The sequence below is a fragment of the Esox lucius genome, chromosome 18 (assembly GCF_011004845.1).
Source record: "Esox lucius isolate fEsoLuc1 chromosome 18, fEsoLuc1.pri, whole genome shotgun sequence".
NCBI lineage: Eukaryota > Metazoa > Chordata > Actinopteri > Esociformes > Esocidae > Esox > Esox lucius.
In genome coordinates, this window is record NC_047586.1 from 3,236,809 (window position 1) to 3,354,933 (window position 118,125).

Sequence of the window (118,125 nt, forward strand, 5' to 3'; positions counted from 1 at the left end):
GACAACAGAGGAATTACTCCCTTTGTGGCTGAGGTGTGAGTTTGACTGGGCAGGAGGAGTACAATGAAGAACACATAACCTTACAAGCACCCGAACTGTTGTGTAGGTTTGAATTGATTGAGAGTTGATTGAAACTCTCGCTTTGGATTGCTTCAGTCTATGAGTGAGGTGACGGGAAATTAATCAATTAAAGCCCAGAGCAAAATTGCACATTTCTTCCTCTGTGTTTCTCAAGAGGACTTTGACTCTCAAGCATTTCTGTGGACTTCACTCACAATTAAAGTCGTAACTGTGACTAAATATTACATTTCTCTTCTTTCTTCTTCTATCTCAAAATCAGATTTCAAGCCTAAACCTAACCATACTGCTAACCTTATGCCTGACCCTAAGCTAAAATTAAGCCCCAAATGCTTGTTTCAGAAGAGTTTGAGACGTAGCTAATTTTGACATTGCAGTGGGGCCATTTCCGTTCTCTGCTCTTTCATTTTAAACAGGAGTGCCACTTCTCCACGTATCTGTGTCATCCCCATGTCTTTTATAACACGCTGTCACGCTTCAGGACGAGGAAGAAGTTTCTGTTTAAATAAACATATTGAGCGTTCTGCCGCCGTGGCAGCGCGGCGAGTTCTTCTGCACACACGTCTTCTCCCGGAGCCACTAACAAGCCACCAACCACAGCCGCCAAAGCTATTTCAAGAGACGAGAACCCCGCAATGGAGCTCTTTGTCATCGTCTTCCGTCGTACACAGTGTGGTTGCCACGGCGACGGGTCTGTAGACAGAGGGGGAGAGAAAGAACCAGCGAAAGGGCGATTGTGACACACCCAGACACTCCGTCATTGAGTGCCGTCCTGTTCCGGGCTTCTTTTCCAGTAGAAAATCAATGTTTACGGCCTTCAATTACTACAAGGTTTAATGGGCAAGATTACAGCATATCAAGACCGTTTGGCAAACTGACATTCTCCAATAAGACACAGCCCATTCTCCCAACAGGTAAGTAAAAAGCAACATGAACTGTGGCACCTCTTTAAATGAGCACTCTGCTTGCCAATTAATGCCTGCTATGGTGGGCAGAAGATTGTTTAGCTCAACGGATGACCATAATTCTTCTCTGACTCCACCCTTCACGTCTGTCTCAACCTTTCATGTCTGTCTCAACCCTTCACCTCTGTGGAAAAATGCCAACAGATAGGTAAAGAGTGTGTCCACTCTAATAAAAATGTGAAATCACTCCATCCCTGTATGATTCACCCCTTCTAATCCAGCCTTGGACGAAATGCAAGATAAAACGTTGACAGCCATGGAGATCGGGAGCCTGCGAGGGAGAGAGGCAGTAAGAGAGAGAAAGACAGAAAGAAAGAGATGGTGTGAGCTCAAAGGAGGAATTTTAATGAGTTGTTGCATGTTCCATGGGATGTGAGAGGCTTCTGGAGGGAACGTCTCAGGTACATTAAGATGTCACATCTTTGCTGATCTCCAAACACCTGTAGGTGATCTAAATTCTCACTGCTGCTATGATCATCAACCCTGGTGTATTCCCATCCAATACACCCAGGCAGAAGAAAACAAATATTTGAACATGCAATAGTAAATCTAAATTGGAAAGAAAGGCAATATGTTTCACGTCAGACACTCTACCACATCACAGCAAGGTATGATCCTACCAGAACTGTGGCCGCCACATCACAGCAAGGTGTGGAACATAATTTGCTCCTAATCCGGTAGATCGCACCACACGGGCAGCATCCTGATTCTCTATAAGTGCTCTGACATTTAGATACACTATTACACAGAATGAGATCATTGTGACCAGCGTACTGATCTCCATTTGATACCGTTTTAAAACCAGTGTCACGACTGATTTACTGGTTGGTGAGAGATGACCCCACAGCCTGTTTACTGGTTGGTGAGAGATGACCCCACAGTCTGTTTACTGGTTGGTGAGAGATGACCCCACAGTCTGTGACAGCTGACCCCACAGCCTGTTTACTGGTTGGTGACAGCTGACCCCACAGCCTGTTTACTGGTTGGTGACAGCTGACCCCACAGCCTGTTTACTGGTTGGTGACAGCTGACCCCACAGCCTGTTTACTGGTTGGTGAGAGATGACCCAACAGCCTGTTTCACAAGCAACATGTTCCACGATTTGCCATTCATGCTAAACCATAATGCATTGAGAACATAATGTAAGCACACAGTGACTCCACCAAGGAATCACAAAAAAACAAATACAGATACCGTATCTAAATTTGAGCTAGTTTCTCCGAGTAGGACAATAATCATGTCGCAACAGGAAATGTGAAATTTGATGTGGACTCTCATTCATGGATATGGTTTGTAGATGTGGACTCACTTTTAGCTTAAGTCAACAGTGTGTAAGTACAAAACACATTTTTCCAACCTTGACTTTCGCTGCAACAACCTTTGGTTGACCAAATTTACACACAGCGTCTGTGGAGCTTAGGTGGCGTAAATCTGTCTCCTGTGGCATGGTGCTTCCCGACGAAAAGCCAGTCCGAGCACAGGTGTGCAGCACCGACACAGATGAGCGTGAGCAATCCTGAAAGCATGTGAGGTACAGCCAATCAGTCGACGGCATGGTCCTCTGCATTTAATGCGCGACAATCCCCTGGTGACTACTGCTAGCACAGCGCCGGCAGAACACCTGACCTAGAACGATACCCGCGTAACAGACACGAATTGCACGCCTTCTCACATCGGTGAAGGGCGAAGGATCCGCACAAAAACAACACATTCTATAACTAGTATCTAGTTTAGTGTCTAAGAAGGGACCTCGTCAACAGTATACAGTATATTGTATTCTGACAGCTGTCCTCATGAAACGCCAGCAATCATTTGGAATGCAGCTGGTCTTCGTCCTCCCCTAAGGAGTGTCTAATAGGCACGTGTTTCTGGTACGGCCTGACTGTTGACCATAAACCGTGTTGGAGGTCAGAGGATGAGCACAAGAACACGCACGTGCACGTGCATGTGCACGCTAAGAACACCGGACGAACACAGCGGACGAACACAGCCCTGAGAACAAAACCTTTGTCTGTCTAACATCCAACCAAACCCACTCATCTGATTAGAGCGATTAGACAAGATGAGGAACAGCTGTTGGTGGTGAACACTCATAAAGAACCATGCATGGCCGACCCTGGTCATCTCACACACACACACACACACACTTTCAGCAGCCATTTGCTCACCGGCCTGTCAAGGCCACTAGGCCCAGGAATAATTGACTGTTGCACCATGGTGAGTCTGGAGGTGGTGGAGGGGCCAGGATAGTGGAGTGTGTCAGTGGCCTGTACGGAGCTCATCCATCTATCAACAGCAGAACAGTGGAGTGTCGTCACATCCATCTATGAAGAGCAGAGCAGTGGAGTGTCGTCACATCCATCTATGAAGAATAGAACAGTGGAGTGTCATCACATCCATCTATGAAGAACAGAGCAGTGGCGTGTCATCACATCCATCTATGAAGAACAGAGCAGTGGAGTGTCATCACATCCATCCATGAAGAGCAGAACAGTGGAGTGTCGTCACATCCATCTATGAAGAGCAGAGGAGTGGAGTGTCGTCACATCCATCTATGACCATCAGGGCAGTGGAGTGTCATCACATCCATCTATGAAGAACAGAGGAGTGGAGCCTCATCACATCCATCTATGAAGAACAGAGGAGTGGAGTGTCGTCACATCCATCATGTCAAATGTTGAAACAGAGATATTTTATTGTTTCTTGAAAAATATATGCTCACTTTGAAACTAAAAATACATGGAAGGAGCCTCCAAACTGTTGAGCAGTTGAAATCCTGTTTCAAGCAAGAAAGGGAAAATATTTCACTTTCAAAACTACAGCAGTTGGTCTCCTCAGTTCCCAAATGCTTACAGAGTATAGTTGAAAGAAGAGGTGATGCAACACAGTGATAAACATACCCCAACTTTATTGAAACATTCACAAAACAATAACATCTCCCAGTTTCAACATTTGATATGTTGTCTTTGTACTGTTTTCAATAAAATACAGGGACAAATGATTTGCACAACATTGCATTCTGTTTTTATTAAACTTTTTGGAAATGGGGTTGTACAATATGCACACAATTTCTTCGCTATTAAACAAAAGAAAACCATATAACACCATCACAGGTTGTCCTGCAAAGTTATGTGGAACAAAGACGCCAGTTAAACATAATGCATTACATCAATTAAGAATTATCCATTAAGGCATTAACTGTTTAATGGTGTACTAAATGAATGCCGTTATTTTAATTATTTAAAATGCATTTTGTCCGAAGTTGTAAAATGCTTGTGCATTTTCTTTTCAAAGTGTTTCGTTTTCATTGGATACAAAGCCATTAATCTCTGTAATTGGCCAGATAAATGACAAACCGCTATACTGGAGTACTAGTGGCAAAATACATTTAAATTACAGCCTCAAATTAGATTCCTATCATCCTAAACACTGACACATGCACACACACACACACACACACACACACACAGACGTGCACACACACACAAACAGACGTGCACAAACACACATTTGGTTGAATGGAATATCTCATCAAAACAAACTAAATATTTGAATGCTTTCCCAGTTCACTGGCCACATTAAAACTAATAAATATAAATGGTAACACATGAAAAGAGAGACACACACACACACACACACACAGTAATAGAAAAAGATAAAAAGGGCTTGTTTTGAAACGGCAAAACTAATGGGCACTACGCTGACAAAGTTGAAAATACTGAACAACTAAATGTTTTTCCAGAAACATGGCAAGTGCTGTAATTATGTCCACCATTGGAAAGATGGAATTGTGGGAATGGCTCCTTACTGAATGTCCAACAGGGAAAAGGGGACAGGGAACAGGGTCAATGGAACAAGGAACATGAACAGGCTGAGATTTGGGATACAAACCGGATGTCCGCAGTATTTTGTAGGACAATACATGTTAATATGTTCACCATGGATACCAACAGACGTAGATAGAGATAACAGTCAGAGGGATTATTATGGTATTAATATATAGACAGCAGGGCAGGGGGTACTCTGGGTGAGCGCGCACACACACACACACACACACACACACACACACACAGTTATCTGGCAAAGGTCTTCAAATGAAGATGACCTCTGTTTCTAACAGTTTCTAAAAAGGGGCTCAAACAATTCACCTCAACAGAACGTACAGTTTCTGGGAAAAGACAAATTATCTTCTCCATAAGAAAGATAATTACGTTGAGCTCTAATTTTGGAAACCATATTCTCTATAATTAATCTGGGAATTATTGTTGACAGGCAAAAGAAAATCTAACGGTAATTTGACAATTTGTTATTACCATAATGGCAATTACACACACTGTAAAATAAAGTGCAACCACATTTCTATGAAATAGAAATATACACAGCTCCGGAAAAAATTAAGAGAACACTGCACCTTTTTCTTTCCTTTCCAATAAAGTTGAAAAGGAAAGTTTTGAGTGAGGAATAGAAGTGTTCGATTTACAGTGGTCTCTTAATTTTAACCCTTCTGTTCCTCACTCCAAACTCTCCTTTTCGACTTTATTGGAAAGGAAAGAAAAAGGTGCAGTGGTCTCTTAATTTTTTCCGGAGCTGTGTATATTAATAAACACTGAATACTTCTATTTTTTAATACGAATCATCCGACTACATTCAATTTCCTGCCGTTCGTTAGGGGGTCAAGTCCAGGACAGGTGCTGTTCTAAACTGATGTCTGTGGTGATCCATTCTGACAGTCATTTAATCATTCAAGAAGACCACAACCCTGAAACCCGTAGCTTGTTAGCTGAGATGCTGAGGGGTAATCCATAGTGTTTGAGCCATCTTAACGCTTTAAAGATTTTATAGCTTTCCAATTTGTTCTTCCAGGCCAGCTTGTCCAGATGCTCCCCTGGTTCTGTCAGAGGGCCTTTGGAGTGTTTCAGGGCTCCGAAGCATCCGAGGCTGAACAAATGACAGGTTTAACTCAAATAATTAGGCAAAACAAAATGATACGCTATATGACAAGTGAAATCAAAGAAGAGCAATCCACCAAATGGAGCAGATCCCTTAGTCATGCTAAACCACACTTACAACATCCCATTTGCTGGTGCCAGATTTTGATCGTCAGAAGATGGGAGGAAACTGAAATAGGTGAAGTGTTACCAATAATTTATATTAGCACTGAAACGAGATGGATTTAAAGAGTATGGCTAATCGAAATGGGCAACAACATGAGACAAAGTTTACAGACGAACAGGTAACCCTTGATGTAACAAAAGCTTTCAAACAACGAATAAGATCCAGTTGCTGTTGGCTTGGTTACAAAAATAAAAGGACAAATCCGCTGATCAGGAAGGATGGATGGCTCCACTCATCCATAGAGTGGTCCCTGACCTTGGGCTTGTTCCGCAGTGCAGTATGCTAAATGTGAGCCTAGCAGATGTTGTAAATCCCTGGAACAGATCCCACTGGAACAGATCCCGCTGGAACAGATCCCCTGACCTCTCTGGAGACACGTCACCCTGAAGGGGTTAGCTCCCAGTGATTTGTTCAGGATAACTAAGGGTGGGAAAGGTCACAGGATAATCACTCCATACAACCCATCTACATTTCTGGATACTTCTATTTCCTGTGGGATGTGAAGAAGTGATGCCAAAAATAAATATGCCCTTGTCAAACAGGGATACTGAGATGACTTCCCCACAACTCGCGGATATAAAAAGCAATGTCTCTCTCATGCATCAACAGCACACACGTCACCGTGTCCTGATGAGAGGTGGAGGCAACGTGATACATCACCATCTGACCTACTACCCTAACAACGACCCCCGTGACCTCACTCTGACGTTTCCACACACAGAGGCGGTGACCTTTGTGCCCTAGTCTCTCTGCGCCCCAACATGGGAGTAAGCACAAATGTTTCAGATGAAGGGGGAAAAAAAACATCTGTGTGTTTTTTGGACATTAGTGTAACATTCCCTGTCATTTCAGTCTAGAGACAGAACGAGAACATGATTGGTCAAATGCGACCCCTACAGAAGTGCCAGAAAGGTCAACGAAGCATAGGCCATGGCTGTCATTGACAAAATGGCCCGCAAATCCTCTCCAACCGACTGGATTTTTGTCAAACTGTGATTTCTCAAACAAACATTAGTTCAAGATTTTCCAGAACACAAACATCGCCCAGGTTTGGCTCTTGTGTCAGGCCTCTAAAAGGGTTCCTCATCACTCATCCAGCGATGAGGATTAGGAGCTTTGGTGGGGCTTGTGGTGTCTACCGTCTAGGTGGCGCGCGCCGTCAGCCCTCATGTCTTCACCCTGTCACACTAGACTGGGACCACACCATCCTGGCTTTCCTGTTTAGCTTTCACATGGACCTCTCCGGTAGAGTTCTGGGATGCACGGTGGAAGCGCAACGCGGCCATGTCAGTGCCGATGGGCTTGGTTCAGCGGCGTATGCCTCATAAAGTAATGCCAAATCACCTTCCTCTGTCCTCCGCCTTCAGCCCCGCCCGCCATCGGTCTCCATTTCAGCTGACTCGCTTTTAAATCCGCAGCCCTGGAAACACAAAACAGAGATCGGATGAATATTGAATGATTTCCTCTCCGTCTTTCTCTGGCAATCTGTCTCTACGGATCTAAAATTAAGCAATATGGATCCCAGGAACGTCGCCTTCCGAGCAACGTGACGGAGCCAGATGAGATGACTTAGTCTGCAGGCCCAGTCACCTCCCTGGTGAGTCTGATTCATTATACACACCGCTTCTGCTCAAGACATCCAACAGCAGAGTGCAGGATGTGTCATTTTGTCCACCAGCAATTAACATCTTAGTCTCTGAGCATCGTGAATCAATCGAATCAATCACGTTTGCTTTATGAAGCCTGTTTTAGATCACACTGTGCTTATGCAGATGCCTAGCCTTAAACCCCAAACAGCAAGTGACAACAAGACAATATTGATGCACGGTGGCCAGGAAGAACAACCTGATAGGGTCAGAACTGAAGAAGAAACCTAGAGCGCAGCTCGACTCAGAGGGATGACCATTCTTCTTCTCGCTGTGCCATGTGAAGCTTTGGGTAACTACGTGGCCTTTTCAGGTCACCCCCACAACCAACAGCCTTCCCTGTTCAGACGACCAGTGGGTCAATAAATACAGATGGGGTGTGTCCAGATCAGCTATACACCCAGGTGACCGGATCGCCCAGGTGAACTGTGGGTAGTGTAGGCAGTCTCTGATCAGCTGGACGACCAAGTGGACTGTGAGTAGGGTAGGCAGTTTCTTCTTAGCAGTCCCTGTGATTGGATGTTCTACATCCACGGTCTTACCCAGTTTGTTCAGGCGCTGTTAGCCGTGCTGCAGCTCACTGACGCAAAGAGAGAAGGTGTTTAGACTTCTGTCTCTTTCTCTCTTTCTGTCTCTCTCTCTCTCACACACACACAAGGGAGGGAGATTAAAGTTAGTCTCTGGAGCCTTTACTCTTGTGACAGAGGGCAACAGGGGAAAACTGTCTGCATCTCATTACCGACGCGTAAACCACTTCACTTTGATATCCAGCCGCTTCTCCCCAGGTGCCAAAACACAGACAGAGTTCTGGAAACACATTTAAAAATCATCCCTGCAGTCTGCTTTTTGAGCTGTCACGTCGAGACAAACACCTGCTGAACCTGTGGTAGGTGGAGCGTACAGCTAACTAAGATAACCAGCGTTGTGGGAGCGTTCTGCTGGAGCGTCTCGGCCCTGGATGCTCTATTATTGATGGAGCGAACAGCAACAACTGAGCCATTTCAAAATGAGTAAAATGCTGGTGAATCACGACTGTTGTGGCTCAAAACTCTGACAAAAGAAATAACAGATTGCAAGAGCTAGAGCTAAAACACACATAAAAAACAGAATCCCAAATAACAGTTTAAAAGAGGTTTCTGAATTTCCCTCATGTGAAACACACAGTTGTTCACTATCAAATAAGGCACGGGTTGTTGTGAGTTTTTTTTTCTTCCCTAAAAGATTTCAGTTTGTTTTTCAATTGAATTGTTCATGTTATAGGTCACATTAAGGCTAGAAAATTTTCTGACATGATTTATCTTTGTCTCATTCTTTTGCGTCACAAGAATCTGGCATTTTAACAGGGGTGTGTAGACTTTTTATATCCACTGGAGTTTTAAAATCCTTTCTCTGTTTCTCCATCAGCTGCATCTAACATTCTGTTCAAACCCCAACCTTAGTGGGCTCTGGTGGGCTTATCGGGCGTTCAGAGCATTAAAACCAGAGATTTTCCAAACAAACCCATGGCCACCTCCACGCCGCCACTAGCATTTCTTTTCACAGACCTAGCATATTACCGATGCCTCTCGCTTCGAGCCAACTCCAGTCATTAAAAATGCATCTGTCTCAATTAGGGCAATAATGCTTTGACGCATTCCCACGCCAAGTATTCTCATCCTTTTTTGCCATGCGCTATATTTGTAACTCGGTAGCGGCACAGCTCGTCTCCTCACAGGTGTGAGGTACAGTAGGTGTTGGGGGTGGGGGGGTGGGGCCTCTGGGCGGTGGGAATGCAGATGGTCATGTGAGAAGACAGGCTTCGTTCAGCACTCGGGCCATACAACCTAAGTCTTCTAATGGCTCTTTTACATAACCCCTCAATTTCCATTGAAGCTGGATTACGGCAGAACCTGATATCTTTAGCCGGTGTCTATTTGAACCCGAGAGGCCGGCAGGCAGCCTGAGAGCCGACGGGAGAAGAGGCGTGACGCACCACCGCTACCAAACCAAACTCATTTCAAAACACCACCCTGCATTAAGCATCGCCGGGCATGCTGGATATTGCTTTTACATTGCACAGCTTGCTATGAATATGACAACACATCTTTCAGAATCAACAAAAGCTCCACAAGTGAGATTTTCATCACTGCAGGTGTTGAAACACCTCTCAGGGAGGTTGGTGTCCCTTTGGTTGGGTGCTTGGTGAAGTGGGTGGTGGTTTTTACTTGCCTGTTTGGCCCCTGGCCAGGGTTGCCTTCTGATGGGGCGACAGTCACCCTGTCTCAGTCCCTAGTTTTACGCTGCTATCGTTTTGTGGCTTGTGACTTGGGTTTTGTGACTAGGGTCAGTCTCTCTTGTCTCAGTCACAATTGTTTACATGCATTAGTTTGTGTCAGGAGACTTGGGTCTGTCTGAATTTGCTTGTGATAAGGGACTGGTGTCAGGCTGAATTAGATGTATCCTTTTGCATCTAATGACTTCTGAATCTGTATCTAATGACCAATCTGTATTTATTGACCAGCTCGACAGAGTTTGGCACCTCTCTAAGTTTCTTCCTAGGTTCTGACCCGACTAAAAATGGGAGTTCTTCCTAGCCACTGTGCATCAATTTTTGCCTGCTTGCTCTTTGGGGTTTCGGGCTGGGAATCTGTATAAGCACTTTGTAACAAGGGCTTTATAAAATACATTTGAATGATTGATAAACACTCTGCAGTTTTAACTGTAGCTACTTTGTTAGAAACTCTATCCATCATTCTCTCCAAGAAGACCTGTTAGCGTGACTGACCTATCTGTCATTGGTGAGGGAGACACTGAGACAGAGAGATGGGAGAAAAGAGAGAAAGACAGAGTGAGAGAGAGAGAGAGACAGAGAGAGGGAGGGAGGGTGAGAGAGAGAGAGAGAGAGAGAGGGAGGGAGGATGAGAGAGAGAGATGAGATGACAACGCCTCTCAGGTCCTGAGTGATGTGTTCAGTCTTCAGCTGAGGGCAGGCGGAGTCATATTCTCCTTTTATCTGCCTGACAGCCATCTGTCAGACTACCCCTGCACTACTGGAACACGAGACCTTGTCAGGCTGGCTCTTAATAAGACAGGTTACCCTGAGAGCCAGGCGCCGAGCCAGAGAGCAACACACGGAGAACCATGGTAACCACTGACAGGCAACGCTCACTTTGGTCTCTCCTCTTGCACGGGAGTTAGATATATTAGAGGATTTCATCTTCCTGAGATTAGAACGCTACCGTGCCGTATCTGATAATTGGCCTGTTCCCGTCTGCACATCTCAATCTTCAAAGGCAGATGCATTAGATTTGTATGCCGTACGAAACGAAGGTCTCGGCAGCGTTTCGATGTCTGATTTCCAACCGATTACACTGGGCTTGAAAGCACCTCAACACCTCAGCGTTCATATGAAGAACTCCTTGCACTGTCTGAGAACCCAGACTGATGTCACAGATCTGCGGCTGCCGACGACAATGGGAATGCTGCTGCTTCCCCTTTCTACCGGTAACTCTGGATTTTACCGTAACTGCCAAATAATGAATATTCTATTACGGAAAATATATTTAAGACAAGAAATAGCTGAGGTCTTTTACATTTCAAGGGGAATTTCAATGGGGACATCCCACAGACTGGATGAATTACATTTTGTTGTAGGGTTTGAAGTTTTCTGAAAACGAAGACTGGAGTTAATCTCTAATTGGACTCAAAGAGGATTGTGTTTCTTCCTATCATTGCATTGCAAAAAAGCCCTGGTGATTTAGGGGAGGAGAAGGGGGTAGGGTTGGGTTTAGTGCGATTGCCAAATCAGTCTGGGGGTCCCTTTGCGTGCAGAGCAGAAGAATCTGGCAGAATGCCTACAGGCAACAAGAAACACCTTTAAAGTGGAAATCAGCAGTTAAAACTATAACAACACATCTTCCCCACCCCTGTTTTTGTAAAAAGCTTGTTAATGGGGCTGGAGAGATTTACAACTAACGTAAAATGTACAGGCATTGCCATTGATGCAAGGACTGACCATCCATGACATTATAGCATATCTAGTCAAATCAGTGTTTTCTAATACCGAAGTAAAAGAAAACATATACTGTTTGTTGGGTTCTTACTGAACAGCAGCTAAGATCACAAGCATTTTCATCAAAAATTTCAGTAAAGAAAGAAATGTAAGCACAGATTGCCCATTTACAGAGGTATCATTCCCTCAGCAGGGAAACAGAGCCCTTATAGCACCTGTAGTCATTTCAAAAACAGAATCACTCATTTCGACACACACAGTCAGACATTTTGACAACACAGAGTCAGTCATTTCGACAACACAGAGTCAGTCATTTCGACAACACAGAGTCAGTCATTTCGACAACACAGTTAGTCATTTGAACAACACAGAGTCAGTCAAATGCATCCTGGGAGATGCATAGAGTCTGTCTTATTGGACAATCCCTCCATTCTTCAGTGTCTTCACATTTGTGCCGGGTAGATATGGTTGTTAGGAAACCAACAGATCTGGTATACAACATGACCATATGGAAGTATAATTTCTTTAGCCCAAGTCTCTGGCCTTTAAAAACGGTTTATTGAAGGAACATTTTAAAATAGGTTTCAGGTAACCTTTTGGGGCTTCCAACTGTTTTAATTAATGAACCATCGAAGAACCTTTTCTTTAAATAAAAAATGCTTTTCAAGAAGACATATTGTAAAACATTTTATTTCATGAAAGGCTACAGGAGACTTCAGCAGAACATTTTTCAGTACCACACAAATGAACAGAATGACAGGCTCCATTTTTTCCTGCGATTGGGAAAAAAGGCCAACAGATGGCTCAAATTCGTTATGGTTAGGGGGTTAGGTTTATAGGATTAGAGTTAGGGGGTTAGGGTTATTGCATGGCCTGCTCGTCAATAGGTCATCCCTGGTAACATGTTAGATCCATGTATTAACAGGCCTGCTCGTCAATAGGTCACCCCTTTTCACATGTTACATCCAGGTAATAACAGGCCTGCTGGTCAATATGTCGTCCCCTGTCATGTCCAGGGGGCGACCTGGTATTAACAGGCCTGCTAGTCATGGTCCTGTACTGGTCCAAGGTTACTGTACTGTCTTGGTCATTACCACTGAAGGAATATCCCTATTATCTAAATCAACATCAGAACATATTGACAGAGTGCCCTTACATGAACCTCCTTGTGGCAGAGGGGAGGTCGTTAAAAGACATTCTTTAAAAAGCCATTCCTCACAGACTAAAAAGGGTCATAAAGCATTTACCAAAGTGGCGATTACTTCCTGGTCTGACATCCGGGTGTTGGCGTCCCAAAGGGCACCCTGTTCCCTGATCTAGTGCACTATGCACTAGTTTTACCAGAGGACTGTGGGTCCGGGTGAAAAGGTAGTGCACTTACTAGGGAACATGATATCATTTGGCGGACATCCCCAGAGGTACCACAGCTAATAACACAGCAGCGGTGGTAGGGGGTCTCCCAGGCGGGTTCCCCTCTCCGCTAACCGCGTTAACTCTCAACAGGGCCTGACATATCAATATGGCCAAACCCTAACCTGCGTGATTCAGATTTGAGTGGGTTCTATCTATTCCACTCTGCAGGGACCATGTTGTTCCACGTTTAGATTAGACGCTAGCCTACATCACATCACACGACTCTATCAGCCAGTGAGACAGTGCTAGCGAATTAGCCGCCCGGCCCAGGGGCCCTGCAAGATTCATGTGATTGATGGCCCAACTGCAAGGCTAATGCATTGGCGCTTTACATGCATACGTCCCGGTCTACGGGCGGGGCGGTTTTATGGCCGTCTCTTCCCGGATCAGATACTGAGGGTCAAATGTAATTCATGATATCTCTCTACCTCCCGCAATGACGCTTCTAAATTATAGACAATGTTTTCTCTATTCAAATCCACAGCACCCTGCTGTGAACAAATACCTCAGTGTTATATTGATATAGATGTGGGTGTCAGACAAGTCCAAGTGGGGAAAAGGGGTTTCGTGAATTTCAATGAGAGAGGTATGAAAGTCCGTGGCTTCAAGGTCGACATTCAATCTCCGTTCAGTCGTGGCCTTGTGCCATATAATGACAAGGGCCGCTACCTCTGACCCGAAAACATGCTGTACTGAAAATCTAATGGACTGGTAGAATAAAAAGCCTTTAATAAACAGAGTAACAATTTTACAGATGAACCCAATTTGAATGTCCACCAAATGAAAAAGGTCACATCACACTGAAAAGTTGCATTTCCTTGTCGAAAGGCCAGAACTTAAGTCTTTCTAAGACAATGCCTGGAAATTATTACATGCCTGACTGGTACCAGTAGCGCAGTGTGGCTGATCACAGTCATGCGAACAGAACATATCAATATCCGAATCTGAAATGAAGGCGGGTTAATCTTTTATTGTTGTACTGGAAGATGACATTTGTAGGACTTCACAACAAGTCATTGTTGGGCCTCCGTGTCCCATGATTGTGACCAGAACCCAAACAGAAGAACGCCGTTGCTCCTCATCCCAAGACACATCGGGAAACCCTCACTACGACCGGTGACAAGTGGTTCTCCGGGCTCCTCTCAGAACCACGGTTAAAATGGACCAGTGTGACACAGAAACATCAGAACGGTCAGTGTTCTCGTCCCGGATGATCCTCCTGGAACCACCAGAGGATGAGCTGGTCACTCTACATCATCCCTGAGGGAGGGAGGGCAGCGGTAGTTACCCATTCAACAGTCCTACAGCATGTGTCGGCCTGAGACCCGGTTCTCCAGTACCACCTGGATGAACCATCCTCAGCGCTTCAGAAGCACTGTGTCTCTGTAAAACTGTTTGCATGTAACGGCCATGTTGATCATCAGACTCCCTGCCAGTAAGAGATGGGGAAAAAGACACCCACCCACACACAACACCCACACACACATAACACACACAAAACCCACCCACACACAGAACAATCACGCAAACATGCACACCACAAACACACAACACCCATGCGCACAAACGCGCGCACACACACACACTCTCTCTCTCTCTCTCTCAGCTACTCCCACAAGGCCTTTGATCCTTTAATCTCATCAGCAGTAATCTGTGGGGCCCCCTTGTCTGCAGATTTTACCAAGGTAACGACGGCAGGCCCTCTTTCTCTCTCTCTCTTCTCCCTCTCTTCTCCCCCACTACCTACATCCAAGGAAAGAATTAAGAGATGAGAAGAAGACGGCTGCCAGGCGTCGACTTCGCTACAGGGAGGGGAAGTGTTTTTTTTCTAATAACAGAAGAAGACTGAGAACCCGGCCCAGGAACACATGATAACGCATAGCGGACAGTGGCTTTATAGTGGCGATTTGATTACAAGGAATGCTGATCCGGCATCAGTAGACAAAGTAGGGCAAACTTCATCAATCACTTCATTAAAGAACTGCGACTGGTCTTTATTGCAACTGTCCTATTGACTATAACTTTAGTTAAGTTGAAGTGATATATACTGCCCTCTGCTGGCAGCATAAGAGTCACACAACTACGGCTAGATATTCCTAAAACCACAGCCGAAGAATTTCCAGAACCAGGACTGAAAGAAACGGGGGGGGGGGGGGGGGGGGGACTCTGGAAAACACTAAATACAACAAAATAAACGACTTATTGTCAATGTGCTTTGTGATTTCTGTGTTCACATTATACTTCCAGTCCTGGATGTGTTAATATGAATTTAATGAGTTGGCAGCACCATAGTCACACACACAGCAAAACAAATGGACAATAGAAAACAGAATGAACAGCCAGACATCAATATTCTACAACCCTGATTTCTCGTTACCATTCAGTTAAAACATTCTGTGTTCGTCAGTCCTAAAATTCAGTCAGGACATTGTCGAAGCGTTATGGCTTACTTTGCGCATCTAGAAAACAGATCTCTGTAAATATGAAGCCATTTAGCATGTGATATGGTACAGCGTTAGAAGGACTAGCATTGAAAGTTGGTTATCACTGTAGAGTTGGTTATAGCGATATTCATGAGCTTTCTGAGTGCTTATACAATTCTGAAGAGAAAAATTAAATAGGAAATTTGTAACGTAAACAAGATATCTACAGTTTTCACACCGACAGCACCATTACAGAAACGTAAAAAGGAATCACTGATCAATCAAACATAAAGAATGCAGACTGCTAGTCTAGTGCCTGATTTTGGACTAACAAACATTGCGGAAAGAGAAACATCCGTGATGAGGTCCGTAAGGACAAAGAGGTTAGAGTAGTCGGCATCCTGTCTACATACAATCTTATTTTGACCATTTTCTTACATGTTACAAACTTCATAGAGTACAATGGTTCATTAGAGTCAGATGGTGTCGTATACTTTCCTGTCTGATGGTACCATGTATTGGAAAGAGAGTACAATATGATTCCTAAGGCATATTGAAAAATCTATTCCTTTGAATACCCGTTCGGTACTTTCAGTGCATGTTCAATAACTAAGGGCCTGATTCAGACTTGAGTTAACTTGGCGCAAGACATGTTTCGGTCAGACCATTTTGAATGGGGCACATGTAATATGTCGTCTAGGCTCCATGTTGTCTAGGCTCCATGTCATCTAGGCTCCATGTCGTCTAGGCTCCATGTTGTCTAGGCTCCACGCCCACGTCAACTTATCTGAACTCTGAATCAGACCCGCGGTGAGGAAATATGGTTGGTTCATGCGGTCATATAGGAAGTCCTTGTGAAAGTTGTGTCGGCCAAACCTCCCAGAGTACATTTCACCCAAGTCACGGCCTGGGTCATTATGTCTCCAATCCCATAATGCAAAGGGCCAGGAGCAGGACGGCGGCCAAGTTGAGAGTCGGCCTCAGGAAAGACGCCTTACCTAGAGCAGGGGAGGGGACATGGTAAGAGGCATGCTGGGTAAGACACCATCCGGACAACAAACCCACACAAGAGTATTTTCCTCCAGCACACTCCTCACCTCCCTTTGACACTTTGGGAAGGAGGTGAGGAGACAGGAGTCAACATTTTTAGTAGCCAAGGAAGTTACAACTGACCAGGTGGTTCTTCACCCCAGCCAGGTCCAGAACTATTTATTCTTCACTCACCCTGAAGTCGGATCTTCCTGATGGGGCCGTCTCCTCCCTCATAGCGACCTCTGACCTCCAGCTCATAGTCCCCCACCTGGGGCATTGGGAAGTCCATGAAGTGCCACCCTGTCATGTAGATTGGCCCTGTGATGTAGCCAGTCTTCCTGAACATCACCTGGGGAGGAGACGAGAGAGGACGTGATAGGAGAGAAAGGGGAGGTGATAGGAGAGGGGAGGTGATAGGAGAGGGGAGGCGATAGGAGAGGGGAGGGAGGAGAAGGGCAGGGAGGAGAAAAGAAGCGTGGCGAGGATGTATCATCTGTTTGCCAACATCATACCACCAACATCATACCACCAACATCATACCACCAACATCATACCACCCAACATCATACCACCCAACATTATACCACCATCATCATACCACCAACACAATACCACCAACATCATACCACCCAACATCTACCACTTACTGCAGAATTACAATCGTATAAAATGCACAGCCTCAAGTCCTCATCCATACCTTGTAGTATAATGGGAAAGACTCGTTGCCAAACCAGTTGTAGGGGATGTGATCCCACCAGACATAGAGCCACTTGCCCGTCCAGCTGATATAACGCCACATCCGAGGTGCCACACTGGGAGCTGCAGGGAACACAGAGGACAGTTCTTCACTGGACTTACATCACTGGACTAACATCACTGGACTGACATCACTGGACTAACATCACTGGACTAACATCACTGGACTAACATCACTGGACTAACATCACTGGTCAAATATCTGTGCCCTATATACATTGGTCTAACATCAGTGCTACACCATCATTGGTCTAACATCTGTGCATAACCACAAACACTAGTTTAACGTACGCTTTTAGAAATTCGGTTCTCACCAGGTTAGTCTTGAATCAGACTGCTTTGCAGAAAAATCCACATTAACGCTTGATTAAAAGGTGAAGGCGTTATCCTATTTAGCCAATGCGTAGCATTAGCTGTTAATGTAGTACACACAAAAGTTGAACTCCCCTGGTATTTTCATTATGCACTATGGATACATTATTAACCTACAGTCTACAACATCCTCCCAATGCAAAAGGAGATGAATGACTCAAAGGTCTTTCTTACGGGCTCTCTTGGTGAACATCTCGCAGTGTTCGCTGGGTGGGCCAACGCCAGCCCCGTTATACGCTCTGACCTCTATCAGGTAGTGGGAGTCTGGACGCATGTTCTCAAGCCTGGTCTGGTTCGCCGTGGCCGGCACAAAAATCCGATTGGCCCCCGGTTCTGTGTCATCGTACTTCCTCCAGTATTTAACCTGGTCAGAGAGACGGGAGAGCAGCTGTCAATCTGTCTCAACCCAATCTGATGGATCGATTGAAATGTCGACCAAGTGTGCTTCTTTCAGCTCGGCCTGATAAGGAAGCCACAGTTGAAGAAATGGTATATCCCATGAAAAGGGTAAGACATTTTGACAACAGAAGACCATCATTTGTAAGCTGGCAAGGAAAATCTGTCCTTCCCCATGACGGACACCTTTAGACAATCAGGTGCTGTTTATCGTTCCAAGCTTGGCAACGCAGATAGGATTAAAGGCATACAAATAGAATTAACAGAACAGGAGTCCCCAGTTCAAGTAAATTATTTGCCTTTCCTGGTCATGGTATTTCTCTGCATGTAATCCTATCTGATAGGGAACATTCAGACAGATAACAGACCTGGTATCCATCTATGTACTGCTGAAGGCCAGTACCGGTGTCCATCACCGGCAGCCACCAAACCAGGGCCTCATGGGATGACACTGGCCGGGCATAAACGTCTGTAGGAGACTCTGAGGGGACTAGTGGGGGGGGGGGCAGACAGATGGGGAATTAGTGGTTGGCGAGAGACACAAGTAGATCAAAGAAATGGCCAGGATGTACACATTAAGCTGTAGTCAGGGTCAGGGGTCAGGATAGGGTACGGGTTTATGGTCAGGTTAAGGTTAGGGGTTAAGTGTTAGAGTTAAAGTAGGTTTAGGGTTGGGGTTAGCGTTAGGTTAGGGTCAGGGTTAGGTGATGGTGGTCAGGCTGTCGCCAGGATTAGGGCAGGGTTAGGGGTCAGGGTTAAGACTGCCCTCACCATCTCGAGGGTAGTAGACGGTGGTGGTCAGGCTGTAGGGCCCGTCTCCTTTGATGTTAAACGTCTTTACTTTGACCTGGAACTCCCTGACCTGGAAGTCGTCCGACGTGACCCCAAAAGAGGAATCTCGGTGTACGTAGCGTCGCGTCTCAGGGTCGGAGATGGTCTCGTACCACCAGTCGGACCCGTCGTGAGGCTTGAAGGCCACAACGTAGCCAAACTTCTTACCGTAGAAGAACTGCGGCTTCACTGGCTACATATACAGTTCAAGACACAGAGGGTTAGGGGTTAGGGGTCAGGGGTCAACACGGATTGGTTTAGGGCTGGAACAAAAGCCTACGGACCACGTGGTTCTAGACTAGGGAAACACTGCACTACAAGTGCGCTAAGATCCGTCAGACAATTTCCAGGGCGCTGAAACGTTTAATGAGGAAGACTCTCGACAGACCTACCGTCCATGTCACGACAAGTTCCCCGTCCTTGCCCCCGTATCCTCCCACGTTGGTTGGGGCCACCACAGGCACTGACAAACACACAGAGCATTGTGTGTTTTCCAACAGACGCCACCTCACACACGCAAACACACAAAGGCACACGTTAAGCAGACTCCACCGGCGCCTCAAGAAAACCCTCCATACCTGCGTCCCAGGTTTTGATCTTGATCGAGGGGACGCTGGCCTCCCCGTCTCCAAACTCGTTAGTGGCATAGACCCGGAACTCATACTGCATCCAGGGGTACAGGTCCACCACGTCGGCCATCACTGCCATGCCATTCAGCGCCGTGGGGGCTGTCAGGGAGAGACAGACATTTGAGAGAGAAAAAGGAGACAAAAGAATGATATTGAAAGAAAGAAAAACAGCAGGACAATTCACATCTTGTTGAGACAAACAGCCGGCCGACGCCGTCACACCACTGCAGTCAGAGACAGGGCAATGGCGCCCTCAGGTGGTAGGCGGATGTACTTACAGGTGGAGGCCACTCTCCAGTCGTCCTTAGTCAGGGCGTAGAAATCCCTGGTCTGGATGGTGTAGCCGAGGACGGGGTTGCCATGGTCCGCCCCTCGGTTCCACACCAGTTTCACGGATGTGTCCCTGATCTCCTCCACCCTCACCCCACCTGGAGGACCGGGGCGGCCTTTGACCTTGAGGTCTGCTGACGCGGTGACATTGTCCACGACAGTCTGGGCTGTGCAGGTGTAGCGTCCCTCATGTGCAATCTGGACGTTCATGATTTTCAGCTCTCCGCTATTCTCCTGGTCCTGGAGGGTCAGCAGATGGACATAGGATGGGCTGATGTTAGAGGACGGGCTGATATTAGAGGACGGGCTGATATTAGAGGACGGGCTGATATTAGAGGACGGCTGATATTAGAGGACGGCTGATATTAGAGGACGGGCTGATCTTAGAGGACGGGCTGATCTTAGAGGACGGGCTGATCTTAGAGGACGGGCTGATATTAGAGGACGGGCTGATATTAGAGGACGGGCTGATATTAGAGGACGGGCTGATCTTAGAGGACGGGCTGATCTTAGAGGACGGGCTGATATTAGAGGACGGGCTGATATTAGAGGACGGGCTGATATTAGAGGACGGGCTGATATTAGAGGACGGGCTCATGCTAGCAGCTGTACCGCGGGATGTGGAAGGCTGTCAGAGGTGTCACGGGCGTTGGGTGCTTTCTGTGCGTTAGGGCACCGTTCCAGTTACACTATTCCAGACATTACCTGAAGCCCGTCCTCCCCTCACCAGCCACCGGAGCTCTTCCAAAACGTTTGCCACCACTGCCGGGTTGGTTAGCATTTCTGGGGACTTTGGTCACATCGCTAGCGTGTTACAGGCCCTCGCCCCGCCTCCTGACGCACTTACCATGACGCGCTGGTAATGCTTCCACTCCAGGTAGAGGTCGATGACCCTGAAGTCCAGGGACCAGATGAAGGTCACGTCCAGGCTGGGGTCGTAGGACGCCTGACACTGCAGACGCACCTCGTCTCCAACCATCGCTACTGTGTCCTCAGGGGCCACGGTGATCTGGGTTGCCTCTGTGTGAGACACACGCACACACACACACACACACACACACACACACACACATTACACTCCCACACACATTACATACACATTACATACACACAGACACACACACACACACACACACACACACACGTTACATTCATACACACAGACACACCCAGACAGACACACACACAAACATACAAAACACGTAACGTTCAAAATATCCAGCTTAAAATGACTAGTCATTTTGATTGGCCGTTGACATGAACTAGAAGAGGACACCAGAGAGATGTGAATCAGGCCAACTGTACATGTATACATAGAATCAGGCCAACAGTACATGTACACACAGAATCAGGCCAACTGTACATGTACACATAGAATCAGGCCAACTGTACATGTACACATAGAATCAGGCCAACTGTACATGTATACATAGAATCAGGCCAACTGTACATGTATACATAGAATCAGGCCAACAGTACATGTACACAGAATCAGGCCAACTGTACATGTACACATAGAATCAGGCCAACTGTAGATGTATGGTTGAGTATGGTTCTGTAATCATCAGGGTTGTGGGCTCGAGTCACACAGAGGGGCCAATATGACAAAAATATAACAAACTGTCGCCCCTATCAGAGTCCTATCAAGTATTTAACGGTCAAACGAAAGGACTAATTCTCTACATTCAGTTACAAATCTTGAATATGCATTTATGGTGTCATGTAAATGCATCTTAATGCAGAAAATACTTTTGCCCAGCTCACTGCAGATAATGGCTGTGGGGGAGATCATCTGTCACAAAAACATACAGGCCTAACTACAGAAGAAACCCAAGAAGAGGACACATTCAAAGAATTGTAAATCTGGATGTAAAGAATCATCCCCAAACTTACCTGTGATGGTGAGAATCCCTGAGCTGTTGGCCTTGCCTTTGTCATTCTCGGCGAAGCAGGTGTAGAGCCCCTCATCATTCCTCGTAGCATTCAGGATCTCCAAACTCCCATCAAACATTATGGATATGCTACAGGTATCAAAATAACCTGAATCATTCCCTAACCTGACTCTTTAAAAAGCAGATCCGCTCAAACACGCAGCCACTCAAAATCTGAATCATTCACAACCTGAATCTTCCACAATCTGTACTTTGGATAGCATCAATTGCCTCAGGTAGATTCTTCTGCCATTGTCGGGATGAAAACCAAACTCAGATCAATCAGTCAATGATCTGAACAGTCACTTCACATAACCAACACACTCAGATCAATCAGTCAATGATCTGAACAGTCACTTCACATAACCAACACACTTTCCCACTAACATATCTTTCACTCACCGTGAGTTGTTAAAGAGCACCTCCTTTCCTTTGGTCCAGGTGAATTTGGGTCTGGGCGCGGCTCGGGGCTTGCACTCTATAACCACACGGCCGTTGTTAGCTCCCAGAAGGTACTTCTTCACCGGGTTGAACTCAAACGTCGGGGCACAAGCTGGCAAAGGGAAGAATGTTGACAGCGTTTCTACGTATTCAGTCATTCAAAGTAAAAAAAGATCTGCTTGTTCCCAGGGCGCCCCTCCCCACCGGACGTGATCATTTATCCATGATGAGTAGGTGGTGGCGTGTATATAATTGATAACGTTGTCCTGTTCTATAATTGACGATGATCAAACATTTCACAGAATCAAAACAGGAAAACGACTGTGATGTGCTTGTTCAAAGGGTCAGTTCGGAGACAAACTGCTAGACTGGAGACCGTCAAACACTCACCAATGACACGTAGCTCGGCGCTGGCGTAGATGATGCCCCAGTAGTTCTCAGCGATACACTGGTACATCCCGGAGTCGTCGAACGTCAGACTGGAGAACTTCAGCTCACCTTTGCCATACTGGGAAACCAACAGCAGGTCTCGGTGAGGTCATGTCCGAAGGAAATGACCCCTGATCATGACAGGTCATAAACTTGCGCAGCGTGGAGTAGCCTGGGTTCGGTTCCAGCTAAACCGCCGTTTCAGCAAGACTGATCTTTCCATGTCTCACCCACCCAACTTTGCTTTTATCTACTTTACTTGACTACCATGTACTTACTACAACTGAGGCACTGAGCATCTGCTAAATGACTAAACTGTAAATGTACCCATTGGGTACGGAGGTCTTTTTTCCTAAAACTGTATACCAGGTTAGTTTTGAGAGTCTCACCGAGAAGCCGTCCTTGAGCCATCGGATGTAGGGGGTGGGTTTCCCATTGGCCACACAGGACATGGTATGTTCAGAACCAACATCCTTCTGGGTATTGTTGATGGTCACAGCCCACTCAGGAGCAGCTGTTAATCAAAACATCAGACAGAGATATACATGTATATGTACAGTACAGTACAGTATAGCACAGTAAAGTACAGTACAGCAGAGAAAGTACAGTACAGTATATAACCGTAGATGACATTACATTAGAGTACGGAGTACATAGAGATGATGTCCTACCCTCTACATACAGCCACGCCTGATGCCAGTCCTGCCACTTCTGGTTGATGGCCTCACACTCGTAGCCCGAAGCGTCCTCGTACTGGACGTTGTAGAGGTGGAGCAGGGCCCCGCCCATGCTGACCTCCGCGCTAGCAGGAAGGTCGGTGGCACCAATCTTCCGCCACACGATGTGAGGGGCGGGGCTGGACCGCAGAAGACAGGAGGAGAAACCCACTGAGAACAGCTGTGTCACAAATCGCAAACTTTTCCCTGTTTACTAAAGTCCGTTTTTCAAATGCTCTGGTTAAAAGCTCTCTACTACATCAGGAAATGGCCATTTGGCCCCAAACCTGCAGCACGTATTATGAATCCTCCATAAGTCCTTCATTAGGCATACATAATGGTTCCACATATCGTTTTTTTAATGGACGTGAATCTCTCTGAGTGAATTACGGCGACTGAACCCGAGTCTCTTCAGTTAGTAAATCTTTTGGGTTCTCTTACTTGCCCAGAGCGAAGCACTCCAGCGTGACATTGTAGTTGAGCATGGCTGTGGTGTCGGGGAACTTCACCACAAGATCCGACTTGTACTTCCTCTCTGGTACTGTGGGAAAGGAAATGTTGAATCAGATGAATACAGAGTCGTTCAAAGACACCGAATGGGTTTGGTGTTTTCTCCTCTTATTGCCAGTAGGATTTCCCAAAGGTGTAGTCAATCTCAGGCTCCGTTTTGTGTCTGTCCATAAGACAATGAGTAGGTACGTAGGTGCTGAGGCTTGCACCTAACCTCCAGACAGACACTACTTACACTCCTCTATGGGGATCAGGGAGATGAACTTGGAGTAGACCCCCTTGCCGATCTGTGGGTTGAACACATAGCAGGAGTAGTTCCCCGCATCAGACTCCTCCACCTTGGAGATGTACAGATTCCCAGTGCTCTGAGAGACGAAGCGGCGCTTATCTGGGTGAAGGAAGCGCGGAAACTCGTTGAAGATCCACTGGAAGGTTACCTCATCTGGACCATAAGGTGAGAGGACCGGGAAAAGACATTTGGGTCAGTTTGTGGTCAGTTTCAATCCACTCACAAACCCACGTTGCATTTCATGACACAGTTTTGATTTACATTCGGTAAACCAACCAACCAACCTAAATTAAATGAGAAATCAACAAATCATTGGACGCTCGTCACTGTATGTTGATTAAGATAACATTGTAATAATGAAAATGGCAGCACAAGACATTTCCCAGTGCAAATACAATCGCCTTTTCACACCGCTACTCTGCACTTGCAGGCTCCCGATTTGATTGTTTCTACATAATCACTAATGACCGGACACACGAACAATGCAGCCGACAGATGCGCCTGGATCTAAGACCAGGACCTATGCATGGTGCAGCCGAGAGATGCGCCTGGATCTAAGACCAGGAACTATGCATGGTGCAGCCGAGAGATGCGCCTGGATCTAAGACCAGGAACTACGCACAGTGCTTGTGTTTTGGCCATGTTGCATTTTTGCAAGTCTTCCTGGGTGACTGAAAGTCAGGATGTCGGAGTGAGCTGGCGTTACTCACATGGCCAACGCTTCGGAGGGTCACAGATCAGCACAGCCCCCTGGCCCTGTTTCACAGTAACTGGGTCCCTTTCTTCATCTGGGAACTCCTCCAAGACTGGGCATGGAGAAAGAGAGAGACAGAGAGACAGACAGGCAGACAGACAGACAGGCAGACGGGGGGAGGGAGGGAAAGAGAGAGAGACAATAGGTCGTCATTCATGTGATCCTGACTCCAACCAGGTCGTCAGTCATGTGATCCTGGTTCCCACCAGGTCATCAGTCATGTGATCCTGACTCCAAACAGGTCGTCAGTCATGTGATCCTGACACCAAACAGGTCATCAGTCATGTGATCCTGACACCAGACAGGTCATCAGTCATGTGATCCTGATTCCAGACAGGCCGTCAGTCATGTGATCCTGATTCCAGACAGGCCGTCAGTCATGTGATCCTGATTCCAGCCAGGCTGTCAGTCATGTTATCCTGACTCCAACTACGCCATCAGTCATGACTCCAACCAATCAGGTGATCAGTCACGTGATCCTGACACCAGCCAACCAGGTCATCATAATACTCACATCCAAACTTGACCTTGGCCTCCTTGCTGATGACGGTGCCGTAGATGTTTTTGGCGACGCAGACGTACGTCCCGGCGTGTTTCTTCTCGTCAGGGTTGTTGATGATGAGGTTCCCGCCCACCAGGCTGTAGTGGTCAGTAGGCAGCTCCAGCAGCTTGATCTCCCAGTTGTCACGCCTCCACCTGAGGGTCGAAGGTGGAAGTAAAACACCTCGTCTCTGACTGCTTGGGCGGTGGATTTAAAATCAACCGTTAATCTGTTTTCTAATCCGTTAGTCTTGTTTTTTTCCAGGTCACAGACTATATTTGATGTGGTGTGTGTTACCTGTGTGTGTTTGACCCGTAGGAGTGTGTGTGTGTGTCTTTCTGTGTGTGTGTTACCTGTAGGTGTGTGTTGGTTAACTTTAGGTGTGTGTTACCTATACGTTGGAGCAGGGTTGCCCCGCGCTCTACAGTTCATAGAGATGCGTTTGTCAGGGGACTCTTTGGTGTATACGATGTCCAGAGGCTCCTCTTCAAAGACTGGACCATAGCCAGTAGCGTCATCTGACAGGACACAATATCACCGCAATGTAACGGCAATGTAACGGCAATGTTACGGCAAAGTTAAAGCAATATTATGGCATTGTTAAGGCAATGTCACGACAATGTTACCGCAATGTCACTGAATCGTTATGGCAAAGTTGCTGCAATTTTACGCTAATGTTACAACATTGTTATAGTAATCTTACGGCAATGTTAAGGAATTGTTACAGCAATGTTAAGGCATTGTTACGCCAAAATGAAAGCATTGTTACGGCAGTGTTAAGGCATTGTAACGGTAATGTTACGGTCATGCAGTATTACAGCAATGTTCCAGCAATTTTGCACAATGTTATGAAAAGAAATATATAGATATTATGTCACAATTTTTTTTTAAGTAAACCAAATACAGACTTGACTTACCTCCGAAGATTTTGGGCTCACCAAACAAAATTGCCACTGTAGAAGTATAGGAGATACAATAAAAATCAGTTAGGCCATGGCTAGTGTTAGCGCAGGAACTAGAGGAAGAATGGGAAAAGTAAACAGAAAAAATTATATTTATCCCATAATCCTAGTGAAGCATTCCCAAAATCTGGAAAGAATAAACAGGAAAACCCAGAACCAGGATTTCTTTAAAACCATGGGATTCATGGAATGTTTCTTGGAGTTTGCAATGTTATTCCACAATGATTCAACAAGAACATTAGAGATACAAAATCACAACAGGGCTTTAACTAATACCAGCACAACATGGCCTTAGTCGTGTAGGAACCTGCTAGAGTCACTGAGGGTTACACTCACCAGTGTGGAATATTGTGGGTTAAGCACACGGGTGGGATGTATCAAGGGTTACACTCACCAGTGTGGGATATCAAGGGTTACACTCACCAGTGTGGGATATCAAGGGTTACACTCACCAGTGTGGGATATCAAGGGTTACACTCACCAGTGTGGGATATCAAGGGTTACACTCACCAGTGTGGGATATCAAGGGTTACACTCACCAGTGTGGGATATTGAGGATGACAACAGAAGCAGGACCAGGACAGCGGTATCCATGACAGTCTACTGACTGTGTCCCAGACAGAAGGAAGGTCTATGAAGGACAGGACATGAGCTAGAGAGATGAGAAAGACAGGGGGTATCGTAGCTACCGAAAGGCCAAAAACTCAACTGAATCCATACAGCAGAATTAAAAGTACCTCCGACCACATGACTCTTAGTCTTATTCTCTAGAGGCAGCAGATGTAAATTAACTGACAGCTAAATTCAGTGTGACGCATAATTGTTTTAACAAAAAGCTACACACTGTTGAACCAGTTCCCACTAGCTTCCATCCATTTACACAAAACATTTAACAAATCCTAAAATGTCCTGTTTCATTTGACGTTAGAGTTCTCTACACTAGCATATACAGCAGGCAGGATTAGATATACATTTAACAGACACATGTTATATATATTAATATATACAGGGTGTTTTCCGACGTTGAGGGCATTCTCCATTTATATACATACATGCGCCCAATAAAACACACACACACACACACTGCAGTACTCTGACAGATTCTGTCTGGCACCACACACATGCTTACGCATCAGTTCTGCAGCAGAACACCCTTTGCTGAATACTGAGAGAGCAGACAGTCAGAGAGAGAGAGAAAAAGAAAGGGGTTGAGAGACAGAAATGGAGTGAGAGCAAGAGGTAAAGAGAGATGGTGAGAGAGAGCTATAGATAGGAGAAGAAAGGGGGGATGGCGAGAGACAGGGAGTGTGAAGGAGAGGTAAAGGTAGAGTGAGAGACAGGGAGGGGGAGGGGATCTGACTCTGCACTCTCAGGGCATCACTGCAGTCACGCTACAGCTCCTCACCCCAACTCACTGTATCCACCCAGTCTCACGCCACAGCTCCTCACCCCAACTCACTGTATCCACCCAGTCTCACGCTACAGCTCCTCACCCCAACTCACTGTATCCACCCAGTCTCACGCTACAGCTCCTCACCCCAACTCACTGTATCCACCCAGTCTCACGCTACAGCTCCTCACCCCAACTCACTGTATCCACCCAGTCTCACGCTACAGCTCCTCACCCCAACTCACTGTATCCACCCAGTCTCACGCTACAGCTCCTCACCCCAACTCACTGTATCCACCCAGTCTCACGCTACAGCTCCTCACCCCAACTCACTGTATCCACCCAGTCTCACGCCACAGCTCCTCACCCCAACTCACTGTATCCACCCAGTCTCACGCTACAGCTCCTCACCCCAACTCACTGTATCCACCCAGTCTCACGCTACAGCTCCTCACCCCAACTCACTGTATCCACCCAGTCTCACGCTACAGCTCCTCACCCCAACTCACTGTATCCACCCAGTCTCACGCTACAGCTCCTCACCCCAACTCACTGTATCCACCCAGTCTCACGCTACAGCTCCTCACCCCAACTCACTGTATCCACCCAGTCTCACGCTACAGCTCCTCACCCCAACTCACTGTATCCACCCAGTCTCACGCCACAGCTCCTCACCCCAACTCACTGTATCCACCCAGTCTCACGCCACAGCTCCTCACCCCAACTCACTGTACATTACACACTGGTGACTGAACACACCCGTCCCTGACACACCCCTCCCTGACACACACCCCTCCATGACACACACCCCTCCCTCCCTATATAGCACCTGCAGAATCTTAGCCATTCCCCCAACCTGATGTTGATTAACACAGAACTGAAGTCTTTCATAATTGGTTAAAAAAGAAAGGATCCACCCTCCTCAACAAGTCCGTATCACTTGTTTGTCCAAAGCACTGGAACTCATTCTGCTTGTTGTGGCAATAATTGTGTTGAATCATGACGGATCTACGGCACAAGGAGATTCCACAATGCCGTCTCCCCTGTTCTGTTCCTCCCATGGCACCGAGTCGATCCCAGAGCTGTTGTGCTGCTCCAGAACCCTTTGGATCAAGGCCGTGGCCCTGGTGAATAGTGGAGCAGGCAAGGAGAGGATGGGCTGCAGACAGGAAGGGGGTGAGGAGAGGGGGAGGCAGAGCCAACCCATATGCTCATTACAGGAGACGAAGGGAGAGAAGGGGGGGGGCAGGAGAGAGACAGGTGGGAGGAGGACAGCAAGGTGCTATAGATAGAGACAGGGAGAGAGGGGACCGATGAAAAGCAGAGAGAGAGAGAGAGAGAGAGAGAGAGGGAGCAAGAAAGAAGGGATGTGCGATGCCTGGCCAATAGGAGGAGAGTGCATTTAGGTCTAACAGGAGTAACTCAGCTTCGCAGCCTGCAGCACAGCATCCAATTCCCAGGCTGCGGCGGTCGTCACGGGCCCTGGCAGACTGACTCAGCAATATATCTGCTGCCGTCTGCTGGGCTAGCACCCGCCCCAGGAAACACTGTGATTCATGCAGGCTTAAATAACGGCCTCGCGGAACGCAGCCCTGACACCTGACCAGTGCATAATCTCACACGTCCAGAATCACTTTGCAAACGCAAACGGACCAATTTATGAGGCGGCCCGTGCTGTGCATTATCCACCTAATCGACGGTGTCACACAGCTCGTCCTCTGCGAACGCCCACGGGAGGTTGTGGAAAACGGAACGCAATGGAACAAACCGATTTGAATCTTGTCCTGGTGGTAAATATGAGGAAGGCCAGCGTGAGACAGCTTCTTCTGTTCTGGCTCCCGGCCATCTCTCATCAATTCCTGTATGTGTGTGCATGTGTATATATGTGTGTGCATGTGTGTGTGTGTATGTGTGTGCATGTGTGTTGTCTTCATCCTTCTGTAATCGGACCAACAGATCCACCCGGGGATGGAAGCTGGCTGTCTGGCTGTATCCACTCATATTTAGGTCAGCCCAGTATTAAGCTGCCTGGCTTGCATTTTCCTCGTTCAAACCACCACATTAGAAAGCCACCTTGAATTAAAACTCAATACATATTCCAATACATATTTCCAAAACACCAGTAACAATAGAATGTTATCCAAATAAAACACAGAACATATTCTCACTTGACCCTGGACTAAAGTCTTGCGTAACTGGTCAGTGGATCAATTCAGTCCACCACAGAACGACAAGGCTATCATTGGGAGTGTAATGGTTTCGCCTTGTGCTTATCTGGAGATAAATTGACAGCAACAGTCACTGCTATAGTTTGGTAAAGTATGTTTACTGTCATTTGTTACCGATTCGGCTATGCTACCCCCATGAAGGGAAAGCGAGAGCTCCATGCTGAATATAACGACATAATTTTTACATTGTGCAGGAGTTCAGTTCGAAGTTTGGGCAAAAACGATTTACAGATCAACGCTGCCCAATTCGCCCTTGTCGCAACATCCCGTTTCACCTTGGCTCTATTTGATGCAGGGAAACAGCGTACATACCCTCCCAAAAAGAGATACTTTTCCAAAGAACTTAAATAAGTAATAAATATAAATGTAAAATGTAAATTTGAGTTCATCAGCACGTTACCAATGCAAAGTACAGCATATGATTATCCCTTTAAACATTAAGGCGTTTCTGCACTGACAAAAAGTGATTGCGCACCACCCTCACACGCAATTGACATCAACCATTATGACTACGGAACTGCGGCTACCAGTCCACTAGCACCGGTAACTAGACTATTCTGCATTGCGGTACTGCAAAGCGTTGCGGAACTATTCCGGTCCTGGTCCATTTAAAACCGCAAAAGTCCATCACGACTAGTTGTAGCACCTAAACTCCATTATATGCCCTCACTGCGTCGACCTTACCTGTGAGAGGGAACGTAAGGATATTTCAGAATCTCCGCATAGCCTGCCCACCTGGATCAGAACCGCATTGTCCCATAACCTAGCACGAGAGAAGAGGCGCGTCACCCGCGTGCGTCTGAACTTTTCCATTGGAGGAGAGCCGGTGACGAGGAGCATGCTGGGTGGATGGCGTCTTTGCGTAAACTGCGCGGCATCTGCGTCCGTGAAGCAAATCGACGTTTGCCGCTGTTCAACATTACGAGGCTGCTCGTTTCTTTCTGAATATGTTTTTTGTAGTGGCAAGTTTGTTTCTGAGATACACCTACATTGGATTTTCCTGTTCCAATCTGTGATCATTCCGTTTCTGAGGGTGATTTTACTGTTCCAATGTGTCCTGCTCCAACAGCAGGTGTTTTAATGACCAAACTACGGAGATGTGTAGAAAAGATGAGCGAGAGAAGAGAACGGGAGAAGGCTGGGGGAGACAAGGGTTATACGGTTTTGATAGGGGGCTGATGTTGTTGGTCCTAGCGTGTTGCTTTTCCTTGTTAATCCCCCCCAAATCCAGAGGCTGTAATCCCTATTCTGTAAAAAGGGGGAAGGGAAGACTAACACGAAATGTACAGGATTCTGGAAAAAAAGGGGCATCACATCAGGGAAACTAATCTACCCATATTTTAGCCACTGTAGAAGAATGTCAGACCGTGGATTATGGATTTACATTGGCATTTCAAATACATTATATTTAACGCAAATTATTTATATGTAACGCAAATGATTTACATATAACGCAAAGGATTTATGTATAACACAAATTATATATAACGCAAATGATTTCTATACAATGCAAAGGATTTATTTATTAGGCAAATGATTACATGTGCAACGCTAAATAAAAAAACAAGTCCAGGGAAATTCTGAAACCAACATTTATTTTTTTCCATTTTAAAATACAAAATATTTTCCAATATAATATTATAGAGTAAACAATTTGACAGCCTGTCATGCTTTTCATGAAGCTTCAACATTAACCAGAATGTCATCCTATATCATATAATATGTCCTATAGTCACCAGTCACTAAAACTTGTTTTCCAGGGTTTTCCCACTCTGTCATGCCAGTTGGTCTATCCGTGAGTCCCCGTTGATCAGCACGTCATTCACCTCATTTTTGTTTGTATGTTTTTTCTTGTCTAATGTTTTAGTACAGAAAAGTTGCATGGGCTGTTGGAGACAGACAGGCAGAAAGACTGATAGAGGATTTAGTAACATCTGATGCAATACGAGTCCTTAGTCTCCTCCCCTTACACACCCCTGAATGAACACTCGGGCAGGAAACACTAGTCACCTGACATATTTCAAAAAACAAAGTGTCACAGCAAATGAAAGATTGAAAACTGTAAAAGGCCTCCGCAGCTCCATCACACCACACACCGAGTTAGCCTCGTTTCAGATCCCCACGTAGCCACGCTGTTCACGCCAAGCTCTCGTCTTCACACCCCAGCTCAAGATCTATTTACATGTTACAACAAAATATCTACACACAGAAAGCAGACGCACAGTTGGAAACTAAAAACTTGATGCAAGTTATGGAAAACTAGACCATGGAAATCTGGAACTCTCTCTCTTCCAAACAACGAACCACCCCGGTGTTGGCAACTGCCAGGATGGGGGTAGACGGCACCCCACAACCCACTGTCAACACTTTAGAAGGAGCAATATAATACATCAGACACACACACAAACAACCCCACCATTCTTGTAGGCCTTTTAACCCAACTGAGTGCTGGGTGTAGGCTAAGCACTGAACAGCAAAACGTCTACATACACACATCTACACACGTCTAATTCCAAGAAACAATCGGCAGCAAATATTACTGTTTACCTTTTTATGAATAGGTAAAACTAGCTTCCATATTGGTTATGGTTTCAAGTGATAGCAATCAGCCCTCCGATCCTTAATGGCAGTTCACCACAGAGCACCCTATACCCAATTAAAGGCCCTACTTCTGACCACCCAATACCCAATTAAAGTCCCTACTTCTCACCACCCTATACCCAATTAAAGGCCTTACTTCTGACCACCCTATACCCAATTAAAGGCCCTACTTCTGACCACCCTATACCCAATTAAAGGCCCTACTTCTGACCACCCTATACCCAATTAAAGGCCCTACTTCTGACCACCCTATACCCAATTAAAGGCCCTACTTCTGACCACCCTATACCCAATTAAAGGCCCTACTTCTGACCACCCTATACCCAATTAAATGCCCTACTTCTGACCACCCTATACCCAATTAAAGGCCCTACTTCTGACCACCCTATACCCAATTAAAGGCCCTATTTCTGACCACACTAAACCCTATCAAGTATTTGAGCTGCTGGTCCAGAGCTCAGGTCCAGCTGAGTGAGTGCCACTGGGAGATGCTGAGGGGTTAGGACACGTAATCTCTGTAGTGATGGTTAGTGATTCATCTCTTTAGGTTAGGAAATAATCTCTCTATGTTAAAACCACACAGATAAACCGTACTGCAACCCAACCAGGGCGCAGCCATAGAAAGTGAACGCTGGGATTTCTACCAATGCTCTGCTATGTGAGTGAGGGGATGGGTGTGGCTACGGATCTAGAACCCACGCTGTTCTCTACAAAGGCACTGTTAACCGCGCTGATGGGTTCTCCGGCTCTGTACCGCCCGACACCTGGATCCGGATCCAGGCCAGGCTAACAACAGCTGGATTTCGTTGCTTCAGGGAGCACTTGACTTAGCTGGTCCAGCACCGGTCCGGCTCGCTACGGTGCAATCCAATTCACTCGACGCGCAAAGTGAACTTGCTCGAGTGTACTCCAGGAGCCAATCCGCTAGGTATCCTCTGGAAAACGCTTACAGGAATGCAGCGCCACCTGACTGCTCCGTCTCCCGTCTCCCCCCACTCTCTCTCTGGGTGGACACGTCCAGGACACAAGGCAACGGTGTGGAGACGTTGGGCGGTGGACGTCTGATGGAACAGGCCAACACGTTGTTCAACGTTTCCTCCATTGTCAGAGAGTTTAGGACCTATGACGTTTCAGAGGAGTGTGTGCGTGTGTGAATATGTGTGTCTGTGTATGTCTGTGTATGTTTGTGTGTGTGTGTCTAGGGTGTCGCTACGTACATGAGCCATGGGTCAATAACAATCTCTGCTCAATGATAAAGTAAAGTAAGTAAAACAATTAAAACACACTTGAAAATCAAATGGCAGACAATGTCTCGTCTGCGTGCGGGCATGGGATGGTTGGATAGAGGTTTCTGCATGGACTGTTTTCACTTCGGGACTAAATAGGACAAATGCAAGATTCTGACCATCCTGTCCATCTGTTTTTCCATCTGTTACAGTATGCACACTTACAAACCAGGTGGTTGGAACCCTGAATGCTGATTGGCTGAAAGCCGTGTATGACAAAAACATGTCTTGCAAAAGAGACATAATAATAGCGTTGTTTTTTTAGTTTTTCTTTTACAGTGAGTCACACGTTTCACAGCAATGTCCACAAAGACATTGACGATGCCATAGTTTGTTTTCTCCATATTATAATACCAATGTAACACTTTTGACGATAGAAAGGTTAAACAATAAAAGGCATATCCAGTAGTTTAAGACATGAATTTCCACTCTCGCGACAGACGCCAGTTTGACCCTGTGTGCGATGTTACAGAATGTGTGGTACAGAATATCACTAATTCCATGCAGTACATTAATTAGAAGCAGATGAATGTATAGGATGGCTGATTTCTTTTAAACGTTTTCCGTCGACGGGGGTCATGAAAATATATATTCCAAAGTATATCATTGTTTACAAAACGACAATGATGTGTACGGCATATTCATTCATTTCACTGTGTCGTCATATACGTTTGCAAAAGGTCAAATGGCACTAAGACATAACCTGTCCGGCTCTTTGAGAAACAGTCTGGGTGTGGAGGGTCATCCCAGTCCGGTCCGCTGATACATTCTTCCACGTCCTGCTTTCCATATTGCTTTCTCCTCCATCTGTTTCTGGGCGCCTACATCCCGTCTTCTTCTACTGTTTGAAATGATTACGAGGTTCTTCATTTTCCCAGGTCTCTTTTGTTGGTTTATTCGTTTGTTCGTCTGTCTGTCACATCATTTGTGGGCGGGGACACAGTGATATAGGGGCGGTCCCTGGCGGGCCATAGGGGCAAGAGGTGGAGATGAGGGTGGAGTGACAGAAGAAGCCGTGGTTGTTGCCGTGGGGACAGGTCTCCACGTTGACAGGTCGGATCACTATAGCGAGGGTCTCCTTGGCAGCCGGTCGCCGTGGCGTCGCCGTGGGCTCCCGGTGGTTATCCAACTAACCTACACAAAAGAGTTCATGGCGTTGACCGGCGAAGGGGCCTCGGAGCTTTCATTCCCCTCGTGCGTGTCCTTCTCCTTTTTGCCGCTGTACTGGCCGATGAAGGAGCCGTCCTCGTTGAATTGGCCGTCGCCCCCCTCCCCATAGTCCACCAGGCTGTCGTCACTGTCGTCCCTCTTCACCGTGCCGTTGGAGGGGGTCCGGCTGCCTTTCAGAGGTTTGTGGTCCTCCGTGTCACTATGGGGGGTTAGAGGAGGGACAGAGAGAAGCTTTACTTTAGGTCAGAGAACAGTGGTCATCTTTTGCCCTGGAGGGACACCGCAGGGTTTTGGTCCAGCCCGGCACTGATGCACCTAACTCACCTTATTAAGGTCTTATAACTGCAGGGTGCTGGGCTGGAGCAAAAGCCTGCCACACTCAGGGGCTCTCCAGCATACTTTACATGATCACAGTTCAGTTTAAATGGCGTGCTTCTCATCCCGCTGTGCAGACAGCAGACCGTCTACATGCACCAAAGACTGGGATTAGAAAAGGGATTGGTCCAAAATGCACAGGGGTCTTCAGGTTGAGTCAAACAAAAAGCATCATATTAAAATGATTAACTGAACTCATAATGATTTGTCCTGTTCTACACATGAAGTGGAATGCGTTTTTTGCCTAACCCTCAGAGTGCTGTTTCAGCAGGAGAACCAGACGCACAGGTGGCACTCCCACATCAGTTAGGATTAATTGTTCTGCTTAAGGACAGTAGGAGAGATTTAACTTACCAGCTCTGGGATTCGATCTAGCAACCTTCCAGAGGCTGTAACCCCGAGGCAACTGGGTGCCTCATATAGATACATATACACATACACTGTCTATATATATATATATAGGCCAGCTGACAGTCTTGCCTGGGCCCGGAACGAGATAATCTTAGATTACGGAGCTACCAAACTCAACTGTTTCTGTCAAAGGTAACGTGTTGAGTCAGGCTTTTATACAAGCTAATGGATGTTAACATTAGAGCTGGCCTGTGAGGTTACGTTACAAGGCTGGTAAACGTTGGCTGTGCTGTTTCTTACCTAGCTCTACATTGACTTTACTGGTTCCGGCTTCACCGTCACCGCCATTTTTTTTTATATTGGCCTCTATTTTCTTCTTCTCTGATTTTCTTTCCTTTTCTGAGCACCGGACTTGTGCTGAGTGGACATTTTGAGCGTCCTGAAGTTCAAATCAAATGACAACATCACATTTTGATCAGTGGCCAAACCATTTTTGTGTTGGGGGTGGGGGGGTTCTTGACCACTATTTCAAAAGACAATTAGGAAGAAAACAAATAAAAATATTTTATGTAACTCAAATATTACATATTCTTTCCACAAATAGGCCTATTAAAAAAAATATATACACTCACCTAAAGGATTATTAGGAACACCATACTAATACTGTGTTTGACCCCCTTTCGCCTTCAGAACTGCCTTAGTTCTACGTGGCATTGATTCAACAAGGTGCTGAAAGCATTCTTTAGAAATGCTGGCCCATATTGATAGGATAGCATCTTGCAGTTGATGGAGATTTGTGGGATGCACATCCAGGGCACCAAGCTCCCGTTCCACCACATCCCAAAGATGCTCTATTGGGTTGAGATATGATGACTGTGGGGGCCATTTCAGTACAGTGAACTCATTGTCATGTTCAAGAAACCAATTTGAAATTATTCGAGCTTTGTGACATGGTGCATTATCCTGCTGGAAGTAGCCATCAGAGGATGGGTACATGGTGGTCATAAAGGGATGGACATGGTCAGAAACAATGCTCAGGTAGGCCGTGGCATTTAAACGATGCCCAATTGGCACTAAGGGGCCTAAAGTGTGCCAAGAAAAAATTCCCCACACCATTACACCACCACCAGCCTGCACAGTGGTAACAAGGCATGATGAATCCATGTTCTCATTCTGTTTACGCCAAATTCTGACTCTACCATCTGACTGTCTCAACAGAAATCAAGACTTATCAGACCAGGCTACCTTCTTCCAGTCTTCAACTGTCCAATTTTGGTGAGCTCGTGCAAATTGTAGCCTCTTTTTCCTATTTGTAGTGGAGATGAGTGGTACCCGGTGGGTTCTTCTGCTGTTGTAGCCCATCCGCCTCAAGGTTGTGCGTGTTGTGGCTTCACAAATGCTTTGCTGCATACCTCGGTTGTAACGAGTGGTTATTTCAGTCAAAAGTTGCTCTTTTATCACCTTGAATCAGTCGGCCCATTCTCCTCTGACCTCTAGCATCAACAAGGCATTTTCGCCCACAGGACTGCCGCATACTGGATGTTTTTCCCTTTTCACACCATTCTTTGTAAACCCTAGAAATGTCTGTGTGAAAATCCCAGTAACTGAGCAGATTGTGAAATACTCAAAATTGCTTAAATCACCTTTCTTTACCATTCTGACATTCATTTTGGAGTTCAGGAGATTGTCTTGACCAGGACCACACCCCTAAATGCATTGAAGCAACTGCCATGTGATTGGTTGATTAGATAATTGCATTAATGAGAAATTGAACAGGTGTTCCTAATAATCCTTTAGGTGAGTGTATATATATATTTGACTTAGTAGAGGTTGTTCATAAGAAATAAAATAAGGTTGTTCATTAGAAATAAAATAAGGTTCCACAAGGTTTCTTTAGCTTTAACCTGTGGGTTAAGTTTTTTTGTTTTTCACCGGGGAACAGTTTTTGGTTCCAGGTTAAACTCTTTTGGATTTAATATTGAACACATTCTACTTGGAACACAAACGTTTGCCACATTAACAAAAAACGGGTCTGGAACCAAAACAAGGATCTCACACGGGGAAAAGAACCTTATGGAACCCTAGATATGTTTTTGTGTAGTGTAGAACCATTCTCATTCTATCCCTACTGTAAAATCCCAGAAAAAAACATACTGAGAACTGCTAACAACGTTAATATAATGCAACCAAATTGAATCGATGGAGTAGAGCTTGCTACCAAAAACCCAACATAGAAAGCAACTGATAAAGAAGCCAAACAGGAAATGCAGAGTATAGCTGCTAATTTGAGTGACAGTCATGTGGTATGAATGGATTTAGACCAGGCGTTGACCAACAAACGTGTGAGTAGAAACTGTCGTCGTATTTTCTGTGCTCATTTGACAAGGCTTATCGCTCCTCTTTAGTAGCAGTTCAGACACACACACGCACACACGCACGTATCAGAGGTGGTGTATCACATGCCAGGCTTGCAGAATGCTAACAGCATAATGCTAACCATCTTACCTTTCTAGGGACCTAAACCCCAAAACGACAGAGAGCAATGGAGGAAGACATGAGGGGTGACTGATTCACATTGCTGCAGGGCTGAATTAACCACAGGAGCCTGCTGCTAAACAAACGATCAACGCCCGTTCGACACACCGCCTTAATTAATGAACTGAAAACAGGCATCAAGCCGCAAAACCACAAACAAAAATTACAGTACAAGGGTGATACACAGGAAGATGTGTGCAGGACCAAGTCAGTTTAGTAAAGCTGGATAGTGTCTCCATAGTGACGAGCACGACGGCTAGTTTCAGTGGTATTTTAGAATTCGTACAGCATGTTTAATGCACACACACACGACGTTGCACAATGTCGGCCGAATTGATTCATACATCATATGGTTAAGTAGGCGTTTTAGAGCGTTAGACACTGAGAGAGGGATGAAGGTTTGGTCTTGCCTCCGCGGTGCCAGAAAGAGGCAGTTGTCTTGCTCCTCTGTAAATTGTTCTACACACCCAAACATGTGAATCAGAAGACATGGAACAAGAACAGCGTAAACTGTATGCGGTGTTTTCATTTTTACATAAACGTGTGTTACAGATGCAGTATCTGAATTTCGGCCATTTTATTACAGCAGTCAAAGAATCCAGAATTTGTGTAGATTCTAGTTAATAGAATGTTTCATAGAGGTTGATACGTTTTTTTATATAAGGGAAAACAAAGTTGTTTTTTTCACAGGAAAGTGTGTCACAGGAAAGTTCTCCTCCAACAGGGGTGATCAAATTAAGATCCCGTAGGCGGAGTCTCTCTCACCTGTACTCTCCAAATGTCCCATCGTCCTCCTTCATTGGCTGGATCTCTGGGTCTTGGTGGGCATCCTCTTTCTCTTTCACTGTGAATAGAGGACATGTCACAGTCGGGGTCTGTCTAGGGGTGTGTGTGAGCGTGTGTGTGCATAAGCTAAGTTGACTGAACACACATGATCATCTACAGCAATGGCCTTGGATCAGTCAGGGTTCACTGGCTTCCTCAGGGACACAATGATAGATCTAGCAACATTTTAGCTGCTGGTCAGATGCTGTTAACTGTGTGTGTGTGTGTACCTGGGTATTTGCCTCCCTTGTTTCTCTTGATGAAGCAGACGATAAGGAGGACGAGGATGAGAAGAGCGATGGCACACATCAGACCAATGAACCAGCCCTGAGTGGCTAAGTCAACCTGCTTGTTCGGCATCGCTGCTCACATGTACACACATTCACACACACACAAACCCACATTCACAGATGCACACATTCACACAAACACACAACACACATTCCCACACACACACAAAGGGAAAAGGCTGTCAGAGTCCTTCCAATAATTGAGGGGTTGGGGAGGAGCTTGTCAACTGTACATCAAAGAGCTCCTGGCTAACCAACTACAACAGTCTATAGTCTGTAGTCTGTCTGTACTCTCTCTATAGTCTGTCTGTAATCTGTCTGTACTCTCTCTATAGTCTGTCTGTAATCTGTCTGTACTCTCTCTATAGTCTGACTGTAGTCTGTCCATATTCCACCTGTGGTTTGTCTTCAGTCCATCTCTAGACCATCTCTAGTCTGTCTGTAGTCGGTCTGTGGTCTGGCTCTATAGTCCATCTCTAGACCATCTCCTGTCTGTCTGTAGTCGGTCTGTGGTCGGTCTTTAGTCAGTCTGTAGTATGTCAAACCAAAGATCCGGGGCGTCTGGCAGACTGAAGATACAGAGAAGTTCAGCAGAGGGAATTTTCAACAAAACCAAAAAAACTTCACTTTCCAAAACATTTATGTGGCATGCAATGACAGTAAAATACACTGTAAAACTTTTAATGAAACCAACCAAGAAAAGTCTGGGGGACTTAAAAGCACAATGAGTTCCCTAACAATGGGTTTAACAGAACATGCTCGAAACATTGCTTTAACTCAGGGGTTCTCAATCCTGGTCCTGTGGAACCAAAGGGCACACATCACCTCAGGACAGCATACAAGGGTCAAGTTACCGCCGCTAATTGATCGATTGATTGGTTGCCTCAAGGGTGAATTGCAGCGGGATAAAATCTACGGCAATTTGTGTCCCGAGGACAAGTATTGAGAACTAGTGGTCCAACAAACCACGGTTCATCATCCGGCAACATTACAGATACATGACTGGTTATTACACCGACGATAACAGGTCAAACTGATGGAATTCTAAGAATGGCAGAGGACAATTCAGATGGATGAGGCAGGTGACTACAAGAATCATCCGTCTACCGTACACCAGGGTTTGACCTCCGTTCCGATTCAATTCAGTCAGCCATCGTCAGCTTCCTAAACCGATAAACATTGAACCGGAACCGGCGCCGACCCAGCTGTAGTTAACAGTAGTTGTTTTCTACCCCAATCCCATGGGACTGAGCACGGCCAGCTTTATAATTCCACCTGGTAGTTAATTTCATTCACCTGGTGTCCCAGGTCTAAATCAGTTCCTGGTCACAAGACGAGGTATCACTTCATTTTGAGAGTCCCAAATGTGTTTCTGTAGTTGTTGTACAGTTTACCCACAGACTACCAGTAACATTCTAACAATCTACTAACCCTTACCCCCTAAATGTAACCTAAACCTTAATCTAAACCTAACCCTAACCTTAGCAAACAGTTCTTATGAACAGGTAGTAATATTATCAACAGACACCTCTAGAACATCTACAGATGGAAACTGGCACTCTCAAAATGTAACCCAGGGCCAGAATGAAAACCATTAGTGCTTCAGGTCCCGACCCCTGGGGTGGAGAACCACTACGGGGAGGCGTGGCGCCCTGGACATGCTGCCTCACCTGGCAATGTTATCAACAGCTCCTCTGTACTGTGAATGGTCATCTCAGAGTGGTCTTTCGCTACCACGCGAACTCTATAGGACGTTCCTGGCTTTAAACCCTTTATTAGATAGGTTTGTGACCCATTGCTGCCATTTACAAACTCTTTTTTCCACTCTTCTTTACCTGGAACGGAAGGGTTGTGAAGACGGTCAAAATCGAGGAAAGGAATACGGGCGTATTGGGATAAAACTTTTTTGGGGTGGAGATATGAAGCCCACCATGTACTGAGATTGTTTTTTTCAGGAAGACATTTCAGTTTAGCATGCCAATTATTAATTCTGTGATTAAACATTCATTTTGCATGATTATTTTAATGATAGGCACGTGTTAAAATAGATTATTACCATGACATTGCCCTTCTGAAGTTTATACATCCTCAATATGCTTTAGAATATGTTGGCAAGCATGCAATTTTCTTTGTTTTATGAAACTATATTGTATAAATTGGAAGGGCTTACTGTTTTCTACAATATACTCCACATAAACATTCTTATCTGGTCCAGAGTATTCCCAACTTATCACGGCACCCTCTTCGCCCACCACAGAGGAGTTCACATTGGTGAACACTGGACCAATCGGACGAACTGAACACACAGACAACAAAGCGAACACAGTTAATACCACAGCCCAGTGACCAATGGTCACAAACCCAAATCCAAATTCAAGGACACAGTAACCTGATAAGGTTTTGTTCATAGGGGTTCCATTATTTCCCTGAGGGCTAATAATTTCACATTAATAGAAAGACAGAGATGAACTGCCCTCAGTGGTAAGTTACATGTTTCCCTGTTTTGATCGGAGAGCCGATGGAGAGAGAGAGAGAAGCGACACAGGAAATGGCTTTAATACCCTTGTGAAACAGGGGGCGCAGAGACTGAGTGATGGGAGAGACTGGATGAGGGGATTCTGTGTCGCCTGGAAGAACAACACCACATAGAGAAGGAAAACACCACATAGAGAAGGAAAACACCACAGACCATCACGAACACCACCACATTGACAAGAACAAGGACAAACCAGCATTTAAGAGAGTAAATATTGTCAGCATGCAGACTTTCTGATTGGACAGATTCGTGCAGGACAGGACTGAGTTGTGAAATAAGTGCACAAGGGGGGGGGGGGGGGCAAGTTAAGATGGGGGAAGACAGAGCGAAGGACTGAGATGATTACAGTTTGAGGTGGAAGTCATCTGTTGCTTCACACACGAAACGGCAATAACATGATCGTTCCGTGTTCCCTTGTTTCAGTTTCCATAACACTTAGAACACAAGTTAAATATCGGCGCATGCATTCTAATAGAGTGCTCTAGAATGGGTCCTTAATGAAAGCCTTTAGGCACACATCTACTGCCCCTGCTCTAGGCCAGCGCAGTGCATTATTGGTATTGTAGTAGGTCATGTTACAGCCAGCTGATGGGCAATGGAAAGACAGAGCATGCATATAGGACTACATTATCTATCTTCCAGGGATTGGTTTCTCTGGCCAATGTCTGGTTATGGCATCTGGTTCAACATGCAAGTGCTCAAGCCAAGACACATTCATTTTACCTTTGCCCACATCTACTGCAGGTTGCTGAATTAAGACTTCAGAGAGAAATAAGAAGATGGAGAGAAAGCAAGGATGAAGAAAAAAATAACAGACTCAGGTGTAGAACATCATCATGATGTCACATTAGAAGGCTCACTTGTTAACATTCTGGTTTGTCCTGGAGGCTATATTGGCCGAGCAAGGAATGAAGAATTCTCAAGGCAACACCTTATTTCATAAAGTTTTAACTAAACAGAACACAGGCAAAAGTTTAAACACAATTGAAAAACAAAGTTCGCGCAAGAAACAAAATGTACGGCATATGCTGTGAAAACCATGAAACCATACCGAATGCTGTATGAAAGTCAAATGCTACACGGTAGGAAGATCTGTGATCCATAAACCCCTGCAAACAGCCCTCCATGAACATTCAGTCAAAACCCTCGTTTGCATTAAACCCCAGTGGGAGGATTCCAGGAATCGTTGTTAAATCGTTCCGGCATCTTCCAACCAGGCCATCTAAGTGAAAACCATGGAATCCACAGTTTTCTTTCGAGGTATCTAAACCCCATCGGGAGTAGCGACCAAGACGGCTGACCTGCAGTAACCCCGTCAGGTCGCCAGCAGCCATTCTGGTGTCGACGTAGAGCTCACCTTCATCCATGACGGTGACGGCCTCCTGGGTGATGGCTGGGCCGGGGCCCTTGATGGTGTTGGCGTTGAAGTAGAATTTGTAGCGCGTGCTGTACTTGAGGTTGCCCAGGGTTACGGTCGTCTCATTGGCCGGAAGAGTCATCTCCTCCACAGGCCCGAGATCATTTGAATTGTTGACTGGGGGGAAGAATGGAGGGGGGGCGGGTATTATACAGATTTAGGATCCACATTTGATCGGCCGGTTTTAAAAACGAAATCTTAAACGTGTTTGAGGTTTGAAAAAGATTCAGATATACAAATTTAAAGAATTGTTTTCCCTGATGAAAGAATGTATCAACTCCAGCAAAAAACTTCCTGTTGCCGCAGGATAAGTTGTTCTGCTGTAGGAAACATTAGAGCCTACTGTGAATCATACACAGTTCCACCTGTTATCACGGTACGCAGTCCTACCTAGCTGGTATCTGAGTGTGTACCCAGTGAGACGGCCATTATTCTCCTGTGGAGGTCCCCACTCCAGGGTCAGAGAGTCGATGTTGGGGTCTTTAACACGCAGGAAAGAAGGGGGCCCAGGAACTAGACACACACACAGACAGACAGACAGACAGGGACACATTTACATTTAATTGTCCATCAGCAGATTCTCTTGTCCATACTGACACACAGACAAAAACTCAACTCACCTCCCTCAGGGGTCTCAAAGTTGTGGTTGGCGCTGGGGGGCCCCTCACCCTTGCCATTGACCACCCTGATGTTCAGCGTGTACAGGCTGTAGGGCTGGAGGCCCGGGAGCCTGCCCTGGGTCCGGTTCCCACTGAAGGACAGCGCCTGCGCCTCCTCCTGCCGGCCCTCAGCTCCAGCTCCCTGGTGGAGGCCACGCTCACGCCAGTAACGGACCTGCGGGTGAGACACAACCAATACCATCCGTGTTCTCCGGGGGAAGACTCGCCCCACACTGAGGCCACGAGGTTGGGACCCGACGCCAAGTCATAAGGACTGGTCACCGTGAATCTCCGTACAAGTCGTGCTACGACATTGCTTTCTGCTTCCTGAATGGTTGTGAGGATTGCTTTGCGGAAGCAAAATTCCTCACTGGACGGGTGCCGGCTGCAGTACCTTGTAGCCTTGGAGACGTCCTCGGACTGTAGAGGACGGGACGGGTTCCCAGTGCACCTCGGCCAGGGTGACGTTCTGGACCAGCACCTGGATGCTCTCCGGTGCCGACATGGGTACTGACACACAAAGAGAAAGAGTCTGAGCTTAACATCTTCCATCCTAATATCTGATAATGTAGTTGACAGAGTTAAACATCTTCCATCCTAATGTCTGATAATGTAGTTGACAGAGTTAAACATCTTCCATCCTAATGTCTGATAATGTAGTTGAAAGAGCTTAACATCTTCCATCCTAATGTCTGATAATGTAGTTGACAGAGCTTAACATCTTCCATCCTAATGTCTGATAATGTAGTTGACAGAGCCTAACATCTTCCATCCTAATGTCTGATAATGTAGTTGACAGAGCTTAACATCTTCCATCCTAATGTCTGATAATGTAGTTGAAAGAGCTTAACATCTTCCATCCTAATGTCTGATAATGTAGTTGACAGAGCTTAACATCTTCCATCCTAATGTCTGGTCACACAATCCTCCCTTAACTCACTTACCAATATTTTCTCCAATCACCTTCGAACCACAATGAGAATTTATTCTTGAGTGAGGATTGTGTGAATTTATTCTTGAAACTAAAAACACAGTTCAACCGAGTAGATCTACAGAAGATCAGAATGGTGCTGCCTGTCTGAACGGGCCACAACTCACGGTCCTCTCCGGAGAACCCCTCCACTGGCACCGGCTCGGGTCCACTGCCATAGTCGTTCACCGCCTGAACTTTGATCTCGTAGGGCACAAAGGTGGGGGTGCCTGACAACACATACTTGGAGGTGTTAGCCACGGTCTCCGAGGACCACTCCTCCTCCACCCCCTTCTGTCTCCAGTTGACCCGGTACTGCAGACCGGGTCCATTGGACTGCAGACCTGTCAGCTCCTGTAAGGGAGATGAATCACAAAAACTCACACTTCCTGGTGAAGGATGTTTATTTGTTAACTATTTGGTTCAAAGTAACTAAATTGTTGTTTTCATGGATTAAAAAGGATGAAAAGTTTATAATTTTGTCATCGCCCTAACAAAAACAGGAAACCCCAATAAATTACACTTAGCATAAAATAGAATTGGTATCAGCTCCTGTGGGAGAGCAGTTAGATGAGCCCTCCAGACTACTGGGTTAAAACCACAGACAGATGTAAGCCCTAAGGTCAGGACGTTTAATGCGTTACCTTCCAGGATATTATTAAGTTATCATGCTCTGTTCCAACTCCTTGGACATCTGTTGGATTCTCATCCGGAGCTGCAGATCAAATTCAGAGATTTAGAAGGGAGACCAAGCCATGACAGCAATGCTCTTTGACAAGACACAGCATGACATGCAGCGGGAGCTTTCACAATCCCAGAATGCAACACTAACTGTCTCTAACAGGTATGGCTACTACTTCACATAAAGTTCGGTCACATGTCCAAATGCTGAATAAACTGTCTCTAGGCTTCAAAACCAGGTCACACACAGACACAGGAGTCCGCTAACGTCTTTCTGACCAAACGTCTGAGGGAGTGCGAGACATGGACAATATACCGCAGTTAAGGGCGGTTTCTTATGGTCCGGATGATTAGCGTCAGATTTTGCGCCACCCGGTTCAGAATTCAGCACAGAGGTAGGGGTACGGCAGCTTCACCTGCAGGGTTGGTCCGGTACTGTCTGGAGGCCTTGCTGGGTTGGCTGTAGCCCACACGGTTCAGGGCCAGCACCCTGAAGGAGTAGTAGACATATGGGGAGAGGTCCAAATGGGCCGTGGTCTTGGTGCCGTCCACCTTGGTTAGGTTGTGCCACACGCCAGGCTGGTGGAGCAGGTCCTCATACTGAATCAGAAACTCTGGCAGGGAGAGAGATGACAGGACAGGAAGGGTAAAGATCATGCCAGGAAGGGGAGGGCAAACATCAGGAAGGGGAGGAGAGATAACAGCAAGGAAAGAAGCGATAAACAGGAAGGGGAGAGGAAGAAGGAAAGGAGAGTTAAAAGGTCAAATGGAATAGATCCTAGGTTTCTAGAATCTGCTGGGTTCTAAGAGAACATGTGTTCTTCATTGAGTGTGCTAGGAACTCTAGAATATATTTAGAACTCTCACTGACCCAGCATTTGTGGTTGGTGTATCCCTGTCTATCTTTAACTTAAAAAACAGCAGCAGCCCCACACAACACAAGAGTCACAGGAAATTAGATACCAACCGTGGCACCTTTCTCCCTGTCATGTATATACCTCCTCTGGGAGGTCAGTTCAAATTGAACCATGAAGCCCTCTGGGCTATATATGTTGGCTCATTTACTTTACCATCTGTCCATGTTCATTTGTTTATGTTTAGTTGACCCCCAACCGTTCACACAATTTTGGCTGATACCAGCTCTCCTGTAGCCACGAGTCCTGTAGTCACATTAGTGTTGTCAGCCTGGCTGCAATTTGAAAGCGTTAGATCAGGACAGGACTTACTTTCTGTGGGGCTGTTGTTTTCGTCCCCAGGGGTCCACGTCAGCTGGACACTCCTCTCTCTCTGGTCAGTTAGCTCCAGATCTGTAGGAGGGTCTGGTTGCTCTGGAGAGCATCAACAGCATCACTCAGATAATGGCAAATACATTTGGTAATGTAGCACACTTAACACAATCAAATACTCTCTAGAACAGTATAACATATATATATATATATATATATATATATATATATATATATACACTGATGGGCCAAAACACTATGACCACCTGCCTAATCTGCGTTTGGTCCTGTGTGCCGTCAAAACAGCACAGACCCACCGAGGCATGGACTCTAGAAGACCCCTGAAGGTGTCCTGCGGTATCTGGCACCAAGATCCTTCAAGATCCTTCAAGAATCATTCAGATGCTTCAAGTCCTGTAAGTTGCGAGGTGGAGCTGTCGTGGATCGGACTTTTTGGCCCAGCACATCCCACAAATGCTTAGTCTGTTTGAGATCTGGGGAATTTGGCAGCCAGGGCAACATCTTGAGCACTTATCATGTTCCTCAAACCATTGACAAACAATGCGTGCAATCTGGCAGGGCACATTATCAAACTGAAGGGGTGTACCTGGTCTGCAACGATGTTTAGGTATGAATGCCTGGACCCAGGGTTTCCCAGCAGAACATTGCCCAGAGTATCACACTTCCTCCATACAAGGCCTTCCATGTGATGTCAAACTATTTCCACTGCTCCAAGGCCCAGTTCCGAACTGTCTGTAGGTACTCACCACTGCTAACCGGGAGCACCCCACATGCCTTGTAATTTCAGAGATGCTCTGACCCAGTCTTCTGGCCCAAACCATTTGGCCTTTGTCAAAGTCACTCAGGTCTTACTGCCCATTTCACCTGCATTCAACACGTTGGAGAACTGATTGCTTGCTTACCATCTAATCTACCCAGACCTTGTTAGAAGATGATCAGTATTATACACTTCAGCTGTGCATGGTCATAACATTTTGGCTCATCAGTGCATATTCAGTGCAAGTCAAAGGTCTGGACACACTTATCCACTCACTTGAATGAATTAATGTACATGATGGGAATTATAAAAAACAACACTAACACAGTGACAACAAAACATGACCAAAAAATTTACGGGGACTTCAATGTCAAAACAGCACCTCAATGGTATCATGACAAGTTGTGCAGTAGCTGAATGAAACAAATGACTTGCTGAACAACACCCAAAAATGGACTAGTCTTGGTCTCAGTCCCACTTGGTCAATGTGCTCCTGCAGAAGAGGTAGCTACCTTGCAAAGGCTAAATGCATTTGGTCAAAAGGAAAGTTGAATCTGTTGTAGTGACATACAGAGGTTTATGATCTGAATAATGTGTTTTAGTATCCTGACACAAGAACAAGCTTGTGTATCAGGATATATAACAACATTGCGGACAGAAAAAAAAGCTTTAAGTCAGATTTTGCAGTTCAATTGTTCATATAGTTTCTCATCTTCGCCTGTGTCCCATGCTAACAGAATAAACCAGCAAATTAGATTAAAGGAGTCTTCAAAGGGCTGAGAGGAAAGGATATGGGTTGATGGTGCGGTGCTAATATGGCTAATCAGGCTAGCATTGTTTACCGTAGACAATAGCTGGAGTTGGAGTGGCCTCTGAGAAGCAAGGGGAGGAAAAAGAGTAAGGAGTAAGGAAGTTAGAGGCGATGATTAGTGACACAGGAGTCAGAGTAAGGAAGGGAAAAGGCACAGTCTAGTGGCACAACGTGTGTCTTCAAAAGAGAAAGCATCGGCCTTCACAGCTTACAGAAATGTTATGAACTAATAACATGTCTCTTGTCAGTTATTAGTATCAGAACACAGTGTGTGTTTGGCCCCAGGTTAAAAAAGTATTGCAGTTCACATGCTAGCAGACTACCGAGACATTAAAGGTGGCAGCAACAGTTACTAAGGGAGAGGTTGTGGGGATACCATAAGCATAGCAACAAAATGGTCGTGGTGTATTGGCCGTATACTGCACCCCCCTGAGAAGACAAGAATAGACATGGAAATGTGTTTTATTGGACAGAGTGATGTAATGTATCCCCACCAACGACCGTGAGCATGGCGCTGGCTGAGTCCTGGTCCAAGGTGGTGTTCATGACGCAGGTGTAGGTACCCTCGTCTTCTTCTGTCACATCTCTGATGGTCAGACTGTCGGTCTCCACAACGAACCTGACAACACAGCTCCAGAAATTCAGTCCCTCTCCTGACTGCACACCTCCACACAGTCAAATTATCAACAGTCAAGGTCCTGAGGGGGCAAGGTGATTGGTGAGCTGGATTAGGTCTTCTGGTAGAGGGTTCTACTGACCGATGTGCTGGGAACACAACTACTACTACAACCACATTAACGTGGAGGCTGGTTCTCCCCGCCCGTGGTACCTCTCGTCATCGGGCAGTTCACCGCTGTCTTTGAGCCAGGTCATGATGGGGATGAGGGTGGGGTCGTGCTTCACTTTACACTCAAACACCGCATTCCTGTTCCTCTGCACCACCTTGTACTCTGGCTGGGCCAGGATACGGGTCGGCTCTGGGGGACGTCAGAAACACATGGCAACGCTTCTCGTGAACACCCTCCTGATAACACGCAACATCCACCATGCACACATCATCGGCATGCACATCCAAGCCCTGTCTGACCTTTGACCTCCAGGTAGACATGGTTCTCCTTGGTTCCCAGGTTGTTTGAGGCTATGCACGTGTACTTGCCGCTGTTCAGAAGCTGGGCAACGTGGATCTCTAAGGTACCGTTGCCATGTATAACATACGGGTCTCCACTGAGAATACTGGTCTGGCTGTCCTTGAACCTGCAGAAGGAAAAACATCAGTGGAACAATCCCCTGGCTTGATATCCACCAATAAATCAAAGGCAACACTGAGTTTGCAAGGTGACACATCTGTTGTTTTGTTCCTGAGCAAAAGTCCACCCAGGTCATTGCTGAAACTCAGAATTAGTTTGAAATCATTCTTACCTAGTAAAATAGGTTCTAAATCATTGCTACCTGGTAACGTAACAGTATAGATAAATAGTAAATAGACTGACCATGTAATGGATGGTATGGGCGAACCGAACGAGGCACAGTCCAGTAAGGCAGGCCTGTTGGTGATGACCTGGTACACATTGTTGGGCGGAGTCAGTATCCTCGGAGGTTCGGCTGAGAAGATGAACACGGATGAGGATCTCTGTACGTTTCTGGGGGTATACTGGCCTGGGCACAAATTCTGCCCTTGACAGAAACACTCTGGAAAAGGTGCTCCCCAGAGTGGTTTGGTTTGGTAACTCACCAAGCACGTTGACGAAGGCGTTGGCCAGCAGATAGCCAAACTCATTGGACGCGTTACACTGGTAGACTGCACTGGAGCCGGTCTGGACGTCGTTCAGGATCACAGTGTCGTCCTCCACCTTCCGATTTACGTCCTTTGGAGAGTCTATCAAGGGGTCATGGGCTATTTAACATGGTATATTGTACATTCAGTCATTTACGCTCTTCCTGCTCATCTGGATGTTCATAGTCGACAGAGATACATAATTATAGAGGTGCTCAGATCACTGGGGGAACAACTCTCATCCTGAGATGGACAATTTCAGGACTATCAAATTCATCACCTTATTAGGATCGCCAGCAATTTAAAGGTACAGGTATAAAATTCAGGATTTTAAACCTGTTCAGGATGAAACTGGAACCTACAAATCCAGTTTGTAGGTTCAGGATTCCAAAAAATTAAGGACCCTTATCTACAGCTAACATGCTAGTTTATACTGTACACTTTCAGCCATAGTGCCTAGGATAGCATTAGTTCACAAATCTCGCATAAATGCCCAAATGACCATATGTGGGCAAATAACCACATGACCATATGACTTTGGAAAGTGGCCACATTGCCAAGAGGGCCACACTGCCAAAATCTAGCACTATCCCTTTAAGGTGTTAGGAATGGCTATGGTTCTTTTGATTAGACCATGTTGGAGAGAGGGAACCAGACTCACTCTCTATGGCCACTCCATTGACAGACCAGGTGATTGTGGGCTTGGGGTCTCCACCGACGCGGCAGGTGAGAATTCCTGTCTCCTTGGGTGCCAAGATCAAGTTCCTGGGCGCACTAATCCAGTATGGAGCCGCTGAGGGGAAAATATTAGAGAAAAAGAGAGGGAAGACGTAATCTTAAAGACAGACAATCCCTTGGAAAAAAAACATGCCTTACTGTAGGGAAGAAAAATATTTCCAAATTCGGCCAAACACAGGGAGAGGAAACCAAAACCATTAAATGTTTCAATGTTTCACATACATGGAATCAATATATAAACTATTCCTATCTCAGCATTCCGTGACTGACCTTTGACATTGACTTTGATGATGTGGTGCCCGGCGCCTAGGCTGTTCTTGGCGGTGCAACGGTAGTCACCGGCATCCGCTTCCGTCACGTCTACGATCTTCAACGTCTTCTGGAAGTTATGGAAGGACGTCCGGCCGCTGGGAAGGTCCCCACTCTCCTTACGCCACGAGATATCCGGAGTCGGACTAAGGTTAACGTCAACATCGTATTTAGACAACGACAAAACAGAACATTGATATATTCATACATGTTCTCATAAGTTGAAAGTAGTTAGTCAACAGCCAGAGTGCTACATGTCTCTTGACATAGTCCACCTGACAAAGACATTTTACATTTTGTTGATTTAACCGACGCCCTTATCCAAAACTACATACATTTCTGACCAGACCCCCTGTGGGAATCAAACCCACAACCTCTGGTGTCACACGCTCCATGCTTTCCCAACTGAGGTACACAGGACCACAAGTCCTAACAAAGTAGAGCCATGATATAGCTGAGGCGTCCAATACAATGATGTCTATAACAGCTCCCACGGTCCAAACCAAGGGAGGTGCAGCATCCGGACAAGGCGTGGCAGTAATCTAGCACAGACAAAAAGAAGAGTCATACTCACAGGCCTTCAGCGATGCACTCCAACTCCAGAACACCTCCCCGGAGGACCATCTGGGTGCTGCTTTGGCCCAGAGGAGCCATGAAACTGGGCCGCCGCTCCTCCGCCGGGCTGCCTGGATGCGCCACATGGAGACACACATCTCAGTACAGGAAAAACACTCTAACACCCTTATGTCCTTCCCACAACCCCCGAGCCGAGTTGACCTGAACCAAGCTAAGACTTTTCTAACCCAGGTACCCGGTTCACAAACACCCAGGTCGATAGCTGTGACCTTTTGGAGCAACAGTAGTCCAACACCAGCGTCATTATAGTTATATAACTTTAGTCATTTCTTCTATGACATAATGACTCATTGGCCTTTACTGTAACAGTGGTAGAGGGATGTAATGTGATGGATTCATTAGATAACTGTAGCCCGGCGATGCCATCAGATATACAGAGTGAAACTGGAGCGGCAGGCCGGCCATTTTCAATATGTCTCAATCAGGGGATCTGGGATCAGGCTAAGATCATCACTGCCCCTTAGAGCTTCTTCCGCCACGTCACCACTGGTGTCCTTCCGCCACATCGCTCGCATAAGCTAGGACCATGAGCAAGGCCTCGCTGAAAGGTTGCAAAAATCTCTCCCAGGCGAAATACTATAATGAGGATAGTTTGAAAAGTGCTTGGGGAGGGTAGGCTGTAGAACATATTGGCATGAACCTCCAGTTGAATAGACAGTGCGTATTGTGCTAGCTGATGGTCTTTCCATCCATGTCTTTGTCAGGGTCAGAGACTTACATAAGAAGAACATGGAAAGCTCAAGTAGACCTGAAAGATGTTACCACATTGGTATGCTAAGTGCTTCAAGTGTGATTTTATCATCTTTTGTTATTGAGTTATGGGTTGAATATCACATACACTCACCTAAAGGATTATTAAGAACACCATACAAATACTGTGTTTGACCCCCTTTCGCCTTCAGAACTGCCTTAATTCTACGTGGCATTGATTCAACAAGGTGCTGAAAGCATTCTTTAGAAATGTTGATAGGATAGCATCTTGCAGTTGATGGAGATTTGTGGGATGCACATCCAGGGCATGAAGCTCCCGTTCCACCACATCCCAAAGATGCTCTATTGGGTTGAGATCTGGTGACTGTGGGGGCCATTTCAGTACAGTGAACTCATTGTCATGTTCAAGAAACCAATTTGAAATTATTCGAGCTTTGTGACATGGTGCATTATCCTGCTGGAAGTAGCCATTAGAGGATGGGCACATGGTGGTCATAAAGGGATGGACATGGTCAGAAATAATGCTCAGGTAGGCCGTGGCATTTAAACGATGCCCAATTGGCACTAAGGGGTCTAAAGTGTGCCAAGAAAACATCCCCCACACCATTACACCACCACCACCAGCCTGCACCGTGGTAACAAGGCATGATGGATCCATGTTCTTATCCTGTTTACGCCAAAATTCTGACTCTACCATCTGAATGTTTCAACAGTAATCGAGACTCATCAGACCAGGCAACATTCTTCCAGTCTTCAACTGTCCAATATTGGTGAGCTTGTGCAAATTGTAGCCTCTTTTTTCCTATTGGTAGTGGAGATGAGTGGTACCCGGTGGGGTCTTCTGCTGTTGTAGCCCATCACAAATGCTTTGCTGCATACCTCGGTTGTAACGAGTGGTTATTTCAGTCAAATCAGCTTGAATCAGTCGGCCCATTCTCCTCTGACCTCTAGCATCAACAAGGCATTTTTGCCCACAGGATTGCCGCATACTGGATGTTTTTCCCTTTTCACACTATTCTTTGTAAACCCTAGAAATGGTTGTGCGTAAAAATCCCATTTCCCATCCTGACATTCAGTTTGGAGTTCAGGAGATTGTCTTGACCAGGACCACACCCCTAAATGCATTGAAGCAACTGCCATGTAATTGGTTGATTAGATAATTGCATTAATGAGAAATTGAACAGGTGTTCCTAATAATCCTTTAGGTGAGTGTAGGTGGAGAATATTAGGATTCACAGTGAATGAATGCTGAGATGATTCTTTACAGTAGAACATTATTGGACATTGCTTTGTAAAGAACGCCCACCTAAAGACTAAACAAAGGAACAGCCACTGACGTAAAGAAAAGGGATTTGATTGGTTGACTTTTCTTGATGGGTTTTCTAGAAATAAATCCCCTTCTCATTAAGGCAAAATATTTTCCATAAGTGAGAAAGGGCACCAAGCTAATACAGTACAAAGTCAAAGGGAGAGAGCCTGTTATGTGATGAAGTTTGATTAATTTCATTTTATTTTATGTTATTTTGTTAGGGTTCACTTAGTCACAGTATGAGATTGGGAGTAGATGGTCAGTTTAAGTTAGACTAGGGTTGCAAATATCACAGGACTTTCAGGAAATATACAGGCTATTCAGGAAATCCAGTTTGTAGGATTCCCGGACTCCTTCAACCAGGATTTCTGTGAAAAATAAACTGATGATTTTCTGAAAGTTTCCTGAATTGTTTCAACCCTCGGCTGGACAGAAGGTAAGTCTGGAGGGTCAGGTATGTTCACGATAACACCACAGGGTGGGGTGGGGTGGGGCTGGGTTCACTTTGGGGAGTAGAGGCGTATGTAACATCACTCACCACTATATATATCGTTTGTATAATTGTACATAGCTGCCACAGTTTCATTGATTGCATCCACTGAAAAATCAATCAGAAAATGGTGAGCATGCAGGACTACATATATACATTAACATGGGGAGGATCGTCCGTCAGTGGGGAGGATCGTCTGTCAGGGGGAGGATCGTCCGTCAGGGGGAGGATCGTCCCTCAGGGGGGAGGATCGTCCGTTAGGGGGGGATAGTCCATCGGGGGGAGGATCATCCGTCAGTGGGGAGGATCGTCCGTCAGGGGGGAGGTTCGTCCGTCAGGGGGAGGATCCTTCGTCAGGGGGAGGTTTGTTTGTCAGGGGGGAGGATCGTCCGTCGTGGGGGAGGATCTTTCGTCGGGGGGAGGATCGTTCATCGGGGGGAGGATCATCCGTCAGGGGGGAAGATTGTCCGTCAGGGGGAGGATCGTCCATCAGGGGGGAGGTTCGTCCATCAGGGGGGAGGTTCGTCCGTCAGGGGGGAGGTTTGTCCGTCAGAGGGAGGATCATTCGTCAGGGGGGAAGATCGTCCATCAGGGGGGAGGATCGGTTTGAGAAAAGGGAAAATCAATAAATAACAGCAACGTCATGAAAAGTTGTCAGATACAACACAAATCTGAAGATTTCACGTGAGTATTACACAAAAATATTGATAATACTGAAAATATTGGAAAACATGACAATGTGACAATGTACTGAACCAGGAAAATGACAGTTCAATGACTAAACCATAAAGGGCCCAAACGAAAAACAGTACCAGATTACCCGGGGACTGCCTGAGACAGACTGTCCATAGTGGCTACAACACCACTGGTCCTAACCTTTAGGCTTAACCCTTAGTCTGAACCCTAAGTATTAAACCTTAGTCTTAACCCTAAGTGTTATCCCTTAGTCTGAACCCTTAGGCTTAACCACTGCCACACAGCCTTCTGCTCATACAGCTTCATTCTTCCACCCAATGGACCGGTCAGTGCCTCTGGGTTGCTGCAGGACGAACACAGTCTTCCCTTGGAGGGGGATGTACTTCTGTTGTACCTGCAGTGGGAGGTGCCACTGCAGGGCGGGGAAGTGTAGGGGGTGAATCGGGCCAGGCTTGAGTGCTTGTTGGCTGAGTGTTGGGGTCACTTACTGTCCAGGACTTTGACTGTGATGGGTTGTTTCTGCTGGATGGTCTGGGTGTGGGGGAAGCGGGCGTAGCAGATGTAGTCGTTCCTGGTGTCGTCCACCAAGACGTTAGAGAAGTACAGGTCTCCGTTCAACGCCTGAGAAACACGTGTGTCCTGTGTCAGGCGCTGGAAGTCTGCGAAGCGCCGAGAGAGAGACAGAGGACGGCATTTCCGACACAAATAAAACAACTTGTTAGGGAATATATTGAAGGCAGCCTTAACACACATCAGTGAAGCACAGTCGTGTTCACACTGAAAAACTTGTTTCACTGACTTCAAATGGAGTCATGTTCACCATCCACCCGGCCCGACCTTGTGAACTTACTGTTATCCATCCAGAAGATGATGGGAGGAGGCAAGCCAGCAGGGGGTCTACACTGCAGCACCAGAGACACGCCCACCTGAACTAGGATTGGCTCGTTTCTCTCCTTCGACCACAAGGGGGACCCTGCGAGTCACCCAGACAACATGGACCACAGAGAGGGGGCAGCTTTGTTTTAATATGTCATCAGGAAATATGAAATGGTCTCCCCCTCCCAACTCCTCTAAATCACTCAACTGACATTGATAAAAGGCTATATCTCGGTTATAACACCAGTTCATAACATTAGTTCAAAACAAAAGGTCAGAACACTTGTTCATGCTACCACAGGTCAATACAGGATCAAATATACAGTTAAATGAATGAAGACACTTGTAGCACGAGTTTGGTGGCTGCCGCAGGCATCAGTTCTTACTGGACTGTCTGATGACGATGTTGTTGGAGAGGGCGGTGCCATGCTCATTTCGCGCGGTGCACTGATACACCCCCTCGTAGGCCTCCGCCTTCTCCCCATTGATGTCGATGACCAGGGTCCCCGAGCTCGGCTTCATCAGCACTTTGGGGTCCTTCTCCACGTCGAAGTGGGTCCCATTCCGCGTCCACGAGAAGCTGGCATGACACAGGGAGTCAGAGTGAGGTGGAGGAGAGGACCTAATTAGCGGTCAGTCGGAAAGGTCAGACACGCTACTACACGGAATACGTTTGAACAATGATAGCTATTCCAGTGGCACTGTAGCCGTAGTCATTTGTGCAAACGTGACATGTGTGGAAACAACCTCCAGAGGGCCTGTCTGGGAGGCGGTGTGTGCAAAGGTCTGGGAAGAGGGAGGCCCCTACACTGAACGGCGTAGCTAATGGTCTCTAAATGGTTGTTAGGCTCAGGCAGATGTTACAGTGTTGCTAAAGCTTTGGATGGGTCTCCGCGGTAATGGTCTCTATGGTGACTGACACCCCCCGCAAGACATTAGTCTTCCCGCAGCGGCGAATACGCCAACCGGATGAGACTATGGAGTTCGAAGCCAAATGGAAAGTGTGAAAGCGAGGAGGAAACTCGCAGGGCCCATCAGGTCGCCTCACAGCCGTGTGGAATCAGCATTGGTGCCAAAATAAAATGATCTTCACGGTGCCTTCCACTCACCTGGGGTGTGGCTTCCCTTTAGCCTCGCAGTGGATGACAATGTTCTCACGTGGGTCGATGATGAAGTCCTTGGGGGACTGGTGGGTTATGGTGGGGGGCTGTGGTACTATAGTCAGATGAGGAAAGGGTTAACCAGAAGCTCGTCAACACAGGCTTGACAGTATCACATATGCACACACACACACACACACACACACGCATGCATGCTTGCACACATGCACACGTACACACATACACACACACACACACACGCACACACACAACCATAGAAACAAAAGCAGAAGCATCACATTAGCAAGGGCTTGGAGTGAATACGCCATGCACTCAGACCAAAGCAGCAACAGTCAATACCTACGAGCCACGGCCTGTCCAAGGACACACAACTAACACAGGTAACCGCCAGGGAGAAGGAAACACCCAACACAGCCTCATGACACCACGCGTTTCCTTTATTCTGGCCGTTCCCTGTCTATTGCGATTTCAAATATTGACAATCGCCTCATTTCCATGATAATGACATGGCACAAGAAACAAAACGAATACAAAACAAAAGTAATTATTAGCATAATAATTAGAAGCTTGCTTGAAAACACGAGGGGCGAATAGCCACATGCAAATTTAGCAACGTCACCGCACTCCAATCCACGCGACAAGAAACAACTCCTCAACACACCATCACTTCACACTGAAGCTCAGAGTCCGAGTCACAGACCGACAACTTACATCCTTCCAGAACTTTAGCTTTTAGTCCCCAGTGATGTCATGAAACAGTAAAGGAAGGCAGGGAAAGCTAAGTGTCAGTTAGCCCTTGAAGAAAATCTCTTCTCTATAACACTATGGTCACATTGGATCATGTCACCATTGGCATTGATCTGCTGAATCCCTGTGTCACTAAGCAGAGGGCTTCTCTGAACCTCGACGTATTCACTTGTACCTACCTGTAATTTCATGAAGAATAACCGATTTCTGAAATATTTCTACATTTTATACTTTAATTATTCAGCCGGCGTTGTTATTCAAACACATACATTACTCACAGCATACATTTGTAGAAGTACTTTTGCACATATTTTTTGTTACAGGGGGAGGGGAGGGGTGAATATGCCTGGGGATGATTAGGTGGTCATGATGAAGAGGGCAGGACACAGAGTTTAACACCCGTCCACTAAGACATGCCCCTCCACAGAGCAGTGTCCCCGTCATTAGGATTTGATCTGTGGACCAGAGGAAAGAGCGCCTCCTACTGGCCCTCCAAAACCACATCCAGCAGGAGCGGGTCTCCCATCCAGGGCCCAACCGGGACCGAACCTGCATCCTGCTCTTCCATTTTCAGGACCACATGAATATTCGTATTTACAGTCCCCATATCCTACACCACTTACGGTCAAGAGGCACTTCCAAGCCTGCAGTCATGTGACCCAGGAATATCGCCAGCAAAGCTCCATTGCTCAGCACCCATATCCTCTTCCTGTCCATGGTCCGACGTGTCACCTAAACAGGCCTCCCGCTGCACTGGCGTGTCACGCTGAAAGTTCCCCACAATCAGGACGACGTCAGGGACAAGCAGTACATCCACTGCGCCAGTCAGCCAGCTGAGAGAGAGAGGGAAGGAAAGAGAGAGAGAGAGAGAGAGAGAGAGAGAGGGAAAGAAAGAGAGAGAGAGCGAAAGAGAGAGGGAAAGAAAGAGAGAGGGAAAGAAAGAGAGAGGAAGAGAGAGAGAGAGAGAGAGAGAGAAAGAGAGAGAGGGAAAGAAAGAGAGTGAGGCAAAGAAAGAGAGAGAGAGGGAAAGAAAGAAAGGGAGAGAAAGAGAGAGAAATATATTAAATGCTCTTATTGCAAAGCTGTTAGAGTCTCATAACCAAAACAGCACTCCCTAAACTACCATGGGTAACCTCGGCCGCATAGACATGCCACGCAAGTTAATTCGGCCGTAGCCCCATCGGCACAGCCGCAGTCTGCCAGATAGCAGCACCGTCACCATGCCAACCATACGGATCCCATCACAGCTGAATGGAGAACCACATGGACACACTTCTGCTGTCAACAACAGCCGGGGTTTGAAACCGAATCAATCAGTTGAAAAATTGTTTACAGGCACTAGGAAGCACCTGTCGTTGGTTTGTAAATGAACTTCACCCTGGGGACCTGGAGGGTGAAAACAATCGGGCTTATTTCACTGTCATCCACCCATTCATAATCACTGGAGGGATCACGATGGGAGTCTCACTGGATATCACCGGAGAACATGCGTTTGGTGTGTTTATGTGAATAAAGGCCGGGTACGGTGAACCCATGTAGCACAGGCAGAAAAGGAGCTAGCTATTAACTATTGTGTCAGCGCTCCACGCCCGGTTGGCTAGAGAGGAGAGAAAGGATGGAGTCAGAGAGGAGATGAAGGAGGGAGTCAGAGAGGAGAGGAAGGATGGAGTCAGAGAGGAGATGAAGGAGGGAGTCAGAGAGGGGAGGAAGGGGGAATTCAGGGAGAAGAAAATGGGGGGGGATCAGGGAGGAGAGGAAGGGGGGAGTCAAGGAGGAGAGGAAGGGAGGGGAAGATTGGGGAGTCAGAGAGGGGAAGAAGGCGGGAGTTAGAGAGGGGAGGAACGGGGGAGTCAGAGACAGGAGGAAGTGGGGAGTCAGAGAGGAAAGGAAGGGGGAGTCAGGGAAGAGAGGAAGTGGGGAGTCAGAGAGGAAGTGGGGAGTCAGAGAGGAGAGGAATGGGGGAGTCAGGGAGGAGAGGAAGGGGGAGTCAGAGAGGAGAGAAAGGAGAGAGTCAGAGATGAGAGGAAGGGGGGAGTCAGAGAGAGGGGGAAGTGGGGAGTCAGAGAAGAGAGGAAGGGGGGAGTCAGAGAGGAGAAGATGGTGGGAGTCAGAGAGGAGAGGAAGGGGGAGTCATGGAAAGGAGAAAGGGGGGAGTCAGAGAGTGGAGGAAGTGGGGAGTCAGGGAGGAGAGGAAGGGGGGAGTCAGAGAGGAGAGGAAGGGAGGAGTCAGAGAGGAGAGGAATGGAGGAGTCAGAGAGGAGAGGAAGGGAGGAGTCAGAGAGGAGAGGAAGGGAGGAGTCAGAGAGGAGAGGAAGGATGGAGTCAGAGAGGAGAGAATAGAAGAAGAGAACAGAGCATCCTGTGCTGTCTGGTAAATGGACTTAAATCAGAAGGATGGATATACATTATTCATGACCACACCACGCATGCACCACACACACACCACACACACACATCACACACACCACACACACATCACACACACACCACACACACATTACACACACACACCACACACACCACACACACACACCACACACTCATCACACACACCACACACACATCACACACACCACACACACATCACAAACACATCACACACACACCACACACACACCACACACACATCACAAACACATCACACACACACAGCTATGAAGCCCCAGTCTCAACATAAACCTTTTTAGGGCCTCAGCCAGAATCAGGTTTAAGATGGAGGTTTGAGCCTGAGGTTTGAGATGGAGGTTTTAGATGGAGATTTTAGATGGAGATTTTAGATGGTGATTTAGACGGAGGTTTTAGATGGAGATTTTAGATGGAGATTTTAGATGGTTTAGATGTAGGTTTTAGATGTAGGTTTTAGATGGAGGTTTTAGATGGAGGTTTTAGGTGGATGTTTTAGGTGGAGGTTTTAGGTGGATAGGGGTTGAAGTGTTACACATCTCTGCTATTCTGATGGATGAAAAACCACCTGACTGAAATACTTCATACAGAGTTAAAAGGCTGTGTGAAAATGGGACACAGGACAGAGGGAGAGAGACTGCATTCATATCTTACAATGACATTATCAGACAGCACATTTATTGTTTTCCATTACAGTGAAATGAAAACATTGGGTAGGCATGTACTGGATGTATAGCAAGGTCAGATGCTCACTGAAACTATGAACTATTTATTGAAACAATGCTACAGTCTGATTTTATACTTACAATATTAACTCAAAATTAAAATAATGCACTCTCAGATTATATAATGATATTACACCCCAACACACATACATAAACACACAACTCTCTCTCACACACACACCCACAGACAGACACACAGACACACCTACAGACAGACCCACAGACACACCCAAACACAGACTCACAGACAGACCCACAGACAGACTCACAGACAGACCCACAGACAGACTCACAGACAGACCCACAGACAGACCCACAGACACACCCACAGACAGACACACAGACACACCCACAGACCGACACACAGACAGACACACAGACAGACACACAGACAGACAGACCCACAGACACACCCACAGACAGACACACAGACAGACACACAGACAGACCCACAGACAGACACACAGACAGACCCACAGACAGACACACAGACTGCCATCTCACATAAATGTGACCCATGTCTACCTAATCTAGTAGGCCTCCTTGGTCTTTATCACCTAAACAACATTCTTCATAACATTTTATTTTCTTCATAATCTGCTCAGTGTTTCCAGTCTGTATTGAGCCAGATCATTGCAGAGGATGATTGAGATCAGGGATGTTGGCTGGAAGGCAGGCCAAATATCTCTCTGCTTGACCTTTGCCTATCTTGCTCTGACTTCCTCAAAGGTCACATGACAAGTTATTTGCCCTGTAGCTTTGTCCTAGCCTTATTGTCTCTTTCTCTCTCACTGTAACTTACTCACTCACTTTCTCCGTCTCCCTCTGCCTGTAGGGTTGTGTTCAATCTGTATGTCACCAACTCTCTCTGTCTCTTTCTCTGACTCTCTCTGTCTGCTTCTCAGTGCCTGTAGTGTTGACTCAGTCTATGTCACTATCTCTCAGTCTATGTCACTATCTCTCATTCTATGTCACTATCTCTCAGTCTATGTCACTATCTCTCAGTCTATGTCACTAGCTCTCAGTCTATGTCACTATCTCTCATTCTATGTCACTATCTCTCCGTCTATGTCACTATCTCTCAGTCTATGTCACTATCTCTCAGTCTATGTCACTATCTCTCAATCTATGTCACTAGCTCTCAGTCTATGTCACTAGCTCTCAGTCTATGTCACTATCTCTCAGTCTATGTCACTAGCTCTCAGTCTATGTCACTAGCTCTCAGTCTATGTCACTAACTCTCAGTCTATGTCACTAGCTCTCAGTCTATGTCACTAACTCTCAGTCTATGTCACTAACTCTCAGTCTATGTCACTAGCTCTCAGTCTATGTCACTAGCTCTCAGTCTATGTCACTAGCTCTCAGTCTATGTCACTAGCTCTCAGTCTATGCCACTAGCCCTTCTTTAGGACTAACAGTCATACAGAAGCCTCCAGGGGCTCCACTGGGACTGAGACGCAACCTCATGCCAGCTAAGCTTAGACAGGATGGCTGTTAAAGTAGATCAGGCCAATCTGCTTCAGCAAATGTGCCCCAGTATAGACGCACAGAGACCCAGAAATGTGGATCCACTGACTGAGATCCGCAAGCGGTCTGTCTGCCCTCTCAGTGATTCAGGGCTTTATAGTGTGGTGTTGTGTCCTCAGTATAACCAGGGTAAAACCTCTCTCAGAGGCCCCAGTTAGCCTAGTGGTTGCTGCATCTGATCAGGGAAATAAAGGTTCTGTTCTGTATAACGGTTCTGTATAACGGTTCTGTTATAGATGTGGTATATTGAGTCTTTTGTTGTTTTGTTGTAGAGGTAGTATGTTCTCATCTTTTGGGAGAGGTAGTATGTCGTTATTTTTGGGAGAGGTAGTATGTTGTTATTTTATGGGAGAGGTAGTACATTCTTATTTTATGGGAGAGGTAGATTGTTGTTATTTTATGGGAGAGGTAGTATGTTGTTATTTTATGGGAGAGGTAGTATGTTGTTATTTTATGTGTGAGGTAGTACGTTCTTATTTTATGGGAGAGGTAGTATGTTGTTGTTTTGTCGGAGAGATAGTATGTAATTGATTTATGGAGAGGTAGTAGTTTTGTAGAAAAGTAGTAATTTGTCGTTTAGTTGGACGGGGAGATGATTGATGGGGTAGCCAATGAGCCGTTCTGTTATAAAGCTTAAAGGACCTGAAAAAACCTCTGCATAAAGGATGATATGTTTTATTCATATGAACACAATCAGGACATCATGCTGTCCTTTATCAAGCCCTGCAAGTCATTCTGTGAGTCTGAATGAGGAATGGTGAGCACTTAAGAGCTTATAGCTAAAATAAAAAACTGAGACCAAAAAATAGTATAATGTAAAAAGTACAGCTCCAGGAAATATTAAGAGACCACTGCACCTTTCTCTTTCCTTTCCCAAAAAGATGAAAATAAAGGTTTTGGGTGAGGAACAGAAGGGTTAAAATTAAGAGACCACTGCACATTGAACTCTTCTGTTCCTCACTCAATACTTTCCTTTTCAACTTTTTTGGAAAGGAAAGAACAATGTGCAGTGGTCTCTCCATTTTTTCCGGAACCGTATATATTTTGTTCATATGACTCACAAATAAGTGTGTGAGTGTTTATGCCCCTGGATTGTTTTCTGGCATGTTGTATGCACCACTGAGCAACTAAATCTGAGAATACATCAATCTTGATGTTAAAGGAAAGTTCTTGGTGGCACTGGAAAGACATTGCCTCCCAGGACAGCTGAGTCACTGTACCCAGTTAAAATCCAGGTCACGGCATGAAGCCGGTGTACAGGAGTCACTGCAGAGGGCAGTGCAAATTGGTTCAGAACTGTACAGGTTGGATAGTTAGGATGTCAGACCAGGCTGACTTGTCTCGTTGCTCTCTAGCGACACCTTGTGGCGGGTTGGGTGTCTGCAAGTACAATCACGTTTTTTGTATGGAAGAAAGTTTTCTTCTCCAAGCGGGTCACACCAAATGTTTCCTGGTTGACTGAACAGTTTGACAAAAACCAGAGCTGTTTGGCGAGGTCTGAGGACACAGCTTGATCTACGCTTCTCGCGAACCCTCTAGGAGTTGCTGCATTGACGCAAGGCAATAATGACAAATTCGACAAAACGTGTTAAAATAATAATTACAATAAAACAAATTTCTTTATGTAAGGTAAGCACCACTAAGCAGCCTCATTCTGAAAATTATGATTTTTGGCCACTAGTTGTAAACATTTTGCTGTTGAGATAAAAAGGTTCCTAAAAAAGTGTGTATGATGTCATGTATTTGCTAATTTGTTGTCATGTATTTGCTGATTTATTGTCATGTATTTACTGATTTGCTGTCATGTATTTGCTGATTTGCTGTCATGTATTTGCTGATTTGTTGTCATGTATTTGCTGATTTATTGTAATTTATTTGCAGATTTATTGTCATGTATTTGCTGGTTAATTGTTATGTATTTGCTGATTTCTTATAATGTATTTGCTGATTTGCTGTTATGTATTTGCTGATTTCTTGTCATGTATTTGCTGATTTGCTGTCATGTATTTGTACATTTCTTGTCATGTATTTGCTGATTTGTTGTTATGTATTTGCTGATCTCTTGTCATAAATTTGCTGATTCTACTGATGGGCATACACACATAGAAACAACACATTACACATATTACACATGCAGGCAAAATATTAATGTCTTTCCAGAGGACTCATCTATGACGGAGTGTATGACTGGATTGACAAACAAGCCTGGCAGACTCCCCTCCCTCCGCCGTGATTCTCCACCACTAACCCTGTTATGGGGCCTGAGTCACTAGTGCTCTTCCAATGCCGTCCCTAGAAGGGGGCATCATGTCAAATCATGCTTTTGGCCACACCGAACGTGAGTGGGTTGAGTCACTGATGAGTTCTTTCTGTCTTGCTTTGTCCTCCCTGGGGCTCAAGTGATGGGAAAGAATTCTGTGAGCTATGAGCTCGGCCTTGTCTCAAGGTGGTTGGTAGTTTGGGGCTATGCTTGGCAAAGTTTGGTGAGGCTATTTTCTGCCTGGTTGGTCCTGACCAGGGGAATCTATGGATGGAGTCACAATGTCTTCCTGGCCTGATGACTCCTAGCCATCCAAAGTCCACCAATTTGACCGTAAAAATAAAAGTGTTCTTATAAAGCCAGAAGAGGACGGGCCAAGAGCACTTACAAAATAAACTATAGACTGATTGATCAAGTTTGTGTATGTCTACATGCTGAATTAACATCCTGTATGTTGAGTCGCACTAAGCAGACAGATTGAAACTGTCTGTCTATTAGTTATTTGCTGAGACCCTCAACAAACATCTGTTCCAGATAGGTGACTAAGACACGTACATATCAAGTCCCCCCCGAACTGTGCTACACAGCGCTCAAAAGCATGTTTATCTCCCTACATCTGGACATCACTGCATCTGCTGGAACTGGAAATCAACTACAGAACAATGCCTATTATATACTCGTATTTAAACAGCGACCTGGCCTTTTAAAGACTGTATGAAAACTATCCCTGTGGTATGTGTGGAGAGAAGGGCCTCTTCAAATTGCCACATAGAGATCCCATTCCATTCTCATTTTTAATTTGATGTATTCCTATGTGTCCTCCAGTGTTTGTCCAGTGGTCCATTGACATGTTAATGTCCTCCCCACAGCGTCCACAGAGGACCATACATCGCCCAAAGACCCGAGGGGAGACGACCGGTCAGGAGGTGAAAGATCTATTGATTATTCTCACGCGCGTCGGCTACACATTCATGAACGATGAGTTGTGGCCATAATGTGGAAGTTGGCACACAGTCACACACACACACACACACACTACACACACTTAATTTTTCATAAATTTGTACCTCTGGACTTCTGGTCAAAGAAAGTTTGCACCCAAAGACCTGGGGGGATTGAGTGGGAGCAAAATTACTACGCTGTGTCCACGGCAACGCTGTTGTCGATGAGTTCCAACTCTGCTACCGAGGGAGTATTCTCCATCAAATAGTAGCCTAGGAGATGAGACAGTGAGTGACACTAACATAACCATCTTCCTGTAAACTCTGAGAGGGGATTCATTCTAAAGACGGCCCTCAAACACACTCAGTTCAGAGAGGGAAAGAGAGCTGGAGTTGGTTTTAACAGTGAATCCCCACTTCAGTCAGGGGAGCCCCCCTTTTCAGTCAGATGAGTATTTATACTAAATCTACTCAGTAAATATGCGCCATTCCGGCCATCTGGCCCGTCTAACTTGTGTTTGTAGAACAAAATGATAACTCCAGGGTGGACGTCTGTCCCAGTATAGTAATTTGTCACTACTTAAGGCCTAATCTTTGAGAGTTTTGTTTACTTTTGAAGAAAAGACATGAGGAAGCATTTCTTAAATAACCCACAGAGAACAGATGCGCCACCATTCAAACATGCAGATCTCTGTCTAAAAAGTAAAGAATACCACACACAATCAGGTCAGGCATGTATGAAGTTGCACTTTAATTTACATGGGGTGTAAAATAATATGCTTCAAGCCTGACAGAAGGAGTCCGGTCAATTTTGAGCATGAAATTTAAGAAATGTGAATAAAATATGTCGGTAAGCAAACAACTGACCATGACTTTACTCCAGGGGTTCACAATGCGGATGTATTGTTCGACGAGCACTGTCAGCATGAGGTAGCAGAGGTACGTAAACACTTGTGTCACTGACTTTGTATTCTATGCCGTGTAGTTTCTAGTTAAATCCACAATGACACCAACACAAACTGACACACACACACACCCACACACGCCGAAAGCCTTTCCCGGCCCCTGTTTACAGAACGCCATCCGGGCGGACAGTGTAACAACGGCACAAGGCCTCAGATTGTGATCGCAGTCAAAATAAATGACCTCAGCCTTTTTTCGGCGCAAAAGGCGCGCAACGCGCTGTCTATAGACGGCTGGACGGGGTCAGTCATTCTAGCAGCTTCCACACTATTCTGTAGCTCTGTAAAGGCCTCGGCCTAGGCGCGCAGATACGGGCTTTGGGATACTGCTGACGGTCAGCATGCGGCGACGCTGACCGCGCCACAGGCTGTCCACGTTGTTGACGAGCGGGTTCCGCTGAAACTGCAAGGGGGGAGGGTTGGAGGGAGGGATTAGCACACCCCACCCCACACGCGCTGTCTGACAATGGATGTCAGATTGGAAAGCACCGAGCCAAATCTCAAACAAGGGCAGTTGGCAGTAAAAAATATGATTAATTGTTGAGACTATTCAAATATTTTTGCAGAGGAAGTAAAGAATCCCCTCAGCGACGCATCCACTTCAGTCTCCCCTAACCCCCATGACCCCCAACGTTTTTTTGTGAAACCATAAGACAGAGAGAAGCAGAAGGCTCTATTCTCCACCTCCTCCACCTCCTCCACCTCCTCCAAGAGCCTCCACCTCTCCCCTAAACGTCAGTCGTCACAACCCCGTCCGGAGAGAGGAGAGAGGAGAGAGGAGAGAGGAGAGAGGAGAGAGCTACTGGTCAGTGCTGCAGCTCCCACCTGTCACCCCTCCTCTGACAGGACAGGAAGTGAGAGAAGCAAGTCATTACTCAGCATGTATTCCAGGAGGCGGAGGGGGAGTGAGAGGAAACACTCTTCCATCAGGTGTCACTGAGCTTGGAGCACACAAACACAACACACAAGCAACACACACATAACAGACACACATCACATTCCCTTTCTGAAGCCCTTTTTACATCAGCATTTGTCACAAAGTGCTGATACAGATTCCCAGCCCGAGAAACGTCCCGGTCCTTCCCCAGCTCCCATCCCCTTATCTGCCCTGAAATGACTAATCCCTGCCCGAGGAACAGATGGAGCGATGAGGCACAGAAGGATGCCAACTCACACTCCCCCCTGCCACCCCCCTATCCAACCCCTCCCAAGCAGACAGAGAGAAAGACATGAGGGGAGAGTAACAGAGGGTTGGAGCGAGAGAAAGAGAGAGGGTGTGTTAGAAACAGAGAGAAACAGAGTGATAGAAAAAGAGAACAACAGAGAGAAAAGAGAGAGAGAGAGAGAGAGAGAGATGGAACGTGACAGAAAGTCAATTCAGTATATGAGGACAAGATCTTTAAAGGCAGAATAGCAAGTGATAGCAGCACACACCCCAAACACACACCCATTAACACACCCACACACACACCACACACACACACACACACCACACACACACACACACACCACACACACACTCCACACACAGCACATTGTGCCACTGGTGCCATAGTACAGAGCCCTGCGTTGCGCTCAGAGACCAGGGGGCCCAGTGTTCATCAATAGCTTTCATCTTTCACTGTAAAACAACTGATTAACAATGAGATCCAATGAAATCCACCCATATTACTCAGAGTTCATAGCCACCAATAAATATTTCATATTTCAAATGTTCCTGGTTTCGCCACAGTTTGGGGAATATTTTTGTGCTTATTATTTAATGAAACCTCACTGACACATACACAAACACACACACACAGACATGCAGACACACACACACACACACACACAGAAACAGACACACACTCACACACGCAAACACACACACGCACACACACACAGACACCCAGACACACACACACACACACATACACATACACACATACAGACACATACACTCACACATGCAAACACACACACACAGACACCCAGACACACACACACACACACATACACATACACACATACAGACACATACACTCACACATGCAAACACACACACACACACATACACAGAAACAGACACACACACAGAAACAAACTGCATGGATTTTAACCAGTGGTGCCAGTTCCGGCAGACTGCCTTCAAACTAATTGTCTACAAGTCATTCTCAACCATACACAATTTAAAAACCTAAAATTAAATTTTTAACCCTAACCCTATTACAGTACTTCTGTTGAACAGATTTCCTCCCACCTTAACCAGCTGACCTGGTGACCTGGCAACACACAAGCAATGGGAATAGAAAAAGAAAAAAAAGGGCTACAAATAGGAAAATAAACAACCCACAATAAACAAAAAACAACTGAACATAAACAAACAAACAACGAGCCGCCTAAATAAACAATGTCCCTCCTGAGGGAGTGTGGGTTCAGACAAGCAGCAGTTGGTCAGCAACAAGTTTCCTCCAGACCTTTTCATATCTTCATAAATGGTGACAGTTATTTTGGACCTATTTGGTAGAGAAAGGTGTTTGGAACTCCCTATAAAAGCAGGTTGAAATGTGCACAGGATGTGTGCATGTCCACTATTACTGAAATGTGACAAAAATATTCAGATTTAATTTATATACTGTATCAGTCAAACTTCAGACACACCTACTGTACTCACATGTCTTTAGTTCTACTATGGTTCACATTGCAGAATAATAGTGAATACATATAGAATAATGTAGTAACCAAACAAATGTTAAACAGATCAAAATACATGTTTATTTTAGATTCTTCAAAGTACCCCCCTTTGCCTTGATGACAGCTTTGTCCTCTTGGCATTCTCACAAGCAGCTTAATTCCAGTAGTTGGTAAATGCTAAAACACATTATGTGTATTTAACAAACAGACTGGCTTGCCAACAGACAATCCATTTCAGACATAGCATTTAAAATCAGTCTTACCTGTGGGGAACCAATCGGAAGTGTTTATCCTCAGGTGGGCGGGACCCACACGGGGATTGTCTAGAAGGATGACAGACCTGCAACCCAGATCATTTCACATCAGAAAACAGACTCTCCCACCCGTAGGACAATGACTAGATCCCACTAGAAATACAACTTCTCTTAGAAATATATCTACACTGCCTCCACATTTTGTCTGATACTACGCCTCCCGGTTCTGCATGCCTCAGAAATCAACTCACTTCATTAGGCAGAAGAATTTCTTTCAGAGTGAGAAAATAAACCGTTTAAATATAGAGCTTTAAAAGGAATCACAGTTATTTAATTAAAGGTAAAAACAAAGAGATGGTGTGTCTGTGTTTCTTTGTGTGTCGACCAGGGGACTGGGCGTGGATTCATGTGGTCCATAAAGAAATGGTAGCTGCTGGTTCATCCCAGGGGGAATCTTGTCAAAACGACCGTTCCGCTACATGCATCTAAACAGGCCTCGACTCAACACACACGGACTGACAGAACCACAGCCTTCAACACACGAAGCAGAACACACACTTCATGACCATGAATGCATTATCATAATTCCCAGCGAAACAAGCAATCATTTACCCATTAGTGACAAAGAATACAATAGAAAATTAGCATTTTGCTTTCCCATAAATATAAAAGAAGGCAATCAAGAGCTTACCACGTAGCCTAAAAACCTAGAGTATGTGAAGAGTTTGTTTGATGGAAACACATCAAGCAGCCTTAAACCCTGAGTACCACACTACTCCACCATAGACCCTGCTCACATGTGAGGGGTGTGTATTCAGGTGGCCGTTGTGTGCGTGTGGGTGTGTGTGTTATAGTGAGTCCGTATGGGTGTGTGTGTATTAAGGCGAGTGCGTATATGTGTGTATTAAGGCGAGTGCGTATGTGTGTGTATTAAGGCTGTGTGTGTTTATGTGCATTGTGTGTGTGTTATAGTGAGTCCGTATGGGTGTGTGTGTGTGTGTGTGTGTATTAAGGCGTGTGCGTATGTGTGTGTATTAAGTTGTCTGGCTGTGTGTGTTTATGTGCGTGTGTGCGTGTATTATAGTGTGTGTGTTTATTAAGGTGTGTGGCTCTGTGTGTTTGTGTGTGTGAGTGTATTAAGGTGTGTGTGTGTGTATTAAGGTGTGTGGCTGTGTGTTTGTGTGTGTGTTTGTATTAAGATGTGTGCGTATGTGTGTTAAGGTGTGTGACTGTGTGTGTGTATTAAGATGTGTGCATATGTGTGTTAAGGTGTGTGAATGTGTGTGTGGTGCAAAACAATATCAGAGTTGATTAAGCAAGAGAGACAGAGGCAGTGGGGGGTAAGAACGATAAAAGAAAGAAAGAAAGAAAGAAAAGAAGGAAGGTAGGAAGAAAGAATGAGAGAGATAAAGAGAGAAGGAAGGAAAAGAGAAAATAAATATTGATGTCTAGAGAGAGGATCCTTTAGAGGATTATTACACTAATCATGACTGTCCCTTATCTGTTTTGGTATTGTGATTGTTTAAGGGACTCTAAGAAAAATCTATAAAAAATAATCACTTGAATTATCTGGAAATTGAATATTATTCTACTGAGCTCTGCCCCAAAACAGGAGCAAACTGATATAGAAAAAACCCCAGCTCTCATGCCAGTGAAACTATGTTTTAACACGCATTTTCAGTATGTTACAGAAACACTGAGAAACATATCTCTGCACACAAACACACTGAACAGACACCCACCATTCCCGACGGCCGCGGGCTTCACGCTGGCAGATTTAAAACAACCCCTTTGTCCCTTCCACAATGAGGGATAACACACTTCCTGGTATTTCAAACACACAGGCAGACAGACCGTCCTGAGACAAAAGTCAGACCGAGACGTGAGACAGACTACTATGCAGGAGTATTTAGCATAGTTCATAAAATATATAGACACTCTCAATACCACAAACTCTGTTTCCTCTATCACTGGATCTGTTCTATATCACACACTCTATGTTTCCTCTATCACTGGACCTGTTCTATATCACACACTCAATATTTCCTCTATCACTGGACCTGTTCTATATCACACACTCAATATTTCCTCTACCACTGGACCTGTTCTAAATCACAAACTGTTTCCTTTATCACTGGACCTGTTCTATATCACACACTCTATGTTTCCTCTATCACTGGACCTGTTCTATATCACACACTATGTTTCCTCTATCACTGGACCTGTTCTATATCACACACTCAATATTTCCTCTATCACTGGACCTGTTCTAAATCATACACTCAAGGTTTCCTCTATCACTGGACCTGTTCTATATCACACACTCAATATTTCCTCTATCACTGGACCTGTTCTAAATCATACACTCAAGGTTTCCTCTATCACTGGACCTGTTCTATATCACAAACTGTTTCCTCTTTCACTGGACATGTTTTGTATCACATTCAATGGTGTAACACCATATCCCGTTTTAGCCATAAGCCAATTGAGTGTATGTGCGTGTGTGCATTCATGCCTGTGTGTGTGTTCAAAGTGTTCACAGGGCGTGATTAATGGTTTCATTAAGTTGTATGGCTGTTCTGGGAGCCATGTAGCGTGTCATTGAGAACATACATGTTTCTTTGTCATGGCTTGACACCTGATAAATTACAGCCTGTGTTTTCCTAACCCATATGTTGGACCAGAGTCGACTCTCTGTCTAACATATTAACACAATTACCGTGTCAGATACAATGCATGTGCTTTGGTGATTCAATATCCATTATAGTGTGATGTCTTTATTGCCTGTTTTCCTAGCAATTAAATCTCTCAAGAATCATCATCTTTTACATTTCAATCAGGCTCGTTAACCAGGTGGAATCCCAACAGAACGCACGTTTCTACTCTTTGTTTATTTACCAGCTGGCAATTAACATTTACGGTGGAAAAAACCTCTCCCCTGAAATACATACAAATCAAACAAGCATCCTCTGTCGACCAAGAATGGAAAGAATATTGTAACATGTCACAGGCTGGCGTCAAAAAGAGCTTTATGTCTCTTCACAGTTCCATCTGCCCTCATATCTGCCCCACCTCCCCCTCCTCCAGCCTCCCCCTCCTCCATCCTCCCCCTCCTCCAGCCTACCCCTCCTCCAGCCTCCCCCACCTCCCGCCTCTCACTCCTCCAGCCTCCCCCTCCTCCAGCCTCCCCCTCCTCCAGCCTCCCGCCTCTCCCTCCTCCAGCTTCCACCTCCTCCCACCTTCCCCTCCTCCTCCCTCCCCTCCTCCAGCCTCCACCTCCTCCAGCCTCCCCCACCTCCCGCCTCTCCCTCCTCCAGCCTCTCCCGCCTCTCACTCCTCCAGCCTCCCCCTCCTCCAGCCTCCCCCGCCTCCCGCCTCTCCCTCCTCCAGCTTCCACCTCCTCCCACCTTCCCCTCCTCCTCCCTCCCCCTCCTTCAGCCTCTCCATCCTCCAGCCTCTCCAGCCTCCCCCTCCTCCAGCCTCCCCCGCCTCCCGCCTCTCCCTCCTCCAGCTTCCACCTCCTCCCACCTTCCCCTCCTCCTCCCTCCCCTCCTCCAGCCTCCACCTCCTTCAGCCTCTCCCTCCTCCAGCCTCTCCCTCCTCCCTCCTGGTTTTCCACTGGTGTTGACATTTTCCAAACAAGGGCCTGCAGAAGGAAGTTCAATGAGGAGATTGCAAACTACCTGTCACACACACACACACAGAGTCACACAAACACACACAGTCACATCAACACAAACACACACACACACAGTCACACATACACACCAACACACAACAAGAGGGCTAAGGGCCTCCTCCTTGGTCCTCAAGGTCCCACTGCCAGATAAGCTGTAAATCTGAAAGAGAACAGGACACGGCAGGGAAAGTGTCCAAACCCTGAATCATAGCACCGGAGGCAATAGGACGACGAAGCAACATTTCCCATCAGAGACACGTCATGAGGAGAAGTCCCATCAGAGACACGTCATGAGGAGAAGTCCCATCAGAGACACGTCATGAGGAGAAGTCCCATCAGAGACACTTCATGAGGAGAAGTCCCATCAGAGACACGTCATGAGGAGAAGTCCCATCAGAGACACGTCATGAGGAGAAGTCCCATCAGAGACACTTCATGAGGAGAAGTCCCATCAGTGACACGTCATGAGGAGAAGTCCCATCAGAGACACGTCATGAGGAGAAGTCCCATCAGAGACACGTCATGAGGAGAAGTCCCATCAGAGACACTTCATGAGGAGAAGTCCCATCAGAGACACGTCATGAGGAGAAGTCCCATCAGAGACACGTCATGAGGAGAAGTCCCATCAGAGACACTTCATGAGGAGAAGTCCCATCAGAGACACGTCATGAGGAGAAGTCCCATCAGAGACACGTCATGAGGAGTAGTCCCATCAGAGACACGTCATGAGGAGAAGTCCCATCAGAGACACGTCATGAGGAGAAGTCCCATCAGAGACACTTCATGAGGAGAAGTCCCATCCGAGACACGTCATGAGGAGAAGTCCCATCAGAGACACGTCATGAGGAGAAGTCCCATCAGAGACACTTCATGAGGAGAAGTCCCATCAGAGACACGTCATGAGGAGAAGTCCCATTAGAGACAAGTCATGAGGAGAAGTCCCATCAGAGACACGTCATGAGGAGAAGTCCCACCAGAGACACGTCATGAGGAGAAGTCCCACCACAGACACGTCATGAGGAGAAGTCCCACCAGAGACAAGTCATGAGGAGAAGTCCCATCAGAGACACGTCATGAGGAGAAGTCCCATCAGAGACAAGTCATGAGGAGAAGTCCCATCAGAGACATGTCATGAGGAGAAGTCCCATCAGAGACACGTCATGAGGAGAAGTCCCATCAGAGACACGTCATGAGGAGAAGTCCCATCAGAGACACTTCATGAGGAGAAGTCCCATCAGAGACACGTCATGAGGAGAAGTCCCATCAGAGACACGTCATGAGGAGAAGTCCCATCAGAGACACTTCATGAGGAGAAGTCCCATCAGAGACACGTCATGAGGAGAAGTCCCATCAGAGACACGTCATGAGGAGTAGTCCCATCAGAGACACGTCATGAGGAGAAGTCCCATCAGAGACACGTCATGAGGAGAAGTCCCATCAGAGACACTTCATGAGGAGAAGTCCCATCAGAGACACGTCATGAGGAGAAGTCCCATCAGAGACACGTCATAAGGAGAAGTCCCATCAGAGACACTTCATGAGGAGAAGTCCCATCAGAGACACGTCATGAGGAGAAGTCCCATTAGAGACAAGTCATGAGGAGAAGTCCCATCAGAGACACGTCATGAGGAGAAGTCCCACCAGAGACACGTCATGAGGAGAAGTCCCACCACAGACACGTCATGAGGAGAAGTCCCACCAGAGACAAGTCATGAGGAGAAGTCCCATCAGAGACACGTCATGAGGAGAAGTCCCATCAGAGACAAGTCATGAGGAGAAGTCCCATCAGAGACATGTCATGAGGAGAAGTCCCATCAGAGACACGTCATGAGGAGAAGTCCCATCAGAGACACGTCATGAGGAGAAGTCCCATCAGAGACACGTCATGAGGAGAAGTCCCATCAGAGACACGCCATGAGGAGAAGTCCCATCAGAGACAGACAGCTACACAAACACAGAGATATCTGACGTTTACTGCGAATGCAAATTACAGCAGCTACGTGTGTGAGGTTTGGTGTCCATGACAGCAGCCATGCGGTGTTAAACTATTCTGTTTCTATGTTAGAGCAGAGCATCATCAAGAGGGAATCCACAGATGAAACAGTAGAGAAACTTGTCCCCCGACCCTGAGGGCTGAAGAAATGTAGCCACTCTCAAATTCATACACTGTTTGGATGTAAGTACGGACCAGCCAGGATGTCAACATCATAGTTCTTTTAACGTTGTTTATGTTTTTAAGGACGGAGGTTGTTTACATTGACTTTGTTTACAGACAATGTAGTGAAACCAGTTGATATTTGATTCGGATCAGGTACAACAGTTTGTTCTATGTATAATACGACCGTTCCATGGCCTGAGCTCTATCATGCAGTTTTACTTCTAATGTAAACAAATAAACAGATGTTGACAAACAACAACACTCGCTGCAACATATTTACATTAAGCCTCATTAGTGAGCTTCAATGCAAGCTGTATGTAAGCCTCTTAATGTGAACACTAATCTGGAAGATGTTGTTTTTTTGTTTGGGATTTAATGAGACCCTTAAAGCAAGAAGCCCCTTGGGTTGAAACACATGCAGTAAACAGTGACAAGGGAAATCAAATCAAAGCTCCTTATCACAGGCTGGGCAGAGAGACGCTGCCTCTGTTACACAGACACACATTCACACTCACACACAAATGCACATTATTGGAAATGGTATTTCAGTACACTTAAAATGCATTCCTAATTTATTTCAAAGATATTAATTATTATTTAAAATCATGAATGTGTTTTGAAATAAATTGTTGAATAAATCTAGGTGTACTAAAGTGCTTTTGAAAATCATGTGCTAGCGAGCCTAAAGAGTTTTATTTTATTCAAAACGAACTTAAGTATATTTATTTCTATTTAAATAGTACTTAAATACCATGTCAATACGGTTTAATGTTCTAAAGCACATCTTACGTGGTTACAAAGTAATACTCTTCAATATACTTATTTTGACGAGGGAGTGAGGGACGGAAAAGAAAGAAGCAGAGCGATGAAAAGAAGGGAATGAGAAAAGAAATGGCTGATGAGGGAAACATTTCCGTGACAGAGAAATGAAATAAGAGAAAGAGTTGAGTAAACACCGGAGGTCTGTACATACGGACCATCTGAGGCATGTCTAATATTGACCAGGGCTGTTCTGCATAGCAACAGAGACACTGGGAGAGCAGCCAGAAGCCTTTTACAAGATCTCCAGAAGGAGAAGGATGTCTCCTCGGGTCGCCGAGTGATTCAGCTGATTTTGAAATATTTTTTCAGGAAGGTCCTTGCTCTCAGCCAGGACAATGAAACAGCGCAGAGACAACTTCCCACTTTTACAAGTTTTGTACTCATCCACTTCTAGTCAAACACAAACACACACACAGACATCAGCGAATACACTCTCAGAAAGGAAGAGACAGAAATCTGAACCATTTTCAGGGTTCCAGGGATGAAAGCTTTTTGTCTGTGGTATAAATATTTTAGGTTCCAGGTGGAACCTGCACTCTGTATTTCTAAAAGGGTTCCCTGTAGAATATACAGTGGATATAAGTCTACACACCCCTTTTAAAATGCCAGGTTCTTGTGATGTAAAAGAATGAGACAAAGGTAAATCATGTCAGAACTTTTTCCACCTTTAATATGACCTATAACGTGAACAATTCAATTGAAAAACAAACAGAAATCTTTGAGGAAAATATAGAAAAATAAAAAAAAATTACCTGGTTGCATAAGTGTGCACACCCTTAAACTAATACTTTGTTGAAGCACCTTTTGATTTTATTACAGCACTCAGTCCTTTTGGGTAGGAGTCTATTAGCATGGCACATCTTGACGTGGCAATATTTGCACACTCTTCTTTGCAAACGCACTCCAAATCTGTCAGATTGCAAGGACAATTCCTGTCCACAGCCCTCTTCAGATCACCCCAAAGATGTTCAATTGGATTCAGGTCTGGGCTCTGGCTGGGCCATTCCAAAACGTTAATCTTCTTCTGGTGAAGCCATGCTTTTGTGGATTTGGATGTGTGCTTTCGGTCGTTGTCGCGCTGAAAGGTGAACTTCATCTTTATCTTCAGCTTTCTAACGGACGCCTGAAGGTTTTGTGCCAAACCTGGTATTTGGAACTGTTCATAATTCCCTCAAGGCCCCGGTTCCAGCTGAAGAAAAACATCCCCAAAGCATGATGCTGCCACCAACATGGTTCACTGTGGGTATGGTGTTCTTTGGGTGATGTGCAGTGTTGTTTTTGCGCCAAACATACCTTTTGGAATTATTGCCAAAAAGTTCAACCTTGGTTTCATCAGACCATAACACATTTTCCCATGTGCTTTTGGGGGACCTGATGTTTGTTTTTGCAAACTTCTGCTGGGCTTGGATGCTTTTCTTTGTAAGAAAAGGCTTCTGTCTTGCCACCCTACCCCATAGCCCATTCATATGAAGAATACGGGAGATTGTTGTCACATGTAGCACACAGCCAGTACTTGCTAGAATTTCTGCAGTTCCTTTAATGTTGCTGTAGGCCCCTTGGAAGCCTCCCTGACCCTTTTTCTTCTCGTCTTTTCATCAATTTTGGAGGGACTTCCAGTTCTTGGTAATGTCTCTGTTGTGCCATATTTTCTCCACTTGATGATGACTGTCCTCACTGTGTTCCATGGTATATCTAATGCTTTGGACATTCTTGTGTGCCCTTCTCCTGACTGATATCTTTCAAAATTGAGATCCCTCTGATGCTTTGGATCTCTCTGCGGACCATGGCTTTTGCTCTGAGATGCAACTAAGAAAATTTCAGGAAAATCCTACTAGAACAGCTGAACTTTATTTGTGCTTAATCAGAGTCACTTTAAATGATGGCAGGTGTGTAATTACTTCTATTTAACATGAGTTTGAATGTGACTGGTTAATTCTGAATGCAGCCACATCCCCAGTTATAAGAGGGTGTGCACACTTACAATAACAACCAGGTTATTGTAAGGTGTTCATTTTTCCCCCTTGAAGCTTTCAGTTTGTTTTTCAATTGAATTGTTCACATTACATTACAAGTGGAAAAAGTTCTGACATGATTTATCTTTGTCTCATTCTTTTACATCACAAAAACCTGGCATTTTAACAGGGGTGTGTAGACTTTTTATGTCCGCTATAGATAAAATGTGCTGGACCGTGTGAGTATGGCTGGAGGGGTACACCTTAGACACAGCTGTTATCCATGATGCTGCACACCTGCCAAACTGAACAAAAAGTCAAATACAAAGGAAAGGCCAGCCTCATAGCTTCTGTGTTGGAACAAAAGTATATAACCAACAACACCCCCACCCTACTCTCCCCATACACACACACACACACACACACACAAACACACACGTTTGCTCAAAAGAATGTCAAACCAGTGGGAAACTCTTTAAGGACCCTGTGAAAACTGCTGAATTGAAATGACAGTTACCAACAGATTCCCATCACAGGTCAATATATCGGTGTGTGAACTCCTCTCCAACACACTCTCTGTTTTCAGCATGACAGTCAGGCAGGTCAGAAAAGTGTAGTTAATAGACTCATCCTGTTTTCCTCTCTTCCTTTCTCTAGGACGATATATGCACCTATGAAATCCCTCCACTAATGCCGGGTGGTAGTCTATCAAATCCCTCCACTCAGGCCGGGTGGTTGTCTATCAAATTCCTCCACTAAAGCCAGGTGGTTGTCTATGAAATCCCTCCACTAAAGCGAGCTGGTTGTCTATCAAATCCCTCCACTAAAGCCGGGTGGTTCTGTATCAAATCTCTCCACTAAAGCCGGGTGGTTGTCTATCAAATCCCTCCACTAAAGCTGGGTGGTTGTCTATCAAATCCCTCCACTAAAGCCAGGTGGTTGTCTATCAAATCCCTCCACTAAAGCCAGGTGGTTGTCTATCAAATCCCTCCACTAAAGCCAGGTGGTTGTCTATCAAATCCCTCCACTTAAAGCCAGGTGGTTGTCTCTTCGCCGACTCCAGGCGGACTGTCATCATCCGTGTTAATTATAATGTTGTTTCATCTCTGGGTCACGAGACACAAGGAGTATTTGAATGCTGGTCACTGAAACCTGCAGTAATATCACTTTGGTTAATGAAAATGAGGAAGTGCAGAGACAGATGAAGAGTTTGCATGTCTCTGCGTGTGTGTGTGTGCGGAAGTGGGTATTCTCTGTGTGGTTTCTTCGGGCCATGACCAACCAGGGCAACAAACAGCAGGCAAATTCCATCGTTGCCTATTGAAGCCTGACAGGCATACAAATGGTTCTATTGAAAAATCCTATTGTCTCAACCGCAACTGTTTGACTAGCCATTGCAGGTGTGCTCGTAGTCAGTGTAGTCACGGTGACAGTGTAGTCACGGAGACAGTGTAGTCACAGAGACAGTGTACTCACGGAGACAGTGTAGTCACGGAGACAGTGTAGTCACAGAGAGTGGACGAGGGGCAGCAGAAACCCTGATGTGGTGTCCTCAGTAAAACCTTTATAAACCTGTTGTGAATGAACTATGTCAAAGTACATCAGAGAAACCCTATTTATTCAGTGTAACACCGGACGTCAGTAAACACTCAAACACAACTTGCTGTGACTTCAAAGGCCAAAAAACACAGCCCAGCTTTGAAGACAAGCCTTGTCTAAGCCCCGCCCCGTTTCCTGTCCCTCTCTGAACAAAAAACTGACATAACGCAACAACTGGGTTCTTGTGAGAGAACAGACCAGACTGAGGTCTTCAAGGCCTGGTGAGAGGACTGGCACTTGTGCCCACTTAAGATGATTGATCTGGATGAGGAAACATCTCTTAGACCCCTCTTCGCTGGTTTGAAGGGAAGCCTGGCCCCTGCCTATTCTGAAGTGGCTAACACCATTAATGTGAAATATAGTCCAGACCTGTGAGCCACCGGCTTAAGCCAGATGAAGGAGAAGAGCTCTCTCAGCAGCCAGATAGATCAGGTAGCTGGTAGGGTGAGGTCCAGATGCTGGCTTTGGGAGGGGCAGGGCTGGGCTCGCACCACAATCCCCTGGGCCCCAGTTCTTCAAAGGTTATCTTCCTGGATTTCACCAGTATACAGTATGACCCATTGAATAGAAAGATAAAGAATAGAACAGCATTGCCCAGGCAAGTCAATACTTTTTGTGTGTTCTATTCATTATGTTTCTACGCATTCACGGGTGCTTCAGTACTGTACATTCATATTGAAGATTTTAAAGTATTGAGTGTGTACTGATTCTAGGAAATTACATAACAGAGTATTGTAAAAATGTGACATTAACTGAAAACATGCAGAATTCCATTACAAAGTGAAATTTGTTTTGCACTTTGTCTCTCACATTGTTGTTAATCTGCTAAATTAATTCAGCATCTGTGAACATTTATTCATGCAGGGTTTTTGTTCAGGCTTATGCTAAGAGAGGCCAGTGGTGGGAGAACATTCAGCATGGAGGTTTGTGACATAAGCCAGGTCTGTCAACCCACACGCGGTGAAACTAAAGCCCAGGCATCAGACCAGACTGTGTTGGTGTGGAGTGATGGATGACAATGTGGCATTGGTGCTATCTTCATCTCCATCTTTCTCTGTGTTTCTGTCTCTATCTACACAGCTCACACACACACACACACACACACACTCACATGCTGTTCACAACCCACAGGGTTCACATGGACAATTGCAAAGTACATTTTACCCATGAGCTGGAAATAGACATTTTCCAAGCGGGACCCAGTTACAAAAACCTTGCTGGGAGTGAATTGTCAGATTTCAGGTCCCCAGCATTTTCAAGCCAAACCAGGATCTGGCTGTATGCGACACTACAGCAAAGACTGTATGATTGTAATTTGAGCCAGGGATATAAATCCACTTCACATTCTGGATATTTTTTTCAGGCAAGTTGCCCTGAAAACTGGTTGGCATTAAGATCCCTCATCTAGCATTGAGGTATGGGTGAGTAGATAGTAAAATGTTACTGAGAGTCAGTAGATAATATTTCGGGCATCTACAGAAACACTTTCAGGTCCCTCAAAATAAGGGGTCACCATAAACACAAATGTATTGCTGCAGGGTTTTAGTTATTAAGGTTCCATGAGAAAGAGGGAGAGAGAGAGAGAAAGAGGGAGAGAGAGAGAGAGAGGGAGAGCGAGAGAGAGAGAGGGAGAGAGAGAGAGAAGAATTATGAGGGGAGACAGAGCTCAAGACAGGATGAGAGGAGAAATGAACTTGTTCCTCCCTGTGAGTGCTTACCGTGTTCATAAACCAAAGTCTGCCGTGGTTAATGCTGTCGGGTAAACAGTTAGAGACGTCCCTCTGTCCTGATCTTAGCATCATTCATCTCCTGAACAGACCTCACACACAGACACATCAGAACACACACGGAGAAACCTGATCTCGGGATCAATGGCCGTGTCAATATAACCCAACACGCTCAACCTTATGGATCCACTATCGCTGATAATATCAATCACTTAACCTTATGGATCCACTATCGCTGATAATATCAATCACTTAACCTTATGGATCCACTATCGCTGATAATATAAATCACTTAACCTTATGGATCCACTATCGCTGATAATATCAATCACTTAACCTTATGGATCTACTATTGCTGATAATATCAATCACTGCAATAAAGTGTCACAGCAGGGGACAAATGTCAAAGGGTTAAAGGTCAGAGCTGTCATAGGGGTGCAACAATAACAAGTGAATGGCACACATTCCCAAACAAATGCTCCATAATGCTCAATAATGCTCCATAATACTCCATAATGCTTCATAATGCTCCATAATGCTCAATGGCAAAGTGATGTGTACTTCTTATTGGAGTCTTGCCAGGGAAACCGAGCAATTAGAACTTCATATTACCGACTGCCGGAGGTGTGAAAAGTACAAGGGAAAAGTCCATGGCTGTGTTCAGCAGCTGAGGAAAGTTCCCAATAAATTACCTAAATTACCAGCTAGATTGAGTTCATAACTAACCAGTGATCAAAGAAACAAAAAGAAAAACTATCAATTAAGGTAATTGGTTAATTAACTCCATGTGCCTTGTCATATAGGTCTTAATTTGGAACTTCCCTAAACTATTAAACACATCCGAGTAATTTGACTTTGAACACATCTGGCATCTGCATCAAAGATTAATGATTAAACTTACCATTTCAAGCCAACCAGCTACATTTCCATTCTGAGTTTGCATAATGAACATTAATTTGCTCAACCAAGATGCTTTTTCTCGGTTCAGCTAACTTTGAGTAAAGTTGGTAGTGAAAGGAAAACGAGTAAACGGATTAGCTACATTTCTTGTCTATCTAAAGCCCTCCTAACTCAGAGTACAATGCTGATTAAAGTTTTTACGCTCTTTTGGATGTACAACCAATCCAACAGACCTCAGGTCAGTGGAATGAGATTCACCAGGAGCTAGGGCCATGTTTGAAAGTGAGACCAAGCCTAGTTAATTCATCTATAATTAATTGCATAGTAGTAGTTTTTCATCCTTTATCTGTAAGATGACAAGACATCCCAAGGCAAAAACAGTGAACAAGCAACGAGTAAAAGAGAGCCATTTCTGCATAGATGTGAGAGAGATAATGAATAATTTAAAACACAGCTCTTTGTGCGAACGTCCTTCAGGGGCAACACTTCAAGCAATGGCATGAGGGGGTGAGGCCAATACGTGAACCCCAGCAGTGCCGGCTCTAGCCTTCTGGGGGCCCTAAGCAAAATTTGATTCCCTTAGTGGTCCGGGGCTCACTAGCAGTAGGGGGCCCTAAGCTGTCGCTTATGTGGCTTATGTTTAGGGCCAGGCCTGACTCCAGCTAAGGGAGGTATATGGCCATATGACCCTGACATGAAGTGTTATTTTAAACCAGGTTTCCAATGCCTTATTTTTGTCACACCCAAAGGAGTTTAGAAAACTGCACATTATGGCAACATTATTAAGCATAATATATCACAACATGAATCGACAAGTCAAGGTACATTGAAACCAAATATATTTAAAAAACAATTGAAAAGCATCTTGCAGTAGAACATACTGGGAAACATATATACATAAATTGTTTTATGTAAAATCCTTCTTTCAACTGCCGGAATCCTTCTTGACATCCAAAGAATCATCAAAGAACCTTACTTCTATTTACAGTTTTTAGGATGTTAATGGTTTGCCTTAAAAATGTGATTATCATTCAAATCTTAATACCCTGTCCGTCCTCAAAGAACGGTTCTGGAGGTCTCAGGAAGGATCACCATGATATGCAACTGTCCCAAGTCAGTTTAGAGTTATTATAACGAGGCAAGCCTGTAGTTGAGAGATGTACGAAGAAACGACTGAAAGATGGGAGGGGAAGAAAGAAAGAAAGATATATTGGATCTGCTCCACTGGTTACTGTTTAGTGTGTGTGTGTGTGTGTGTGTGTGCATGATCCAACACTTACATGACACTCCCAGGACATCTGATCTCAGGAGAGACCTGACACACTGGTGCGAGAAAAGACTGACCCGCGGGGGAAAGGTATGTGACTTCCACTCCATTTAATTCAGCTACATTACATTTACTGCTAAATCTATTGTCATGTTTCCTTTACACCTCCATCGGTATAGAAGCAAGGTGCTGCATAGAGGCACCAGAACAAACACTTAGCAGTTCCCAAAATAAAATAACTCCGCTGATGCAGCGACGCATGATTCTGGCATCCCATTTGGACAAGGCTATAGGGTTCAAAAACTTTATCGGAGGACACATACACGATATTTTTACTATATTGGTTGGCGATGAATGACTTCCGCTGAAATGCAACGTTGACTTTGTCAGAGCACATTCAGGTTTTGCCGGTCTCACAAAATCAAAGTGCAGAGGCTTATGCTGGACACAAGCTAAACACAATGTTTTACTCTCTCACAGGTGTATTGATGCTTTTCAAACTTGGTGACAGAGAAAAACAACAAAGTACTTACACAGATTGGCTGGACAGGCCAGCAGTGTCTGCAGAGAGCTGGGTCAACTAACAAACCCAAGTTAAAAAACTGTCTCCTAAAGGCACAGCAAGAACAAAAAAACAACTAGTTCATGTAACGTCTGTCAAAGCTGAAAGACTCTCAGATGTATTCAAGACCAGACAGATTTCTGGGTGCGTTTTTACCCTTGTATCTCTGTAGTACAGACACATAGAGGCCATTCATCCATAATAAATCTGTCTGCCTGCGGATTTATTCAAAATGGCACCCTATTCCCTTTCTAGTGAACTACTTTTGGCCAGAGCCTAATGGGCTAGTTCACAACAAAGGGAATAGGGGGCCATTTGGTATGAATACTTTCCTCCCAATATAGAGCTGTTGGTCACGATCCAAGTCATTAAAAAAGGTAATTATCTTTGTGGAGATGCAGTGTGTTAAAAAATGGAATATTGGAAGAAATGGAATAAGCCAAACGGTTATAATTAAGGGGAAATGATTGTGCTAAATTAATTCACATAAGCAATTAGATTCAGCGATCTGATTATTACTCAGTGCTGCGGGACAAGATCTTGCATGCGAACTTCAAAGAGTAGTCTTCCCCAAAAATACATAAACATGACAATTATGACAATTTGCACATCAGACAACAGCCTTCATGATGACACTAACCCGTTTGACAGGACTGGGTCTAGGTCTGGGTTTTAGTCTGGGTTTGGGTTTTAGTCTGGGTCTGGTTCGACAGAACTGTGTCTAGATCTGGGTTTTAGTCTGGGTCTAGTCAACAGGACTGGATCTAGGTCTGGGTCTTGTCAACAGGAGTGGATCAAGGTCTGGGTTTTGTCAACAGGACTGGATCTAGGTCTGGGTCTTGTCAACAGGACTGGATCTAGGTATGGGTTTTAGTCTGGGTCTGGTCAACAGGACTGGGTCTAGATCTGGGTTTTAGGCTGGGTCTGGTCGACAGGACTGGGTCTAGATCTGGGTTTTAGTCTGGGTCTGGTCAACAGAACTGGTCTAGTCCAGAGCAGGGTCCCAGTCTAGAGCATGGGTTCTCAGATCTTTCCTCGGGAACACAAGATATTTCACAGTTTTGTTGTAGCCCTGAAGTAGATAATCTGATTCACACAATGAAGATCGTTGAAATCACTAGTTTGGGTATTCTTCAAATACATTTGATGGCTGGCAGTCCCTGGGGAGAGATAGAGACTGTAGGTGACCTTAAAAGATGGTAATTAGTTTTCTCCTACCAAGGAACAGGGAGGGGGGGCATGGTGAGGTGGGAAGATGTATACATTTAAAGTGAGAGAAAGAGAGAAAGAAAGAAAAAGAGATTGTTTTTCTCTCAATTAAGTGAAATCTTAATTAACCATTCACATTGCCCTGATAATGCACTATGAAAAAACATGTTTTGTCATCTGGAAATGTAGGCCAATATTATTAAAACAGTCATCATTTATTCAACCCACATTGGAACCCTTAGAGAATGACAAAAGCTTATTTAATTTTAGACCAGTCTCTTACGAGAAGAGGGTTTTAAGGCTGGACCTCCCAGTCTATAGTAGCAGGTCTATTAAGACCTCCCAGTCTGTAGTAATAGGTCTAGACCTCCCAGTCTGTAGTTACATGTCTATTAAGATCTCCCAGTCTGTAATAACAGGTCTATTTGACCTCCCAGTCTTTAATAACAGGTCTATTAAGCCTCCAAGTCTGTAGTAACAGGTCTTGACCTTCCAGTCTATAGTAGCAGGTCTATTAAAACCTCCCAGTCTGTAGTAACAGGTCTAGACCTCCCAGTCTGTAGCAACAGGTCTATTAAGCCTCCCAGTCTATAGTAACGGGTCTATTAAGCCTCCCAGTTTGTAATAACAGGTCTAGACCTCCCAGCCTGTAGCAACAGGTCTATTAAGCCTCCCAGTCTTTAGTAACGGGTCTATTAAGCCTCCCAGTCTGTAATAACAGGTATAGACCTCCCAGTCTGTAGTAACAGGTCTATTAAGCCTCCCAATCTATAGTAACAGGTCTATTAAGCCTCCCAGTCTGTAGTAACAGGTCTAGACCTCCCAGTCTGTAGTAACAGGTCTATTAAGCCTCCCAGTCTGTAGTAACAGGTCTATCACAGTGCAGATGGCAGAATCTGATTATCCACAGGAGACATGTTTTTGCGTTGTGTGTTTACTTCACTCTGGTATATTGCCTGTCTGTAATTAAGGGGTATAAAACACACTGCTGTCCTAAGGACCAGAACCATGTGAGGGCAAAGCAGGCTGAGGCAAGGGGGACAACAGCTAAGTGCTCATTGCAGATGGTCACTCTTCTGTACTTTATGATGCAATAACACCCCGGGTAATAAAAACCCAAGTTAAAACCCAATCACAGCGGGGCCATAGTGTCCCCTGTGAAAACAGACAGGGGGTGGAAAGTGAGCGTCTCTGGCAGACCTCCCATTCCGGGTCACAGTACCAATCTCCTCCCACGACCACCCCGACCTCGTCCCCTCTGGAGGGGACAGACAGACCATAAACAGAAACCGGCCCTTCTAATTGGCTTATCAATGGACCCGCCAAGACCACACCCACGTCGATGATTATACCCGGTGGGACCGGAGTGAGCCCGGCCGGCTTGTTCTTGTTTCACCCTCTTCCCTGGCGAACAGGCCAGCTGCCGGGCGGTTTGTCTCCTCCACAATGGCATTCTTTATTTATTTCAGTGCCGTCAAAAGCTTCCATTGAAGCGCCAGGGCGGCCCTCTGCGTCAACCTCAGACAAGTAGGACGAAGACAAGGGTTCCAGAAGCAGGGAACGTTGACGGGGGTTTCATTTTCCCACACCACTCCGATATCGACTACACATCTCCAGTCAATTAGAAGTAGCCGCTCGCTGATCACCATTCTCCCAGCTGGGGGATGGGAATGAGAGAAAACCAGAGGTGAATAGTGGGTGAACGTAGAGCACATTTCAGTCATTTAGCAGCCACTCTCCTCCCCTTACAGGAACACAGGAGCAATTAGCATTGAGTGGCTTGCTAAAGGGCATTACACCTTTTTCACTTTGTTGGCGTGGGAATTTAAACGATTGACCTTCCTGTAACTGGGCCAAAACTCTAACTACTAGGCAATCTGACACCCATATACCGCAGCATGTTGATATAAAAAAAGGCTTTCCATGTATATTCTGAAGTACTCATACATAGCTAGATGTATGGGAGAGACTTGATAGAATTGTGGGAGGATGTATTTTTAGAACTCTTATCAAAAGGCTGAACATTTCAAATACATACTAATCATGGCTTAAAATGTAAATTAGGCAGTCATTCATATCTAGACTGTATGGGAGAACATCGGTAGAATCTTGGAAGAATAATGAATGTTATGAAAATGCAGAATTATGGAAGGTTCTATAGATTCTAAAATTGTTACTGTGCATTCTATTGCATTCTATACATGCGCATGAGGGATCCAAGATTAGATTTTAAATGAATCCCATCTTTTAATTAAATATGAAAACATTCAAAGCTGACATGCAAGGAAGAAATATTGAAATTTCCCTCCCACGTAATGCTGAGAAAAGATCTGTGGAGCAGTACACAGACACACACACACACACATAAACACACACACACACAGACAAATGAACGCAGACACACCTTGACACACACAGAGCACAAGCATGTGGAAGAGGGAAAGAAAAGTCACAAAAAAAGTCACAGTCAATTATGCTCCCAGAAAACGTGTTTAATAATCATTGTTCTGAGCTCACGTCTGGTTGGTCGACACATGGCAACCACTCGGAACGTGTTGACGGTTGTGAGCCGGAGAATGGGCAATGGTTTCTTTGACCTAAATCTTGTCTAAATCTTCTCTAATCGTTTTCTAATCATTTAAACCTCACTGTATGTACTGTAAAATGTGTAGTACCTTACATTGCAATAGAGTATTAACGGTTCTTAGTGAATACGGCCTGTACTGGTCCTAAAAGTCCACCATTTACAGTTTATACTGTACAACAACGTCTAAAACAATAGGGTTTTTTCCACCCCATTTTAAGTCCAGTGCTCAATACTTTTCTCACCCCCTCAATAGAGTATAGCTTGGCAGCGTACACCTATATCAATGTGAGATTATCGTTCATCTTCCTATAAACTATTGTTGCACTAAAAGCTTGTGGCAAAAAGCGGGAGAGGGATCTTTGAGGATTTAACACAAAAAAAGCCAAGCGTCGTTCAAACGGCAAAATCCAGCTGACCAAAACAATTATAAACAGTGACCTGTGAACTTCCTACTTCACAAACCCCATTGAACGTAGCAGCGGTCCTTGGACAAGAGTTCTTACTTCCTAATTTGGTCTCTCTGGATCTAAGGTCTTACGTCACTAATTCCAATACAGGCCACCAGTGGAAAATGTACAGAGCAATTAAAAACGGTCCAAAACTCTAAGCCGTCAATGCAACAAAAGGTGTGTGTGTTTGTGTGTTTGTGCAAATATGTGTGCACGCTGTGTTTCCCTTTACTTTTCCTACTGTAAACTACTGCCCCAGTAAACCTCTGGATCATCAGACTACTTGACCTCCACACTCACCCGTCGGTTGCCCATCGTGTGGGGATCTGAGGGGCTGCTTGGGCCCCTGTTTAAATAACCTACCCAATTTTATATTTTGCAGAGGGAGACCGGAGACGAGAGAGGGGAGAGAAGTGGAGCGGGTGAGGACAGGGTGACAGGTGGAGGGATGGAGCGGGTGAGGACAGGGTGAGAGGTGGAGGGATGGAGCGGGTGAGGACGGGGTGAGAGGTGGAGGGATGGAGCGGGTGAGGGCAGGGTGACAGGTGGAGGGATGGAGCGGGTGAGGGCAGGGTGACAGGTGGAGGGATGGAGCGGGTGAGGACAGGGTGAGAGGTGGAGGGACGGAGCGGGTGAGGACAGGGGGACAGGTGGAGGGATGGAGCGGGTGAGGGCAGGGTGACAGGTGGAGGGACGGAGCGGGTGAGGACAGGGTGAGAGGTGGAGGGACGGAGCGGGTGAGGACAGGGTGACAGGTGGAGGGATGGAGCAGGTGAGGGCAGGGTGACAGGTGGAGGGACGGAGCGGGTGAGGACAGGGTGACAGGTGGATGGATGGAGCGGGTGAGGACAGGGTGACAGGTGGAGGGACGGACCGGGTGAGGACAGGGTGACAGGTGGAGGGATGGAGCGGGTGAGGACAGGGTGACAGGTGGAGGGACGGAGCGGGTGAGGACAGGGTGACAGGTGGAGGGACGGAGCGGGTGAGGACAGGGTACACTTCAACTGTGAGAGAAAAAACAAAAATCCAGAAAATCACATTGTATGATTTTTAAGTAATTAATTTGCATTTTATTGCAAAATATTGCAAAGTATTTGATCACCTACCAACCAGTAAGAATTCCGGCTCTCCCAGCTCTATTAGTTTTTCTTTAAGAAGCCCTCCTGTTCTCATTACCTGAATTAACTGCACCTGTTTGAACTCGTTACCTGTATAAAAGACACCTGTCCACACACTCAATCAAACAGACTCCAACCTCTCCACAATGGCCAAGACCAGAGAGCTGTGTAAGGACATCAGGGATAAAATTGTAGACCTGCACAAGGCTGGGATGGGCTACAGGACAATAGGCAAGCAGCTTGGTGAGAAGGCAACAACTGTTGGCGCAATTATTAGAAAATGGTTCAAGATGACGGCCAATCTCCCTCGGTCTGGGGCTCCATGCAAGATCTCACCTCGTGGGGCATCAATGATCATGAGGAAGGTGAGGGATCAGTCCAGAACTACACAGCAGGACCTGGTCAATGACCTGAAGAGAGCTGGGACCACAGTCTCAAAGAAAACCATTAGTAACACACAACACCGTCATGGATTAAAATCCTGCAGCGCACGCAAGGTCCCCCTGCTCAAGCCAGCGCATGTCCAGGCCTGTCTGAAGTTTGCCAATGACCATCTGAATGATCCAGAGGAGGAATGGGAGAAGGTTGTGTGGTCTGATGAGACAAAATTTGAGCTTTTTGGTCTAAACTCCACTCGCCGTGTTTGGAGGAAGAAGAAAGATGAGTACAACCCCAAGAACACCATCCCAACTGTGAAGCATGGAGGTGGAAACATCATTCTTTGGGGATGCTTTTCGGCAAAGGGCATAGGACGACTACACCGTATTGAGGGGAGGATGGATAGGGCCATGTATCACGAGATCTTGGCCAACAACCCCCTTCCCTCAGTAAGAGCATTGAAGATAGGTCGTGGCTGGATCTTCCAGCATGACAACGATCCGAAACACACAGCCAGGGCAACTAAGGAGTTGCTCCGTAAGAAGCATCTCAAGGTCCTGGAGTGGCCTAGCCAGTCTCCAGACCTGAACCCAATAGAAAATCTTTGGAGGGAGCTGAAAGTCTATATTGCCCAGCGACAACCCCGAAACCTGAAGGATCTGGAGAAGGTCTGTATGGAGGAGTGGGCCAAAATCCCTGCTGCAGTGTGTGCAAACCTGGTCAAGAACTACAGGAAACGTATGATTTCTGCCATTGTAAACAAAGGTTTCTGTACCAAATATTAAGTTCTGCTTTTCTGATGTATCAAATACTTATGTCATGCAATAAAATAATTATAATAATACGTTTTATTTGTATTGCACTTTACACGTGAAGGACACATCTCAAAGTGCTACAGGTGCACAAAATACAAATTAATTACTTACAAATCATACAATGTGATTTTTCTGGATTGTTTTAGATTCCGTCTCTCACAGTTGAAGTGTACCTATGATAACAATTACAGACTTCTACATGCTTTGTAAGTGGGAAAACCTGCAAAATCGGCAGTGTAACAAATACTTGTTCTCCCCACTGTAAACAGCTGTTCTAGACAATCTCTATGGCAACCTCACCAAACAGATGCTTCACATCTCAAATGTCCTTGAACGTGTTCCAATTCAGCAAATCTCCATCCAGACCTGTTCATTTCATGTGGTTCCTGACCTAATACAACAACAAACACAAACAAAAGGTGGGGCAGTTTGCTGAGAGCTGAGTGCCCATCAGATAGTATGGGCTCCATCTGAGAGAAGAGAGCCCTTCAGACAGTCTGGGCTCCATGTAAGAGCTGAGTCCCCATCAGACAGCATGGGCTTCATCTGAGAGCTGGGTGTCCTTCAGACAGTGTGGGCTCCATCTGAGAGCTGGGTGTCCTTCAGACAGTGTGGGCTCCATCTGAGAGCTGAGTGCCCATCAGACAGCATGGGCTCCATCTGAGAGCTGGGTGTCCTTCAGACAGTGTGGGCTCCATCTGAGAGCTGAGTGCCCATCAGACAGCATGGGCTCCATCTGAGAGCTGAGTGCCCTTCAAACAGTCTGGGCTCCATCTGTGTACTGAGTGCCCTTCAGACAGTCTGGGCTCCATCTGAATGCTGAGTGCCCATCAGACAGTCTAGGCTCCATCTGAGAGATGGGTGTCCTTCAGACAGTCTGGGCTCCATCTGAGAGCTGAGTGCCCATCAGACAGCATGGGCTCCATCTGAGAGCTGGGTGTCCTTCAGACAGTGTGGGCTCCATCTGAGAGCTGAGTGCCCATCAGACAGCATGGGCTCCATCTGAGAGCTGAGTGCCCTTCAGACAGTCTGGGCTCCATCTGAATGCTGAGTGCCCATCAGACAGTCTGGGCTCCATCTGAGAGCTGGGTGTCCTTCAGACAGTGTGGGCTCCATCTGAGAGCTGAGTGCCCATCAGACAGTCTGGGCTCAATCTGTGTACTGAGTGCCCTTCAGACAGTCTGGGCTCCATCTGAATGCTGAGTGCCCTTCAGACAGTCTGGGCTCCATCTGAGAGCTGAGTGCCTCAATCCCACAGACTAATTGCCTTGCCATGACACTCACCTGGGTAGGCATGTAGGATCCCTCCAATGAGTTTCTTGAAGCCAGACTGTGGAGGGCCTAGCCCCGCCCACACAGAGCTGGTGGGAGTGTTCAGGTCACAGGCCCTGATGCCGATGAGGCGTGTGTGAAGATCGGGGGGGCGAAACGGGGCATTGCAGTCAGGTCATAGAGGCTTCGGAATAAACAACGTCCTCGGGGGGGGTCACGCATCTTGAAGGAGGATGACAATGGGCGGTGAAGATGTCCCATAAGCCATATGTCTTATGTCAACATGTGGCTCTTTGTAGTTGAGTTAAAGGGCATCACTGCAAATTACAATTTCTTCTTAATTGACTTAATTACATGCAGTTCAAAATGTCCTGGTGGGTTTCCAAGCTGGGAACAATACAACAAGGACAACACTCAGGGATTCAGTTAAAGCCCTATGGGCCGGACTATGTCAAAGCCATTTCGGCCGGAGAAGGTTAAAGCCCTGTGGGCCGGCTTGGGGTTTGTTCCAGCAAGTCATGGCTGTCACCAATCCAGTCACGTCACCCACCCGAGTTGTGACAGGTGACATACAACAAACACCACAAAGGACAACATTTTGGAGAGCAAACTTTCATAAAAGCTTCATTTCTATTTCCTCCCCCATTACTCAGAGCTTTCCTGGAATCGTTTTATAACAACCACGCCAAGGTCGTCTTAAGGTCATAGTCATGGGAACCATATCAAAGAATAATTCCTGTAGACATCTGTCACCCTGGTGACAATCACAACAAATCCCAGTGTGTGTGTATGTCTGTGTGTGTGCATGCTTGATTGTGTGTACTTGTGTGTGTGTGTATAAGTGTTTGTGTATTTGTATGTTTGTCTAGTGTGCGAAGCATTCATCCCAGCTTTTGTCAGGAAGACATAACATTCAAAACATGGGCTCAAACACTCAATCCTCAGATTATTAAGTTCCATTTAACTTTTCATCCGATTAATTTTTTTCTGTCTGGGGGGGTGGGGGGGGGGCCTGTTGTGAACATATGTTAACAAATATGTTTTGGAGCAGTTCCCCAAACTCACATTAGGCCCCTATAAAAACACATTCCACCATATGGAAAAGGGTGTCCTTAAACCTTCTGTATTGGTAATGGATGTAAACTGAACAAAGAAGATTCTACACCTGTAGGAACCCCCACCCACAGTGAACACTGTGTTCCCCTCAGTGTTCTAGAGTCCCCCTCAGTGTTCTAGAGCCCCCCACTGTGTTCTAGAATCCCTCTCAGTGTTCTTGGAGCCTCCATTTAGCACAGATGATGCCGGGAAGGGGTCTGGCTCACGCAAGCTCTCATGGGCACAGCAGACATTGTCCTTAATTTTAAAAATTACACCAACCACACACTGTAGTGGCCTTGACAGCACTAACGTACTTCTGGGAATAAACCTCTCATTAATCGTTACCGGGCTTTGACGTCACAGATCGATGCAATGGACTGACAGCATAGTCATGCCGGTGTAACGGAAGGGTTGTGAGCTGCACTGTAATAATTGCTGCAGCGTGCATGTGTACAACGTAAGCCCGCATTGTTGCACCTGCGTTTTGTTAAATGTCTCGCGCCTTTACGACACACCGGCCTATGCTACATGCTACATAACAGAGAGGTTACTTAGAATTCCTACACGATTATATAATTCACAGCTGGGCAACGGCATTTTTCACCATCTCAGTTGTCTAATCCCTATACTGTTATAACACCGGCGGCCTCCCACAACCAATCATCTATTCTGAATATAACCATAGAATATACAGCCATAACAAATAGAAAAGAAAACAATAATGATAATCACAAGACAAAGAGCCACCACAGACTAGACAACGATAAGTGTGTGTTTTATCATAGCCACAGGCGCTCTGAATCACATAGCTGCTGGTGTTATCCTTTGATGCGAGTGAATGAAATAATATTCCTTTAATCCCTCAGAACAAAGATACAGTGTCAATCCATCATATTCCCGCTTGAACAACATCATACGGAAATATCCGCAACATCATCAGTTGCTATGGGAAATGCACAACTGGCCCGCCATACTCCTCGAGTAGACCACTTCCACTGCACCAAATGCGCAAAGCAGCGGGGATATCGTCGTCACATACAGCCTACACAAACACACACACACATAAACTGCATAAAAATAAAAAACACCCGCAAAATTAAATGAAAACACAAATCTCACCGGATACAGCAAACGGCGACAGGTCTTCTCGAGGCTCTATATATTGAAGGATGTAGGTGATTCCTTTTTTTGTCTCCCAGTGTAGGACCGTCTCCGGCTACAGCTCTGACTCGTTACAGCCTCACAGCCTGCGGTCCTCCGTTCGGTTCTCCGGTTATCGCACCAGTTCTCTCCTACCCTGCTTCTGTCAAACCAGCAGCGCTCTAGTGCTGGATGCCGTCTCGCGTACGCGCATCCATTGGCTACCTTGCAGAATGCAGAATCTAAAGCGCAGCCGCAGCGACGCCGGCTATGAAGCGGATGTGAAGAGACTTGCAGGTGGATATTGACGATATAAAAAGGGGAAAAGGGGAAAACAAACTACACTAATGCTAGTATGAAAGAGAATCGTGAACACGGATGATTGTATGCTGGGGATAGAACAATAATTAAACCAGTCCTACACATTTGATATTTCCCCTGTGAATTAGTCATTTTGGTTATAAAGATTAGGTCTTACTGTAAATGCAAGGAATCCAGACCCAGAAGTGAAAGGTGCAGTAGCTGGTGCTACACAATATATTTGGGGTGGGAATCTGGGGAGAATGTGGGGAGGGTATCCCCACGTTTTGACAAATGCGAGACGTCCAAGCACATATTCATGTTTTGTAAATGAATTGTTAAGTGTCACATGCACTGAACATCACACACACATTACCATGTCGTGGGATGTGGGATAGACTGGGTTAAATTACGTAAACAGACATATGCATCATCACGCAAATGCATCTTCCTATCAATGCACGCATTATGTGGCAGTCAAACCATGTCCCGATACTAGTCTACAGACTCATTCATCGCTGTCAAACCATGTCCCAATACTTGTCTACCTAGCCCAACATTAGACTTCAGACACCTAACCACACAGCTACACACACTCATACAAACACGAACACACGCCTACACACACACACACACACACAGAGAGTGAGAGAGAGAGAGAGAGAGAGAGAGAGAGAGAGACGTTTCTTTTTTCATTTTGATGTGACTTTTCCGAATTTTCCATTTGTTCATTAAAAAATCAGAGAGTGCCTCTCCTCCCCAGATTCAGCCCTGCAGGTGTCCGTGGGGTTAAGCGGATTTGGCGAAGCGAATGCATTACAGACTGTCCAGTGCAACTCTGCTTTTGACTGAAGAGTTTTCCGGGGGGGGTATCTCCTGCTAGAGTAGGTGCGTGGTGCATTTGTCATCTAAATTGTCTCATTAACTGCGTGCGCCGCGGGGGAAAGCCGCGGTCGGTTGTGGGTTTTGTGATCACATCTCCTGGGGCACTTAGACCTGATACGACCTAACACGCCGTCGTTGGGAATGGGACCGCGCGCATCCATATCGCATCCAGTAATTGCGTTTAGCAATTCCGTGAATACACTGAATTGTATGTATTGTAAGATTGGGGTTGAATATGCGACTATGAAACAGACCGTCGGTCCGGCAGTGTTGTCTACTAATGGAACAGCTGCATTCCTTCATGTAGCTTCCTCAGACACTGCCACTGTGAGACAGAGAGGGCCATCACCTTATTTTTACTGGATTCCAGGAAGACTGAGACTCCCCGTGTGAACTATACAGTGGTGAATGTGTGTCTGTCAGCCAGACGCATTTTCGGTTTCATTTACTCAAACATGACTTGGTGGCAGATCTGCCCTGAAGGCAGACATTAATGTGGTGGGTTAACTTAATGGTGAGGGCGGGCATTGTAGTTAATTGTCTGAATGCTGTAAGCTGACACTTAACCAAAGTTGGTAATTGTCCCCACATTAAAGGCTAAACCATACCAAAAGCTACGCTAATCATAACCTTACCCTAACCTAACCATAACCTAAACCTTACCTAACCCAAACTAACCTAACCTAAACATAACTTAACCCTACCACTAACATAACCACAATGTTACCCATACCGAACTCAAACCTAACCCTTTCCTAACTCTAACCTCAACCGTGTTGTTCAGTGCCAGGCTGAGTTTAGACATGCAATTATGATAATTTTTCACTAATATGTCTTCTGACCAATCAAACTGGCTCTGAAAAAATCTCAGGAGAGAAGTCCTAATTGGCCAAAAGCTCAATTAGTAGAAAACATTTTGCTGTCTGTGTAAACACATTCTAACATTCTGCAGCTTATTTAACACCCAGTTCATTCACCAAGTAGATTACTTTTTGGTCGACCACTGATATTTACAAGACTTCTGCTTTGGAACCAGGGGGCTGGTTTACATGACATGCTTCCTAAGTTGGTATGAGACCAACCGCACAAGACTGACAGAAGAAGAGAGAGAGAAAGAGTAATTGTGTGTGCAATGTATATAGATTTCAGATTTAAGAATCTTTGCGGGCTCCTTTGCTGTATTTGTTGTTTCATAATACACCAAATGTTTTCAGTGGGTGACAGGTCTGGACTGCAGACAGGCCAGTTTAGCACCCAGAGCCATGTTTTTACTACAGAGCCATGCTCTTGTAATATTTGCAGAATGTGGTTTGGCATTGTCTTGCTGAAATAAATATGGCCTTCTCTGCAAAAGACATTGTCTGGCAGCATATGTTGCTCCAAAACCTGAATATATTGTTCAGCATTAATGGTGCCTTCACAGATGTGGAAGTCACCAATGCCATGTGCATTATGCACCCCCATACCATCACGGATGCTGGCTTTTGAACTGTGAGCTGATAAAAAGCCAGATGGCCCCCACTCCTCTTCAGTCTGGAGGACACGGTGTCCATGATTCTCATAAATAATTTCTAATTTTTTTTTCCACTTTGCCTAAATCCATCATGTTTTCCACTTTGCCTCAGTCCATCATGTTTTCCACTTTGCCTCAGTCCATCTTAATGCAGCTCAGGCCCAGAGAAGGGGGCGGTGGCTCTGGATGTTGTTTATATATGGTTTCTTCTTTGCCTGGTAGAATTTTAACTTTCATTTCTGGATGCAGCGACATACTGTGTTCACAGACAATGGTTTTTGTAAGTGTTTCTGAGCCCATGCAGTGATGTCCACTACAGAATTGTGTATGGTTTTAATGCAGTGCCTCCTGAAAGCCCGAAGATCACAGCCATCCAGTATTGGTTTTCGCCCTTGTCCCTTGCATACAGAGATATCTCCAGATTCTCTGAATCATTTATTGATACTTTTTCCAAACTTTGGAAAAAAAAACATCCATGCTGTTTTGAAGGCGTTTGGGTTTCTGAATGTCCTCTGTCTTCAGTCTCTGGGTGAGCTGTTAGAAAACTCCTGTGACGTCACAGTCCGAAAATTTTTAATATTCCCACCCTCCACCCCCTCCCAACAGAGCATACCTAATGTCTCCACCGTCTATAGGCTCCACCCACCAGGTACAGCAGTAACTTCTTCTCTGATATCCTCCGTGTTGTTACTGATTCAGAAGCACCATGTCGAAGCACCACTTAAACTGTGCTGTTGTTGGCTGTAAAGAGGAGCACAAAACACTCCATCGTGTCCCAGCCGCAGAGGACAGAAGAGCGGCATGGCTTGAATTCATTTTTGAAGGCAATGTCCCTGCTACCGTTGGCAAAAAATTGTCGGTTTGTGCTAACCACTTTGAGACAGGCTGATTCTCCAACTTCGGTCAGTACAAGGCAGGATTAGCCAAGAAACTTTGGCTAAAAGAGTGGGTTAGGGTTAGGGTGTTGCGTGGAATACCTGCAGACGAGGGACATGTAAGTGGTCCTATACAATTAGCTGTCTTTATTTTGCAATTCTCCCCCCACTACCATGGTAACAGTTAGAGTGGGCGTGGGCAAAGGAGCAGCAGCTAATGAATATGCAATGAGCAGCAGAAAACAGAACACTTTGAAAGGGACTGAAACAGAGGGTAATAGAGGGAGGTAAGAATCTTTTCCTACAAGCTATTTCCAGCAAACAACTTCAGAAACATGTTTTATGGAACTTATAGACCTATTTTAACTTGTTGAAAAGCAGTCATAATATGGGCGCTTTAATACAATAAGACACATTTATAACCGTCACCAGCCTTCATTTTGGCTGCATTGAATTACAGGTCACACCTTGCTAGTTACCTACAGTAAAATCAACCAGTGGTTGCAGCTGTTTGAATTCGAGTCAATGAGACACGCTTGCAGTGCAATGTAGTGTCCCTTAGCTGGCAATGTGACAGTGTTTGGCCCAGTCCCAATGTCCACACTCACAGACTCACAGACTTCAAAACGCGTTCTCGCTAAGTCTGTGAGGGCTTAGGGCTCTTCCACAGTCAAAACGTCAAGTGCGCAAGGGCTCTTTCGCAGACATTTTGAGCCATTTATGCACCCTTTTCGTAAGTCCGCATTTCTGCCAACTTTGCCTGAGGGAATTACCCACAGTTCATAGCGTTGTGACGTGAAACATGAGGGTTACCAGGGGGCACCTTTTATGAAGCGTCCCAACTTTTCTGGAAATGGGTTTGAATTATATTTAAATGTTTTCCTGCTTGAGAGAAACAGACAGAAAGATAGAATCAACCAAAAGAACAAAACATTTGCCTGAGTAATTTCATTATTATCCGTAAACTAGTTATTTGTCTCTCTCCCTGTCTCTCCGTGTGTCTCTCTGTCTCATCTCCAAAAGGTCACAGAATTAAATTGCATTCACTGAAGCATCCAACCACACATCCATATCAAACAACATGTTCAGTGAACATATACACAGCTGATGCAGTTCTATGTCGGTTTAAATTAGTTTTGTCTGACTTCGCTGTTGTTAAGTGGTTATGTAATATTCTTTAGATCCAAAGCGGCACCGTTGGGCTATAGGTCAATTTAAAGTCAACCCCCACCCTCCAAAAAAAACCCTGCACACGACAGAGAAAAACTGACAGAAATGCTTTGCGACATCCCGCCAATACTGCCCTGAAAAGAGGATGACAATTGATTTCAAATAGACAGCCAATTAGATTGACATTGATGACAATTTGAATCCAAATATAGTTTCACTCCCAGTCAACTAGTCACGCAAGGTACCATGTGCCAGATTCAAGATACATTCATCCAAACAGAATCCCATCAACAACACCGAGCGTAACCCGTGCCGTTCTGATCAGGACAATTGATCAGCCGTGAGGACGCGTACATTACCAGTGGCACGATGTTTCGAGAGGCACGGTTGCTAGGGAACAACATTAATGAGACAATTCATCTCATCCAAGCAGTGTGACTGGCATGCTGCGGACGCACGCAAAGCACACACGCACAAGCGCGCACAGTTTCTCACGCCTGACAATCACATTAGGACACCAGTGGTGTGGCGATATATCGTCCGGATACAGAATCATTGGTTACATTTCGCCCTCATAAACCACAGTTATCCTTAAAACTTTAACTTTTACACAGGTCCCCCCAAAAAACAGGAGGGGAGAACCATAAAGCTTCCCCAAAAGAAAACACAGGTCCACCCCCAAAAAACAAGGTTAGCAAGTGGAGAATCGGAAAGCTCCTTGGGTTTACAGGTTTCCATCACTCCACACATTCAAGACTTTCTACAGGCCAATAAGGCCTTAGTGTAATGGGTCCAGACCTGGTTGTTTGCCCCAGGAACGAGTGTACTGATGCCATTCGGCTCACCGGTTTTATCCTAATTTGTTGGCGAAGGCAGGAAAATGGTAACGCAGCAGGAAATGTTACTGGTTAGGTGGATTACAATGCACATGACAGTGTCTATCTGGTCCTGCCTGTTCAGTCATTGCTGCTTTCAAGGTCCCTTTGTTTCTCTCTCTCTCACACACACACACACACACACACACGTGGGTTTTTTAGGATCATACACACACACAGCACGACGGGCCTCTCAGTAGGGATGAATAACAACGCGAAAACAAATCAATACCGCAATTGGAAAAATAAATTGATCACAGAGCGCGCTGCATTCTTCCGTGAGACCTCTATTTAAAGAGCTGTTGCTGTTCGTAAGAGAGAGAGAGGAGGGAGACAAGGAGAGACCAGAGGTGATTTAAGGTGAAAGAATGACTGCAGCTACAATCCACCCATCATGGCAGATCAGATCATGTTGGAACCACCTCTGCCTACTGTAACACAACCAATAGACAATCTGATACAAAACAAGGCAACAATGTGAGTTTAAAGACCAGTTTATTTTAAATAAATGTTTGATGGGAAATGTTTATTAAACATGGCTTTACATCAAAGTCTTAATGTGTCCAGGAAAACATCCATAAGGCTGTGTCAAGTATTTTAAATAGTTAATTAACAGTGATCAAGCTACTATATGAGGACGAAGGCAATTAGGATGTTCTGTTTTAGTGAACAGTCCCTTTATTATAGAACATCATGATGATCAACAAACAGTCAACAATTAATTAGCCAGAGAATGTTTCCCATAGGCTGGAAATGACAGTCAAGATTTATCTAGGTTCTGGTGTCTATCCAGTAGGTGAAGGTCACGGTGCAGCCCAAAATTATTTGGACAGTAACACCATTTTGTTGTTTTGGCGTTGCAACCCAGCACATTGGATTTGAAACGAAACAAAGACAAGGAGATTCGACTGCATATTACATTTAGTCCTCTAAAAAAAAGTATGAACAGTTATCTTCACGATTCAGAGGTAAATAAAGCTGACCGACTGCACTTTAACCCCTTAGTCATTTTCTCATTTCAAATCCAAACAACCGAGTGCTACTGTTCAAATACGTATGAACAGCACTGTAGGTCTTTCAACTCCATGCACATAAAATAGACACACCTAAAGACTAAATGTATCTTTCACTTGCTCTCCTTTACATCACCAGCAATATATGATTTGTATTTAATGCCAACTCCCCTACTATGCAGACTTTAATGTGCACGCCTGCTTCAAGTGTGACGCAATCAAGTTACCGAACACAGGAAAGACATGTACAGTAATAAGAACAGACATGCTAGCAAACTTTTTACAGAAATTATAATGGAATCAGTCACCTACACTGACCCTGAATATCAGAAATTGGAGTCAGTTTAGTCAGTAGCAGGACATTCCCTAAACCTCTGCACTCTCAAATCAAACACTAAATATATAAATGTGCTATTTAGCAGATGCTCATTCCCAGAGTGACTTAATCATTGATATAATATCTGATATTTTCAGTCCAAGGACCAATTGGTGGCAAAAAGATCTGAACTGGTCTGCCTGTGCAAACTCAGCCTAAAGTGCATATTACATAGTCCCTTTTGATTTAGGACCCGTCGAATGGTTGATTTCTTCAGTGCTACCTTCCAAATCCATTTAGGAGAAAACCATACGGCTTACCCCATATCACTTCTATCACACAAACAGGATTCCTGAAAACCCAGATAACTGTTTGAAAGTTCCAGGAATTTTCCAACCCTACTCACAAGTCAAAGGCAACACCATTTTGCTAAAGCAAAAGAAGATCCAAGGGATCTCAGACATATAATAAAATCTGCATCAAGCAGATAGTCATATATATAAATCTCATCTCAGCAGCTGCCATCTGTAACTTGCTTTTGAACTTCCAACAGTTGCCAGGTGTCTCAGGTCTGGAGCTAAATGGCCGGCTCTTTCACACGTCAGAAATACATAGTTAATCATCATTCTACATTAGCGTCTCTCAGACTCTGCATGTGGCTACTCAATGAAGTCCGGCTAATTTGGACCGGCTTTGTGGAAAGTGGCACTCTACTGGATAGTTATGATTCAACAAATGAGACCAAGAGTTCCCCTCACTTTGCTCAGTTAATGCCATGACTAATATCATTCAAGAGAAAACCTGGTGGATTGTGGGAAATTTCAGCCTGAAATGTATACAGCCATGAATACTCTCTGTCAGGGAGTGAAGGCGCGGTTGGAGGGCATGGGAACACCAACTTCACTCGTTTCCACAAGAATCGGAATAGACTCCAAGATGGGGGCGTTGCCTCATCCAGGATTTCGGGGGAACTTCTGGGGTACACTCTGTGATCCCGACCCAAACAGGACCTAGTACCACATGGGTCACTATATAGGAAAAAGGGTGCCATGTTGTCTTGCTTCCCATGTGTCCTACAGTTTGGAGATGAACGGCAGGCCTTCGTACATGTCTGCTTTCAGCGTGGCCCATTCAGCCAGCCTCTGGATGGCGCTCTTCTCCAGAGCCAGCACAGATGCCGCCTTCCTCAGCTTGGCCTCGTTCCTCTCCAGGTAACGAGTTCCTTCTTCCTTCAGGAAGGTCAGACGCTCCGGCCGGCTCTCGTCCAATGGGATGTCCTCACTCATGTAGGGGTTGAAGCGGAAGTAGGTGTTGGGCGGCAAGAGGGCGTCCAGCATGGTGTGGACCTCTGGTGGGGAGAGAGGGTGTGAGGGTCAGGGTGTTAGGTCAAAGGTCATCAGTTGATCAAGTACGCGTTAAAAAAAAGAAGAAAAAACAGTGTGTTTGTAACACATCTGTTCTAAGAGTGACGCCTTTTTAAATCAAATTCATTTAAAATGTAGACGCGAAGTAATGCAGACTCCTTGCTAATTAGTTCATTAGTCTGATGAAAAGAGTCTGAGAACAGAGGTTGTGGTTTATTTAACACAACTGTCCTGACAGCGTAACAGGACGGGGAAAGGAATGTGAAGCTGACCTCTGACGGATACTAGAGACATCCCGTACGAGAATCACCAACTCACACATCGACTTAACATCCCTCAGAGATTACATGTAGGAATGAAAGGAAGGAAAGGCCTGTGGTGCCGGGAGCGAAGTCACAAGGAAATAACTGAAGGAGATTGACTGAAGTACGGCATTAAGCCGTTTACTTCCAACCAACCCCTTAACAGGGACCACGTGCTGCGAATAAACAGATTTACGGAAAACTATTGACATCCGGCCTTTTAGAACAGAATACCTGCTGTGAGCAAATGTGTGTGACTGAGTGACTGATGACCTTCAGTCTCACAGTTATAAATAACCTCTCATGTGGTTTAATCGCAGTCAAAGGACAGATGTGCTGACACACACACACACACACGCGCACGCACTACACTTGGGAGGACATTTCGGGGGAAAAACTTTTCCTGCATAACCCCAAAAACCCTCATCTCAACCTTAACCCCAAAAGTCCTCGGTAGCCAGATTTGCCCACGGGCTACACACACGAGAAACACACAACGACAGACAACCACACCTTCGGTATCGGTGGCACTGCTGATGACGTTGGTGATCTTGGCTTTGAGGCTGGTGTAGGTGGTGCTGTTCTTCCCGGCCGTCTCGTAGCGACCCGTTCCCAGGGAGACCACACACTGCAGTGGGCTGTTGGGCCAGAGCAGCTTACACTCGTGGATGGCCAACGCCGTGGGGTTGTTGATGAGGAGCCCCCCATCCTGCAGGGACCAGAAAAAACGTTTGAAAACACAGTGGAGGTTTTAGAAGGAGGCGTACAGTCATTTCATCAAAGCCACAACCTGATAACATGCCATGTGCCCCTCTTGTGTGCATATTACTGTCAAGTAATGAATAACATTTCCCCAAAGCGTATTCGTGTCTTTGTCACTGTCACAAACCATCAAACAGTAGAAGATGGGGCAGATATAGAGGCGGCCGAGCATCAAGCTGCATTCAAGGTGCGGCATAACCAGAATAACAGTTTTCACAGCAGCGTTGAAGAGGGTAGATTACCCTAGGAGTAACCCAGAGTGTGCAATTACTCCAGGAGTAACCCAGATAGTATATTTACCCAAGGAGTTTGCCAGAGAGTGTAATTACCCCAGGTGTAACCCAGAGAGTGTAATTACCCCAGGAGTTAGCCAGAGAGTGTAATTACCCCAGGAGTTAGCCAGAGAGTATATTTACCCCAGGAGTTAGCCAGAGAGTGTAATTACCCCAGGTGTAACCCAGAGAGTGTAATTACCCCAGGTGTAACCCAGAGAGTGTAATTACCCCAGGTGTAACCCAGAGAGTGCCAATACTCGGGGGATAACACAACAACGGAGGGAGCGAGACGGGGGAGAACAGAAGAGAGAGGGGGGAGGGGGGTGATGAAGGACCTGGTGGTTGTACAGCCTGATTGGGAACAGCCCTCGGCTGGGGTCCAGCTCCCTTGGGAAGGGTTCATTAGGGCAGAGATGGTGGGCCTGGGGTCTCAGAGCTGGGGGTGCCCTGGAAGGGGGGGTACGGTGCGTCTGTACGTGTCCTCCTCTGCCCCTCTCCTTGTTAGTCCTCCTCCAGTAGCTCGTTTCAAGGGTCCTCGGAGGTCAAGGTGTATAATGAAAGGCCACAGCGGCTGATGCTCCTCTACCTACACCATGCCTGTTTAAGATGCCTGGCCTGGGGCTCACCAAGCCCCTCCAACCCAGACCCAAACCCCCGGGCTGCTGAGAAGTGGGGAAAATAAGCCTTAGAAATCACAGAGATGAGATAGACTTTACCAGTGGCCTGGAGCGCACTGCTTGGCTGTGCAAGGAGATCTGGTGTAGAATGACAATCACTTATAGGCTGCAAATGTCTTTGAGGTCGAACAAACAAATGGAAACCAATGATAACTAACCAGCATTACCCACACAGGTCAGGGATAACTAACCAGCATTACCCACACAGGTCAGGGATAACTAACCAGCATTACCCACACAGGTCAGGGATAACTAACCAGCATTACCCACACAGGTCAGGGATAACTAACCAGCATTACCCACACAGGTCAGGGGAAACTAACCAGCATTACCCACACAGGTCAGGGGAAACTAACCAGCATTACCCACACAGGTCAGGGGAAACTAACCAGCATTACCCACACAGGTCAGGGGAAACTAACCAGCATTACCCACACAGGTCAGGAAAAGCTCAGATGCCCCATCCCAGAGGAGTGGGCTCTTTACAGAACACAGAGGGTTTTCATTGAGCAGAAGTAGATAAATTATTCACATCCCATTTCCATAAGCAGCCGGGAATGCCAGCTGCAGCAGGTCAAAGAAGGTTAGCCAGACAGTGGCTAAAGTAAGGGGTTCGCACTCCCTCTTCTGCTCTTTCCCACTTCTCTGTCTCACACACACGGACACACACCCTCTATCAAGTGTCTTTGGCATGCTGCTGTAGCTGATCCAGGCACTGGCAACCAGTGGACTGACCTTGCCTTGGCACAGTCATGCTTAGGCTTTGTGTTATTTACTCCCTCTCCCTCTTAGCTACTCTCTCAAAGGGCCCTCTCCCTCTTAGCTACTCTCTCAAAGGGCACTCTCCCTCTTAGTAGTGTGACAGATAGGGTGGACTTTGATAGGTAATGGGGCGTCATTTGGGAGGCACCCTGACAAAAGTATTTTCTTGCCCAGACATGTTTTGGATGGGATAAGACCGCTAAAACAATGATGCTGTCATAGTGAACTGTGGCGCACAATAAGGCTGACCCCTGCCAACTGTCGGCCAAAGGTCACTTCCACTCTGTGGGTGTCAGAGCTAAAACAGCTTTCTGGATAAAGACTATTTTTAACACTTCAGCTACACAAAAAACAAACAACCAGTTGACGTTGCTATGGCATATGTGTAGGACTGCCTTTTCTAAAAAATGCTTCAAAAGCGGGCAGACACGAACGTTTCCCAGTTTGGATATCCAATTTAGAATGGCAAATTTATCAACAGTAGATAGCAAACATATTAAGAGCTAATTGTAATCAGCAGATTAACTTGGTTCCCCTGGCATTTTGTGACCCACTTACCGACAAGGCAAACTGGTAATTTAGCTGGGTGTCATCGTGACTAACCACAGATTTCACAGGACCTTAATGTGGCGCGCCACTCCGCCTCAGGCCTCATGATTCGACACCAGCCAAGCCTGTGCAGGTAACTCCGCCTACCCGGGTCATCATGGACGTCCTGTGTGGCTCAGTCAGTAAGGTGTTGTGTGGGTTCAATGCTCGAGAGGCACGCCACGATTTATGGGTTCAATTCCTATTGGGGACCAGTAAATCAGGGTTGTGGGTCTGATTTTCACGGGGGCTCAGAAGGCTAGTCGAGCCAGGGGGACTCCGTGCCACCTTATGTTATTACGCCAGCTGGTTTGATTCCCTAAACTCTGACCTCAAAAGTCAGCCAACCCAAATGAGGGTCGACCTTCCAATATCAATGAATAACAGGGTTCCAATCACAGTCCCGCACAAGCCCAGAGCCTTGGGTGGTTCCCCAAATCCCCCCGGTCCCTTTGTACAGGACACACAGAGGCGAATTAGACCCTCCGGTATATTGAATGATGCAGAACGTTCTACCCCGACATGAACAGAGATATTGGGATTTTGAACGAAGAGGCAAGCCTGCAGTAATTTTATGACATGTGCATTGGTTTTTGTCCGATTTTGAGTCCTGCGTCTTACATTGAATTGTAATTTTATAGGCGAGATTTGATTCGTTCTTATTTAAAAGTGGAGCATTCATTTCGACATTCAAGTAAACAGGGTTTCCAAAGTAACTTGCTTTGTTGATCCCCTTGACCTCTCTGGAAGTCACCCTCAGTCCTGTCAGCAACATGTGAAACTGGAGGGCACTCCAAGCAAGGTTGCATGGGCGAGGGGAAGGTCTGAGATACCACTTTGGCCCATTTCACAGTCTGAATCAGGAAGAAATCTTTAAGCTGAGTGTGCTTCTCTTGCTGCATGTCATTCGAACAGAACGGAGAACAAGGACAAGTTTACTTCAGATGGAGTCTATATTTATCGGTTTGTCCGAATCCCACTGACAAATGCAACCTGTGGTGTGGAGTTAAGGTGAGAGCAAAGTCTTGGGAATGTGTACGGGGTCAAACTGCAAACAGAACATTATACAGCTCCAAGGGGAATGTAGAGAAGCACCGAGAATACTCCTCCCTCAGATTTCCCTCGCAAATGCTGATTAGAACCCGTGGTTTTAGAGCGTTTTGACTTTACAAAACATTGCTCACCAATGAAAAGTGAATGTATTGAAAACATTTGTTATTTATAGAGAAGATTTAGGACAATTTTGGAAGGAATAATGATTCTTTAGTACAGATAGAGTAAACCTTGGTTTGCAAGACTTGGCAGTCACCTCTCCATATGCACGTCCATGCGTTCAAAATGAGCAGCAGCTCTGAAGTAACTTGCTCATAGCCTACAAGGCAATGTGCCCAATATAAGAGCTAGAACCGAGCCCTTAAACTTGGGAAAATGATGACACACGTTTAATTGTGGTCAAAAACGGTAATCCAAGACAACAGCTCATGACAAATAACTGATTCAAATGGTTGCTGGCACTGAATACATCCATGTGGACAGTTTACAAAGGGACACAGCACTCCCAACAGGCAAGCCAGGAGCTGACCCTGACCGTATTCAACTACATTTGACTGGAGCAGATTGTTAATTTCGAGTCATCACTTTCCCTCGGTCTGTTATGAAGGGCAGAGAGCATGAAGCACGTCACCACATCACACAGAAACTACACACTGATTCAGTCCTCCACCGTGTGTGTATGTGTGTGTGTGTGGGGGGGGGGGGGGGGGGGGCTGTGCTCCATTGTGAATGATTGATCAAAGGGACTGTGGGCCAGATAGGCAGCTAGTGTGTCTTCTATCAAACCCTGGGGACGGATGAAGGAACCGAGGGATGGATGAAAGTACTGACAGGCCCAAACACCCATGACTGTGTAGGAACAGAAATCCATGGCAACCAGTGAATATTCTAGGAATATGAACGAGAGCTGATTTTCCGTCAGTCTCAGACAAACTGAAACCAAGCCCAGAGCATGAGCTGAGGTAAATCCTGAGGTTGGTGTAATACTGCGTAATGCCTTAAGATTAAGAATATTCTCTATCATTACACCTAGTGACTCCTCCCAGTACCTCCCAGCAACACAGACAGACACTCTGTCACAAAGAGCTTAAGACTTTGATGTGTGTGTGTGTGTGTGTGTGTGTGAGTGTGAGTGTGTGAGTGATCTCAGAGAGAAAATAGGGAGCCATGGTTGCTCAGAATGGTCTCGTTCTTGACCTCCACACTCGAATGGACCCACAGCTAATGGCTACTAGCCGTGCCAAGGACCATCAGGATGTGCATTGAAAGGGGACTGGTTTATAAGAGGCTGGAGGTAAACGAATCAGACAGTAATAATAAACACACAGCGAGATGGATAAGAGAGACGAAGGTCTGTCTATGTCTGGAAAGGATGTATTCTCTCTGGCTTTAGGCAGACAAGATAGGAGAGTAAAGTTGAGAGAGAGAGAGAGAGAGAGACAGACACCAGAAGCAGTATATCCTCTCTGGACAGAGACCGACATCTATAGCCAAAAACAGTACATTCTACAGACAGAGACAGGTTGGTTGGGGTACCTGGTGCAGGTCTTTCCCCAGGGTATACTCCTGGAAGTACCCTGGGGCGGCGGACGAAGCTCTGATAGCTTGCCACATCTTGTGTTTACAGTCTCCCAAGTAGTGGGATCTGACCCCGGGCAGCATGCTGTAGTTCCTGAACACATAGGCCTTCAGAGGCAGGCCCCTGTTCACTATGGTGCTCACTGCTGACACCTGCAGGACAAACACAGGCACAACAGGGAAACGGGAGAAAATAAGGCATGAACGGACCCGAGATTGTTTATGCTTGTACGTGTTTCTTAATATTGTATACAACTCTTACAATCTCACCTTTGGGCATTTTGGATCCCGGGCGGTTTCAACCATGAGACCTTCTCCCATTCTCTCCCTGATGAGAATCGTAGATATCAGCACGTTATTCAACAAATCGCCATGACGGAAAACGAAATGCAGCATAACACAGGGCTGGACTTTAGGACGGCATACGCGCCGGTCAACTGCGTTAGACAGCCGATCGACGATGACATCACAATGTTGAAAGTCCATGTGTCACTGTATGAACCCTGAGAGCAGTGAGGACAAGACAGGAGGTGTATTCCCTGGTCTCTATTCACCACAGTCTATGTCCTTCAGGTTGAGAACATCCAGTATGGGCTAGTGAGACTATACATCTATTACATAAGAACAATGACTGTAGAAAGAGAAAGAGATCTGCATGCTGGGTAACATTTATAATTTGGCACGCTGTCTTTTCACTCTCAACTTCATTATCAACTAGCAAATGCATTAATCTATTAGCCAAATAGAATTCCATTGTAAAGATTATTTCTATGCAGACTTTAATAATGAGAGAATATGCAGACTGTCTCCAAGATGGACACAGAGGGAGGTTAAACTGCTGTCAGAAATCCCAGGTTGCTGAAGGAAACCTCAAACTAACCGTAGGCTGCGCTACAGTGGATGTCAATGTCGTTGAATAGTGCTGGGTGCATACCATCCTGCCTCACACACCCGTGACTCGGCTCGCCTCACAGATTTATTCACCAGAGCAAAGAAAACACTCGTTTTAAATGTTTTAAGTAGGCAATATGATTTTAAAATAATATATATTTATGCTACGTGTGTCTTTCTCTAAATGTTAGTTAATGTGTCTTAAAAATACATTGCGGTGCGACTTCAATGTACCAGTGTGTGCACGCAGCACATACCATTCTTCTATGGATTAAAAGGAAGATGTAACCCTACTTGTAATCCCTTCACATGTGATTCGGGCTGCGGTACTGACTTGAGTATGTTCTCCCAGATCTGACTGTCGTAGAAGGCGTGGCTCCAGCCCATCTTGACGGTTCCCACGATGACATTCTGCGTGAACACGTCAGAACCCAACTTCCTGTAGAGTTCCTCACACTCGTCCAGAGGAATGTGGAACACGCCCAACATAAAAGCCAGGATGGCACCTGAGAGAGCAGGGGAGGGAACCGCATCAGCACACCAGCGTGTTAAAAACAGAACCTTGTGTTCTAAGATCACAGAGCGTGTGATGCCACTCAAAGGCACAAAGAGATACATGACCAATGTCTAGTTGTGTGGGACACAGGACGCGCGGTCACGCCACATACCCGTGCTGACCCCACAGATGTAGTCAAACAGCTGGTAGATGGGCTTGCCCGTCAGCGTCTGTAGTTTCTGTAGGGTCTGCAGCGCCACAAGTCCCCGGGTCCCTCCTCCGTCGATGGCGAGAACACGTATTCCTCTGCCCTTCACCGGGTCGGTGTACCCCAGCAGGGCCAGGGCCTCCCGGACGGCAGCTTGGAGCCCGGGGTCCCTGGCCTGCCTCAGGCGCAGAAGGCACGGAATCACCCTCTCCTGGAAGGAGTACAGGTCAGCCTCAGAACACTCCCCGAAGACCCTCCCATCCACGACATATTTAACAGTCAGTCCCCACCTTGACGGCCACGCCACGTGTCTCCGGGAACTCCAGCAGGTGCAGGTTGAGCTCCTCCACGCGACAGGTGTAGAGCTTCACGTCCGTGGCCTTCTGCAGACCCTGGACCAGGGCTCTAGTTTGGTTGTCCACACCGACCCGCGCTGTGATCTACGATGGAGAGGGGTGCAGGACACCTTTCACTTTACTTCTGTCAATTTAGATGTTTCAAGATGCCCGCACAACTCTTCACGGTGAGAGGCTACAGGACCACAATCCCCTTGAAGTAAATCCAAGAAGACCAAAGTTTTAGACGTGTCATTATTTGTGTATTTTCTCTAAATTTAAATGCAAAGCCAATGCCTCAGGTAGCTGAAACTGTGATTTGAAACTGACAAACTGACGTTTTAGTTTTATTTCACTTTAAATTATCTTCAATTTGACAGCACAGTTAACTGAGGAGACCTTCAGACCCGATGGCATGTTTCCGTGTACGAGCTGTGCTAGCTGATGTGGCCGCAACACATTAGAGAAGCACTTTCCACTCGTCCTTACATACCTTTTCTCTCTGGCTCAGCAGGAATTTCTTAGCCCTCTCGTCCGCGACTCTCTTCTCCTCCGCGCCTCTCTTCTCCTCCTCCGTCTCCGCCACAGTCTTCTCTCCAGCCTTCGCCACGACCTTTGCTTTCTCCCCAGCAGTGACACTTCTGGGATCCCCCCTGAACTTACTGGGAACCAAGGGCGCTATGTAGCTTCCGAAGAAGGCCTGAACGTTGGGGCGGGGGTCGGACAAATACTGCCCAAACCCCCCCTTTTTAGGGGACGTTGAGGTCGTGGGGGCAGCGGTCTCGGGGGCGGGTGTAGCTGAGGGGGGAGTGGCCGTCTCCGGGGGATGGGGTGACGGCTGGGTGGACGCCAGGCCCGCGACGGCCTCGGTCTCACCTGCCACCGGTACTCGGACAGGGACGTGGCGCCCACTCTTAGTGCTGTGGGGGCGCTGGTCGAGGGCAGGCTCGTTGCCATTCTGCCGCCGAGGCTCCCTGTCCTCCGCGGCTGACAGACTGCTGCCGAAGTAGTCGTCGACGTGCCGAGCCAGGGAGCTGTGGGTCTCGTCCATGTTGGCGGAGAGGACCGCCGGGTGGAACCGCTGCAGCGTCTGCTTGGCCACGGCCGAGGACGAGCTGGCTGTGGAGCTGGCGACCGCCGTGGAGGTGGTGGCGACGGCCGCGGCCGTGAAATGTTTCTCCACAGCCTGCTTCCCTTTCTCCTCCTCATCCACCGGCCGTCGCTCCTTCGGGTGGTCCTCCTGCTCTGTTGGCTCCATGGCTACGGGAGGCGCGGAGCGCTCGCTAGCTGCCGTGGTCGGAGACGCGGTCAGGGGCTCCACGCCGGGCTTGAGGCGGGATATCTTGGAGAGGAGGTCTGTGCCACTGACAGCTTTGGCAACAGAGTCGAGCGTGCTCCGGATGCGCGACATGCGTCGGCTCACGCGGCACAGCGGGGAGGGAGTTAAAATGGTACGGCCGCACTGCAGCTTACACTCGTGCCAGGGCTGAGCGTGGCACGAGTCATCATCATCCTGGAGAACGGAAGACACACAATCATCAAAGTGCCTCCTGAATCCGGTCTACGGGTTGCCACAGGTCATTCAGGATTGACGCTGCCTCAATGAATGACAACAGGAACAAAAGAAGAAAAGATGGATGTCAGGAGACAGCTTGCAAAGCATAGTTAAATGAGCAGTCACCATTTGTCCAAAAGCAAATAAAACACATGGGATTTTCAAGCAAACCTGGTGAAAAGCACATTAAAACATTTAATTGCACTGCCACTGCCGAATTCTTTGTCAGTCTTGGTGATCATGTATCTGAGGAACAGGCACACTATGTGGTGTTGCATAAGTAAGCTGTCAGGTTCCAATATGTTTTCATTATACATTCCATAAGGCGATGCCATCAGAGAACCTAATGTCAATTTCCACAGCTACACTGGTGACACGCATCTATGCATTTCTGTAGAGACAGATGACATAGACCCATTAAACTCACTTTTAGGTGCCCGATTGCCATAAATAATTGGATGAGAGCAAATGTCCTTAAACTGAATGAGGATAAAACGAAAATCCTCTTAGTTGGCCCCAAAATCATAAGGGAGAAAATGGGTATGAGACTCGGTAAGCTGACTCCCCTGTTTAAATCTGGAATAAAGAGCCTGGCTGTCATCATCGAGTCAGACCTAAGTTTTAAATCCCATCTGAACAAGACTAAAATGTCCTATTTTCACCTTAGAAATATTGCTAAAGTAAGATCATTCATAAGCCAGAAAGATGCAGTAAAGCTCATTCATGTATTTATTAAAACTAGATTGAACAACTGTAATGACCTCCTTTTAGGTCTTCCAAGAAAGTCCCTTAGCCTGCGCTTATTACATGCCCTAAGTGCCTTCAGCAAAGGGTTATAGAAATCTCAGATTTTTATCAACACCAGTTTTACATTTTGATTAATTTCTGTGTTTCTCTTGCTTTATTTCACATTTTCCTTGACTTTTATTGATGCAAATTTGTTTACATTTCTCTTTGAATTGTATTGATGTAAAGCAATTTGAGCTGCATTCCCTGTACGAAAGGTGCTATATAAAGGCTAATTATTATTATTGAGAAATATTCCCTGATGCCTACAAACAGTAGTGTTCCACTGCTCTATACAAATGTAGAGGGCACTGGTTCGCCGAAATCCAAAACCCGGATGTTCCTTCTGTTCTACGGTAGCCATAGAAACCCCTACATAACAAATAATGAGGACAAACACCGCCTGTCCCCTTCGCAAAAACAACTGATATAACGGGCTTCCGAATATTTTCAACGTGCGTTTTTTCTAATACGAGTAGAAGCACAATGGAAGAGACGCCTACATCAACCCTAAGCTTGAGAGCATCTGAAATAGTGAAAAATGCCATGGAGACATTGGAGTACGGGCACAATGCAGTCTCCCACGAGAGAGAGTCGTCGAACCACCCTGACAATGAGTTTAAAAACATCGAATGGGTTACGTGCAAGGACTTTACAATCGAAAGGGGGAAACGGCAAATTGAGGAGTACATACACACGTGGGGGGTACATCCCAGCTGGCTTTTTTGCCTAGAATTCATGCAGGAGACGGATTTGGAAGTCCACAAGCACTACCACTACCGGGCACAGTGGAGCATCCCTACCCCAAGCACCCCGATCCCGAAAGAAACGGCCAGCGTCTACTTCGTCATTGTGATCTCCAGCAAGGTCAAATCGCAGACGTCGCCCGCGGAGGTGTACTTTTTCGTGGAGTCAAACAGGCTCAAACACAGCCCTGGGAAAACTAGATTCAGGGTGAAATGGCTAAAAGACGTAATCGACAGCAAAGTGTTGCTCCGGAACACTGTAGATATCTAGCAACCCGAAGTGAATGGACAAATACATTTATGTGGGGCAACAATAACAATGTTGTCTTTACTGTACAGTATAATATGGACACTTAAACAACATCCAACCACATTCCACCATACATCCACAGGGAAACATAAACACACACTCTTATATCAATGAAGGAACCATAACTACAACATCCGTGCCTACTACTGTATTGTGAACAGTACAAAAACAGACTTCAACAAATTACAATACTGTCAGTAGCTAGCCAACGTTAATAGTAAAGCTAGCTAGTTAGCTAGTTGTTTTGCAACAGTACATCTAGTTACAGATCAGCTGCTTGTTCGATTTTTTTTTTTTTTACATTAGCTACTAGCTAGCTAGATATAACATACATAACAGCAAGCTAAAAAGCCTCGATCCTGCATAGTAACATTCTTTCTAAACGTTTAAGGTAAATAAAAGACAAACACAGACGTAACATAACCAAATATTTGCCAATTACCCGAGTAGTCCGCCACTTCTCATTAATAGTTTGACAAGCATCAAAGGAAAACCGAGGTATGAGTTATCTGGCAAAACCTGTAAAGAACGTCACAACGTGATGGCGTAACACGCTTTTCGATACCGTCATCGCGGCTCATAAACGCACGTTTCCTGTTTTGACTGACATTTCTCGCAATTTAACCACTACAAAGATTTTCTGTGGGTTTGATTTGGATAAAAATCCCTCGATTGACGAGGCACCGTAAACCAGTAAGTAAGAAAGTCTCTACATTATTTATGTAACGTTAGCTACATCGTTGTTTGTGTTTGTTGTTGTTGTTGTGCATTGTACTGCAGAAATGGTGCGTTTAAAATTGCTCGGAAAGATCCAATCTCCGACAGTAAATTCAAAATAATAAATTATGGGTAATTTAATTCAGCCAGCATATACTTGCCAATATCTTTTGATTTGATAACACTCACCTGTCATAATGACACACCTTTCTTAATGAAACACCTTAATGAAACACATGCCATGATCCAGTTTCATATTGTATTGCTATATAAATAATGTTCATGCGCGCCTCCATCCCTCGAGTATTTGATCCCTAGTCCCAACTGCTCTTTGTTGGCCCTGATAACATTGACAACTACAGACACACTTTGTTTGCAGGTCTGAAGGTTCTGGAAAAGTAGTTGTTTAAACATGACCTAAATACAGAATGTGTGTACTGTAGGTTTTGGGTTGACCACATGAAACAAGTGAGAGGACAGCTCATATTAACGGATTATATAGAAATATAATTATAATTAAACAGATTCAATGTGCTTAATACTATTAGTTTCAGCTGGTCTTCCCTTACAGTTGTTTTATTTTCTATCATATTTTCAGAAAGTTGTGAATTACTGTTAATCCTAGTTTTTCAACTAAACTTTTTCTCCTCAATAGTCATGTATCTGTTGGTAAACTATTTTGTGTTTAATACTCATTCATATTAATAACAATTAATGGTGACTCTTGTAGTAAAATGTTTTGTTAAGTGGATATTATAAGACCTACCCCAAAATTATGATAACAGTCCATCTGGCCCACAACCTGCACTGACTTCCTCACAGAGAGACACAAGTTAATATAGTATATGTGCTATACTGTAATCCATCCCGTACCAATGCCTTGTTATGCTGTCTTGTCTCACTTTATATTTCTGCCACCATGATGACCGTCATGATCATCCTGATACGCCCAACACGTTCGGCTGGCGGTCAATGTTCCATTCAGCAACCTGAGAACAAGATGTTAGAAAAGTAACTGCTTTAGGATATCCTAATTTTAAGCATTTCTATTGCAGTTACATTAACATTGTCCATACAATAAGTTCAGCTTGGGACAAAGCCAATTTCAATGTAATTTCACAGTAAGAGGAATTGACAAAAAAACAAGATATTAATTTAGACCTGTTTCACACCAGCCTAAAGAGGATTGTTTATATTCTGGACCGATACATTACAGTACACACATGAAATTCCATTCAGTGTTTAATGATAACATCATTTTGAGTACATGAGCAGTAACTGGATATTTGTGTATGCCTTTTTGTGTCATGCAGACCCTGAGATGGATACGCCTGCAATCTACCGTAACCAGGACACAGAAGGTTGCATGTTTGTTAAGACATTGTTTTCCATTGTTGTCTGCTCACTTTTTAGACAATGACACAACATCAGTGTTTTGGCTCTGTACTCCAGCACTTTGGATTTGACATGATACACTTTAACCCCTCAGTTATTGGATACTATCAGTTAAACTTTTCATCCATGTTAGATTAACCATTTAGAAATTACAATACATTTACAGTACAAGTTAACAGTACTAGTTTACAATACTTTTTAAACTGCTGCTAGTGTAGTGTTATATATACTGTTGCTTTATTTTATTATATCCTGTCTAGCTATATTTTTGCATATACTCTTAACTACGTAGTTGTCGGGTGCCATGTCATAAGAACTTCATTGTGCAGGATGACGCTGTGTTGTTCGGTGCATTTGACAAATAAACCTTGAAACTGAAACTTTTGTACTGGAATTTTGTCAGATTTACATTGTGTACAGTTAAATAGTCCTGTTTATCCTTTGCATGCATGGGCAGGTGCCGTCCCATGAGTTGGGAGTCTAGGGTTAGGTGGGAATTGAATAGAGAATGTGTTCCAGATGTGTGTGTTCTGTGTAATGTTGTGTCCATTTTGCTCTAATGCATTAAAATATTTTATATTATGTAAAAACAAGCTCATGGTAGAATTTTCTTGTTGAATGTTGATTCTCAAAAAACGTGAGCATTATGTCAGGTGTGCTGTTTTCATAAGTATACTTCAAAAAGCACTAATTATTCCGTCGATAGCCATTTACAGTGAATAAATATGTCAAATTATTTTTAACGCTTTGAAGTGTATTTACATGGCAAAAGTAGTATTGGACAGTCTAATATGAACTTTCAACCCTAACCTGAGTTCCGTTTAACCGACAACCACAATTGAGATCTACCCCTGGACTACATCTTAAAAATAAGGAGGAAAAAACTTGCTCTGACTAAAATATTAAGATTGACTATACCTGATTTTCTCTTGCTATGGCGCAATTCACTGTGTGTTGTGACACATTCTTCTCATGACCATCATTAATATTTTCTGTGACTTGTGCAACAGTAGACCTGTTGTTTCGGACCAGATGGGATAGCCTTCACCATTGTGCATCTATGAGCTTTAGGCGCCCAACACTTGTCCCTCCTCAGACTATTGTCGGTAGTATACTCACCACTGCTGACCGGGAGCACCCCACAAGCCTTGCCGTTTCAGAGGCGCTCTGACCCAGTCATCTGGCCATAATAATTTGGCCCTTGTCAAAGTTGCTCAGGTCTTTAATTCTGCCCATTTCTGATTTGTTCGTTTATACCATCTAATCTACCCAGACATTGACATGTGCCCTAGGAAATTATTAATGTTATTCGCTTCACTTGTGAGTGGTCATGTTTTCACTGAACCCTGCATACCTTATTGCATAATTATAAACCAGATGCTTTGAATCCTGATTGACTGATGTGAGTGGTATACAAGACTGGTATGACATCACTGTTTGCTTTTCTACTTGTCTCCAGCCACTCTGTGATGTGCCGTGACTACAGGTATTAACCGTGGTATATTGGCCATAGACCCCACCGCTTTTCAATTATTGTTTAATACAAACCTAAACAAACCGTATCAAACACTTTAGTTCACTAATATCTAACCCATTATATAGCTTAATAATACTAAGACGTTAGTTAACTAACTAGCTGGCTAATCACTATTATTTACGTTCGGTCTGCAAGCAAGCTGGAAATACAAAGTCTACCTAGCTGATCATTTTATCATTGTGATCAAGCATAAGCTGTACTTCACATTTGAGGGGAAATTGCTTAAATAAATAAATTACAGTTTTCGATATCGATTAAATTTGTTTTGTTGTTGAACG

General features: G+C 45.5%; 3 protein-coding genes across 19 annotated transcripts; all 3 read right to left on the bottom strand.

The window, feature by feature from the left end:
• Positions 1-15,462: 15,462 nt before the first annotated feature.
• On the bottom strand, positions 15,463-31,266 carry cntn1b (contactin 1b). 3 transcript variants are annotated; one of them, XM_034287960.1, is made up of 23 exons: positions 30,904-31,266; positions 27,090-27,202; positions 26,506-26,541; positions 25,980-26,106; positions 25,562-25,743; positions 25,004-25,099; positions 24,240-24,446; positions 23,936-24,035; positions 23,450-23,634; positions 23,168-23,292; positions 22,740-22,857; positions 22,311-22,461; positions 21,871-21,998; positions 20,825-20,997; positions 19,926-20,217; positions 19,597-19,746; positions 19,411-19,481; positions 18,959-19,211; positions 18,556-18,677; positions 17,966-18,155; positions 17,361-17,482; positions 16,856-17,012; positions 15,463-16,629 (listed from the first exon to the last, which is right to left on the bottom strand). In XM_034287960.1, the coding sequence occupies exons 2-23, from the start codon at positions 27,142-27,144 to the stop codon at positions 16,547-16,549; spliced, it is 3,123 nt and encodes a 1,040-aa protein (XP_034143851.1). In that variant the 5' UTR covers positions 27,145-27,202; positions 30,904-31,266; the 3' UTR covers positions 15,463-16,546. The 3 variants fall into 3 exon arrangements, with proteins under 3 accessions (XP_034143851.1, XP_012994153.2, XP_012994152.2); XM_013138699.3 differs by having other exon boundaries at positions 27,090-27,181; positions 30,853-31,266; XM_013138698.3 differs by having other exon boundaries at positions 30,853-31,265.
• A 477-nt stretch (positions 31,267-31,743) lies between these two features.
• On the bottom strand, positions 31,744-94,847 carry nrcama (neuronal cell adhesion molecule a). 10 transcript variants are annotated; one of them, XM_010895128.5, is made up of 32 exons: positions 94,543-94,846; positions 69,841-69,917; positions 58,710-58,919; positions 58,051-58,068; positions 57,328-57,433; positions 56,605-56,798; positions 56,193-56,315; positions 55,831-56,001; positions 52,075-52,186; positions 51,462-51,646; positions 51,115-51,246; positions 50,412-50,555; positions 50,170-50,281; positions 49,767-49,933; positions 49,509-49,656; positions 49,174-49,298; positions 48,711-48,740; positions 47,091-47,192; positions 46,281-46,478; positions 45,828-45,898; positions 45,312-45,537; positions 44,608-44,723; positions 44,175-44,388; positions 43,945-44,067; positions 43,495-43,671; positions 42,861-42,896; positions 42,163-42,228; positions 41,772-41,897; positions 41,272-41,436; positions 39,542-39,673; positions 39,252-39,330; positions 31,744-35,424 (listed from the first exon to the last, which is right to left on the bottom strand). In XM_010895128.5, the coding sequence occupies exons 3-32, from the start codon at positions 58,801-58,803 to the stop codon at positions 35,190-35,192; spliced, it is 3,927 nt and encodes a 1,308-aa protein (XP_010893430.3). In that variant the 5' UTR covers positions 58,804-58,919; positions 69,841-69,917; positions 94,543-94,846; the 3' UTR covers positions 31,744-35,189. The 10 variants fall into 10 exon arrangements, with proteins under 10 accessions (XP_010893430.3, XP_019911973.3, XP_019911972.3 ...); XM_020056414.3 differs by lacking the exon at positions 48,711-48,740 and having other exon boundaries at positions 94,543-94,847; XM_020056413.3 differs by lacking the exon at positions 58,051-58,068.
• Positions 94,848-100,659: 5,812 nt separating this feature from the next.
• On the bottom strand, positions 100,660-114,733 carry pnpla8 (patatin-like phospholipase domain containing 8). Of its 6 annotated transcripts, none has more exons than XM_020056247.2 (10): positions 114,641-114,728; positions 113,946-114,076; positions 111,295-112,395; positions 110,757-110,906; positions 110,431-110,677; positions 110,097-110,268; positions 109,142-109,199; positions 108,830-109,024; positions 103,690-103,885; positions 100,660-102,858 (listed from the first exon to the last, which is right to left on the bottom strand). In XM_020056247.2, exons 3-10 carry the CDS (start codon positions 112,210-112,212, stop codon positions 102,584-102,586), a joined length of 2,211 nt encoding a protein of 736 aa, XP_019911806.2. In that variant the 5' UTR covers positions 112,213-112,395; positions 113,946-114,076; positions 114,641-114,728; the 3' UTR covers positions 100,660-102,583. The 6 variants fall into 6 exon arrangements, with proteins under 6 accessions (XP_019911806.2, XP_019911807.2, XP_019911805.2 ...); XM_020056248.2 differs by having other exon boundaries at positions 111,295-112,314; positions 113,946-114,085; positions 114,641-114,726; XM_020056246.2 differs by having other exon boundaries at positions 113,946-114,085; positions 114,641-114,726.
• Between the last annotated feature and the right edge of the window lie 3,392 nt (positions 114,734-118,125).

What these genes read in the sequence shown, in the direction of transcription:
- pnpla8 (XM_010895133.4), bottom strand. Translation starts at nt 112,212, where the DNA reads ATGTCGCGCATCCGGAGCACGCTCGACTCTGTTGCCAAAGCTGTCAGT. An exon ending in TGCTGAGCCAGAGAGAAAAG is followed by an intron (nt 110,907 to 111,294) that starts GTATGTAAGGAC and finishes TCTCCATCGTAG; the next exon opens with ATCACAGCGCGGGTCGGTGT. An exon ending in ATCTGGGAGAACATACTCAA is followed by an intron (nt 109,200 to 110,096) that starts GTCAGTACCGCA and finishes GATTCTCATCAG; the next exon opens with GGAGAGAATGGGAGAAGGTC.
- nrcama (XM_010895128.5), bottom strand. Translation starts at nt 58,803, where the DNA reads ATGGACAGGAAGAGGATATGGGTGCTGAGCAATGGAGCTTTGCTGGCG. An exon ending in GAGTGCATCGCTGAAGGCCT is followed by an intron (nt 51,647 to 52,074) that starts GTGAGTATGACT and finishes CGTTAACCTTAG; the next exon opens with TCCGACTCCGGATATCTCGT. An exon ending in CTTTGAGACCCCTGAGGGAG is followed by an intron (nt 44,068 to 44,174) that starts GTGAGTTGAGTT and finishes GTGTGTGTCTAG; the next exon opens with TTCCTGGGCCCCCTTCTTTC.
- cntn1b (XM_034287960.1), bottom strand. Translation starts at nt 27,144, where the DNA reads ATGGATACCGCTGTCCTGGTCCTGCTTCTGTTGTCATCCTCAATATCC. An exon ending in TGAGCCCAAAATCTTCGGAG is followed by an intron (nt 26,107 to 26,505) that starts GTAAGTCAAGTC and finishes GTGTCCTGTCAG; the next exon opens with ATGACGCTACTGGCTATGGT. An exon ending in GAGTGCTTCGCTCTGGGCAA is followed by an intron (nt 23,635 to 23,935) that starts GTAAGAGAACCC and finishes TCTGCGGTCCAG; the next exon opens with CCCCGCCCCTCACATCGTGT.